The sequence below is a fragment of the Oppia nitens genome, unplaced genomic scaffold, assembly GCF_028296485.1.
Source record: "Oppia nitens isolate AA-2021 unplaced genomic scaffold, nextdenovo-longstitch-racon4-pilon3 scaffold1_pilon_pilon_pilon, whole genome shotgun sequence".
NCBI classification, from domain to species: Eukaryota; Metazoa; Arthropoda; class Arachnida; order Sarcoptiformes; family Oppiidae; genus Oppia; species Oppia nitens.
The window spans coordinates 9,414,605-9,524,921 of record NW_026533199.1 but is presented as its reverse complement, the minus strand read 5'-3'; the positions used below and the strand labels follow the sequence as shown (position 1 = coordinate 9,524,921).

At 24.8% G+C, this 110,317-nt stretch overlaps 12 protein-coding genes across 17 annotated transcripts; 7 read left to right on the top strand and 5 right to left on the bottom strand.

Moving 5' to 3' along the window:
- Window positions 1–4,483: 4,483 nt before the first annotated feature.
- LOC128952172 (low-density lipoprotein receptor class A domain-containing protein 3-like) lies at window positions 4,484–14,411 on the top strand. Its single transcript, XM_054297517.1, has 8 exons — window positions 4,484–4,520; window positions 5,511–5,593; window positions 6,720–6,828; window positions 7,267–7,586; window positions 8,946–9,086; window positions 13,400–13,635; window positions 13,905–14,132; window positions 14,217–14,411. The coding sequence occupies exons 2-8, from the start codon at window positions 5,539–5,541 to the stop codon at window positions 14,376–14,378; spliced, it is 1,251 nt and encodes a 416-aa protein (XP_054153492.1). The 5' UTR covers window positions 4,484–4,520; window positions 5,511–5,538; the 3' UTR covers window positions 14,379–14,411.
- A 2,354-nt stretch (window positions 14,412–16,765) lies between these two features.
- LOC128951991 (chromatin complexes subunit BAP18-like) lies at window positions 16,766–17,658 on the bottom strand. Its single transcript, XM_054297308.1, has one exon. It carries the CDS (start codon window positions 17,320–17,322, stop codon window positions 16,819–16,821), a length of 504 nt encoding a protein of 167 aa, XP_054153283.1. The 5' UTR covers window positions 17,323–17,658; the 3' UTR covers window positions 16,766–16,818.
- A 943-nt stretch (window positions 17,659–18,601) lies between these two features.
- On the top strand, window positions 18,602–19,754 carry LOC128951231 (uncharacterized). The gene is made up of 3 exons (XM_054296480.1): window positions 18,602–18,751; window positions 18,812–19,129; window positions 19,203–19,754. Exons 1-3 carry the CDS (start codon window positions 18,602–18,604, stop codon window positions 19,752–19,754), a joined length of 1,020 nt encoding a protein of 339 aa, XP_054152455.1.
- A 2,061-nt stretch (window positions 19,755–21,815) lies between these two features.
- LOC128951230 (D-erythronate dehydrogenase-like) lies at window positions 21,816–22,916 on the top strand. Its single transcript, XM_054296479.1, has one exon. The coding sequence runs from the start codon at window positions 21,816–21,818 to the stop codon at window positions 22,914–22,916; it is 1,101 nt and encodes a 366-aa protein (XP_054152454.1).
- A 324-nt stretch (window positions 22,917–23,240) lies between these two features.
- LOC128952794 (putative aminopeptidase W07G4.4) lies at window positions 23,241–26,573 on the top strand. 2 transcript variants are annotated; one of them, XM_054298238.1, is made up of 6 exons: window positions 23,241–23,384; window positions 24,288–24,354; window positions 24,679–25,075; window positions 25,162–25,441; window positions 25,511–26,341; window positions 26,394–26,573. In XM_054298238.1, the coding sequence occupies exons 1-6, from the start codon at window positions 23,276–23,278 to the stop codon at window positions 26,429–26,431; spliced, it is 1,722 nt and encodes a 573-aa protein (XP_054154213.1). In that variant the 5' UTR covers window positions 23,241–23,275; the 3' UTR covers window positions 26,432–26,573. The 2 variants fall into 2 exon arrangements, with proteins under 2 accessions (XP_054154213.1, XP_054154214.1); XM_054298239.1 differs by having other exon boundaries at window positions 23,376–23,388.
- A 35-nt stretch (window positions 26,574–26,608) lies between these two features.
- On the bottom strand, window positions 26,609–30,802 carry LOC128952793 (putative helicase MOV-10). The gene is made up of 11 exons (XM_054298237.1): window positions 30,134–30,802; window positions 29,917–30,072; window positions 29,571–29,842; window positions 29,334–29,504; window positions 28,699–29,257; window positions 28,535–28,626; window positions 28,059–28,459; window positions 27,442–27,999; window positions 27,261–27,374; window positions 26,813–27,201; window positions 26,609–26,696 (listed from the first exon to the last, which is right to left on the bottom strand). Exons 1-11 carry the CDS (start codon window positions 30,614–30,616, stop codon window positions 26,667–26,669), a joined length of 3,225 nt encoding a protein of 1,074 aa, XP_054154212.1. The 5' UTR covers window positions 30,617–30,802; the 3' UTR covers window positions 26,609–26,666.
- Window positions 30,803–31,988: 1,186 nt separating this feature from the next.
- LOC128952211 (chitinase-like) lies at window positions 31,989–33,143 on the top strand. The gene is made up of 2 exons (XM_054297562.1): window positions 31,989–32,136; window positions 32,221–33,143. Exons 1-2 carry the CDS (start codon window positions 32,076–32,078, stop codon window positions 33,093–33,095), a joined length of 936 nt encoding a protein of 311 aa, XP_054153537.1. The 5' UTR covers window positions 31,989–32,075; the 3' UTR covers window positions 33,096–33,143.
- Window positions 33,144–33,881: 738 nt separating this feature from the next.
- On the top strand, window positions 33,882–35,248 carry LOC128952165 (chitinase-like). Its single transcript, XM_054297510.1, has 2 exons — window positions 33,882–34,026; window positions 34,089–35,248. Exons 1-2 carry the CDS (start codon window positions 33,966–33,968, stop codon window positions 35,225–35,227), a joined length of 1,200 nt encoding a protein of 399 aa, XP_054153485.1. The 5' UTR covers window positions 33,882–33,965; the 3' UTR covers window positions 35,228–35,248.
- Window positions 35,249–36,195: 947 nt separating this feature from the next.
- LOC128951732 (synembryn-A-like) lies at window positions 36,196–39,944 on the bottom strand. The gene is made up of 7 exons (XM_054296996.1): window positions 39,556–39,944; window positions 39,065–39,466; window positions 37,996–38,334; window positions 37,570–37,830; window positions 37,087–37,484; window positions 36,897–37,016; window positions 36,196–36,658 (listed from the first exon to the last, which is right to left on the bottom strand). The coding sequence occupies exons 1-7, from the start codon at window positions 39,631–39,633 to the stop codon at window positions 36,535–36,537; spliced, it is 1,722 nt and encodes a 573-aa protein (XP_054152971.1). The 5' UTR covers window positions 39,634–39,944; the 3' UTR covers window positions 36,196–36,534.
- Window positions 39,945–40,670: 726 nt separating this feature from the next.
- LOC128951854 (U3 small nucleolar ribonucleoprotein protein IMP3-like) lies at window positions 40,671–41,575 on the top strand. The gene is made up of 3 exons (XM_054297139.1): window positions 40,671–40,960; window positions 41,054–41,295; window positions 41,366–41,575. The coding sequence occupies exons 1-3, from the start codon at window positions 40,830–40,832 to the stop codon at window positions 41,524–41,526; spliced, it is 534 nt and encodes a 177-aa protein (XP_054153114.1). The 5' UTR covers window positions 40,671–40,829; the 3' UTR covers window positions 41,527–41,575.
- A 2,769-nt stretch (window positions 41,576–44,344) lies between these two features.
- LOC128951882 (uncharacterized) lies at window positions 44,345–46,968 on the bottom strand. 5 transcript variants are annotated; one of them, XM_054297172.1, is made up of 5 exons: window positions 46,860–46,968; window positions 46,643–46,725; window positions 46,375–46,550; window positions 45,262–45,708; window positions 44,345–44,667 (listed from the first exon to the last, which is right to left on the bottom strand). In XM_054297172.1, the coding sequence occupies exons 4-5, from the start codon at window positions 45,700–45,702 to the stop codon at window positions 44,524–44,526; spliced, it is 585 nt and encodes a 194-aa protein (XP_054153147.1). In that variant the 5' UTR covers window positions 45,703–45,708; window positions 46,375–46,550; window positions 46,643–46,725; window positions 46,860–46,968; the 3' UTR covers window positions 44,345–44,523. The 5 variants fall into 5 exon arrangements, with proteins under 5 accessions (XP_054153147.1, XP_054153149.1, XP_054153148.1 ...); XM_054297174.1 differs by having other exon boundaries at window positions 45,262–45,689; XM_054297173.1 differs by lacking the exon at window positions 46,375–46,550.
- Window positions 46,969–64,558: 17,590 nt separating this feature from the next.
- Window positions 64,559–100,885, bottom strand: LOC128951229 (acetylcholinesterase-like). The gene is made up of 6 exons (XM_054296478.1): window positions 100,847–100,885; window positions 68,391–68,831; window positions 67,162–67,374; window positions 66,409–67,069; window positions 65,417–65,805; window positions 64,559–65,206 (listed from the first exon to the last, which is right to left on the bottom strand). The coding sequence occupies exons 2-6, from the start codon at window positions 68,829–68,831 to the stop codon at window positions 64,559–64,561; spliced, it is 2,352 nt and encodes a 783-aa protein (XP_054152453.1). The 5' UTR covers window positions 100,847–100,885.
- Between the last annotated feature and the right edge of the window lie 9,432 nt (window positions 100,886–110,317).

Genomic DNA, 110,317 nt, shown 5'->3' with positions numbered 1-110,317 from the left:
GGTAATTTATAAAATACGGTAGTAATTCAATATTTGTTAAGCAAAGTAAAATGTTTTTATTGATAATAGTCTACAATTTATAATAATAACAGCATATTTAGAAACTCAAGTAACATAAAAATAGATATACATTTTTATGATATATTTTATAGCTATTGTTATTATTAAAATTATATATATACAGGTATATATATTTAGATAAAAATCTTACATTATTTTTAAAAAGATAAACTGATTGAAAAAGTTAACCTACATTTTTATGTGATACTAATTTTGAACAATTTATGTAAAAAATTTTTTTATCTAAAACTACTTTAATTCAGAATATTTATTTAAAATTTTTGATATACGATATATTACAACAAAAATAATAATTATTATAATTATAAAATTGATTTTTTCAATCAAAAGTCGACTCCCATTGTAAAAAAGATACAAATCTTACAAAATTTATGTCTACTAAAAAATATTGTAATTTATCGATTAAATTTAGATAAATCATACTATAATAGGAATTGTTTTTAGTTTTTTAATTATATTTAAGCTAACGAAGCGATTTAGGGAACTTATAGGACATCTTATCGCAAAATTTATCGCATCGTTTCAAATGTCTTGTCATTGGATTGGTTTGAAAATATATTATTGTTTCATTTGCATGTATTTTTACAATATTTTATTAAAAAAAACAGTTATATAATATTTATATAACAAACAACAACAACAATAATACAGTTATTATTATTATTTTATATATTGTGAAAAAGCTTAGGAACTTTATAAATATATATATAAGTTGTAAACTGTCTAAACATAGTGTCATTTATAGATAAGAAAAAACAACTTAAAAGACAAGTAAATATTGAGTTCACAAAAGCGTGTCATAAAACACAAGGGTTGTCATAATTTTGAGGCAAAGTTTATGCTATATTTGCTGAAAAAACCAAAACTGAAAGGATTTAAATATATAGCCTCTGAAAATACTTTATGACAGACAGTCATTGATATAAAGACATTGAGCTCAGGTATGTACTGTATTATATAACTGAGCAAAAAAACTATTATTATTAACAGTGTTGGAGTATAGAGAAAAAACTTATTACAAATTCATTATTCATGTCTGAATAGAAATAATATTTATTTTTGTTATTTTTTATTTATATATATCATTACAAACAAAGCATTGATACTTTGTTTAATCGTAAACTTCAAGAGTGGTTAAGTCAACTAAAGTTTTTTGTTTTGTTTATTTATTTAACAAAAAAAAAGTTTTTCTTAATTTATTTAATTTGTTTTTGAAAAAGTGTTGAACAAATAAAATGAAGAGTTTTAATATTGTGTTAATAATTGAGTGCTTTTTGGTGTCTCTACTGGTATTAACCATCGTTGACAACAATGTGTTGGCTTCGGGTCAGGCATTGGAGGCATTAGCCACTGGTGTTGCCGGTGGCGGTGCAAACAGCTTAATGACGGGTTTGATTTCGCAAATTCCCGCTAAAGTCATAGGAATCTTACAGTTGGGTCTATTGTCGCGTCTGTTAAGACAAAGAAGAAATCGGGACACCAATGCTGGCAATAATGGCATCGATGATGACAGAGATGGACAGGTAGATGAAAGTGATGAACTTGCTTTGGATATGGGTGGTCACAAAAATATTATGCTATTCTTAGGAAAGCATAATATTCAAGTGAGCAATCATGGCATTGATAAGTATGTATTTAGTTTACATAGTTTAGTTTATTTAGTACTTAATATAATAATTTAGTATATTTGCTGCTTTATAAAGTTATTTAATTTTCATTATTTTTATTTATACTTAAATATATATGTTTTAATTTATCAGTTTAATATTAATATAATAATAATACAAAATATTGATTTAATATTGATATATTTATATTACATGTTTTGATTTTATAAATTTACTGCTAGTTGTAATTTAGAAAAAATTAAAAATTTAAATAATTTTATTTAAAACCTATAGTCTATACTTAAAGTGACAAAAATAATACAATAAGTCTTTGTCTCGTTTATGTAAAAATTTTATTTTAGATAAGCTTTAACTGAATGCTAATGTTTAGATAATGATATTTTTTAGTAAACTTTGATTATATACTAACCATTTTTTAGTGATGACGACGAAGACGATTGTGAAAATGATGAATGTAGTGAAGATGATGATGACGACGACGACGACGATGATAATAGCAATGGTAACGGTGGTGGCAATAATGGCTATGGATCAAGTGGACAATCATACGCTGCCGCTTCAAACTTATACACCAGTGGAGAACCAGGAACTGCTATTTATGAATCCAACAGTGATTTGACTGAACAAAAAACATCGAAAAAGAAGAACTTAAAGAAGTCATCGTCGAAAAAGTCAAAGAAAGACAAAAAGAAAACTAAGAAAACTAAGATTGAAAGCAGTGATGATATTAGCGGTAGTTTATCTGATAACATGCCGTACGAGGGACTGGCATATCAACCATTGATGGCAATGAATAGCGAAGAAAAACCAATTAATGTACGCTTTCCTTGGCTTAGAAAACTACTACCAATCGGTGGACCGACCGGTGCTGATGTACAAACACCGCCAACAACTAATACAGTGTCCGCTGTTTCTGATTATGACAGTGTCGATGATAAACGATCCGATATTAATGAAATAATATAAAAAAGTTTTTTTATTATATAAATTATAAAAATAATAAAATATTCGCAAAAAAAACTATGTTTGCATATTTTTTATTGTTAAAATTAAAGCATAAATTATTTTCATTTTAAATTTAGTTTTATATTAATATAAAACTGTTTTATGAATACCATTAATTTTCAATTTCTAACCACAAAAAAACTAATTAGAAATAATTTATAGCATATTATCACAGAATACTACCAGTTTATTAGTATTAATATAAAATATTAATTTGTTAAATGCAATGAAAATATTAAACAAATTATACACACAAACACACACATAATAAATTAATTTCCATAAATATAATAAATAATTATAATTATAAAAACAAACTAATGTATAATATAATTATTTATATAAATTCCTAAAATATTAATGAATAATTGAAGGCAAAAGTTATACAACAAATTGAAAATCTAATTAAATTATTGTTTTTAAAATGAGAATATTCTGTGTTTAATGATTAAAAAATTTGTTTAATAATAATCGATGTCAAGTCGTGCATAAAAATTGTTTTTATATGAAAAATTTATATTAAAAATATGTGCTATATATCTGTCATAAAATATATTTATATAGAGATTATGATAAAATCGTGTCAACTATTGATAAAAGATCATGAAATATGATGGACAACAACACTAACAATACTGTAAATAGAAAGATGAATAAAATCAATATCATTGTTAGTATTATACTGTACTGTATATTCATAATATGGCTTTTTATACATATATTTTTACGACAAATCAATGTTTTGAAAGTACATTATAGAGAGATAGTCATGAATTTCATAACATTAATTCATTGTACAGTACTGTATAGTATATGTTTGGATTTGCAAATGAGAGGAAAAATTATGACATTTATAATAATAGCAAATCAAGCAAATGATGAGTGCATTACATAAAACATAGAGAGAGACAAACAAAGGCTGTGAGAGTGCAGTACTTTTTGGACGCTTTTAACGATAAAACTGTTATTATATCGTAAGACATGCGTAATGTTGAGCACTGGGTATTGCAAATGCCTTATATTTTTTCACTGTGTTTATACCAAAACATTGTGTGAAAGAGAGAGAGAAAGAGAGAGAAAAAGAGAGAGAGAGAGATATATATATAAACCATTAAACTTATAGTGTATTTGTGTGTTGTGTTTGAGTGCAACACAAATATACACAATATTTGAAAATCAGTTTTCAATTTTTGCTGTTGTTTTCATGTTTTACTAAAATTATATTGCATTTGGATTTGCATTTAATGTTTTAAATCAAAATCATTATTAAATAATTTTTTACACTGTTTTAATAAAACAATACATCAATTTATGTGTCTATTATTTTTCCTAATCTATTTATAATCTAAATATTCTGAATATATATATATATAATAAATATATGATAATATATACGATATATGCAACCAATTTCACGCTTACATGATTTCAAACATAATTAATCCATTAATGATATGTATATTTGAAAAAAATAGTTAATATTCATTCAAATAATAATAATATTATTATAATTTAATATATGATAAAACCAGAAGAAATAATACTATTAATAATAACAACAACAACAACAACGACTACTACTTAAAATTAATCGCTTGATTTGAATATTAAGTGAAAACACTTTTGACAACAACTACTATAGTATATATATAATAATAATAATAATAATATCATAACTTTATATCAAATCACAACAAATAATTGATCAAAACATAGGATATTATATGATATATAAGTGAATTTCATTTTATTTTTTATATACTATTCATCTGTTTTTATCGCCTCTCAGTTTTCACGTGTTTGTGTGTATGTATACAATATTATTAATATTAATATATCATATATTTCATGTAATTCATATATTTAATAAAAATATTTATCAATAGATATAAATTTATTGTATAGGATATAATACCACTTATCTATTATATTCATTTTACAGTACATACTGTATAATACCGTATATTAAATCAAATACTGTAATATCATTAAGAAGTTGTAAATATAGACTAAGTTATAATAGACTCTTTGTTATCGTATATTATATTATATTATATTATTTGAGAGAAATACTATTTGATGAATAACTCTATACATTGTTTGTCATTCAAACCAATAAAACAAAAAACAAATATCATAAACAGTACCGTATATAAACTGTATATATCATATATATTATATTATATTTATACAAAGTTATGTAAAACACAAATTAGTTAAACATACAAATTGTATTATACAATACACTCTCTTTTATAATTACTATATAATGACTACAATTCATAGTAATAATAATAATAAGGAATGTTTTTGTTATTTCAATGACAATCAGTAATATACACTAAATTTTTATTTTATTTTTTTTATAAATATACAGAGTATAGTATTACAACTTGTAATTCATAGTTAACATTGTCAGCTGTTTTTTACGGCACCACATATTGTATATGTATGTATAATATATATAAATTATGATTTACACTATCAAAACTGTTTTTCAACAAAAATAAATAAAACACAAACTTATGTTTGACTTAATAATAATAAAAATAATAAAATAATATTTTTTGTTATATCGTAAATACACATATTTGTAAAAATAAAATATTACCACAAAATCACTGTACGTTATATAATATAATATTATAATTGCCAATTATTGCCATATATTTTGGCAGTTTGTTTGCCAGCATTTGCTAAGAGAAAATTACATGAAATATATTGTTATATAATATAACTGATATTTATTATTTAAAAAGTGTTAAAAATTTTTATTATATATTATTTTATATAAAGTGCTGAACATGTATTTCAATCATCAAATATGATGACATGTATGACATTATTTTTCATTGCATTTATGTTAAGCAAAAGTTATGGTAAGTATTATTATTATTGTTATTTGTTATATATTTATTAAATTTTTATATTACCGTAATTTAATTAATTTAATACAATATTAATTTAATATTATTAAATAATGTATCTATATGATATATTAAAATTTTTAAATATATTGTAATCTGATTTAAATATCTAATCTATTAGTTATAAATCGATTTGTTGATTGATTTTTCTTTTAGACTCAATTTTTAATGTATTTATTCTTAACTTATACTTTTTTTATTATTATACTATAGACTATATCGCTTATCTATTGTATGTGATTATGTTGTTTCCCAATCAATCAATATATAATATTGATATAAGTTATATATATATATAATTTATTTCTATATCAAGTATGTGAGACATACAAATGAATTTAATTGTATTCACACAATGATTGATAACAAACTTTTCTACCAAATATTAAATATTTCTTTTATGTTTCATCGTTAACGCTAATAAATAAAATTTGAATATTTAATAATAAAAGTTATTTAACATTTTTTGATGAAATATTTGACTTTTAAATTATTATATTTATACCATAAGCTAAATTGAATAATTTTAAACCATAAAAAATAAATTCAATATTTCATCCTTTTATTATAAATATACTTCAAATATTTATTTATATTCAAAATAGTCAAAATATACAAAGTTTTTTATGATTAAAAATTTAATTTAAACCAAAAAAACTGATGCTTAATATCTCACGATTTTATCTTTATTATTAGATCATGTGTTATAATATAAACTAATGGTATGTCTTATTACTAACATTAGAGTACCCAAAAAAAAAACAGAAAAATGTGAGAAACACAAAATGTATTATTATTTTTGTTTCGGGAGACTATAAATAAAATTTCGATTTATATGCAAATTATAATTAAAGCAAAACAATGAAACAAAAGAAAATGTTTGAAACAAATAAAGACTTGAATTCTTTGAGTATTTTTTCAATTGTTTTGATTCTTATTGAAATCTTTATACTCTAATAAAATGTATGTTTTTATTTAAGTTATATTAGTAGTTATATTACTGTATTACCTTATATTGTATTAAAATTAATCTAATGTTTGTTTTTTATTGTTATGAAATGTATTTTCATAATTACAGCGACTAATCCACACTATAGACTTCAAATCACACCTTCGGGTAAAGTCTTCTTTAAGGTCGGAGAGTCTTTTCAACTCAATTGTCTTCTTATCCCAATTGATGCAAAAATGTAAATTATAGCAAACTTTTCACTCGATATATTCCTATGGGACAGTCGGTCAGCACTTAATGTAAAGCTGTAGAGAGAGAGAGAGAGAGAGAGAGAGAGAGAGAGAGAGAGGCCCGGGCACAAGTAATTTTGCATATAAGTGCTCTTTATATTCTAATTATTTGTGCAAAACACTATAATTTATATAAGTTTGAAACATTTGATACCACAGCAGCAGCTATTTTAAGTTGAGTGAAACCAAATTTCACATAATTAGCATACATTTACATTGAACTGCTTTTTCTCCACTATTCCCAGAGTTTTGCATAATTTTATGTTTTATTTGTATTTTTTAGCAATAGTTATGATATTTTATGACGACTGTCTCATAGTATCGATAAAAAGATATATAATTTGAAACTAATAATTAAATACTACTTTAAAAATATATATCTACAGTTTTCCCCTACGGGTTACATTACCGATCAATTCTCCGTCATTGAATGGCCGCATAAACATCGAGGAAGAGCCCAACAACTTGACGATTACATTACGGTCACTACATGTTAACGACACCGGTTGGTACAACTGTGAGGCCTCTGATGCAACGTCACCCATACGTCAGTCTATTTACGTGACCATTCAGGCCGAACACGTCGGTGATTGTCCGGCCAATACTTATTTTTCGTGCGGCAATCGACTATGTATTCCCAAACGTTACATCTGTGACGGCTTTACCGACTGTCCCAATGATAAGGATGAAAGTCCTGAAATATGCGGTATGTATTGCAAGCTAAACATTAAACATAAAATTATGTCAATTTTTAAGCATTTTTCTATAAAAAAAAATAAGAGAGTATTAGTTAAATTGTCTTTTAGTTAAATTTTTTTCTTAAAAAACTCAATTTATTTTAAACTCTTTTATTTTTAACACAGTTTCTATTGAATTGAAAAGAATATTCTTTCATTTATTATGCAATTAATTCAAAATAAGTATTTCTTTTTATATTTTAGGCATTAGTCTTGTCTTTACTTTTTGTTAATTTAATCCAATGTATTAGTTAAATGATATGTTTACTTAGATATTAAGTGCAGTTTTAAAAAAGATAATTATTCATCTCTAAAATAATTAATTTCATTGACTTGTTTTGTATTTTTCCCATTATCTCTAATGTGTGAAATTATACTACTCTATATGGTGTACTTATATATAAATTTATAATTTATACATAATACAAATAAATACACATATTTTATATACAGTACATGTATTGTACAGTTTAAACAAACAGTATGTTTGTTTGTATTATATAATTTATTGTAGTAACACATTATTTTTAAGTAATTTAAACTCATTATATAAATGAGTAAAGCTTATTATTATTTGAAAATTTCTCATTGAATTGTGAATCAATAATAATAATAATATAATATAACAAAAGAGAATAAGTCTTTTATATTTTTTGAAAATAATCGGAAATTATATAATAATAGCAATCATAAAGAAAGTGAACGATGAGCTATTGTAACAGTAAAATATCAAAAAAGTTAAGTCCCTATTATATAATGCCTTAATATTTAGCGGTTAATACACTGGTGTCAAAGTGTATATAATACCAATACAACAAAAATTGTTATTATTATATGAAGAAAAAGAAGCCATATATTGTGTGTTGTATTAATATACTTCACAGTTATATGTTTGGCTCATTATAACAGCCGCGGCATCATTGGTAACGGTTATCTCCTTTTCCGATCTTTTCATAGTTTGGATACAAAAAAAACTTTACATTTTTACTGTTAACCTAATTTCGTTGCCTTCACTGACTTTCTCTGCTTATCAAAAGCCATAAATCCTGTATTAAATCCACTTTTTTGTTGATTCTTCATTACATTATATAATATCATTGTTTTGTTAGGATATATATTATATATATATAGTACTAGTATTTAAGTATAGAAAATATAAACCTCAACAGAGAATCAATAGTGTGATAGACATAGCTTTTTAATGACACAATAAATGGAAAATGAGTCTTAAAAGAGGCATAAATTAATCGTCTTTTCTCTCTTTTTTCTTCTTCATATTCTTCTATTTCTTTGTTTGTCTACTACTTTACTGTCAATCCATTATATAGGAGTGAATCCGTGCGATAACAAGATCTCATGTGAAGACGGACGCTGTATTGACAAGAGTTTATGTTGTCTGAGACAACTGGACCCAAGCTGTCCGGTCACTAATCTGGTGTCTTGTTGTGCTGACTATTTGGAACAGTTGGGTAAGTCATAAAATGTCTGATCTCTGCTGATGATCATAATAATCATCTAAACTCTGAATAACACAATTATAATTACATTAAATGTATGCCTATATTATTTCATTGCTATTTTTTGTGTCCAATAATATAGTAAAAAAAATAGTAAAAAAATACATAAAAATGACAAACATTTTTGTTCATTTTCTTACATCATATTTACTACAGTACTGTACAACATATTATACTGTAGTATGAAAAACACTATTATTATTATTACATGTTTTGTAACGACTGATAGTTGTATCGACAAAATAGTTAACACCATGTAATGAGTAATACATTTGTATTAATATAATTCCCTATACTCTTGTTGTGTGTATGTGTGTGTCAATAGCTATAACCATAACTATATCCATAAGCTTTTTGTGTAAGTTTAGCCATTAGTCTTAAACCAACGGTTGGAAGTGATGGCTGCACCTCTTAATATAAATACCATTAATTATTGATTGTTTTGCACAATAAACCGATTTGCAGCCACCCCTTAGCACACACTCTTAATAATATATGTTTTCGGGTATAACAGCGCTGCTTTGTATATATATATATATATATGTGTGTGTGTGTGTATGTGTACTGTATGTGTTGGCCATTGTGTTGGAAATTATCTTTGAGATTATGGGTTTGGTTTGTTCATTGAAAGCATACTATCTATTGTTAGCCATAAAGGCATTCATTTAAATATCGTTAGCATTTGAGCTGATAGTGTCGGCACACAAAAACAACTTTGCATTAATTTTTACGAAATAATTGATGTCTTAAACCCTATTTAATTGGCAACAATTATCTCTTGAATAGGAGGTATGCCTTACAGATAATGACCACAACATCTTTACTCTTTTATATTATGGCTCTCTCTTTCATTATCTCCTATTTTTTATCTCATTAATAGATAGCATATATTTCATTACACAACAATTAATTGTGAATTAGATAAATTGAATTAACTTAAATATAATTTAATAAATTAAAAATATAATATGCGGAAATTTGCATTATTAGATACAGTATAATATTTATGCATAAATCAAATTTATATTTTTGATGATAAAAAATGTTTTATAACGACTTTTTACTGGCAAAAGCCATCTCTCACTTATTGAAAATAATTGATTTTAACATTATATTTGAGTCCAATATACTCTATATTTGCTCACACTTTTTGCTCTCTCTCTCTCTCTCTCTCTTTCTCTCTCTTTCTTTCTTTCTTTCTCTATCTCTTGAAGTCCATTACTATCAGAAAATTGAGTTAACTATTAAGTGATTCAACAATAAATTGATGAACTAAAATGGGCTCTAAAATTTGATTTAACTATAATTTAACAAAATAATGGTTTAAAAAGATGTATACTATGGTATAAACTTTATACTACTACAGTATTTCGGTATATCGTATAATATTAAATATACTGTAGAATCCAAACAGTAGACTTAGTAGTAGTATATTTAGGCTTCTAAGTTATAGTATTATTAGATAAAAAGCAAAATACTTTTTGTGTAATAAAAATGTGTAGCAAATAGTATTAAAATAAGTTATATTTCTATCTATAAAACGTTTGAGGAATACTTAACTTAAATCATAAATTTATAATATTATATAATGTTTGTGTAGATCGTTAGTGACCAGAAAAAAACTAAAACACATCAAAACAGTTTTTACAATTATTATTAAACTGTTATATTTTTATGAAAATATAATTTAATAATATATAAGACATGACGATAAACATGTCTTGAAAACATATTTTAATTTATATTTGTGTATAAGATATAAGACATCAAAAAATAATTGTTACTAAAAAAGTCCATTAAAAATATGGTTTGCGTTGTAATAACTACAGTATATAATGAAAGCATAAATGAGTGATTGAGTCATTAATTTTTGATAATTCATTGATTTTCAGCTTTTATTAACTTTTATTATATAGTATTATAAATGATTTTATTAAAAAGAAAATGAGTTTTCAAAATGAAAGTTTTAAATTTTAAAAATTCATTAATCATTAACTAATAAGAGTGAGTTATAGAGAAAAATATTATTTTGAAAAAAATAAATGAATATCAATGTAGTTATTAAATATATTTATATGTTATATAACTTACAACACATACAGTATATATTCTGTAGTAAGTAATGACATATAACAATATATGCTTTCATAACAATGTAATCCTATTACAGTATTATAATAATTGTCAGTATATGTAACCAGTATTTTGATAATAACAATGAATTTTTTCAACATTTTTTATATTACTTAAAATCTGTGAATTTCTCTATTTTGAAAAACATTTTGTTCATAAATCATAGAAAAACTAAAAAACGATATTTATTATTATTATATATGTACTTGTATTGTAAAGTATATTGTTATAGTATATATATATTGGACAACTATTGATCTTATAGTATATTTTTATTTCATTCAACATTTTTGACACGTATTTCTATGAAAAGTTAGTTAACCGTTAAAATCAGCCTATTTTTCATTAAAATAATATAATACTTGGTTACTACTATTGTACAGTATATACAGTATATATTTATATATTGATAAATATATAAGTTTAATATATACCATACATAAAGATTGAATAGAGTTTTAGTAATAACCCTTAAGTTTATGGTTCAATCGTATTATTGATTTTTATTTTCATTTTGTTTACTGTATATATTCATTGCTATAAATTTTGTTGTCTTATATAAACGCAATATTTATTTAATACTAAAATTTTGCTTTTTTCAAGAATCATGAGATGCCAGGGATTTACGGGACAGACATATCAATAGAGAATATATCATTCAAAACATTCAAACATTTTTATATATAGTTTGCAAAATAAACAACATTTCTTTTCTTTAAGCCCTTCAATATGTGCTTATTATTAATATCTTTGAGTTTCTATGAGTTACAGCAAAAATAAAATCGTACAATACTTATGGATATCATATAAGAATAATATGAAGTTATGTCTAATTTTATTGTATGAAATTCTTGACCCATTTTTTCTGATGAAATACTTAAATATTTATGATTTAATGGGAATTATTCTCTTTTTCCTTACAAACACACAGTTTATATGAGTTTATAATATAATCGGTTTATTCCCGAAAAAAAATATTAAAAGAGAAGAAAAAATATGTAATACTCTGTACTTTTTACAGTTGAATAAATTATTCATAAATTGATAACATTATACTTTATATACTTTATATTATAGACTATTTATAATTTATAGTATCTTCGGGAGAGGAATGTATTAAACTTTTTATATTTGTCATATAATGCATTGGATTTTCAATAACCAAACAATAACTCACATACACACACATACACACACACATACACACACATACATACACACACATACATACACATACATACACATACACACACAATTGTATTGATGATCGTATCACATAAATATTTACCATAAATCTATATAAAACATATTTTTGAAAAGGTATATCAATTTGTTCTATTAAACTTTTTTTTAATTTATTTCCAAAAATTATAGATATTAATATAATTGAATAGATTTTTTTAAATTAAATATAAATTATTTTTATCGATAAATTTTTTATTGAAACTTTTGTGGCAAATGAAATCTATATAACAAATTGATTTTCATTCAATAGTAATACAGTAATAATAATAATAATAATATCAATAATGTTCTAATAAAGCTTAAATAATAGTATCAATATATCTTCAAATTCTTGAAATAATATCATTTACTTTGTCTCTCATTTCATGTAATTTCAGTTAAATTTCGGTTTTTAATATGAGATTAATATAAGAGTAGAGTCAGATAGGACTCACTTTAACTTAATTACAATTTTTCGTTGAGAGACAATATTATAAGTGAAGTTAGTATTGTCTCTAATTTTTTGTCTTATATTGCATTTCATCATAAAAATTGCTTTTTTATTCCCAATTCTTGTATTGTAAGACAAATACTTAAGTAAGAAATAATATTATCGATTGAATGGACACACAATACGAGTAGTAGTAGTGAATAGACATGACTTTTGTGACACATAAAGAAAGAAAAACAGTGACACAAACTTCTTGACTATCAAAATAATTTATCTAACATTTGATTAGAGTTTTTGTATTGATTTATTGATAAACTCTTATATGAGACATGTTTTTCTTGTATCTAATTTTGACTTTCCTTTTCTCTGTATTTCGATTTATCGTTTTTTTGTTCTCAACGGATCAATAATGACCACTAAAATTGACTGATTTGATGACTGACCTGACGATGAACAGCAACCATAAGACCGGTGAATGATATAGCATTGAAAGACAATTTGATCCGATCGACAGTCTATACGATATCCAGCTGTGCTGTCGCTGTCTTCTTCTTCATTGCCATTCTAATAGTCGCCATATATAGGGTTCATATGAGACGAAGAATACTGGTTCGCCATCAGACGAGAAACAATGGTTCGCCAATAAATCATCACTCGTTTGGGTCTAATGCTCAACAAAACTCCGATCTCTATGTAAGCAAATTTTTTTCTAATAAATATTTATAATATATTATATAAATCTATTTATATTATATTACCAGAACAGTACTCTATATAAAGTTTAATTATATTTTTCAATTGTATAGTACTACTAATTTTCATGATATCAGTTTAATAATAGATGATTTGAAGTTATTTAATATTATTTACAGAGTTAATGATATTTGAAAAAGATATTATTGCAGTTTTGTTAAATTATTTAAACTGTATTTTTTATATTTGGTAAAATTATTTTTATTTAGGCGTCTAATGAGATGTTTGAGCCGTTAGATCCCATTGACTTAGATCTGGCGTACAATCATTATGAAAACGATGATATAATGCAATGCATTAGTCAAATACCAAAGCCTCCCATTTATAGTGAGGCACTCAATCATCCAATTATGCCATACAACGAACCACCGCCTCCTTACTCTCCTCGAGTATCGTCGACACCACCGACGTCACCGTTGGTCTTGTCTGAAGCTGAGGTACTAAATCAAAAACTTTTCTTTTAATATATTCGGAAATAAAAAATTATTTATAAACTCATCTATTGTTTACCATATCTTAAGGCGACTTCATCCACAAGTGAAGCGCCGGAAGAGTCGTATGTATTAGTTATCCCAATACCGGAATCCAATAGAGATGAACCAATTGATGAAAACGCTACACAAAATACATATAATAATAATAATTGTAATTCCGATAATAGTGATGAACAGACATCTCAATGAGATTAGTTTAAAGGCAACTAATTTTATATTTACTCAAGTTATATACCAATTATTTTAACATTAGCAATATTTTAATTAATGTTTCAAATTAATTAATACAATTAATATTCTAATATAAATTTTACTTAACTTTTATAGTTATTTAATAATGAAAGGCTCATTGCTTAATATTATGGACTGACTCTCTAACACATCAATTATTAGTTTTTCAAAATCAAAGTTTAATTATGAAAATTATTGAATATTACAGTAATTATTAGATTCAACAATTAAAAACAAATTATGTTTAAAAACAAAGTTAAACAATAGAAATAGTACAGTATCATTTATTTTACATATATAGATAGTTATTTAAATAAATTTTAGTATTATTAATAATTTAATTTTTATATATATAAGAAAATGAATGCCATAATATTCATTTGTTAATATAATTTAAAGTTTTATCTATAAAAATAATTGTAATAATTGAGTTGTGACTTTAAAATTAATGAGAAAAACTAGATAAAAATAATTTTAATTAAAGTATAAATTATTGAAATGATGAACGACTGCGTGCATTATTTTTTTTGGTCACAAATATACAACAAAAATTATATAAATATAAATCTTTATCATATATTAGAGAATTTTTATATATATATATATATAAATATATAAATAAGTTATAAAAATAAAAATTTTAATTAAATATTTTTAACTTACGGTAAATTTATTTTCAAATATGTAAAAATATTTTTGTTTACCTATTTGTTGAAAAAAAATAAATATCAGTGTAAATAAAACATTTGTTCGATAAAACAGGTATTATAACATTTATTTTAATTGTATAAAAACTTATAATTTTGTTAAAATATAATAATTATAATTTTGTAATAACTTTCTTTGTCAATCGTTATAATAAATATTATTTATTTATTAACAAATTTTAAGTTTAAATGCTGTTTGGTAAATAACAATTGTTTAATAAGTGAATTTTGTTATTAAACATGTGTTATGTTTTAAAAAATATTATTTTACATTTAATTTTATATACTAAATAAATTTTGTTTATCAGAAATATTTTAGAAATTTATTTTATGAATTTTACTGTATCATCATAGAGTTTAATAAATTATAAATATAATAAACTAAACTAAAATAAAAATAAAAATTTAATAAAGGCAATGAAGTATTTGAAAAAATTATTAGTAATTAAATATAGTGTTTTAATATTTTTGTTAATACAGATATTCATCATATTTTCTACATTCCTAATTTATATAATTGAATTATCTAATCAACTTAAATACATATTGTATTGTTTTTTGTAATTTCTAACTTTAGCTTAATTTTAACAATTCATTAAAATTCAAGTTAAGTATTCAAATTTGTTTGTAATATACTGTATACTACTGTATAATGTAAATAATATATCTAACGATTATCGTACAGTAAATTATATATACATGTATTATTACAGTTATTTATATTCTATCTATAATATACTTTAGTATACATATACTGTATGTTAAATAAGTTTATTATTATAATATAAAAATCAATGCAATGGGATTTATGCAGTGGTAAAGGATTTATTATATTGAATTAAATAAATATATTGTATATAACAATATGTTGCCTGGATAAATTAGATTACATGAAACAATACATAGTACTAAATCTAATATATATGTGATATGAATTTTTTAGATAGAATTAACTATTTGAATAAAATTAAAGTTTTATCAAACAAATCATTTAAAAATTTATTAACAATAATCAATTTTAGGATCAATTTTTATTATTATCTATATTTTAAGCATATTTTTATATAAAAAAATTATCTTATTTCATTTAAATTTGTTTGCAACGTTATACTGTATTTTTCATCAATTATTTTATTATTATTATTATTATCAATTTATTTTATTACATTTAAATGAAAAACAAAATTTTATAAATGATAATACTTTAATACATTAATTTAATTCACATTTAATTAAATTAAATAATTATAAAATATAAAAATAATGGTATGCTTATAGCGTATGACTTAAATAATTACAGATGTTATTACAATTATTATGAAATGTTAATGTTGTTAATGAAATTTTCATTAACTTAAACGCAAAATAACTAATTATAATAATTTATGTGTTATCTATAATGCAATGTATTTACAAATATAACAAATACAAAAACAAATCAATTACCACATAAATTATCATTAATTGATTTTACAACAAAAAAAATCAATTCAAACACAAATTTAAAACATTAATTCAAATAATAATAATAATAATTTGTACAAAAAATATCATTTATATAATTCTTATTAAAAAGTGTTTAAATTATTAATAATAATTAAGAGTAAAAATAAAATTATCAATAATTTTTGTCTCAAAAAAAAAATAATTTGTGTTTAAAATAAATACAAACAATTAATAAATCAATGTCTTTATGAGTCAAACACCTTGACGTGTGAGTTGGACAGTGAGGACAGGCTATCGTCGCCAGAGTTATGATTAGTCTCATTGTTGACAACAATATTATTGACAATTGCTGTCGGAGTTGTCGTTTTTACCGATTTCGGTGTCTTTATGGTCACCGAAGCTGTTGCCGGTCCACTACTGACAGGACTCGTCATCAGTTTCTTGTTAGGCGTCGTCGTCGTGGCCACCAATTTGCTGGCGCTGTCGTCTACGGCTTTACGTTTGATTCCGGCCTTAATCTGTGCGATCGTCTTATTCTTTATGTTTTCCGATATTTTATTGAGATCTTCGCCGAACCGCTTGACGGCAAGCTGTAGGTTCTTAATGTCTTCGGCATCCCATCGACCAGTGGCCGCACCGCTCGACTCTTCCGTTTCGTGTAAAGTCATCGACAGTTCACCCAATTTCGTGAACGCAAATCCCGCGGCATTGAAAATATCCGCAACGCGTGTGGCCGACGATGAAGACATTTGTGTTACAATCGGTTTCCGAGAGTTCGAGTATTTTCCCGATAACTGATTTGTCGTCCAATTTAGTGATCAATCACACCGTCATTCACACCCAAACACCACTTCAGTCGTGTTTTGCGCGCTTTTCTCCCTGTTTTTCGGCCGCAAACTGTCTCTGTCGACCACTTTTGGCCACTTTCTGGGGTCCAATCAGTCAAAAACTGGTCACTCGATCGGCGAAACTCTGTTTACTTAGACTTTTGTTGAAAACAAATGAGAAAAAACTTTTTATTCAAATATTTTATTTGTTTATAGAATTTATAGTATTTTCCAATCAATTCTCAAAACATTGTATTCAACACTACTTTTTGTAATACAAATAAAATGTCATCTCTTTTGACACTTTGAATGTATAGTTAAACAATAGTCACAGTATAACATAGTTACCGATACAATGCTTCAAAATAATCAATTAAAACAAAATCAATTGAAAATATTTTAATCTTTTTTAATTTAATTTGTTATTTTCAATTATTTAAAGTCAATAAAATTAAAATTAATTATAATTAACAAAAATTATATTATATGTACAGTATAATTAGTGTCATCTTAATGTAGTACAATTTATGTACAACTATTGTAGACAATGTCTATAGATATTACATAGTTTTCATTGAATAAACTGTTTTCTATAGTCAACACATGTATGCCAATAGACAGTTTGCAAACTACCGGTTTTCTTCAATGGGGGGAAAGGGAGGCCAATAGGCAAATAAAATACGACTACATTTCCTTTAACTGCACCGACAGTAACAGCAACAGTAATACCTTGTTTTCATAAAGCATTCTTTGCAAGTATTTCTCTCAAAGTAAAGTATAAAATCGTTTTCATTAAGAAATACTTTAGTATTAAATAAACATTAATTTTAAAATAAACAATCATGACATCTAGAAGTAGTTTACTATAACTACAATACATAAACAAAAACATGTGTTGAAAATGAATATTGAAATATCTGAGGTTTTAAATATAATTAAAAGTTATTTAAATATTATTAATGAAATACAAAAATTAAATATACAAATTATTAAATTAAAGTTAAATTATTATAATAGTTTTGTTAATTTGTTAGAAAAATTGTATAAAATTAATAATTTAATAAATAAAGTGGACACAAGGTTTGTAAAAAATATATTTTATTGATTTTAATTAAAATTATTTAAATTATATAGAAAATTAAAAGTATTTAAAAAGCCAAGCTATCAAAACTATGGCTTTTGGGAAAAATTAATCCCAAATATGAGTGACGACGAATTTAAAGATAATTTTCGTGTCACTCGTAAAACTTTTAGTTATCTATTAGATAACTTAAAAGTCATATTAAGCCCAAAAGGAACAAGTCCTCGGGCTTCAATACCTGTGGACAAAAAAATAGCAATTAGTTTAAAAGTTAGTATAATATATATATTAAAATAATACTTACAATACTTACCTTTATTTGCCATTTAGGTTTTGGCAACCAATTGTGAATACCGAGAAATCGGTATAATATTTGGTGTTGGAAAGTCCACAGTCTGTCATATATTTAAATCATTTATAACAGCTGTGACTTCCATTTTGTCGAAACACATCAAATTTCCATCTGATGAAGAGTTTCGACAAATGGCCATTGATTTTGAGCAATTATGGCAGTATCCAATGGCAATTGGTGCCATCGACGGCTGCCATTTTTGCATCAATGCGCCGCTAAAGCAGTCAACTGATTATTATAATTATAAAAATTTTAAATCAGTTGTTGCTTTAGCTATATGTGATGCAAATTATAAGGTAATAATAATAATATATATATATAATAATATACTTACCTTTACTTACCAATACTTACCTTTACTTACCTTAGGTTTGGTATTTGAAGACTGGTATCCCTGGAAGAACTAATGATTCAGGAGCCTTTAGAGAGACGAAACTCTTTAAAGACTTAGAATCAGGAGTTCTTCCTAAAGATACCAGAGTCTTCGGTGGTTCAAACATCCCATACCATCTACTCGGTGACGGCGCATTTGCATTAAAAGAATGGCTAATAAAGCCATTCATATATAGGGACTCAGCACCTTCAGACCAACTTCTTTTCAACCGACGCCACAGCCGGGCCAGAAGAGTTATTGAAAACACCTTTGGCCGCATTAAAGGTCGGTGGCGTCGATTATCAAAAAAGTTGGAAGTGAAGATTGAAGACGCGGGAAAAGTTATCCACACGGCCTTCATTCTTCACAATATATGTGAAGAGCACCGGGATGTCACAAAAACTGAGTGGTTACGGGACATCACTCATATAACGCCCAGAAGAAGGATTGATGTCAATCCTATAAATATGGACTCCGCTAATGTGATAAGAAATTCATTAAAAGATTTTTTTTTATCACAAACATCACAGCCCTGGAATATTAAATAATTAGTATTAGTATTAGTATTAGTATTATTATTATAATTATATCAATATTATTATTATTATTATTATTATTATTATTATTATTATTATTATTATTATTATTATTATTATTATTATTATTATTATTATTATTATTATTATTATTATTATTATTATTATTATTATTATTATCAATATTACTATTATTATTATAAATTAATAAAATAAATAAAATACAATTTGGTTTTTAAATAATCTTTATTTTTTATTTTTATTAAAAGTAATACAATTATAAATTATAATAATTAGGACTATAATTATATTTATTATTTTGTTGACTTTCTTGTCCTTGTTTTGATGTCAAAACTTGGACAAGTCTTTCTATTGCTGAGCCAATTTTCTGGACATCATCTTGTATCTTCTTCTGGCTCTCATCAATCCCTTCAAGCGCTTTGGATGTAAGTATTTTCATTTCCTTTATTTCTTTTTTAATGTCTTCTCTTTCTTCTTTTAAATCTTCAACTTTTCTTTTTCTTTTTTTTACAGGTGTTTCAACATATCCTCCAGATGTTCCAGGACTTGACTCTTCACTTAATGGTAAGTCTTGATTAGGTAAGTCTTTGCCCTATTTAATTTGTTTTATTAATTTGTTTTATTAATGTATTTTTTTAACTTACATAGGTATCAATTGAAGGCACAAGTGATGGATTATAATAATGGCTTGTTTTTAATATTTCAGCCATCTGTTGATAATATGGCCATCCAGTTGGTGAGCTGCCAGTGCTGTGGCCATTTTTTTTGAAACCTATGGTAAGTATGGTAAGTATGGTAAGTATGGTAAGTATGGTAAATATTATTTATTAATTTTTTAAATTTATTTAGGTTTTAAATGGTAAGTATAGTAAATAATAGTAAGTACAAACCTTGTTTCAAATTATTCATTTTCTTTTCAATTTGTTGAATACTTCTATCAATATTTAATGTCTTCAACTCTTTTTGCAGGTCCAACAACACAGACTTCCTATCCGACGGGTTACGGCTCAGTCGGTTTCGGAAGTCTCGCCAAACATTAAGAAACTTCATGGTCTCTTCATGAGTCCATGGAGTTTTAGTTTTAAATTCTAAAATTAATATGTAATAATAATAATTATTTTAATTTAATTAATTAATAAAATATATTTTTTACCTCTTGTGTCCATTTATTTCAAACTAAACGCGCTTTAACTCAAAACAACTCAATACGTCATATGTAACGCATGCGCTTTAACTCATACTTTATAAGTATAGTTTTTATTAAGTTTTTGAAGTAAAATTTCTTTCAAAGTTTTGTGTTTTTTCAAACTTTAAAAGTCAAGTATAAGTAGTGTTTTTATTAAGAAATTTTGAAAATACTTTCAGAGTTTTCTTTATGAAAACAGGGTATAACTGCACTGAGCTTTAGTACTGACGGATCAGTTTTTGCTTTGAAAATACAGAGAGTTTGGCATTACTTTTGCAACACTTGACTGAACTATTAAAGGCAGCGATAAATGAAATAAATGACAGAATATTCTTATATAATAATAATAATAATAATTATTATTATTATTATTATTAGTTGTTGTCGTTTTAGTCAACTAATCGATAAATTTATTAATAGTATTGAAATATAAATTACAATAACAATGTCAAACAATACACAACTTATAAATTATATACAGTACATGTAAAATCTATATTTGAAAAAATATTAATCTCATAATAATTTTATTTTTCTAATATCCCTTTCAAAAAACATTATAATGTATTTATTCAATTAAACAAATTGTTATTTGTTATAAAATTATATGAAAAAACACATTAAAGTTTGACTTCATTTTCAATGTGAAAGAGAGTTAAAGAGAGACAATTCATGGCATTGATTGAGACATCAGAGAGAAACTACTTCTAAAAGATTAGATAATAATAAATATTTTTCTCAATAAATCATTTTTCTTACAATATTTATTCAATACATTATATAAACAGCAAAAGTGTTGTATAATATTAAAAATTATTTTTAAAAACACATAGACTTCACAAAACCCAAACTTCAATACAGAATTGATGCCAGAATTTGATGGACATCTGGCCATCGATATGGAGAACAATCCGAAGACAATGATAGATAGGCGTCGATCGGTGACCAAGAAGTTTAAAATATTGATCACCGGTGGCAACGGGTTTTTGGGACAACAATTGGCGGCCGCTTTGCTTCAGCCGACAAATGAACTCAAGTTTGATGAACTGATTTTGGTCGACATCTTTAAGCCGATGAGTCCAATCAAAGACGATAGGGTCCGGTGTCTGGTCTTCGATCTCACTCGAAGTCAATCATACGACGAATTATTTCACACTAATATCGATATTATCTTTCATTTGGCTGCTGTGGTCAGTGGACAGGCAGAGAAAGACATGGAATTAGGACACAAAGTCAATGTTGAGGCAACACATCTCATACTGGAAGCAATTCGACAACGAAACCGACCGCTCACTCGACTTGTGTTTGCCAGCAGTTGCGCTGTCTATAGTTGGCCGCAATCGTGTTTGGATCGGGACATCGATGAGAGGACACAAGTTTTACCGCATTGCACTTATGGTTACCAAAAAGCGATTAGTGAACACTTGATATCCGATTACACCCGTCGGGGTTATATTGACGGACGTATACTACGATTGCCGACAATTACAGTACGTCCGGGTGTTGCCAATCAAGCCGTTACCTCATTTGTTAGCGGTATTATTCGGGAACCATTGAACGGTGTTGTGGCTAAATGCCCGGTGAATCCAACAACTCGTGTTTGGATAAGTAGTCCCGAAGTTGTTATTAAAAACTTTATACACGCGGCCCGACTCCCGGCCCTAGCATTTGGTGTCCACACACTCGTCAATCTTCCAGGTATTACAGTTTCGGTCGACGATATGGTGTCCGCTTTGGCCGTTATTGCCGGTAAAGAAACGGCTGAATTGATTCGGTTTGAATACAATGAAGATATTGACCGAATTGTATCCTCACTGTCCGTCACCTATGATGTGACCCGAGCTCTTAATTTAGGTTTTTCCCGCGACACCGATGTCTCCCATATTATACATAATTATATGGACTCCGAACTCACGGACACTGACTCGTCATCGGACGACACGACCGATGAGGACAGTGACAACTGATTTACCGATTTATCTCTAACTTTACATTTCTTTTAAACATCTTATCTATCATTTAATTGTTATTTCAATTATTTGCATTTATTGTCTAATTATATACAGTATTTAGAGTGTGTTTAGTGATTGATTAATATATCAAAAAATAAAATTAATTATAAAATATTAATTTAATAAAACATCTGAAAAATAGTTATTAAACTCAAATTATTTTTTTTAAACAAATTTAAATAAAAATTTAAATTTTGCGGTCAATAATACACTATATAATAATGTAAACGTTATTTGTATTGATATTTTTAATTAACAAAAGTGTTATTAAATGTTTGATAAAAATATTGTATATTTATTTGACTGAAATTTTGATGTTTAAGTGTGAATACATTATTACTATTAATATACGACTACTTGTTAACCGATTCCGTGCCAATAGTTTTGTGAATTTCAATCGACACGTGTTTAACAAAACCAATTGTAGGTATTTTTCTCAAATATAAACAAATAATTTATATTATAATTGTTTATAACATATATTCATATTAGGATATATTAATATGTAATATTATCAATTATTAAATGATAAATAATATCTATTAAATATGCTACAGTATCACTATAATTATTTTATGATATCATATGTAAAATTCATATTATCCTTACGATACTACAATATATTATACAGTAATAACATCAAAATCATTAAATTTTCAATAAATTTAGATTTAAATTTGTATAGCATTTCAATTTTTCTGATTATTTAAAAAAAGTAGTGAATTAGGTCACAAATTTCATATTAATTATAACTTTTTTCCAAAAACTATTATTAATAGTAACAACAGTTACTAAATATTAGTAATTAAAAAGTTATATAATTTGTTTAAATGACATTAGACTTTGATAGCCCCAGTGCTCTACACTGTATTAATAGTAATAACAATGAATAATAGTATTTTACTATTTGTGATATTCAAAATAATTAGTAATATTAATATATAATGATATGATATAATTATACCGGTACTAGAAAAATAATAAAACTATTTTTAAAATTAGTTAATCAATAAAAAATAGGTCCAAAGGTTTTCAATTGAAATATTATTAGAGGCGATGACAGTTCAGATTTCAATGTATTATTACAATTAAATAGTTTGATATCAATTTCAACTTAAAATAAAATAGACTTTTCGATAGTTACTTAAATGTCAGTTCAATTGGTTGAAAAACATTTTATAATATAAATTCAATTTTTTTTATTTACTCAATTTAATCGTAAAAGTAATTGTATTCAATCAGCAATTCATTTGTTTGATTAGATATAATTTGTAAAATATATAAATATTTTGTCTCTAAAGTTATAATATAAATAACTTTTTTCAGACACTTTTGGGGCGTTTAGTGTCAATCGTCAGCAAAAGTTTTCTCAGACAACTGCAGCTATGGTTAAGTAATGGAAATTTTTAAAATATATTTTTAAAATTATATAATATTTTAATTTATTAGTTTTGAATAGCTTTAAATTATAGAGTATATTTAGTTTTTTTTATAATAATAATAGTCAATTAATAAATCTTGTTTTATATTAAAATGAAATATAAAATTTGCATTTATTATAAATTAAATTTTTAGATATTTAAAAAAACTAAAAATCTTATTTTAGAATATTTGTAAAAAAATAAATAACATTTAGTTCATTATTAGTATAATTAAAAAATATGACATTTGATATCTAAAATTATAAGATTTATTCTAACCTTGAAATACTTGTTAGTTTACTACTGAGTGATAGCGTCTCGGAGTCAAACAGTGATACCATTGTTTTGTTATCACTAAACGTTTCGGACAAGTTATTGACCGGATCACTGGCCAAATATGTCGAACCTTTAAATGGCCAAAAACTTATAGACAATGCTTTTGAAAAAGAAGGCGGAATTGTGCAGTTGTCGACAAATCCAGTCCGACGGTTAGTGTACTCACCGGTGGGATCCGTCAATCGCGACTACGATGATGTTCGCCGATTCAGTGAAGCCGCTTATAAAGGGATTAAGAGAGCCATCAAAGCCGGCTCTAAGAATCCGCTGGTGATCCTACCGATCAGTGATGGCCTCCAGAGTTACAGTCTGTTTGAAGCGGCGACCGTTTTGGGTGCTTATTATGCTCTTTATGTGGTAATTATTCTCATTGTTTGCCACAATTATACCAAATATGTTTCATTTATGTTTAGTAATTAACAATATATTTAATTTTTATAAAGCCTTTAGAGATTAGAGAAGCGATTCCGACCAGAGCTAAGAAGTTGAATGCAATTAATTTTTCTAATTTCTCATCTAATGATAAAACTTTGTTCACTTATCGATTGGCGAATGCCATTGAAAGTGGCCGAATAGTGGCCAGAGATATTGGCGGCTCTGATCCCGAGAGAATGGCCGCTCCAAAAGTAGCCCAATATGTTGAAGAATTGTTTAAGAACTCTGTGGTCAAAGTGAATATCATTAGCGATGAAAAACAATTGGAAAAAGAGTTTCCCTGTTATGGTATGTCATGAATAACACGAGTTAATAAATATTGTATTTAATTATTTAATTGCTTTTTAAAACCTTTAGCTGCTGTCAACCGGGCGTCGGCAGAGAGACATAAGGCTAGAGCTATATTCTTGAGTTATGAACCGCCAGAAAAAGTGACAAAAACATTGATATTAGTTGGAAAAGGTGTCACTTATGATACCGGAGGGGCTGATATTAAAGCTGGAGGTATTATGGCCGGAATGCATAGAGACAAATGCGGTTCAGCAGCTGTGGCCGGATTTTTTCAGACAGTGGCCACATTGAAACCTAAACACACTCGTGTTTTGGGCGTTATGGCTATGGTTCGCAACAGTATTGGTCCCGATTGTTATGTGTCCGATGAGATAATAACATCGAGAGCTGGCGTTCGAATTCGGATCGGTAATACCGATGCTGAGGGACGTATGGCAATGGTTGACTTTATTTCATATTTTAAGGAAAAGATTGTAAATGAAAAGTTAGTCAATCCGTCAATCTTTACTATTGCCACACTTACCGGTCACTGTTGTCTGGCCGTTGGCGATAATTATTCGATAATAATGGACAACGGACCGGCTCGTCAGTTACGGACTGCAGAGACTGTTCAGAGTGCCGGTCACGAGATTGGCGATCCATTTGAGATATCAACGATTCGTCGCGAAGATTATGAGTTCAATATAGGAAAGTCTGAATACGAAGACATTCTTCAGTGTAATAACGCCGCTTCGTCGCGAACACCGCGCGGACATCAATTGCCCGCAGCTTTTCTTATTCAAGTGTCCGGTTTGGACAAACACGGTATCGACTCCGAGAAACCGATACCGTTTTCTCATATTGATATAGCTGGCTCTTCGGGACCGTTCCCTGGCGTACCTACCGGAGCTCCAATTGGTATAGTATTAAAATTTTCAATTAAAAAATTATAATAATTTTCAATTTACAGCCGCATTGACTGCAAGTTATCTACTGAAAGACGATTAAAAAATACAGTATCAATGAAATCCTCTTTAATTAATTATGATTATATATAATACATGTTTTTAATAAAATATTAATGACTAACGATTGATAAATCAAAAATAAAGAAATTATATATAACAACAATTCATAGAAAAATATTTAAATAGATAATGAAAATTAAAAAAAAAATCAGAAATAAGTTATAAAACAATCAAAAGATGAAAAACGGGAGACAGAGAGAAATGAATGTTTTTTTTTACTTTTTTCTGCGAGAATTTCTGTGATTCTATAAAATAGAAAATTAAGATAAAAATAGTGAAGAAATGTTTATATATAAACTAATAATATAATAAAATATTTTTCAATTTCATAATCAAATCAACCCATGATTTTTGATCTAACTTTGCTTCGGTAGCCTTTGTTGCTGTTGTTCTCCGATGAAGATGTATTAAATGGTTTGCCTTTATAGCTATTATTTTCAACACAATAGTCCAGTAGTTGTTTCCAACATTTGTCATTACTTAGTAGATATGGATCGCCAATACAGATGAGTAAAGTCATGGCACGACTGACGGCAACATTAAATCGTTTGGCGTTATGAACAAAACCCAAATTATATTTCATATCATGACTTAAGTTGTGGACATTTGATCGAACCATCGAAACAATTATTACTTTCTTTTCGAGTCCTTGAAACTCTTCGATTGTGGCCACTCGACAGTCCATGAGATCCAGTTCACTGATATGGCTTCGAAGTTTTGACACTTGCTTTCGATAGGGAGTTATAATACCTTCAAAAAACAATTTTCAATCAAAATTAATTCTAACAAATAACCGAAATAATACAAACCAATATCATTTGGTTGGACACCAGCCTTATAAAGCTTTTCCAGATAAGTACAGATAACCATTATTTCTTGCGGGTTATACCAGGACGGACAGTCAGTGTCTTGTCTGTCATCACCTATTGATTAGAAAAGGTTTACCATAATTAGCAAAAACTTTTTTGTTGTTGAAAAATAAGTCCAAACCTTGAACTCCAATAAAATTTATGGGAAAATTAAAATCCAAAGCCTTTAAAAGCTTGGCATCAGATTCGAGATTAAACTTCAATTCGTTTTCATAGAATAGTTGTGACGATATTTTCATTATTCGTTCGTCGGATCGATAATTTTGAACCAATTTTGTAACAAATCTTGGATTATAATATCCATACTTTTTATACTCCTCTTTACGTCCATAGGGTTCACAACTAAGCATAAGACGTTCCATAAGTGATCGTTCGAGTCGACCGTCTTTAGCTCTCGTTGATTGGACAACAGGTCCCAGTTGTTTATGATCACCGGCTAAGACTACTACTCCGTGAGCAATGGCACACATTGTTATGGGAATCAGTGATTCAGGTTCTATCACTTGTCCGGCTTCGTCGATGAAGACATGAGTGAAATGTGATGGAGATATCTTATGGCGAAAAGTGATGCCAGCCTGAGATGTGGTCGTCACTATAATTCGGTGATAAATCCATTGTTTCTCGTCTTCATCCGCCACTTTAGTCACAGACTTTACTGATTCAGGAATTTGATGTAAACCTAAAAAATAGTTTTGAATTTAAAAAATCGGTTAAACAAATAAAAAAATTGAATCTTACGGTGCAATGCTGTAACTCGAATAAGATCTTTATCAGTGACGCGACCGCTTTCCAACAATTTCTCGACAATCAAATCGGCTGAACTATTAGCACAGGTACAGGCAATAATACGACTGTGCGATATCTTGTCAAACACTTGTAGTATTGATTCAACAATTGTAACAGTCTTTCCAGTTCCTGGCGGACCAAATATAATATAAGGCGACGGACGACTCTGACCACGAAGTGCGCCAATTACTGACAACTTTTGTTGAGTATTCAATGATTTATTGAACCAATTGATTGAATCGTATGGTATATTTTTGAAGGCTTGTTTGAGAACTACTTTATTCGGAAACAACACCTGATCCAAGATATGTGGCGAGAGATCAATAGCGTGATGACAGCGTCGGTATGTTGTCCTAAAAAAATGAGAAATAAACCGGTAATTAGTTATTGATAAATAGATTTCATCCAAATTATCTATTGATAACTACCTGCTCGCTTGAAAAGCAATTTTATAATCGCCTCCATTAAAATTTTTGTGAAAATCTTCATTAAAACGGATTAGGATTTCATTTTTTTTCAACTAAAAATAAAATAAATGTTATTATAATTAGTAAATTATAGTAATATATAATTAAATATCATTTTTGCTGACATCGTGTATATAGCCTTCAAAGGCTATTCTTTTAGTTTCTTTTGAGATCACTTGTTGTTCCTCCTCTTCAAAACAAAACAATCGGTCACCCATTATAAGACTGGGTCTTCCCTCAGCCAATCCGGGAACAGTGAGTGACACAAATCTACCGTTTCGTTTGAATTGCACGTTTCGCATATCAAACTTTTGAAGCATTAGTTGATTCTCTGCTTCTTCTAAGAACATCAATGCGTGAAACTTCTTCCGATAGTTTTCTGGCATCAGTTTTTCTTTGACTTCGGGAAATACCGACTCAATCGCCCAGTTATTTTCAATAGCGCGCCAAACGGACTCCGGTATGCCATACCTTTCCAATTTGTCAAAAATATGTTTATTAGGATTCCAGACCTTCTCTCCGGGAACAATCCATGTGTCGGCACCAAAAATACGACGTCTCTTTACAGTAGAGTTTTCACGGTTGACGCCGCCAACCGTATCAATCACTGATACAGTGGCAAACCGACCGATTTTGAAGCCAATAAAATTGAAAATAATAAGATCACTGTAATCACCACAATATCTGAAATATAAACATACAGTACAACAATATTTTGCCGGTAATTGTCATATAAGTGTTAGTCATGAATAATACATACTTTGCATCGCAAACGAGCTCAACATAACATTCACTGTTTGCTGGGATTTCATAGGGAGCCGGACTATCACAAGGTTTACCATATATGGCACGAAATGAGTGAAATTTTATTTGACTTTCGCCCTCTTCATTGTCAACGGATGTCAATGTCTGCAGATTATTGCCTTTGTTTCTGTAATTATAAAATTGATTTTTTCTGTTTAGTGGTAAATGTCCTAAAAAACAATTTTTTAAATACCTGATGTAAATTAGTATTTTCTTATTGTTATTGACAATCATTTCACCGAAACTAATCTTTGCGAGTACTTCAACCATATTCTTATTCATCATAAGCTCATTGGTGTACGAATCGATTTGATCCATAGATAGTCCTGTGATTATAGTATCATAAACTTGTGTGTAAAGTATTGCCCGCCAATTGAAAGAATTGCTTCGGGTTTCAATTGTCAACACTTTGACGACATCACCGACTCTCAAATGTTCAGTATCTTTAGTTTTCCGTATAAATGCCTAAACATTAAGACAACAAATCAAACCATTTTAGTTCTTCAGTATCTCTATCTCTAAATATATCAATGTCTTACATGTCTTGAGAATATATATCTGAAAAATTGTTTGTCATTTCCGGTGATCTTTCCGGTCAGTATCTTATAGCGCAACGGTTTGATTGTCACTTCTTTTTTGTCATTGGTCTCAACAGAGATGAGGTCACCGGTATATATTATGCCGAAAGTGCTTCTCTATTATTGTGGCCAACTATCAGATTACAAACATTTCTTAAGCTAAATCATTGCTACTAACCGTATATTTGACCCGATGTTTGTCGTCCACTTCAATCTCGTTAGCGCTGATACATTGGGTGACCATACCTTTGATGGAATTGCAACCATCGAAGTCAATGTCTAACAATTGTCGACCACTTGTCGACGGCTTTTCCTCCAATGCATTCCACTCTTCATTCCAGACTTCATGGTCTTCAGTGCTGTTATTGAGTCCAATGCCATCGTCTGTCGATCGATCGTGTGGTTTGTCGTCCGATCGATCGCTAAGTGTACTGTCATTATTGATTCGTCGGATCAGTTCATCCACATCGTTGTCGTCGTCTTCATCATCAAACTCTTGATAGCATTCACTGTATATCTCGTTGTCATCGGGACTGTTGGCCACCGATGGCGTCAAATTAGTGGACGATTTATTCACTCGGATTACTTCATCGTTGTTGTTGTCGGCGCTGTTGTCCGATAAACCGGTTAACGATTTGATAAACGATATGACAGAAGACATTGTCAACAGTTTTGGTGACAATCAAGTGATCAGTCATTGAGTTATTGAGTCAATAGTCGTATGTTTTGACTGTTTTTCCGATCAATTATTACTTGAAATGCAATCATAACTACACTCTCATTGACTTTCAATTGGTGTTTAACTCTCTCTCTCTAATCACTGATTGGTTCAACATTTGACTCATCATTGACTTGTATTTTGTGTGTTAAGTGACACCCATTGGGTGTTAAAAGTGACACTCAATTTGAAATCAATGACTGTCTGTAATAGACTCTGTATATCATATATTATTGTATATTATATACACAATAATATATACACAGAATATTCTGTGACTTAAACTTTTGTTGTTTATTATATTGAATATAAAATGTTTAAAATGTTGTAGTTTTTTAATTTTGGAATTTTAATATTAATGTTATTATTTTTTAACAAATATATTATTAATTAAATTACAGTTAATTAATCAAATATTTTATACAATTTAAATTATATTAAACTAAAACTAATAGTAATTATTTAAAAATAATTCTATAATTTTTGCACATTTATTTTGAATTATATTTTATAAATAATTAATTTTTTGTTATTTGATAGTTTTTAATCACTATTATACGTTTAATTGTATTTATTTTTCAAATAAAATTAATATTGATTAATTTAATTATATCTAAAGTACATTACATTCACTATACAGTTATACTACATTAATCGTATAGTTAAGTGCAAGAAAAATCAGTAGTCAATATCACTAAACACTTTAAACTTATTTATAAAAATGATATTGTTAATATTAAGTTTTATTACTTAAAGATTATTAAAAAAAATTATTTATCCAATTTCATATTATTGTTTAAATAATTAATTTATATAAATATTTAGATTAATATTTAGTTAATATACTAGAGTATATTATATTTTTAAAAAGATATATTGAAATTAATTGTTTAAAATTATAACAATTTTTATAGTTACATTAGTAAAAATTACTACTACTTAATTAAATAAAAAATTACAAACACATTAAGTATTATTTTTTATTAAATTAACTACAAGATAATAATAATTAGAAATGATAAAAAATTAGCTAGTATATTTAAAAAATACAATACGTTTAATCAATTAATAAAATATTAACCACATGTTGTTAGAATTCATTGTAATTTTACTTTAATTAGATAAAAACGTTATGTATATATTGATGTATATATTCGTATATTTTATAAAAATACAATTTATGATAAACTTTTTATAGATATTTCAGAACAGATAAACCAAAATAATAATTAATATTACATTATAAGCTTAATTATATATTAGCATTGAAATAATGATATAAAAGGAGAATTTGTTAAAATATATTTTTATAAAAAAATCATCCATACATTCATTTGGATGTCAATTATAGTAAATTAAAGTTGGATTAGTTAACAATTTTTAATATAATAAATTTAAAAAAATGAAAATTATTTTAGTTTTGACTATTTTAGCTGCTGTTGCACTCATTGAAGCTAAAAGAGGTATATATTTTTAATTTAATATAAAATTAGTATTATTAACTTTTAATTTGATTTAAATCTAATTAAACTATTAATTTATTTTAGAGCCCAGGTTTGCGCCCTATATTGATGTGACCCGTTTGGATGAATTCAAATTAGTTGATCTCAAGAATAAATATGGAGTAAAAGCATTTTCATTAGCATTTGCATTGGGAGGTGCAGGTGGTTGTGTACCATGGTGGGGTGGACAAGTGGCTATTGACGACCCTACTATTATTAAGGCACTTAAAGCATTAAAGGCTGCAGGTGGTGATGTAATTGTATCAACGGGCGGCGCTTTGGGACCATACTTAGAGCATATGTGCGCAACTCCCAGTGCTCTGGTCAATGCCTACAAAAAGATTTTATCGGTAACGGGATCAACACATTTGGATATTGACATTGAAGCGACAGTCAACGCGGATAATATGAATCAAGCATTGGCTCAGTTGCAAAGGGAGAACCCGGATATTAGTGTCAGCTTTACACTTATGGTTCAGGGAGACGACTACGGAGTGACACTGGAGTTGGGCGTCAATGTATTGAAAAATGCGGTCAAACACGGAGTCAACGTTGATATTGTAAACCCCATGACTATGGAATTCGGTACATCCCGTGCCTCGTGGGGTGACGCCGTTATAGCAGCTGCTGAGGCAACACACAAACAAATGAAACAAGTTTGGCCACAAAAAAGTGACAAAGAGTTGTACTCTATGTTAGGAGTGACCCCTATGTTGGGCCGCAATTTCAATGGCAAAATATTCACTCAACAACACGCTCAACAACTGGTCAATTGGGCCAAACAAAAACAGATCGGACACCTGGGCTTTTGGTCCATAAACAGAGACCGGGCCTGTCCTGGAAAAGCTGTCGACCCTTCCTGTTCTAGCATTGATGAAAAAGATCACGAATTTACCAAAATATTTGCAAATTTCAATTAATATATCATTTGTATTGTATTTAATATATGAATATATCACAATTTTATAGTACAAAATTAAAAGTACAGATAATACATATTTTTTAATTTTAACAAAAATTTAGACAAATCTTAATAATACTACTAAATTAGTTATATATTTTATTATAATAATTACTAAAATTGTGTTATCATAATGCTATCATGCAAAATATTTTGAAATATAATATTTGTCAAACATTATAAATTAAATTACTCATCAAAAATAATAAATCAGATATTATATGACACACGTGTAATGATATAATTTTATTTACAAATTGTTAGTCAATACAAATTATTAATGCAATATTTAATTAAAATTAGTCATTATGTATGTCCTGACAGCTAACTGTGCAAAAAACTAAAGCGACAATCGGAGTCATAATTTATAATTAATTTATAATTTATAATTAATTAATAATAATAGCTCATAAAGCCATAAGAGATTGTTATGTTCACTCAAAAATACCTATTTATAAATTATATAGTTTAATATAATATTATAAATTTATTGTATATCAGATATTACCATAGAATTAACCTGTAATTAAGATTTAAAAATAATAAATGGTTTCTAAAAGAAAATAACAAATATTACATTTAATATACAAAAATAATTATTTAATTGTTTGAATTGTTTTTCTCACTACAAGTGCTTTTTCTTTTAGAAGATAAGATATTTTTTAAGAAACAGATATAACATAATAATATTATAACAATAAATCCGGTATTATATAAATTGTCAATTGTTTTGCACTCTTATCCAGTCCTATGTGTCGATTAGTACAATAGTTTTACTATTATTCTAGTTTTTTGTTAAAAAATTAGTTTAATAGAAAGTTAAGTCACAATGAGACTGCATCTCATAATACTAGTGCTATCAGTCGCTGTATTATCTCAAGCAAAAAGAGGTAATTATTATTATTATTTTGATAGAGAATTAAATTATATTATAAAAATAAAATTATTTTAGAGCCCAAGTTTGCGCCGTATATAGACGTGACCAGAGCTCAGGACTTTAATTTGGTTGATCTCAAGAACCAGTATGGAGTCAAAGCTTTTTCGTTGGCTTTTGCTATCGGAGGAACCGCTGGTTGTGTTCCCATGTGGGGCGGACAGACCAATATAGATGATCCAAGTATTATAAATCCAATTAAAGCTTTCAAAGCTGCCGGCGGTGATGTCATTGTATCTACTGGTGGCGCTTTGGGTCCATATTTAGAGCAAAGTTGCCAAACGGTTGAAGATCTGGCAAATGCCTACAAGAAAGCGCTGGCAGCCACTGGATCCACACATTTGGACATTGATATCGAGTCAACAGTGAATGTGGATACTATGAATCAGGCATTGGCTCAATTACAACAAGAAAATGCATTAATCACTGTTAGCTTTACACTTATGGTTCAGTCAGATGACTATGGAGTGACCAATGAATTGGGTTTTAATCTGTTGAAAAACGCCGACAAACATGGAGTCAACGTTGACATTGTTAATCCAATGACAATGGAGTTCGGTAGCTCCCGTGCCTCGTGGGGCGATGCAGTCATTGCCGCCGCTGAGGCCACACATAAACAGATGAAACAAATTTGGCCGCAAAAGAGCGATCAAGAGTTGTATTCCATGTTAGGCGTGACTCCTATGTTAGGCCGCAATTTCAATGGTAAGATATTTGAAATAAATCACGCAAAACAATTGGTAGAGTGGGCTAAACAGAAAAAGATTGGACACTTATCATACTGGTCTATCAACAGAGATAGGGGTTGTCCGGGAAAAGCAGTAGGACCGGGATGTTCCAGTATTGCCCAACAGGATCACGAGTTTAGCAAAATATTTGCCACCTTTGACGATGGTGTTGATCCCAGTCCTGATCCCACAGAGATACCTCCCGTCACTAGTCAATCACCACCCATACCAACTACACGTAAAACTCCAGATCCTATAGATTGCAGTATACCAGGAAAATTATATCCGCATCCAACTGATTGCAATAAATACATTTGGTGTTTTGATGGACAACCTCATGAAAAACAATGCGGTGCCGGCACTGTATGGGACATCCAAAGACAGGTTTGCAATTATCCCAAAGATGCCGGAAGACCTGAATGCATGTAATTATATTAAATAATAATATAAAATAATGTATTTACTAACAATTGTATTAATTATTTTTAAATATATAATGTATTTTAATAAAGTCTAATTTACTCTATAACTTAATAATTATAAATAAAACACAGAATTAGTATAATAATTATATGATATAATTATTAATAAATAACAAATCAATTGATAAATTCATTACTAGAAAATAAAATATAAATAAATACGGTAATACATCTTTATAAGATTTATAATATATGATTAGTAAACTATAATAATATGCAAATTGTAATGTGGTTTAATTGATGTAATAGATTACAAATATACTATAAAACTTGATAATTTGCAACTCAATTGCAATTAATAATTATTTGCAATTTACTAACTATAGTCATAAAAATAAGATATAGTTAATTATTTTGGCTTAAGTTTGGCTCAATTTTATTATTATATGTAATTTTTATCATAAAACATAACAATATTATTAACTTACAAAAATCAATATTCAAATATTGTAATAATAATAATATCAATACAAACATTATACATAAGCATTGGTTTGAATATTTAAATGACAATATCATTACATAATTCGTTTCAATAAAAGCTATTGGATTTTATTTTGTTGTCACATAATAAGTGTCAGTTATTTTTGTCAATAAATATTATAAAGTTTAGATAAAATTTATAATAATTGTGTGTTTGTTTGTGTATTTATAAATGTATAGAAACATTTTTAGACTAGAATATCAATCATTGCAATAATTATATTTAAAATAGAAATTAAATAAAAAAATTACTAAAATAAGAAATTTTTAATTTTCATAATTATTTTTTTTGTAAAATTTGCAACAAAATATAAATTGTAGATTTAAGGATAACAAAAATATGTTAAAAGTAAATTTATTTATATAATTAAAATAACAAAATGAATGCATATTTTGTTTAATACTGTATATATATTTCTAAAGATAGACCGGTATTTTAATAATTGATATCAATATTTGCTTTATACCAATGATATTCATAATTAAATTACAATAACATTAAATATAGGGTTCATTTACTTTGGGAAAAAATTACAATTTGTAGTCAATAATAATGATAACTATAATAATATATTGTAAATAAAAATAGTTATCGTTGTTTTAGAATGTAAATTATAGCACAAAAGCTTAAGTTAATCTAAAATATGTGTTAATAATATTATAATCAATTTTGGAGATGAATTTGATGTTTAAGTTTGACATTTAATAAAAACATTTTTCTTTTGATACATAAAAATGTCTTTTTTAGACTTCAATCACAAATTCTGTATTTTAATCATCACTTTTTGAATCTTTACGTTTACATTCAGCTGCCATTTGCTGCAACTCTAGTATGTGTTCCACAGGATGAGGCTTTCCATCGTCGCCAACACGACAAGGCTTTACAACTCCTGTCCTGTAATACAATATATATAAAATAAAATAATAATAAAACACAATTTAATTCACAGAAAAGTACAGTTATAATAAATTGAAGCATCGATTTCAATATTAAAACAAACTGTTAGTCAAACACATAAAAACTAACTTTTAATGTGTTTGTTTAGGAAACCATTTATTTCTATGATATTGATATATAAAAAATCATAGCACTGTATAAAAGTAGACAAAAAATGTAATAACAAATGTCATACTTTGCTAACTTATCGATCATTTCAACCAAACGAATCGCTTCGTATTCTTTCTGTTCGGTTGTCATTCCGGCCATTGGGTCCGGCTTTGGCTCTTCATAACAACCCGTCACTGGATTTATTCTGCAATAAATCAAACAAAACAAACATTATTTTTCAAATATAAAACATTAATCACTTGTCTAGAGCTCACTTGTCTTTCATCTGTGCGTACTCTTCGGTATCACTTTCCTCGGATTCGGAAGAATAGTTGCCTGAATTACCGCATCCGCCGAGCATTAGTCCGCGATTGGCTAGAAGTCCTGCAGCGTTACCATAACCTGTATATTTGATAAGTCTGCACACATTTTCTTTGCACAAAACAAAGAGAAAATCGGCGACTAATTCTTTGACTTCGGTGTGCGGAGACGTCATAAGACGGACCAATCGATTGCGAAGTGTAGTGCCTTCTTCGGGTCGTTCGCGCGCATCCTTTAGTGGCGGCAATACTTTCGAACGTAAATACTTTCTGATGGTTGGATTAGCTCTCGAGGCTTCACTCAAACACGTAAGTATTGGAGCCAAACGTTCGCGACTATTCTGTACGGTATGCTATAGAAGTAGTCAATAGAAAATATAAATAATAATAAACCAAAAGATATTATCATAAAAAATACGTTAAATAACGAGTCATTACATTATCGAGTCGTTTAGACAGAAATTGTACCAAAACGGCGATCACTTCCATATTCATTTCGTCGTATTCGTGATCGGGATTATCTGGTCGACCCATTTCGGTGATCGGCGACAAAAGCTCTTCAAAACTGTTGGCCGGCATTGAGGTCAACAGATTAACGGTATGACTCTGTAAGTCCTCCTTTTTATCTTTGGATTTGGTGTCACAAAGAAGTAGATCGTGAAGAATAGATACCAGCCTTAAGAAGTGTGCCTCTTCTATCTGTTGGACACAAAATTTTATTAATTTTTTAATTAATACAATCATAAAATACAAATTACTGCAATAATTTATTCATGGATTAATATATATATATATTTTTTTATATAAAACATTTATAAATACAATAAATATCTATAAACTTTAAAATGTGTGATAAATACAAACCTCATCCAAATGATTTTTATCGATATTAATTGTCAAATTAAATAACGATTTAAGTACTTCATTGGCAAAGTCGACCTCCCAATTGTCGAGATAGTACGCCACAAGACACTCATCTTCGGTGGTGTCATTTGGTGCACCTTTTTTGCCTCTTCGCGACCCTTTGGAGCGCCGTTTGTTTTTATTGGGCACCTGTGCCTGACTTTCACTGTTATTCTTTAGTATGAGATCAATGGTTTCCATTAGGTATATGAGTCCGTGATAATCGTCACGAATTCTTGGTCTAACTTCGGCGCAAAGGGCAGAGATGAGGAACAGCATTCGCATGTCATAATACTTGACCTACAGGTGCCGCCAATCAATATAGCAAATAAAATAATTAAATTGCAAATTAAGTTCAATAATTTAATTTCCGAATGAAAAAAAATTATTAAATGTTTTACAAATATTTTAAACTTCAATATTATTATTATTATTATCAATAATAAAAAATGCTTTTAGAAAAAAGTGTTGACATATTCTCACTTTAATTTATAATTCAATAGATATAAATAAAAAATGTTTTATATATAAAAAAGTTTACAAAATTCTTAAAAAACAAATTATTAACGTTTTACTGAATTCGTAAAAATTTCAGTGCCTTTTAAGTCAATATATTAAGTTTTTTTTGTAAAGAATATTCTGCTATAATATTCTCTTTTTATATACAACTATATGTTTTTCAATCTTCTTAAAACAAAAAAACTTTAACATTTAAAATTTAATTTTATATCAAATATTTATACAGTAATTGCATTTTTTCAAATCAATAAATAAATAAAATTATATTACTTTATATTAAAGTTCAAATAGTAGTATGATATTAGTTATACCATTTAACTGAAAATACGGGTATTATATTAGGATAATGTATTTTTAAAGATATTTTTCAAAATAAAAAATACTTTAGTGTTTTTAAAAATAATAAACAAAAGATTAGATGATTAGGTCATCAATGGATATATAAGATAATGACATAATGTATTCAAGTAAAACAAATTCAATATAAATTATGATAACAATAAATACATACGTCTTGCGGTAGTTGAGGATCGGGATGCATACGGAGTCTCAACATAATGCCTTCAATACAGGAATTGTTGGCACAGAGCTTCTGTATTGTGGAACAGTTGTAGATAAGATTGCAGAGACACATCTGGGCCTCGACAACAACTCTTGTATCAAACCGTGTATTTTGTAATGTCATAAATGCTTCTTCTTCGCCGACCAACATCGCTAAGTGAAGCATAGTCTCAATACGGTCGGCACTGAACAGATCGCCGCAATGTTGCTTATCTCTGGTCAGTATACGCATCACTTCCAGACAGTGTGAATGCAGTTCAACGTATTCGGGGTCTCGAAGCAAACGAAACAGACATTCCGTCAGCTGTTTCTTGTGTTGAATAGTGTCATCAATGGTAAACAATTTGCCATACTATGCCAAACGCAAAAATGATAACATTATATTAGAGACGCCATTATCACCATTAGTTGATCCTTAAATGGATATCAACAACAAAATACCTGATTAAGAAATTGTTGGATTTTAACGGAAATGTCGTTTTTATTGCCGGTCTTCACCACTTTGATCAACTCGTCCATTGTGTTAATGACTGTCTAAATGACCAAAAATCGGTTCATTTGTTGCAATCACTACACGAGTTGTCTGTACTATCAGTGGTGTCTACGAGTGGTGTCTACGAGTGGTGTCTACGAGTGGTGTCTACGAGTGGTGTCTACGAGTGGTGTCTACGAGTGCTGTCAATAATGTTGTCAAAAGTGTTGTCAAACTGTTTATCACTTATTTATTACATAATATAATGAGTGCTTAAAAACGTAAAGATGTCTGACTTTATATACACTAGAAATACAATATAAACTCTATTTCATTGCTTTCACTGCAATACTACTGCAATACTAGTGTTTAATGTTTTCAACACTAGTGTTGTGTCTGTACTCTTAAAGTACAGTAAATATATTTATATTATTATTATATGTTTTGCCCTGATTTGCATCTATAGTCAAATACATACATACATACTATTAGTAGTATTATAACATATATTTATTTTTCTATTAATTTATAATATTTAACATAATTAATCTATATAAATCCCATTTATGTATTTTTTGATTGTTTGTAAAACATTTTATTTTCAATGTATGCATATTTGTCATCTAATCTGTACTTATTGTTTACTTTAGCACTTATATGTTAACTCTCCATAAATCGACAAACTTTAATACATATTATTGTATTAACGTTTTTGGGGATATTTCAGTCCAAACATATATACAATGCAAATGTTTTACAATAATTATTATATTAATCAATAAATTTGAACGTATTTTCCACTAAAAACAAATACATGTAATTCACTAGTTTTGCCTGTATTTGTATTTACAGTTCACTATATTTGATGACAATTTCCCCAATAGTTTAGGGTATTGTCTAACTCTCAATAGTTATCATCGAAATAACTAATTTAATAAAATTAAAATTTATTATTATTATCAAAATTTTATCAACTTTTAAGTTTTAAGTAATTTTATAAAATAACAATTTATTTTTTTTTTTAGTATTTTAAATCAATTGAGAGGTCAATATCGGGATAAATCCCCAAAAAATATTTGTATAATAATTTAGAAAATCACTGAATGTCTGATCAAAACACATGTCTTTAGATTTAAATATATTTATTATTGTTTTTTAACAATTAGTTTTTAATTAGTTTTTAATTTGTTTTTTAGTTATTGTTAAATTATTTTCAATTTGTGTAATAACTTATTTGATTAAAATGGTCCGCAAATTGCGATATCACGAGAGGAAACTGTTAAAGAAAGTAGATTTCATCAATTGGTCGACAAATTCAGTGAAAGAGACGGCTATTATGAGAAAATATCACATCAATAGACAGGACTATACTAAGTATTATAACTATTATTGTCATTATTATACCATTTGTGGTCATATTTGATGATAATATGATATATTGATTGATTTGATGACACCTATTGACAGGTATAACAAGTTATGTCATGAGATCTGGCAGTTATGTGACCGCATATCCCGGCTCTCACCGGACGACACCTTCCGTAACGGGTGTTCCCAACAATTGATTGAAAAGTTGTATTCAAACGGTTTAATCAAAACAAAACGTCTTAAGAAATGTAATTCAGTAAATGTCAAGTCATTTTGTCGCCGAAGACTTGCGGTATATATGATTCAATCGGCAATGTTTTCGGGACCGCTATCTACGGCCGGTAATCAACTTTTTCAATACATTTATTCAATGGTATATTAATTGATTAATTTTTTTAATTAAATCTATAGTAAAATATGTAAAACACGGACACGTGAGAGTTGGACCTAATGTGGTGACAGATCCGGCATTTTTGGTGACCCGAACTCATGAGGACTTTATTTCATGGACTGAAAGCTTTAAGACTAAAATCGATACCTATAATGAAATCAGAGACGACTATAAAGACTAACACTATAATAGTATATAAAAGAAAAAAAATATTTTTACAAATAAAAGAATAAACCAATCGTTAAAAATTTAATATCTCATTATAAAAAATAATTAAATTCAATATATTATTAAAAACATAAATCATTAGTTATTAAATCTAATTAAAATAAACAAAGAATCAAAGTTTAATATTATATTTAATATATTGAAAGTATAGCTAAAATAATTATTGATAATTAAAAATAGACGAGTTCTGTGGTTAGGAGAGTACTGTAGTTTACAATGAGTTATATTATATACAGTATCTAAAGTGTTGTTCAAATAATAAGTATAAATATAAGACACTATATATTTAAGAAGTGAAGCAAAGTGTAGATAAAATGTTATTTTATTTGATGGCATAGTATTACATATGATATGACTAAAGCTTTCTGATGATAAAAGATATTTTCAAAATCAAAATATGTAATAAAATACTATTTAATGTATAAAAAATAAGTAAAATACTTATTTTTCCAAAAATCAATTTTTTGCATATTTAACATTTATTAAGATGACATTATTCCTACTACTTTGCACTTAAAAGTAAACTAAAATTAAAATTTGCAAAAAAATACAAAATTTAAAACATTATTCCAAGTGATTGTATAAAAGCAAATATTTTTTATATTGTACTGTATATACAGTAATTTACTAGTAATACGATAAAATGTTTTACATTCATTGTTTTCAACTTAAAGTAAAATTGGTTTCATTTTATTGTCTATTTTTAAGTTTATTGTATCAATAAAGCATTACTTTTGAAGACATGTTTATATAGATTTTAATTTATAATAATAATAATCAATTTTTGATTTGAAATATAAAAAATGTAAATGCTAATATATTATAATTATCCGAAATTAAATTTGTTAAATCATTTGAATATTTGATTTTTTTATTCAACTCTTACGGAATAAAATATGTAAATACTGTATGTATTTTGGTTTGCTTTACATAAAAACTTATATAAAGTAATATAAGTCATCAAATATATTATGAGATGAGAGTGTTTTAAGCCCACTGTCATTAGCACCTGTTGTGTTCAAAAACAGATGTCCATTAAACGCATACCAGACCTATCCATGTCTTGTGACCACAAATGTAAACATAGAAAGAGAGGAGAGAAAGAGTGGATCAGTTGATGGCTATTGCGAGAAATTCAACAAAAATAATAACATTAATGACAAAAATACATTAAAAAACTAGTAGTAAATGATTTTTGACATTTCGATGTGTTATTTGAGACATATTGTAGATGTATTGTTCACTATTATATTGGATGGTAATTGCTATCATGTACTGTACTCTACTATACGGTATTATGTATTGTATTTCATATATAAATTAAAGTTATAGTAATGATTATTAAAGTACAATATTATTTTTATTAGTACTCTTGTATTATTGTTGTTTTACATCTATTTTTGAAGCACCGGGTGTTTTGTTCGGCAGGAAATTAATACTACTGTATCACTGATTATCAAATTATACATAAAATTTTAAATAAAGACAAAGATGTATATTATTTATCATTACCTATTCAATAGCTCATTCAATTCAATTATATATCAGATATATTAGCTATCAATTGCATATTCTATAGAGAGATTCAAATTTAGTAATTTGAGACAATTGGAGGGAACAGTTAGATCAACAAATAAAGAGAAAACTTTATAAGTTTGTATCAGATCTCACATAAAATAGCTTAAAAACCGTACATAAAGTCCACGTCTTTGTTAAAACAAGTGAATCTCTATTTGTCACTTCAATCACAAGTAGTTGTAATTAAAGTTTAACAGTTAAGTGATAGTTATGTTATATTTTGTATATTAGGTTAGAACTTAAACTTTTTTAATTCATTTTCATTCACTCATTCAATTGTTATATATATATACTTAGTATAAATATATATATTAATGAATGACAATAAAAATAACAATTGTTTTTCGCTTTTGATATAATCATTTGCCACAACAATCATTGAGAGATGGTTTTACAAACTAATGACACTGTGTTTATACAGTTAAATATAATTATGACGGGTATATATATATATATATATATATAACGATGATCATCAAACATTTATAATATCTAAAAATAACTTTTATTTTTTTTGTAAAAAATGAATAACCTTTTTCTTGTTTCTCATAGACAGCTATTGGCAATCATATATGTATATTGATGTCCAATGAGACGATATTATCAATAATGTGGTAGTAATTCGTTCTCTTAGTCATCTGTCTTAAAAGCAATTGCTTTCAAACACATATCAGATGTCTTTGAGGACAAATTTATATCCATTGTTGAATATTTCGCAGATACACCCATACATTACTATCATTATTACACAGACATTCATCCCGTTTCCCAGAACAGCCACCTGTTTTCAAGTCATCACTCATTTGCATAAACTATGCCAACTATAGGCCAACAAAGCTAAGTATATTAATAAATTGTAAATAAATAAATATTGTAAATATATATATATATATGATATATATCTTATATGATAATAAATCATAAATTTTTATTTACTTTTTATTTCAATTGAAATGAAATATAATATAATAACATCAATAATTGTAGTAATAATAATAATTGATTCTTTCATAATATTTTTTTGTATATTATTTTTTGTTTTTATACTTTTTTTTGTTTTTAATATTTGTAACATGTTATCACGTGTTATTATTATATAATAATGTTTAATATTAATAAGACAATTATATTTGTAATCGTTATATAGACATTAACTTTAAAAAAAAGAAATATATATATATTTATTTATACGTCAATATAATATTATTAATAGTTTGAATTACTATGTCTTATATTAATAATCACTTAATGGATGGAAAGGGCTTGAAAGCCAATATATTTTTATGTATATATCATTTAAGTGGTGCCAATTCAACAAAACACACACATATACTATTAACATCAAATGGGATCAAATTCAGCGAAACTTTAATCAAATGGGACGAGACTTAATCAGATCTCCGGTATTAAGGCGACGTCGCGGTCGGTCACCAAATATGTCCGACTCGTTTCGGACACTTTTAGCCAATTTTTTAATGCTTTCGGCAATCGCTTCTCCGTCGGCATTCATTGGCACCTATATTGATGATGATGTGGCCATTCATTAATATAGTTTCATATATATTGTCATTTAGCATAATTTAGTTAAATAATAAATTTGTTATATTAAGAGAAATCTATAAGCAATGTATTAAGCAATTGAATTAAATATCATTAATGTATTTTCATTTTTAAAATGCAATACTCTTAATATTAATTATAAATAATATTAAAAATTTAATTAAACATAAAAATGTTATTTGATATTTAATTAAATGTTATTATTATTAATTAACAACTAATAAGCAATTATAAAGATACACAAGAAAAACAAAATAAAAACCAAAACCACAGCAATAGGATTCATATATATTATTAAAATGAAATATTTTATAACAATCTTAACCTAACTCTTAATAAATAAATAATAATAATTAAAATTATAGATTAAAAAAAAGTGCAAACATTTCATGTTTTAAAAGCAAAACAACACAACAAAAAGCAATGTTTAAAACAACAACAAAAAGAGTATAATTATGACAAAAATATCAGATAATAGTTATATTAATAATAATAATAATAACAAAAAAATGACACAAATGTCAGCTCTGAATGATTAGTCAAAACTCACTTCTTCTTCATCGATGTTTTGGTTGTTATAAAAGGTCCTCCACTTTGGCACCTGTATCTGAATGGGCAACGAGTAGGCCATATGATGGCCATTGTTTTTCTGTGCGTTTTTTATCTTTTGTGCGTTGGGTGCGGACACGGCTCTGCCGTTACCATAACTATGATAATCACTGTTTGTAGACCTAATGGCCAGCGATTCTTCCTCGTCATCATCGGAGTAGGAGATCGAGTCGAAAGCGTTTCCGTCATCGATGTCCATATCGATGTCAAAGACGCCGCCGTCGTATTCAACGGACTGAGATCTGTAGCGCACTGTTTGTGAAGACTTCTTGCGGTTGTTGTTATCCACCAGTGGCTGCTTTGCGCCGTTTTTGGCCATAGTTTGCACCGATTTGTTGTTGAGATACGAATTGAGACCCACTTCTGAATCTATTGCATACATTACACACTTTATTATCAATCAAATCGATTGATTACCAGAAAAAATCTTTTATTATTATTATTTAATATTATAACTGATATTATTATTAGTAAATTAATTCAATTATTATTATTATTATTATAAAAGAGTCGACACTTTATATCTGTTTTAACAAAAATAGTGTTGTATTACAAAAACCCGAGACTATGGGGTATATAACTAATGCATCACTTTATTAGTTGTCCTTCAAATGCAATTTACAATTACTTTTAACAAAAACTCTACACTTTATTATACAGTCTAACAGTCTATGGTGTGTTTCAGTACAGCCCAACATAACACAACTTTCCTATTGGAAGGCATACACTGTAGTGTCACACCATAAGCATCGATACAGTCATTGGTGGGGAGGGTGGGTATGTGTAGTATACCTGTACTACAGGGATGACTACATTAAATGAATCAACCATTGCATCAGCTGTTAACTCAGGGTTCTAGTCTAGTGTAGCACTGGTAGGCACGTAGTATATAGTCAACTACCATCGGGAACTGGTAGGTAACACGCATGCGCTTTACAGATAACACGCGACGCTTGTAAACACATATGAGATATTAAAGGGAAGGCAACGGCTCTCCAGCCAATGCACGCAACCATACAATACAATACACACATACAGTATAGACATTACATACCCTACTATTGATCTAAACCGACCTCACATTCACCAACAAAACAGCTGATATGAAACCAGGACTTGAAAATCCAAACAACGGGATCTATGCGCTAAACCCGATACACTTTCGGTACTCTATACGTCCCGTTTAAATCGGGTTTAAATTGATTTGTTTGGATAGGGTCTACACATTAACTAATCATTCAATCAATGAATCAAACAATTTGACACTTTCTACAGTAAATGACATTTATTTATACAATATATATAGTACTGTCAATACATACCGTATATAAAAGGATAGTCGGGTTTCTAGTAGTCCCGGCTTTTGTTTGACACAACTTTTTATTTATTATCAATGAATGTCTGTCTAAAAACACATACAAACACAACGATAATTATTTTTCAAATATACTTCAATAAAAATAGACTTTAATTTTAGAGAAAAAACTTCTAAACTAATAAATGAATAAAAATTATTGAAAAAATCAATTCATTGCTTACATTAGAGGTTTGACTCACGTATACACCGAATAACTCATACACTTCTATACTGTATTACTCATACACTATACGACTACTACTTGTCTAATATATATATAATATTTTTCTTTACCACTACTACTCGGTTCGTATAAATAACAATCAAATGGGAACTGGAGTTTGACAACAACTGGGAAACTGACTCTCCATACAAAACTCTACTAATACAACATCAACTGAAAGAAATATACAGTACTTCTGTGTATATCATAAGTATATACAGAGCACTGGTATTTGATATTACAGACAGCTCTTTGTTCAATAATAATACCCGAGCCTAACATGCAATGAGTAGACTCTATAAACTTTATTATTAAAATCCCGATATTAGGGTTGGTTTTGGTATTGAATTATTTTTTATAAAAAATAAATATGTATTTACATAGGGATTGGAAAAAATTTGTTATATATTTTTAGACATTGCATTACTTTCTGTGTTTATCTTTCAAAAAACTACAGTTTTCTCTCTCACTCAATGGTTAAAGACTTTGCAATCAATTTATTTATATAATAATTATTTTTATATACAATATATGTTTTTTCTTTCAAATAAAAAACACTAAAATAAACAAATAAAGTGTACATCACTGCCAATGATGCTCTCTCTCTCTCTCTCTCTCTCTCTCTCTCTCTCTCTCTCTCTCTCTCTCYCTAATAGCATAACATTACATATATTAGGAAAGAGAGAAGTGCTTCTCCAACATAAACCCAACAGAGATATGCTTTATGATGATGTTTATTGATTTACAGCCAACAAAAATTTTGAGGGATAGTCAGGGGACAGGAATAATGATGATGATAGTGGTGCTGATGGTGGCAGTGATGGTAGTGTAGAGATACTAAATGTTTACATAACTAGTAATAGCTAACGACAACAACAAAAAAATTATTAATTTTAATCAATTTTCATTAGTAAATATTTTGTGATGTTTTGTATGTCTCGACATGTCTTATCTATTTTAATCAATTTTTATTTTTATGAAAACTCATCAATTAATTTTTGAGAAAACTTTTATTTTATATATAATCATAAACTTTGCCTTTCCTCGTATCAAATTTTCCATACAAACATACAATACTAACACATACCTCCCTGTGCCACAATCATTACTATAATATAAAAAGAGTAATTTATTTTCTTATATAATTGCTTAAAGTTTAGTATTAGTTATTTTTTTGGATCTCAGTTTTTTTAAAAAGTAAATCTTTTTAATATAATAAGAATTGCACAGAAAAAATAAATATATTTACAGTATTATAGCTATAATGTGACTATTTTTGCAAAATTCCCGGACTCTAAAAATAACAAATCATCAATAATACTATAATAATAACAACAAACACTTTGAACTAATAATACAAACACACACACACACACACACACACACAGACACACACACACACACACACACACATATATATATATATATATATATATATATATATATATATATATATATATATATATATTATATACACTCTAAATTATGATATGGATATACATTACCCTTTTGGTTGGTGAACCAAATGTGTTATTTTATATTTTATTTTTTTAATTAAGCTTATTTTTGTTAAAACACTAATAAAACTGTAACACATTTAATACCCGGCCAATTAATATTGACTGGCATATCACGTTTCATCAGGAGATCAAATACTACTCGTTCAAAGTGGTTATACCTTTTTTGTATTTAAGTGCCCACTCATACAGTCTTATCATTTCAATTTGTTAATAGATTTTTCTTTCTCTATCTAATTAATGGCTATCAAAATAGCTATAAATATTGATATATATGGCCCTTCATAGACAAGTAGCGATTATATCATTTATGGGTTTAAAATCAATTCAATTTCGGAATAGCTATTGATTGTATGACTATTGGTTAAATTATATGTGTATACTATATATATACTCGGGTATGTGTGTCTGTTTGATGTGTGTGTGTGTGTGTGTGTGTGTGTGTGTGTGTGTGTGTGTGTGTGTGTGTGTGTGTGTGTGTGTGTGTTTGGTGTGTCAAAATAATTGACAAATATATTTGTATTGATTTATTTGTGGTTCACATATACAGTATAAATATACATAAATAAAATATGTTATTAAAAGAAAATACTATTTAATCAATATTATTAAATATAATTTTATTGATATCTTTCACATATCAAACTTGTACGACAATTTAATTTTTGTAGTGTATATATTGATTTATACTATAAATTTATTAATAAATTTATACATATATAGTATTATAAATGTATATACAGTACGAAACCAATATTTAAATGAGAGGCTAATGTCTTGGAATTTCCTTTAATTTGTTGTATTTCAGGAAAACAATGTTTGTGTTGTTATTATTTTCAATCAAGAATTTCCTATAAAAACCAGTGATTAATATGTGATACATATATATACTGATGAATTTATTATAATAATATATATAATATAAATATACAGTATATTGTACAGTATGATATAATCATATTAAAAAAGTATTTCAAACAATTTTTATTTTGTAAAACAAAATAATTTCCTGAAGAATTTATATGCATTTTTTTAAAAATAAAATGTTTTTTTGACAGAAAAATAGTGTTTTTTTAAATTTTCCTCAAAATATTTTTGTCTATTCAATTATATATATATATATATATATATTAATAGTATAATGTAGTTGTGTTGATGGGAAAAAAGAGAAGACAAAAATATAAATTACTATATTAGGAGAGTGCAAATTATTATATAATTTATTATTGATATTATATAATATTATATAATTTTTATCATAGACATAACATTAAACCTACACAATAATTATTTTGATGGTAATGATGTAATTTACATAAATATTAATAATTGTAGAGTTATAGTAATAAAAAAATTAATTTATATAATGAGTTATTATTACAAAAATAAGTTTGTTTTTATGCGTTTGATAGGATAATAATACAGTATATGATTTAAAATTTAAATTTAAATAATAAAATTTGTTATTTTGCTTTTAATTAGATCCTGATAAAAACGAAAATAATAAAATAAATAAATTGAATATAAAATTTTATGTAAACAAAATAATAAATTATAAAATAGTTTTTAAATAAATTAAAAATATTTTAATTGTATTTAAATGTGATGTGTAATAAACTATGATATATTGTAGAGTATGTATAGTGTTAGTGACAAATAACTTATATAATAAATAATTGTGATAATTAATGACATTTTAAAATATTTAACATTCAAAACAACTTGTTTTTATTAATTGGCATAAATTTTTACTTGTAAAAAAATATTTATCTATTTTTGTAATTAATAATATAATATATTTATTAGTTATTGACATATCAATTGTAATCCCATCAATGTAAAAAATACTCATAAAATTTTTTGCATATTTAAGTTATTAAGTGCCGATTCACTAAAGAAAAAACCATTAAATTATTACATAATAACTATGTTTTATTACAAAATAAAAAAAAACCTTTTTCTCAAAAATATCAAATTAAAGTCAACCCTTATTATTATCATATTGTATTGTAAAATGAAAAAAAAGTAATTTTATAATATAAATTTATTATTTAATATACTATATATATATATATAAGATTCAGTTTTTTTTTGAAAAACATAAAACCATAAAAGTGTTCAAATAATAAATTGATTATCATATTATATACTGGTTTATAGTAAATGTTATTATTATTGTTATGATTATAACCATAATATTCTTTTTGCACACAAAAATCATTAGAGAGAAAGCAAATGAACTCATGAAAGCCATATAATAATAGTTTTAGTAATGAATTTTTTTTATAATTTTTTTAAAACTAAGTTAAATATCATTATAATATAAAAATCTAAAAATAAGGTTTCAATACATTAAAACAGCATTCAAAGAGAAAGAGAGAAATATATTTATTAATGCTATGTTATACTGTATTAAGCAAACAGTCGATTGACAAAAAACTGCTACCAATATAACGAAAATTAATTTCCACTGTGTATTACAATCAGTAGTAATATAAAAATATAAGTTATATACAGTATATAAACACATAACTAAACAAACTTATGTGAACAACACTACTTACAGACAGACAATTGTAAATTATATTTATAGTTTGTTTGCTTTAGTTTCTCTGTATATTAGTGTATATAAATGTATGCGTTGTGTTGTGTTTTGTTTGTTTCATTTGATGCAAATTTAGATTAAAACTTATTTGCATTATTGATGAATGTTATTTTTTTTGCTATACTGTAGTTATGCTATTAAATGTGTTTTTAGTATTACTGTAGTAACAAAGTTTTTTTAAAAAAAAAAGTTTAACTTTTTTGCTGTTGTTTTTGTTGTTTCTATTTGTTGTATAAAACAAGTATAATATATTGGTATCTGTATTATTGCTATGAAATACTGTATGTATATATTATTGTCGAGTTAGTCTAAAGTTTAGTAATATTACAATAGTATATTAGCTTAACTTATGAATTGTATGCATGAATAATATAAATTTATATAACTAAGTATTAGCTGCACTTAATTAATATTAATAAATAAATAACAAACAAACAAAAAATCATTTATTTATTATGAATTGAACCAAAAGTTTTTACTGCAAATAACAACACAACTGTATTCACAAACACATACTGTTACAGACACAGCAAAAAAATAAATAATAATAAATTAATAACAAATTATTTATTATATGTTTGAATATATTCATAATAATAATAATAAATTAGTAAATATGGCATAAATGTATAATCTATTGATATGATTTGTATGTGTGTGTGTTTGTGTGTGTGTTTGTGTGTGTGTGTGTGTTGAATCAGTTATAGCTTAAGTATTGGTTTCAAATAATCATTGATCTAAAAACAAATATCACTATTAGCTAAACAAATAACCAAAATCAGTTTAGATAGGCTGCACCTACAGTAATATACCATAAGCAACAACTCAAACAATACATTTACTAAAATAAAAAATAACATAATTGTAGAAATTTCATAAAACATGATGTTATTAAAAATATATATAATTTATTACACCACTTGTTTTTATCATCATGTTGTCAATTGAAATACATATTGACACAAAACATAATAAATTATATAGTGTATAAAAAATTAACTACCGTATTTATTTTTATTCAATGTATTTTTAATTATAGATAAATTTGTGTGTGTGTGTGTGTGTTTGTGTGTGTAGTTGTATATCATATAACTTTACTTTACATAAGTTATAATACATATTGTATATTACTTGTTATTTTGCCACAAATAAAAATAAATTGAAAACAAAGTTGTTTTAATATTTTTTCTAAATAAGTTGTAAAAAATATTTACTAATCAAACTAATCGAAAGATAAATTGTTTAATTAATCTAAATAGCATTGAATTTTATCAGTGTATTTATGATGTATGAAAAAACTACAAAACAAACTATAAATATAATATATTTTTTGTATTTAAAAAATGAAAATTATATTTAAGTTAATATTTCAAAATAGTTATATACAAAAATAAAACAATATCAATTTTAAAAATAAAAAACAAAATAACATATTTTAAAAATAATATGTAATAAATATACAATAAATGTCAAAAATTATATATAATATTATACAATATACTGTATTTGACTTAAGTTTTTATAAAGAGAGTGTTATATAGTATGTTATTTGAGTTAATTTTATTTCTTATCATTTAATTTCCTGTAATTTTTATACACTATTATCAGTTCATTGCAATCTCGCGCTACAATAACCATAACATATTTTTAATTATTACAAAATTTTAGTTATTTAAAACTTTTTATTTTTTTATATAATTAAAACAAAATTAAATATTGCTTTTTACTGAAATTGCATAATAGTATAGATTAATAATTTTTATTGTTGGGATATACAGTGGGTATAATTGGAACTAGTTCAATTTATAATTATCTGTAAAAAATTCAATAAAAGTTGATTTACCAAAAAATATAAATTGTGTATATATTTATTATATATATAAATTTATATCATTTCAATTTTATCAATAAAAACATATTCTGACTGCAAAATATCAAACAGTCAATTATAAAGTTAATGTTAGATTAAGTCAATTTACATTAATACGTAAATAAATGTATATAATACATATATAGCAAAAATCAATATAATACTGCACATAAATTTATATTTAAAATTATTAAATTAAAATATTTTATTATAATTAGTTTAACTATAATTTGTTGCATAAAATTTAATGCATCACTGTTTATGAATATAATAAGAATTTTATAATTTTATTGAATATAAAACATCAGTAAATTTAAAATAATGTATTTATAACAAAAGTATAGGAAAATAATTTAGTTTATTTTCTATAGTTTAAAAAAATCTTATTTTATTTTAAAGTATTTATTATTATTTAATATATATATAGATTAGAGGAAAATAGGATAATTGATATAATAAATTAATGAAAATATAAATTTACGGATTGATTATAAATGAAAAGTAAAATTACATTTAAATATAAAACATTTTGAATATACTGTAAAATAATAAATCAAAAAATAAAATATAATGAATTTTTGATTTACTAAAATAGATAAAAATAGTAAATTTTAAGGATTTTATACAATTAAAGAGTATTTTTTGTATTTAACACAAATAAGTGTAAGATATAAATTGATGATTTGGTAGTAAAAATATTAATTAATACAAATTTACCAAAAATAATTCTAATAGCAAAATATTGAAAACAATAATAAAAAACATAAAACTAAATTAAAATTTTTAATTATAGCAATCATTATGATATACTGTATATATATATAATTTTGTATTTTTTGTTTTTTATCCCAAACGTCGAATATGTTTGTTTCAATTATCTACTGAAAAATCTATAATTTAAATTTAATATAATGCACCATAAAATCATAAATTATATTAATATAAAAAATGACTATTATTACGACAATTATTCAAATATAAACTGAATATTTTATAACATAATACTGATGTATATGTACTGTAATAAGTACTGTAAACAAAATGTTTTATTTAATGAAATTCAAAGAACACTTTTGAAACAATAACACAATATACTGTATATATATATATATATATATATATATATATATATATATATAGTATATAACTAATTTATAATTTGTAAAAATTAGTTTCAAACAAAATTTAATTAATTTAATTAAGTAATTAAGGTCTTAAAAATGCTCTCACAAATCAAGGGGAGCTTACATTAAACAACATTTATACTGCATATATCGTATTAAGCAAAAAATAAAATAAAAAGATAAAACATTAATATATTTACAATTATAATAATATTATAATTTTTTTGTGGTATTTTTATTTTTATTTACTGCTATTTAACTTAAAGATTATTGTTATCATTACTTATTAAATTATAATACAGTAATTTCAAATTTACATATATAATGTCATGTCCCATCACTCAACTAAACAATTTTTGTTTTGGTTTTTTAAAAATATAATTTTGTTGTAGTTGTTGGTGACCCCGATCTCATCCTTGTCTCTAATTTAAATAAACTTTTTAGTTAAATATTAAATTAATTTCAACTGAGTATATATATAGTTAATATATTTTATTTACAGTACAATTTGCATTATATAGATAATAAATGTATGATATAAGACACAACACACACACAAATAAATAAATAATTGATACAATTGAAATGTATGATTATACACATCAAATTGTGATTATTAATATAAATAATAACTAATTGTATTCATAGTTAGGAACTGTTCCCAATTATCATAAATACTGTAAAATTATTTAAATGCTATATTAAAAAACAAGTTTTTTTTATTATTTTGTTTGAAATCATTTTTAATGTGTACTTAATTTGTATTTATCCTTTTTTATACTTACATAATATACTGTTTGCAATAGATTTTAAATTAGTTTTTAATGAGTTATAATTTTTGATCTTTTGAAAAAATGGTATACAATTATATTCATATTAATATTGTTGACTCCTAAAACCTGACTATTAATAGCAATTTTCGGGATATATAAAAAATGTTATATATATTATATACTGTATATATTGTATATATATATAGCATATACACTGTGAGGTATTGTCTTGTATTGTATGGTATGGTTGATATAAGACACGCAACACCTCATTAATGGCTCATTTGAAACAATTTAATAGACTATTTTAGAGCACTTATTAAATAGTAATTTGTTTCTCAAAAATGCACACCAAGTCAGCCAACTAACGATTACTACAATTATTATTATTTTTATTATAATCATAATATTTTTAGGTGTTTTTGACTTAATTTTTTCCTATTATTATTCACATATTACTGTATAATCATGATATTGTCAATTGTTATGCCTATTTGTTTTTAATAGATAATAATGTTTTTTTTGTGGCATATAGTATGAGAACATTTGTTATTATAAACAATTTGTGAATATATTACGAGGACATGGATTTGTTTGAATTGATTAATTGTAAACAACAAACAAACAAAAAATAATATAAAAGTCCATCACTTTTCTTCCTTTCCTTTTTCTACTTCAATCAAAAGCCAAACCGTTGTTTTGTAGATATGTTTGATTGACTGTTAAAAACTTGTTTTATATATTGTTGAGGAAATCTATTATATTATTTTTAGCTATAATTTTGTTATATATTTTAATATACCTTTTAATTGATACCTATTCACAAACTCCTGAATTCTTTATGTTCGTCTGTCAGAAATTTTCGAAATTTTAAATTTTAACTTCAGATTTGGATAAAGCATTAAAAATAATATATAGAGGATTAGCATAAAATATTTATCTCTTCAGGAACACATAGAAAAATTTGTTTAAATATTTATAAAAAAAATTAAGTTTAAATTTTAATTAAAAATCATAATTTCTTTAAGTGATTTGATACCATTCATGATTAATGTTGAATTTATTTTGTCAAACTAAGTCATTTGATATCTTACATGAATTTAATATATAATTTGGATAAGGAGTTGGTCTGGAAATGCTTTATAGTTTTATTTGCATTTCATATGTTATGTTAATTACATTTATAACTATCAACTATCCATTCCTATAACGATCGGCCATTGAGTTCAAACTAATGTCACCATTCAATCGATCAATTTGTCTAATTGTCTCTTATTTTGAAGTAACCGATAGCTAACCATTTAATACCAATACTTATCTGTATTTCACATACAGTATAAAACATACTTTACTTATAAACTAATGGCTAAACTGTACTAATCTTTTATACAATACTCAAACCATTTCACTCATATATATCAGACACTCGCTGTCCAACTGATCCATTCAACTAACAACACCTATACCTGTGTTTGGAAAGTCCTTAAAAACAACTCAATCGCAACAATATTTTGAATGAGTTTTATTGAATTTACAGTAAATTTTATTGTATTTGTTGTACATTTGTGTTACTAATTAAATGATAAAATGATTAAAGTCTTTATATAATATTATTATTTAATACATTATATAAAGTATATAATAGTATTTCCTATAAATTGTCATTAATTATTATTAATACTTATATTGATATAAATATTATTATATAATAAATTTATTCAATTACTCATTCAATTGAAAAATCAATTAAATTTTTCATAACAAAATAATTTAGTAATAATACTAATATTGTTTTTGATAAAAAATTTATAAATATAATAGTATCTAATGGTGTCATAATTGCTAACTAATAATAAACAACTTAATGATTATATAATAAAAAGGATTCATATTTATCACATTAAACATCAAAATCAATGATTTAATAAAGTGATAAATAAATCAAAGAAATGATTTATTAAATTTAAAAAAATTTATGTTTTCGTAAATTTATATTTTAAAAGTCATTTATTTATCGTTATATCTGAGCACACATTTAACCGGCTCTTTGGTTCACAGAATTTTCACTAAATATTTCGCACATTATATATAATTTCAAACAAATTTTATGTGAGAATAGAGTAAATAATAACTATATTTTTGTTATTTTTTGTTTTAGTAATTTACAAAATTTCTAACAAAAAATAAATAAATAGACATATTGTATATAGATTTAGTGAGTGAGTGAGTGAGTGAGTGAGTGAGTGAGTGAGTGAGTGAGTGAGTGAGTGAGTGAGTGAGTGAGTAAGTGAGTGAGTGAGTGAGTGAGTAAGTGAGTGAGAGAGAGAGAGAGAGAGAGAGAGAGAGAGAGAGAGAGAGAGAGTTTACTTATTTTATTGTATAATAGTTTTGATATTGTCTGTTATTTTTTGGTCTCGACATTGCTATCCAATGCAATAATTATGATTAATACAGATAACTAACAGTTAATTTTACAAAAATAATAAATACTGTATTATATATAACGTGTTAATAAATCTGTATTAATAATTTGTGGTATATAATAATATATACTGTATATTACAAAACTTTACAAAAAAATGTTTTATAATATTGTAATTACAAATATAACAATAATTATAATGTTGTTTTTATTTTAAATATTTAAAAAATATTAATATATAAAGAAAGTTAATAATATAATAACTAGTTTTATTTTATAGAGTTAAAATAATTTAAACATTTTTTATTTAAATATTAATATAATTAATATAGTAGATATTACTACAATTAATTTCATTTATATATACGGTATATATATATATAACAAGTTTTATACAAAACATTATTAAATTTATTTCTTTAATTATATATATTCTATTAAATACTATATTTCAAAACACATTTAGTTACTTCAATGTAAATTTGATACTTAAAAATATAAATAAGATACAAACAAAATTACTGATTAAATTGTATTATTTATTTATATAAAATTATCAGATATATCTCTTGTACCAAATAAAGTTAAAGTAAATTATGTTATTTTTATAGTATTTGTTTTTCAGATTTAAAACAAAAAGATATTGGTTAAATACAAAATAATATTTTTATGCTTTTTAATTACGCTATACACTATATAGCGTTTTAAAAAAATATAAATATTCTATAAGATATCTCATAAATATAGTATATACTGTTTATACTGTACTATATAGTTTGTAAGTGTAATTAATTTAGAAAAAAGTAAAAACTATATTTTCTTATTTTAGTTTTTGTTGTTGAAAATTTTGTAAAAATATTAATAAATAAAATATACTAATATATTTGTATTTATTGTAATATTTAAAATATAAATTGTTATAATAATAATATAATTTTATTGTATTATCACTCCTTAATAATAATTATTTATTATTTAAAAAAAACATTTTGTGTTAAAACAGAAATAAAGGTTTTTATTATAATTAATATAATAGATAACAAAATTTATGATAATAACATTATTATTAAAAAATATGGTCATGTACAATTAAAAAATTTTTTAATTAATAAATATGAAATAATCTTTGTAATATTTTTGTATATATATACTGTATTATTACGACAATAATAAAATATATCGTATAAAAAATATATTGTTTATTTTTGAAGTGTTTATTATACTTTATACTGTATATATATAATCAATTTTTGTGCTTTTTAACAAATATGGGCGATATTATTAAAACCTAATTTAATATCTAAGATACTTATAATACTATATTAAAAAATTGTATTAAAAAATAACATTGTATTGTTGAAATAACTTTAAGTATTGCACTATTTTATTGTTTATTATCATATAATTAGATCTTAATAATAATAACAATAATAGGAACTATGTTTTGTAAGATTAATCAATCAATAAAAACTTGTTTATAATAAATTAAAAACTATATATCATCAATAATAATTTTTAATAATACACCTTAATTGATAATTAATTTTTTTATTTAATGGTATTTTTGTATTCACACACACACACACACACACACACACACACACACACACACACACACAAACAAACAATCAATAAATTAATCATTACAAACCAATACAGTATATATTTCCATAACATTTTTTATTGTAATAATAATAAATCATTTCTACTTAAAAAATTCGTAGTAAATTTTTTATACATAATAATAAAAAAAATAAAATTTTATTTTATAAATAATTATATTAGACAATGTTTGATAAATATGATATAATACTATTAACACATAAATTACAATGAATTAAAAAAATATACATCTATATTAATAGGTTATAAGTAAATTTAGTATTTTTTAAATGTTTTATTAAATAAGTTGACTGAACAAATAAGACATACAATTTATATACCAGATTATGTCAATGTACTGCACTTTATTTTATGCTATAATGCACTTCAATACAAATGAATGGGCACTTTATTATACTATAAAAAAGCATTATTATTTGCATTGAATAAAAAGCAAATGTTTATATATATATATATATATACAGTATTATATATTATTTACAATAAAGCAAGATGTTTAATTTTTTTATAATTTTATTCTAAATTTATTCTAAAATAATTATTGTATTTCAATAGAAATATATTATTAGAATAATTGCATTAATAGTTTATGTTACACAAGAATCAAAAATATAATTTTTATTTATTTATTGTTTATTTTACATTAAGATCCTATTTATTGAATCAATTGAACCATATATTTATAATATTAAGGATATTACAACATTAATGATATTTGAACATTGTATTCAATACATTTAATTAATTTACTAATTATAACTTATAATTTATAAGACATTTTATTGTTTTTTATGACTGAAAGTTAAGTTAATAAATCATATCACAAGTTGTTATATATATTTCTAATACGTTTCCCTGAGATAATCAAATATATGATTTAAACTTTGACCATTAGGCACGTGTTATAAACATGTCAACAAATTTTTAATCAATCATATTTATTATATAAATACATATTTTTTATTTTTATCTAATTGAATGTTAGAATTTTATAATAGAAAATGTGTAAATGAAATATGACTTTATATCTTATAATGTTTGAGTATTGTTTATAATAAGGGAAGTTTCCACATATAAAATATCTCTAATCTTTATAGAAAATATAATTATTATATTATTTTTAAGTTTTATATTCCCAGTAAACATAGAAAATAGAGAATTTAAAGATAATATTTGAAAAAAATAATTATAACAAAAATAAACAAAAAATACTAATCTTAGTAAAACTAAATTTATAAAAGTTGTAATTTAAAAAAAAAGAATTCATTCATTAAAATCAATATTTATTTAAGTTATCGAAAAGGATTTTAATAATTTTGATACTAAAAGTTCATTTTATTAATGAATACTTTACTGGTTTTATTAAAAATTATTAAATAGAAAGCATACTTATCTAACATTATGTTATGTATGTTAGTTATTGTACTAAATTTATATATTACTATAATATATATTAATATTTAGTATAATTTATATTTTGCATAAAGAAGAAAAACAAAAGAACATAATATATGAAAACTATGTAATAAACTATTTATAAAATAAAAATTCAGTGTTTTATTAATTTTTATATTTTATAATAACTATTAGTATTTAGTATAATAATGTTTGTTTTAGATAAAATCTAATTCACAATTTAATTAATGACAGATAAAATTACTTCATAATACATAAAAAATAAATCATATAAATTATACTATATTATGTTATTGTGTTACTAAAACTTAAAATATTATGGTTAGTTATTTCTCGAATTTAAAAACTTGTTTTTTAACAAAAATAAAATTTTTTATAAAGTAATTAATGGTAAATTATATTGTATAAGCTTTTAATATTGATATTACACACACACACACACACACACACACACACACACACACACACACACACACACACAATATGTAATATTTTGCAATAAGTGTATCATTTATTATAGTTTAACTTAATATCATTTGGCATAAAGATTATAATATGTCATAATATTTGAAGTCATATCTAAACTTTAGTTATTATCTTTTACGCCACAAATCACACTTGTTTTATTAAATAAAGCAAATATTATATATAATAAAATTAATCTCAAAAATTTTTCAACTGATTTTTAAAAAACTTATTATTTAAATTGTTTAAACTAGTTTTAAAACACAATAAATAATAATGTAATATTGTAAATAATATTTTATTTTAACCATCAAAAAATGCAATTCATCCTAAAATATATATTTATTGATAAAACAGTTAAAATGTAATTAAAAAACACTGTATAACTAGATTTTAGTAAATCTTATATCAAAGATATTTTTTAAAAGTAAAGTCTGATTAAAACAACTTAAGTAAACAAAACTATTAAAAAATAGATGAATGAAATGTCTGAATAAAGCAAATGAAATATCAATGACATCGATGACAATGACTGATATAATGATGTAGTGAACGCACTTGAACTCCATATTACCACTAAATTAAACTTTTATTATATTATAATTTATAATATGATTATTACTATAGCATAAAATGGTATTTTGAAATTTTAAATATTAAATAAAATTATTAATTATTGTATATTAATTCTAATACAAAATAAAATCCTTTTAATTTTAAATTAATAAATTATTACATTTGTATTTTAATGATAAAGTATGTACTATACTGTATTTATAACATAACCACTTTATTTAGAATATTGTCATTATATAAATTATATATATTATTATATGAAAATATAGACATTATAATAATATAAACATAAAATTGATGTCAACTAATAACAAAAGTGTCCAGGTCGTAATCGCATAGAAATTAATCATAGATATATAGCGCGTGGGTTTATGTAGCATTCAAATTATATAAATATATTAAATATATAATAATTATTAGTTATATAAGTATAAGTCTACCACCATATATCATATGGCATTTTCTATTCAAATATTATATTAAATAATAAAATTAATATTAATAAATGATTTATTCAATAATTATATAAACATAAAGAGATATGAGAGAGAGAGAGAGAGAGAGAGAGAGAGAGAGAGAGAGAGAGAGAGAGAGAGAGAGAGAGAGAGAGAGAGAGAGAGAGAGAGAGAGAATTATGAGTAGGTTTTGATTTATAGCATTCAATTCAAATCAAATCTTTAATAAATGATATAATATATAATTTAAGCAAATATTTCTATAAATAATTGTCATATGACTTAATGCTATATCTCATTGTAATTCTCTTATCTTAGTTTGTTTTAGTTTTATAAAATATTTTTAAACAAAATAATGATGTTATGTTTGAATGAATGATATATCAATTTTAAAAATTATCACAAAATTGTACTCAAATATATAATTTTATAACTGTTTTATATATTTATGTAAAAGAAAAATAACATATACAGTATTAGCACTAGTTTAGTAATCATTTATCAATTGATAATATTTTATATGATATAATATAGATTTGAAATAATATTTATGAACAATAAATATATTATATTATACATTCAAAATAATTAAACATAATCTATTAATTTAGATGATTATCAATAACAATAATACTTTAGAAATTATAATTTATCTAACAATGAGATTATTTTTCTAATTGACAAATACTTATTATATTAATATATCGTATAAGAGATTATAATTACACAATACTAATAACAAAAATGAGTAAATATATAGTTAATCAAATTTTCAATAATTTTTTTAAGTGTTAAAATTTTTCAATTTTTTCTACAATTTTGTTTAAATTTGTAGTTATATTTGTTTTCAGGGCTGCAAATAATATAATATAAATAGAGAAAAAAAGTGTGTGAAAGAGACAATAAATAATAAAACTAATATTTTTTCAAATTTATTTATTTTTTGTTATTATAATATATACCAAACAGACAATCATTATTCACGTTTTACAGTCAGTTTTGCTGTTGTTATTTAAACTATGATTCATTATATTTCAAGTATTAAGTATAATAATAATAATAATAATAATAATAATAGCAGTAATGATAGTAATAATACAATATATAATAAAACAAAATAAATACAAATTAAAATATCAGATAATACCTTGAACTGAATCAATGCTATAGTATAGAGTAAACACTAGTTTTTAGTGCTTAATTAAAACGATAGAAATACAAAAAAAAACTGAGAAAATTATAATCACTGACTGAGAAAAAAATAACTAAAATATACTGTATATATATATATATATATATATATATATATATATATATATATATATATATATATATATATATATATATATATAAATATATACTGTATGTATGTATATTGAGGTTAACAGTAAAACATTAAAAATTTATTGAAAAGAGACTTTTTTGTAGAATCTTATGACTGAAATTTTATGTGTGACTGTTTTCTGTTAAAAAATAATTTTGTTATTATGTAAAAATAATAATAATTTAAATAGCTAATTTATATGCACTTAATAAAACATATGCTTAATATAAAAAATAAAATAATCAAATACATATTCAATATTATCATAGTTAATTACATATATCAATGCCATTATATTTGTGACACACACACACACACACACACACACACACACACACACACACACACACACACACACACACACACAGTATTTCAAGTGTAAAACAACTATTGAGTTGATGATAAATATCAGAATTAAAAATAAAATTTTGTATATCAAAACTTATTTTTATATTTATAATTATATATCTCATGTAACATAAATGAAATCATTTTAAATATAATATAATTCAATAATTGGTTAATTAGCATTGTTTTAGCTAAATTTTATAATGTTTTTCAGACTGTATTATTATTATATATCAATTGTATAAAGTAAATGACAAATAACACAATTGTAAAAAATCAAAAATCACTTAAATATTTGCTAAAAACTTCAATAATAAAACATTTTTTTTTGTAAAATTTTTTAACAAAATTTAATCAATGATTTTACAAAATCATGACATAACTTTTAAAAATTTAATTTATATGATTTATTGAATAATAAACCTAAAGTTTTTAAAAATTAATATAATTTTAATATTTATTTTTAATTTAATCTTTGTTTTGTTTTTATGTTTGAAATTCTACTCAACTAATAAATGCTAAATTATTTTTATTACAATTAATTATTTACTATTTAATTATTTACACAATATTTTTATTAAAATTTTTTCTATATTTTACAATATATTTAACATTTATATTTAAAAACATTATTAACAATAAATTATTTTAATTGACACTAAAAATATTAAGAAAAAGAGAAAATATTATTAAAAGTTCGTTTTTAACAATTTATTACAAAATTCATTTAATAGCATTTGTTTAATTATTATATAACACAAAAACAATTATATTTTGTTAATATTTTAGATTATCATTTTTTTGTGAATTACTTATTAATGTTAAGTAAATGAAAGTAATAGAGATATTAGGAACTCATTTATAAATAAGCAAGATAAAATATACTTTAAATTGGTAAAAACGAGTAATTAATTAAATAAATATTGTATTTAAAAAATAATGTCTACATAACTGTTTACAAGACAATACTTTTATAAAACATTAAATTAAGCATTTTACATTGTATTTTTAAATATGTATATTGTATTAATTAAAAATTAATTTTAGTTATTTACAAATTATTTTTATTATTTTTAGATAACAAATAAAAATTTAAAACATCGTTTTTTTGACGGACCAATTGGTCCATCATTTAGCCAATCAAACCGTCCAAACGTAGTCAAAGAGTCGATTCATTTGCCAGAAGAGACAGCGATCACTTTGAATATAATTTTTAATATAAATCGATGTCATATTTGTGGTCAATCGGGACGTGATCTCAATAAACTGTTGCGGAAAGGGTTGACCTAACGATACGCGCGGCTTATCTTCATTGTTGGGTTGTCTTTGCTGTGTTGTTGTTGTTGTTGTTGTTGTTGTTGTTGTCTCACTGATGTCCTCCGACTCTTCATTTGTCATCATTTTCTCTGTTGTTGTACTGTTTATGGTAACGATTGTGGAGTTTGTCATATCTTTTATCGTGTTTTTGATGATAACAGTGGAAGTTTCAGCAGCGGTTACATTGTTTGTGGCACTCATTTGTGTTGTTGTTGCTGATGATGATGTAGTGCTGCTTTCATTGTATTTATTTTCATTGTTGTTGTTGTAATCGTTTTTATTAGGGCTGTGATAAAAGTTTTGATTAATGTTTAAATTATTTACAAATGATTGAACTAATTGTTGAATTGTGTCTCTAATGGCAAAATCATCTTTTGTCGGATGTCTTATAAATGACTCGATTTCATCAAAATAGGCGATGACTTCAATTAAATGAAACGAATAACTGGAAGGATAGCCATAGACCCGGACCTATAGTTAAGGAAAAGCAAAACAAAAAAGTTAATATCATTGTATAGATAGCACATAGAAAAAATATAAACGTTTTTAAATATATATACAGTATATAGTATATATCATCTTTTTAAAAAATCTTTATTTTGTAAAAAAATATTAATAAAAATTTAAATTTAAAAAAAACATTACTCAAACTCTTTGTTTGTATGCCATGACATTACTTACAGCATCAGAGAGTCGGGCGCTAAATATATATCGATAAACAGATGAATTATTAGTGTTATTATTATTATCATAATTTTGTGCCAACGTTTGTGCCAAATAATCAATGGGACAGACTTGTCGTAGATCTGACACCATATTTATATATTGAATGGCCGGCGTTGTCTGATTGCCATCATCTACCGGTGCGTACAACTGGAGTGACTGTCGTGATACTTGTGCGCCAAACGAATCTAGACTTGTGGTCACGTATTTAGTATAGTCCCTCCACTGCCATGTATCCAAATCACGGGGTCCGGGCCAAAATTCTATGGCCTGGGAGGTCGACCCGATGAGAACAGGACTATTAAACATTGATTCACTGAATGGATACGCGTCGCGGACATAGATATCTAAAAAATAATTAAAATTTTTGTTGTTAACACTGATATCTTATGTTAGTTTTGTAATAAGAAAAAAAAGAAAAATAATAATATAATTGAAACATTTATCTTAGATTTTGTTTTTTATGTTACTTCTTATCAAATAAAAAACTTTGATTGCTTTTAATTTATGAGAAAATAACAAAACATTTGAAAAATAAGTAAAAATTGAAAAGATTTAGAAATAAAATGTAAGACATCGTCTCATTTTAAGTAATTAATCCCCTAATGATAGTTAACAATCATTGGGACAACTAATCAAGTGCTTAGACTACTATCCCTTAATAAGTATACTATTAATATACTGGTATTACAGTACTATCACTGTATTGTTATAGTCATTGTATTAAACATTTTTACAGAATATTCGTGTATCACTTGCATTGAAGCGATTCTTTAAGCAATCCATTATTAATCTTAATTAAGAAGTTTTACTTTGAAATAATGTAGTCTTTAATTTAAGTGCATATATAAAGATATATGTATTAAATTAATGGCTAAATGAAAAATGTGTTGTCAATTGTTAGTTATTATTAGTATTATTACAATTAGAAAGTATCAATCAATTGTTACCATCGATTGTAATTAGCTGTTCACTCATTATACCCAAAATAGGCAAATCGTTTTGATCATTAATACGAAATGACGGGTCGTTTTTTCCCAAAAAGTGTTCAATCACTTGATTACTGGTCAGACCTAACAGACATTGACGCGAATCACATCCCGAGTACTTTAAAAAGTTTTTCCGATTATGTTTGGATGCGTCGGCAAAACTGTGATTCAGATATAGGGCCGGATTGATGAGCCACGAGCTTGAGTACAGGTGTCTCATATCGGGATTGCTTGTAATGGCCAGTATGAGTGCAGCACCGGAATCGGCTCCAAACAGAGTTACTTTATGTGGATCGCCACCAAAAATGTGTATATTGTTTTGGATCCATTGTAGCGCTATTATGATATCCATGAGACCATAATTGGTTGAATTATTATTATAACGGTTATCTTTGTTAGCTTTATTTACAATCTTTATGCTATTATTTTTGGTGTCATTATTATTATTATTTATCAACACATCCAATGGCATAAAACCAAACGCATAAAGCCTAAAGTTTAAGCTGACGTAAACAGTATTTTGACTTTTGGCTAATTTGCCGTTTGGTCTGAGGCCCGGCTGATGACCCGAACCAAACTGTAGAAAACCTCCGTGAATCCATACCATAACTTGTAGTTTAGCCTATTATATATTAATATATATATATATATATATATATTGTATGTTTATGTATCAATTAAAAATATATTATTAAACAATGTATGGTCTCTAACCCCAGAATCGATATTAGGCGTCCATATGTTCAGATAGAGACAGTCTTCTTTGCCTTCGACTTGTTTGGTATAAGGGTTGACCTGAGCACAGGGCGATCCAAATTTGATTGCATGCCTTTGTCCCGATTGATTACAATTTGATGAGTCGTTAGCTATTGGTAACGGTGGTGACCATCTTCTGGCGCCAGTTGGTGGTACAGCATATGGTATGCCCTAATAAATGACAAAATAATGAATACATTTTCTCGGATTGTTGAAGACATGGATTGTTAAATAATTAATACAATATTTGTCATTCATTATAGATTTTATTTATGTTTAAATCATTTTATTATAAAAATAATATAATTTATATGTTTAAATCTTAATAAAATAAAAATACTATTATTTTTATAACTTAACTAAAATGTATATATAAATAGCTTAAATGAAAAGATTACTTAAAAGTTATAAAAATATTTAATTCTTTATATTGTATGATAACATTGTATTATAAACATAAAACTAAAGTGACAATAATAGCTTATTTTATTATTTTTAATTGAAATATTATCTACTTAGACACTATATAAATTTTATAAAATAAAAGTTATTAAAAGTTTGAAGTTTTAAAAGTTTTCTCAATAATGTACTATTGCCAAATGTATTATTAATAAAAATAAAAAAAGTTATATAAAAATGATTAGAAAACAAGTTTTCAGGCAAAAAATAAAACTATAATTTGAAATTTATTAGAAATTATTGTACTTTACTATTACGACTATTGTCAAAAATATGCAGAATTTTAGTTTATTTTTTTCCTAAACCTATTTGATAAATAATATAATATAAATATATACTATTATATGATTCTTTATTGTCAAATATTTTTTTGTTATATATTTTGGCAACATTTCAAACAATATTTTTCAATACAATAATTTTTGTAAAAATATTTGATGGGATTCTCTTCAATAGTAATAATAGTAATAATAATAATAACTATATTTTCTATTCTTTATATAATTACATTTTCCAAGAATATTCTTTGTGTAATAATTTTTAGATACATAAATGGATTTATTTTTTTTAATAAAAATATTCATTGAAAAGTTTTAATCCTATAAATTATGGGAACTGAGAAACATTTTTTGTTTTTAAAAAACATGAGATGACATATTGTTTAGTTTGGTCTATAAATCATTGATAAAATTAATGGGAAAGTTTTGGAAGAAAAAACGTGTAAATACTTTAAAAACATAGGACTCGTGTTCTTCATCGCCAATCAATTTTCCGCATTTCGTGTCCACCACTACTGACTGTTGGCTTAGTCCGAGTGCCATCTGGTCAGACATCCACTGTTGGCTAAATGTTGTCTCTAATCCCAAAGTGTTTGCTCCAAATTTAAAGCCAGTTTTACTTTTGGCAGCCGTTATGGCAAAGATAACAAATGTGAGCAAAAGTGTACAAATAAGTGCCAGTGCTATACGGGAACGGGTGGCACATGTATGATATATGCTTATCGTTGGCAATGCCGGGACATGACATTCTAGTTGTTCCGGTATTGTTGACGACGGAGATATCAGATTCTGGTTCTGACCTTTTCCTTCATTTTCGGTTATTGTCGGTCTGTTGTCGTCATAAGTGTCTGTTTGTTGACAGGCCTGGTATATGGCATTTGAGCACATCATCTATGGTAACAATCAACATACATAAGGTTTAAACAATATATTTATTGTACTGAATATAACATATAATTATTAATAGATAGTTTATTCAAAATTTTATACACATTATTCATGTTTCTAACATATATAATGTATTATTATTTAAACTATTTGTTAAAAAATTGATACAATTTTACACACATTTGTATTCCTGGAATACAAATAATTTATTTGTCAATTTATTTTGCTTGAAATAATTGTAAACTTTGTTTATTTTATTAGATAAATGTAATATTAATTTATTTAAAATAAATTATATAAGAATTTTGTTATATAAATGAGAATATAATATTATATTAAATATATTTATTCTTACATTGTATTTATTTATTATATGATTTATTTGTGGGTCATATCATGTAATATATATAAAATATAACATTATTTAAGCAATATATCATTTTTAATATATCTATACATTACTTTATAGCAACATTTGTAAAAATAAAAATATTGATTTTAATTTATCATTCAAAATATAAAAATTTTATATTTTTCATTTTCTTGATATATATAAACAGTATATGAATATAAAGTAAATGTTTTATCTTATCTCAAAATTCACTAAAATTAGAAATTAAATTATTTTTTGTAATTTATTTTTATTTAATTTGTTTAATTTATTTTTATTTTGTAATATAATATATTATCTAAATGTAGTATAATGTTTTGAATTATAAATATATAAATAAATAGCAAAAATATTTTCATGTTATGTAAAACATGTTTGACATTTAAAAAATATTCTATAATATGTATACAAAATACATAAACAATAAATGTTTGCTATGTTAGCAAAAAATATTACAAATATAAATTATTTTTACAAAAATGCTAATCCAATTTCCCAAATGTCAAATATTAGTTATAATTACTGTTACATTATAATATGTGATTACTTTATGTAATATAAAAATCGGATAATTTTATTAATAATCTATGTATTATAATATTACAGTACATTTAAAATGATTATTATTTGAATTAAGTAAATTATTTGAAATTATGCATTATTATGAAAAATAATGTATACACATAAAAAACACACACATATTACACAGCTATACACAATATAGAGTAAAAAAGTATAATCATATTGATTACACTTATCATTAACTCGTAGTTTTAATGGGATACCTGTGCGGCCAGTCGTACATTAAGCTAATTATAATTTGTTTTTAACCGACAAAAAAAAGTTAATTGAATTAATTTTCTTAAAAGAAAATGATAAACATAAAAGGATTGTATGTAAGCAATCAAAAGATTTGCTTTAATTACAAGACAATTGATGTTTATATTTTCAGGGAAAGGGAGCATAACTATTATATACAGTGTATATATATACATAAGTGAGGAAAAAACTATTGTCTGAGATAACCGCTGTTATCACAAATAAGACAATTCCGGTCACAGATCGATGTAATCGTTATCTCCGGTCAACAAAACATTGTATCAATAATTATATTTAACCCAAAAGAGATACCAATATATATATACAGTATATAACTTCAAATAAAATAGATGAACGACTATATTATAAATTAAATATAATATTGGTTTACACACACACATACTGTATAGCTAAATATCAGTATTGTTGGTATTTGAATACATATACCTATCATAGCTTTTTGAATGCAATATACACTATATATAAATATACAGTATATATAAGAAATTTTGGTAACAATTTTTTGCTTCAATAGTCACTCTTCTAATTTAATTCACGGCTCATATCAGCTGACATTTTATTAGCAAAAAAATAAATATAGACTTTTTGAAAGACTGTATAACTTTGAAGCAAAAAATATATACTCCATATATACTGTATATAATGTATAGCATATATATATATTGATATTATATAATGTAATATATTTCTAATTATATGGCAATATTATGAAATAGTGTTACATTAATAAAAAGTGATGGATTTTTTGGGTTTTATTTTTGGAAAATTGTTGTACGATTTGATTGACTTGAATGGAGAAAACAAAATTTGGTATTAAATAGCAAAAGACAGATAAAGCAATAAAGATATTTAAATAAAAATAAAGCATATTATATATAAAACCAATTGAATAAATTGTTGAGAAATGAATTGAATACTTAATTCAAACGAAAAATCAATATAACTTATGCTCTAATACTTACATAACTACTATTATATAATGTATATAATGTATACTCTCTGTAATACAGAGTATGTATGTATTCTCATATCTTTTTTCTCTCTTTCATCTATTGATTGCTTTTCTGATTTATCCGTCAAATACAAGTAAGTGTTGTGTATTTTGTATATATATATACTGTCTATATATACGTGTGTGTGTAAATGAATGAGAGAGAGAGAGAGAGAGAGAGAGAGAGAGAGAGAGAGAATTTGCATTTAAATTAAGTGACACCAAAATAAACTATATAAAAATCTAGATTAATAAATTGTGATTTATAAATCTTAAACACAAAAATTATAATCTTATCATATTTTAATGAATATAGATATTCTAATAAATTTAATTAAAAATATTTTATTTAATTACTGGATATATATAATATTCAGTTATTATGTATCGCTCTCAAAGGACGTCTATAACTTTTTAGAAAGAGAGTTATTATTAAACTAAACAACAAATGTTTATTTCTATTAAAAATATCAAATAATTTTTAAAATAAATATTATAAAAATCAATGAATTTTGGGAAAAAAATAATAATAATAATAATAATAAAAATGAACGTCTTATAAAAATAAGACTAATTTAATACTGGTATATCATGTTTTTTAAAAATATATAATGTTATGAAATATGACACTTCTATACAAATATTTTTTTGTAAATGATATCAAAATTTAATCTGTTGTATAAATCAGTTATATCAAGTAAAATCAATATTATTGAAAAATTGATATATAAAAAATAAAAATTTTTAATGTAGAAAATTAACATAATTTTTTTATATTCAATTTATTTTTGAATTTGTGTGTATGTATTTTACAGTATGTGTATGCAATGTTATATTTAAATTTACTCACAAATATGTAAATGCAAATTTCCTATAAAATTATAGTTTGTTGGAAATTAATTTTTTTGCGGGAATTTCTTGGGGCGTATGTGATCCTAAAATTAGAGATGAGATGCAATTTATTTGTCATTATTAATAATATATCAATGATTGAGCAATTGATGGCATCAAATGAGATATAATTTTATTTGATTTGATATTAAACGAAAAATTAGAAATTTAAATTTAATATTTAAAAAAATAAAATTTAGAGCGCAAACACAAATATAATCATATTATATATATATAAACTGTATAAAGAAACATACATTTACAATATATACAGTATTTTTGAGAACAATTATTATGCCATCAAAAAATGGTAAAATATAAAAGTGCAACAAATGCAAAATAAATGATATATTAAATACATTACTAATTTATTTTTCTTTAAATTTTATTTTTTTGTAAAGGGATTAAATTTTAATTACACTTTTATATATTTATCTTGATTAACAATAATTATGATTTAATTTTATTAATTTGATTTTTAAAATATGTTGGCATTATATCTTTAAAATTACATTTGTGATCTTATCATTACTATTTTAGTTACTTTCTTTATTCATAATTAAATTTAAAACATAGAATATAAGAAATAAATAATATTATGAATATTATATTTTAAATATTTTATTATGATTTAAATAATATTTTTTTTAATAATAATTAGACTTTAAAGTTAATTCAGTAAGGATTAAAATTTTGTTCTATAAGATTAAAGATTATTAATAAAAAATAGCTAAAATATTATTTAAGTATTTAATGTTAATACATAATAACTTTTTTTGAAACATATATTGATACAAATATTTATTATTGTATTAGGAAAAAGAGACATTTATTTAAAAACAGTAGTTCGTTGGTAAGTATTAAATCAATTACTAGTCTTAATAATACAAATCTACCGGTGCTTTTGGCAATAATTATAGTTAATGTTTGATTTAACATTTTGATGTCTGCCGGCAATATGTTGGCAACAAATTACAAGTGTTGGGTAAATTGAGTTTAACTTTTATAGCAGTATTTCAAAATATAACTTATTTTAACTTTTTCGCAAAACATAACTTAAAACGCCGTAACAGTTGATTACAAATTACATACATAGGTCATACACATACACACATACATTCATACCAACTGTTAACTTAAAATTAAATTTACCTAAATTAGATATTTATTGGGTACTAATAGTATTTATTTTCTTAAAAATATACTTTTTAACCGTCAAGTTTAACAAATAATGGTTACCAAAACTTTTATCATTGATAAAATATTCTCATATTTAGCATTACTAGCATTTGTAAAATATATAATATTTTTTGAACTTTGGAAAATTATTTAGACAAATGTTGACATAAATTTTATTTTTTTATTTGTAATTTTTGTATTTTGTTTAAAAACATATTCTTTTTGTTTATATATTAAAAGATAATATTTGTTTGTAAAAGAATTCTTTAAATTCCAGTTTAAGTTAATTTCAATTCAAATGTTAAAATGCTTTATAATATTACTCTTATAATTATATAATAGCATTGAATAAATAGACTTAAATATAATTAATATATTATGATTTATTTAACAAAAAGAAAATTCCGTTATTTTGGACACAATTTATGTAATTTATGGCTAAATAGTATTCATATATTCTTTACTTATTCTTGTTATATATTTATAATATATACATTCAACATAAAAGATAAAATCCTTTTGAATTTTTTACATTAAACTAATCCCTTATAATAGAATATATATATATATATATATATTAGTAATCTTTATATAGTATAAAACTTATATAAAATATATAAATATATTAAAAGACTAAAAAATTGGTTTAATAAAGGATATATGAGAACCGGGAGACAGTGGCTTTAATGTAGCACTAGTTAGATATTAAAAGGAAAGGGATTTCTTTAAATTGTGAGAAATCTGGCGTTTTCTGAGATTTTCCATCTGATATAAAAGCGACACCAAAATGACAGAGAGTCGACATCCGATTCACACTTTTAGATAAACGATTGACAATTTTTTCCTTATCTCTCAATATTATAGAAGAATTTGATTGGACTTTCAGAAACTGTTTGGTCACATACCATAACAAATGAATAGTTAGCATAAAAACATAGTTTAGACGCCATTGGATTAAGTTCTGTATGTTGTATACAGTATATACTTAGATATATAAATACAGTACTATTGATATATATAACGAATATTTATATTATAGTTTTAAGTGCTTTACCTCCAAATATTAATGCATTGATATTTAATACCGTTTTATTATATATGAATTCAAGATCCATAAGCTATATGTATATACAGTAATACTTTATGTATGATGATATCGACATGAGCTGAGCACACAGCACGACATTACTATTGCTTCCCAACACTTATTCATACCATTACTTATATCAAACAGTGCTCGCCATAAATGCCATCACATATATAAATACAGTATATTTTTATAGTTTTATATAAATATATCTCATTTTGATTTTTTAGTATCTGATATGTGAGAACATCACATATAACATGAAATACTGTTTGCATAAAATCCTATTGTATTTTCAATGATTTTATACTGAAAAAATAGATACATTTACTATATTTTAGTAGTGTTGTTTGTTTCGTTAAATTTTAATAATCTTTTACATTTTAAAATTTGTGAGTGAATTATATATATATATAAAACATTATAAGAGAGAGAGAGAGACTATTTTGTGGGAATAATTTATGAGTAAATATTTATCTTTATATAAATTTAAGCCATTAGTGTTGTAAATATTTTAATTTAAGGCGCGATATGTTTTAAATAATTTTTTGTTTTTGATAAGTAAATATAGAAAGACAAACTCTATACTCATATAAATGCAAATTATTATATTTAATATAAATATCTCTAAATACAATTTTTTAATCCTTTTTAAATCAACAAATAAGTATTTAGTATTTTACGGCTTAATTATACAATTTATTTGAAAAATTGTTAATTAGAATATTTATTTAGAAAATATTTATATACTTTATAATATAGTTTTTTTTAAGCTTTTATAATTCAATTTTATTATATTCTTTATTTTGTGAAATATAAATATATTTTAAAGTTTATATTAAAAATATGATTTATTATATTTTAAAAAAATTATTTTGTAATATTTTTTTCAATTTTTATCTTCTATAATGACTTAATAAACTAATATCATCTACAAATCACTAAACATTAAACTTTATTTTTTTATTTGGTAATTGTTTTTATTAAATTATATAATAAATGAGAAAAAGATAAAATAAATGAAACATTGATATAAAAATCATATTTAAACACATAGTTATGGATTTATTGGCTAAATCTTATTTTGTTGAAATAGTGAGAAAAAATGTTAGAAAATAATATCAATTTTATCGATTTATTATTAGTGTTGTTTAAAAATGATTCACATATAAAAAATGAGTTTTTTGTCCCTTAAAAATAATAATCGTTTTAAAAAATTTAATATATATTTTTAAATAAATTTTTTTGACAATAGACTTGAATTTTTATTTGTTTTGATGACAAATTATAGCAAAATAAAACCAATGAATGATTTTTTTGCTCAACAAATCTTTGGTTATCAACGGTTTAAATCAACGGTTCGTATGAAAAAAATGTTTGACATATAGTCTATATTATAGGAATTTTTAAGTCCGAGAAAATGTAGTTTTATTAAAAAATATTTTGAAAAATAGCCAAAAAATGTAATTTTCATCTTATTTTTTGAAACAATTCATTATTTATTTTCTCAATTTTTGATATTATTTCTCTTTATTTTTTTAATAATACTAAACTTTCAAATATATAAAAATATTTTTCAAGTTTTAAATGAAATTCTTGAAACCAAAATTATTAAAAAATTGGTTTAAAAATTTATTTCTAAAAACTAATTTTAAAAAATATATTAATCATATACCAGATATTTGTCATTCAATATTTTAAATTGTTGGACGTATTTATATATGTATCGTATTGTATGTGTACTGTAAATAGAGATGGGCAAATAGAAAGTTTCTAATAAATTTCCCTGAGAAAGTTTCTAGAAAGTTTCTCAGTAATAAATTTCTATAGAAATTTAACTTTTTTGTTATACTATGGGATCCCCATATCTATAGATATTGTAAAACTATAAATATATTAATGAGACTACATATTAATATAGATTACTGTATAATACTAATATACAAATGGGATAGATATATAAATAATTATAATTATTTAATAATAATGTTTTGTAAAATTTTATTCACCATTTTATTATACCATAGTCTAATATAATTAAATAAATTAATTTTTTACTTTAATTAATAATTAAAATTCTAATAATAACATTTAAATATTACTTATAAAAACAATGTTAAAGATAACAAATATCGAGAAAACAAAACTAACCATGGGGATCCCATAAATAGAAATTTCTTTTAGAAACTTTCTAGAAATTTCTCTATTATTTTATAAATTTCTCTTTTTTGCCAACACTAACTGTAAATGCAATATAATTATATTTAATTACCAGTTTTAATCTATATAATTTTGTTAATATGTTAATTTATAAATTGTATTTAACTCGTATTTATTAAAAATAATAGATTGAAAGCATTTAGTTTGCAATTAAATGTTTAATACAAACTATTAGTTGTATATCTTTTTTTGTTTTGTTTTTCAATAATTAAAACAGAATTATATAATTAGTATTTATATAATTTATATATATATATACAATTGTATAGCATTTAAATATGACTATTGTCTGCCAATTATTTACATGTTAGTAATGCATCGGTAATTGACTGCAATCTCCAGAAGCAATGCCATAACAAATGTTATGCCATTTTGAGGCCAATTTGTCACCATTGAAGCGACCAAAGCCTATGACTTTCACACAATGCAACAAAAATGAGATGAAAGTCGTAAAGTCATACAAACTCATTATAACAACACTTGCAATACTGGAAATATCATATAATCATAACAATAACATCATATCATATAATATAAAAATTTACAATAAGTGCACTAAAAAATCATTTTTTGATCACTTGAACGACAAACACAGTAAAGAAAAACATTTTATATCCTCACTAAAAATAGTCTTTAAAATCTATTTCATATATTATTTATAAGATTTATATGCGATATAAAAAATTGGTGACATTTTTAAAGTCACATTTTAACAAACTTTCTATAAGTTATTGAAACGTCTCTCTCTCTCTCTCTCTCTCTCTCTCTCTCTCTCTCTCTCTCTCTCTCTTAAGAATTGAGAGGAGAAACGAGAAAAATAAGGTAAATATTTCAGTGAGTATTTCACATCTCAAATATTATTGCACTCAAACAAAAATATAACAAACAGTCTACATATATATATATATATATATATATATTGATATATATATAAGTTATATGTCTGTGACAACACATTTATATATTGAGTTTTTATTTATATAAATGTTTTTCGAAGGAAATCAAAATAATAGAGATAAAAATAGTTGTAATATTGAGTCCCGAAGTCCTATATTTTTAATATACTGTATATATATATATATAAATAAGAGACGACATTAGCGATAGTTTTCTTATTAATGCCATTTCGATCAGTTTTCTCTTTATTTGTTGTCTTAATAGTAAATATAGGGACAGCTTTTTAATTGAATTAATATTTTGGTAGAAAAAGCATCCGTTATTACAAGCTTTTAGAGACATAGAGAATAAGAGATAAATAGAAAAATAATAATTAAAGAGAGAGAGAGAGAGAGAGAGAGAGAGAGAGAGAGAGAGAGAGAGAGAGAGAGAGAGAGAGAGAGAGAGAGAGAGAAAGAGAGAGAGAGAATCTATATTATAATTTAATCGATAATAACAGACATTATTTTGTATTTATTGTTGCGGTTAAATATATCTTTAACTCATTATTAAATTAAAATTTTTTTTTATTTTATAAACAACAACAAAAATGTTTTATTATTTGAATATTTAAAAATAAAATGGTGTTTTATTTTTATATTGAATTTAATACAATTTTTGCTATCTATTAAATGAATTATAGAATTTTTAAATAATTTTTTTTAATTAGTTGCCTATAACAAGCAATTATAAGCTATAAAAGCAATTTTAACCATAGATAATATAATTATAGTTTTTTTTAATAAACTATTTGCCAGTTTATTGACAAAAACCCATAAATTATTGATTTTAGAGTACGTTTTTTTGTTGGTTTACTATTACTATTATCGACACAACCATTATTTTGGTGAATGGATTTTACGACAACTTCTGTGTCTTTTGTTGTGTTGTTTTTGGTGCAAACCATAGATCGACACAAAATAAATTGCAAAAAAAACAGAAAGTATAGACACATTGTATTGTAAATTTTTAGTAAATTACTGCATTATAAACATACGATGTCTATGTTTTCCACTAAATCTCAATTTTAATGTCAATATTATTATTATTATTTATTATATATATATTATCTTATTATATATAACTCTCTCTCTCTCTCTCTTTCTCTCTCTGTATTTTTCTCTAGAATTATATTCTGGATTCTGTGTGAGAAAAACAAACAAAATTTAATTCTTGAATATAATGTATAGGCTATTAAAATAAACATTTTATTTGTTAGTTTGTGTTATTGTTGTTAAGCACACATGACTTTTGTTTGATTGTATATTACAGAACTGTAGGCTATGCTATGTTTAATGACTGTTTTAGCCATTATGTTAGCACAGCTTTTATGATTTAAATACACAAATGGATTACTTGTGAAATATGTTTTCATGAGAAAACACAAAGAGAGGAAAGAGTGAGAGTTATTTGTCAGACAGTTATAAGGCATTTGCTTTACTGGTGTGTTAGCTATTAGTTTCCCTATTGGTGTCTATAATATATAGACAATCCATAGGAAAGGCGTGTTATATAAGTAATCCTTTAGAAGTGTTGATGGGATTCTTGGACTCAATTCTTAACGATTTGCTATAAGAGATGAACGCTATGGCTGTCAAACAATAGTAGTCTTTGAGTCTCTTATTTGATGTCCGTATTAGATCTCTTACTATTTTTTTGTTCATCTGATCCGTGTACTTGTGATCAAATGGTATATACCATATATATTATAATTGAGTTTCAGTTCAATAAAATCTAGTAAAAAAGATAAATGTGCTGAATGGTGTGTKTGTGTRTGTGTGTKTGTGTATGTGTGTGTGTGTGTGTGTKTGTGTGTGTGTGTGTGTGTGTGTGTGTGTTTGTGTATGTGTGTGTGTGTGTTTGTGTGTGTGTGTGTGTGTTTGTGTATGTGTGTGTGTGTGTGTGTTTGTGTATGTGTGTGTGTGTGTWTGTGTGTGTGTGTGTGTGTTTGTGTATGTGTGTGTGTGTGTGTGTGTTTGTGTATGTGTGTGTGTGTGTGTGTGTGTGTTTGTGTATGTGTGTGTGTATATGTGTTTGTATGTATGTATGTGTGTGTGTGTGTGATAGAGAGGGTTATTGACATAAAATAAGTGCGAGAATTCAAGAATCATGAATCTAATACAATCTGATGGCTCATTCACTTTTGGTATTCATTCCCATTCATGCAAGTGTCGGGTGTATTATGGTATCGGTTCTCTACAAATGCCAATATTATCTCTATTACCCACAACTCTCTTACAGTCATTTAATACCATCGAGTGATAGACTCTCGAAAAACCACTGTTTAGTTGATAGAAAAGTAGTTTAGTTTAATACTATATTAAAAAAGATATTTTAGTAACTAAACTAAAAATATATGAATTTTATACTAAAACAGAGGGAACATAAATTGAGAGCTAATTCAAACAAAAATCTGGAATCCAATCATTTATCATAAATGCTATGTCTTTGGGAAAGGCGGTAATGAGGCGGTGATACAGGAGATGGCCATCATTTCAATTATCATTATATGGAACTATAATTTTTTATTGTTTGTATATATAACTTATATCAATCTATCAAATATTTTTTATTATTTATATACAGTGTATATTAACACTATAACAAAATTAGTGGTGCAATACACACACAGAGTAAAAAATTATATATAATTTGCGCGGAAATTATTTATTGATTATATATATACTGTATATAAGTGACAAAAAAGAGGCAATAGTTTTCTGATATTATATTTTCTTATATTTTTATGTATTATTATTTTCTTCGTATGATATAATGTCTGCACACAATTTGGTGCCATTTATTACATCATAAGAATCGTAACGATATTGTCAAATATAAAGAGAAAGGCTTTTATTTTTCTTGTTCTTCAATGATATCTCTCACAAAGCCTTTTGAATATCTCTCTCTCTCTCTCTCTCTCTCTCTCTCTCTCTCTCTTTCTTTCTTTCTTTCTTTCTTTCTCTCTCTCTCTCTCTCTCTCTCTCTCTCTCTCTCTCTCTTTCTCTTTCTATCTATACTTTTATTATTGAATGTCAGTCAAGAAATTTGTGTCAATTCTTATTATAATAGAAAACAATAGATATGTTATATAACTTATCCATACAATATATGATTTAAGCTTATACTATATACTGTATATAAATTATATAATAAATAAAGTGAAAACAAAAGCCAAATTTCTAATCAAGAGTTTCTTTATTAAGATTTATGAATTGCTTTATTTGTTGTTTAGACTTATATTTTAACAAAAAAAACTGTCTATGATTTCTAGTATCACAAACAAAAAAGTACTAAACTATAGTTTATTGTCGCATTATTATAATAATAACTCGAGTATAATATTTGCTATCAACTTATAGATAGAGTATTAAGTTGGGCTAAAAATTACTAAAACCTAAGAAATCACATACAAAACATTTTATACGGGACTTAAATTATTAAATAACATCACATTTAGAAGCTATAAACTGAAAATCGTAATGAAAATAAAGTGTCATTTGTTTTGTTTGCGATTATATATATATTATATTTATTGCAATTCAATTTGTTGATTGCAATTTGAAAATTATTGATAAAAATATTTTTTTTCTCACTCTTTATTTAATAAAAAAAACTGTGTCGCCGTTTGGCTGGTTTTTGTTTGTTGTATGACTGTGTTTGTGTGTGTGTGTGTGTTTTTTTTTTTTTTTTTTTTTTTTTTTTTTTTTCTTAAAAATAGTAATATTTTATTCAAAATAGAAATTTTATATTTAATACATGGGGTAACAAATGATGATTAAAATTTTTAGATATACACCGTTATATGGAGGAATGACTCTTCTCCATTCATTTAAATAATAATTTTTTAGGAAAAGAGGAAAAGATTTTTCCTCAGTTTCCTCTTTGAGTAGAATATTAGAGTTTTATAAAAACAATATGGTAAAAATTTTAGATATAATAAAATAATTTTGTAAAAGGAAGAATAAAAGAAATGATAAAAACTGTGAATTAAAATAATAAAAGAAAAATCTTTGGTAATTTAAGATGAGGTAAACAACAAAATAAAATAATCTAATATTGAAATAACATATTTATCGACTATAAGGCAGTATTTATGGGATCGTCATCCGGTATTTATTGCAATTTGGATATGTTTTCGATGAGATCAGTATTTATTGACGACTCCCAGACGTTTCCTCTTCTCTCTTTCATTGAAGATTTCTTTTAGTTCCTCAAAGCGTATTTTGTATTCCTCTTTCTTCTCCTCTGAAAGGGTCTGTTTCTTCCAGCTTGAGGACTTGTTGTATGGTCCTCCGTTCCAGTCCTCTCCTCTGTGGAATTGGTTCCAGTGTCTGCCAAAGTTTTTGGTGTTTTTGTCGAAAAACGTACACTTGCGGGGAGTCATATCCTCGTCCAATATTTTTCCTCTGCAGCGTGCAGATTCCCCTTTCATTAGTATATCCTCCATTTTCTCTGTATTTCCTTTTTCTTTAACCTCAGGCAAGATGTCCTCCGCGTTATCTTTGATATCTCTATGGTTCTGGTCCCTCATTTCCATATCCCTTTCCTCAATGACTCTATTATCATATAGTATTTTCTTAAGGTCTGTGACGTTCTTCAAGTCCTTATCCATTTCCTCAATGTGTTCTTTCATTAAATCATACGTCTTTGTGAAGTGTGTGATTATGTCATCATATTTCTTCAGGAGTTGGTAGATGTAAGCCGGGTTTGCCTTGTTATTTACCAGAACATTGTAGGGTACCGGTCCTCTTATGTCAGGTGAGTTATTTTCCTCAAATAATTTTGGGTTGTCTTTGCTAACCATTTGTCTCGCGGTGTTGGGCTGTGAGTAGATTCCATATGTCTTCGTGTTTTGATTATTGTCTTCCAATTGTTGGTACATTTTAGTCGGAGTTTGTTCATTGATTCCCAACCATATCTCCCTTGTGTTGACATTATAGTCGTTGAATGCTTTCGCCTCACGAGCCGTGCGATCGAATGATTCCAAGTACTCACTAAATGATGGACTGTTTGTTGTGCATTTCCTCATCCCTGCTGTCCATATGGGAACTGGTCTCCGATTGATCTCCATTGCGGCCATTACCTCATTTTGATTACTTGTTATCTCTGTGGTGCTGATCGCTCCGATGCTTCTTGTAGTCCTCTTCATTGGTGGCGGTATTGCACTACTAGAGCTTTTTGCTCTTTTTGGACCCATTGTGATCACAATTTGGACACTTTAGTGATTAGTTGAATACTATTTAAGACAATTATGGCGACACAACAATGACAGTATTGAGTTTAGTTATTGTTGCTTAAGTGTTATCGTAATGTAATCATTACATGAGTTGGCGCCTAAATATTAGTGTAGTTAATTATAGTAGAGTGTAATGGCTTACATAAATGTTTACTAATTATTTGATCTAATAGTTGCGTACTTTATGTTTATTGGTATTTAATTTTTTGACACTTTTGACAATTGTTGCACAAATTATTATTACATTCATAGCACTTATTGAGGTGTTTTACAATTATGCACCTTTTACTCACAAATCCACACTTTGCCTCAACAACATTACAGTTTGTTTTATTACAATTAATACACTTATTATTATCATTAATTTTGTTGTTGTCCATACTGGCAGTATTACGTGACTGATGAGTTTAAATCTCATGATTTTTCCTAAAAATTGTCTATTTCTTAGGTAAGAGGGGTAGTTGCTGGGGGGGTATGACATAACTCTTAATTTTTGAATATTACTATTATCTGCAGTGGTAAGCAGATACTACGTTGCTGTCCGTTAAGTAAACAATCAGTTTTCGTTTTTAAATAATTTCATTTTCAATATCAATATCATTTTACAGATCATTGACTTCAGTGAGTCTGTCTATGAATTTCGTGATATTTTCGAAATATTTTCCTATAATTTCATTTTTTTCGATTATTTTGTTGAATTCCATTATTTCTAGTCCCATTGGTAACAATAGAGTGAGCATTTCCTCTCTTATATCCGAGAATTTATCGCAATAGCTTAGTATATGTTCAATGCTTTGTTCTTCTAGTATATTACAAGGACAGGATCTTCCTCTGGTAATTCTGAATCTATTAAAATATTGGAATGTCCTGGCGTGTCCAGTTAACATTTGAGTAATCTGGAAGGTTTTATATTTAGTCATTACTTTTTTATGCTTGATTAACATCATTATATTTGGAATAAACATTCTCGTAAGTTTTCCTGTAGTAGATGAGATATATCTTTGGTTCCATTCCTTTATTGTGGTTCTCCTCAATAGATTTTTTGCGTAGTTTAGCGGTAACTTTGTGTCTAATCTTTGAATATTTTCAGTCTCCGCTTCCTCTAGTGTGAATTCTTTGATTGATGTTAGTTCTCTTTGATGATATGTGTTATCGAGTAGTTTTATTTGAATTTTTAATTTTTTATTCAGCGAGACCTCATGTATATTGAAAACCAATGGATTAGTCGAGTTTCTTTGGTATATAGCATTCTTAATCGCTTTATTCGTTGTATTGATTTGTACTCTTCTATTCATTTCAGCTTTGATGTCATTAATTGCCTCATATATTATTAGAAGTTCAGATTGGAATATACTAATCCCCTCCTTAAATTTGAATTTTCTGCCATTACCTATTAGGTTGTTGTTGATATATGCTCCTCTTGTCTCTATTCCTTTAATTTTTGTGACATATATATAGATAATATTTATGTTTATATTGTTATCATTAGAGTGTATGTAATCTGTAAATCTCCATTTTGGATGGGGAAGTTTCCTGAAGTCTATTCTCTGTTGTATTGATGTAGTAATCATGTTGTTGTCCTCAATAATGCTGCCGGTTCTCTTAGTATTTTGTATTTCTTTTAACTCTTTTATCTTAAGATCGATGGGTATGAAGTTTGCAAGTGATATGGCAGTCATTGTTGAGATTGTGTGAAATCCTCTGATACTTTTTATTGCAAATGCTCTTTGGAGACTTAAGAGGTTTTTAACAATGTATTTCCTCTTCAGGGCTTTATACCATATCTCGCATCCATATGTTAGTGTAGGTTCAATAACTTGCCGGTACATTATGTCGATTACTTCTGATGACAGTCCATATGTAGGTCTGGCTATTTTACACATATTTCTGTATATATTTAAGCATTTTTGCATTGCGAATTTTACATGTGGAGTGAATCTAAGTTCTCTGTCAATTATAATCCCTAAATATTTAATTTTTTCATTCCATTTTAGAGTTTGATTTCCCATATTAATGGTATAGTCTGGGATTTTCCTTGAGAATGAGATTGCTTGAGTCTTTTCCGGACCAAAGGTTAATTTACTTTTGTCTCCCCAATGCTGTATTCTATTGAGGACATCCTCTATTTTAGACTTGGGATTAGTTGTTTTGTTATATATGTGGGTTAATATGATGTCGTCGGCGAATGCTTGAAGTTGGAATCCTTGAGGAAGTTGTATTTTCAGTAGATCATCAATTAGTATATTCCAAAAGATCGGTCCCGCTACTGAACCTTGAACACACCCCATTTCGACTCCTTTTTTGGATATTTCTCCTTCAAAATTTATTAATACTTCTCTGTCTTTAAAATATGATTTAATGAGTTCGAGTGTGTTTTCTCCAATCCCTCTGTTTCTTATTCCTCTTAATATTAGATTCCATTGTGCATTGTCAAAAGCTCCTTTAATATCTAATGATATGGCTATTACTTTTTTCCTCTTTGCTTTGGCTTTGTTTATGTTTCCGAGTAGATATCTGATGGCATCAGTAGTTGACGTTTGTGGGGTAAACCCAAACTGATTGACTGATAGTTTATTGTGTTTTTTATAGTCCCATATTATTCTTTTGACCACAAGTGATTCGAGGCACTTCCCCATAATATTTAGTAGACCTATGGGTCTAAAAGATTTGATCCCCAGATCTTTATCTCCCCCTTTGGGTATAATTTTTACATTAGCTGACTTCCATATTTTTGGAAAATATCCTATTTTAAGACACTTATTGTAAATTGATTCTAGTATATCAGGAAATTCATAGTGGAATTTTTTGATTATATCTGATGTGATTCCATCATTCCCTGGGGCTTTGTTTTTGTTTAGAGGTTTTATTGTTTCATATATTTCTTCTTTGCTGAATAATGGATCGCAATAGCCTAAGCCGTTTCTAATTTCAAGATCAGCTTCCTCATCAGTTTCGTGTGATTTGCTCGGAAAGAAATGGTTTAGTATGGCTTTCCCTGTGTCTCTTGTGTCCTCAGTGAATAAATTATTTATTTTAATTGTCTTATTGATTTTCATATTTGGGGCGTCCTTAATAATCCTGTAGGCATTTTTCCAGACATCATCTTTACCTTGTTTTTCAAGGTATTCTTTCCAACTTTTAAGAGATGACTCACTCATTGCTTCTTTGTATTCGTTTTTATATTTAAGGAGTTTTTCGACTAATTCCTGATTAATGTCAATTTCCTCTATATTATTAACCCTTCGGATTGCATTGATTTTTCTTATGTTATTAAGTTTTCTATGATATTTGGCAACTTTTTTCTTTAGTTCGTCAATCTTTTTGTTCTTCCATGGACAGAATTTATTACCCCCTTTCCTCAATGGTATTGATTTATTACATGCAGTTTGTATACAACTTGTAAGTTTTTCCACAACATTATCTATTGAGGATTTGTCTATTATATTGTTTATTGTTGAGGATTTTATATTGTGCTTCTGCATTTCATCCTTACACGAGAGAGTAAATAGATCCCAGTCCGCCTTATTTGATTGGTATTTAAATGTTGTTTCATTTGGTGTTGGTAGAATTTCTTGTCCAGTGATTTCAAAGCATATTGAGTTGTGATCACTATTAATAATTAGATCTTTATTCGTGTGCCAGTCTGTTATATTATCCCATATACGCTCACTTGCAATTGTTAGATCTATGATGGAGGTGAGTATACGGTCTCCTCTTATTGTGTCGAATGTTGGTTGGTTGTCTTTGTTCATAACATCTAAGTTGTTAATTATACACATATTCATTATTTTGTGTCCATTATTATCACTGTTGTGTTTTCCAGTCCAAAAATAGTGTTTGGCATTAAAATCCCCGCCTATGACTATGTTTTTATTCTTTGAGGCACTGTTGATCATTTCTATCAATGGTGTAATGTCTTTTTGTGGTTCATTATATATTGAGCATAGTCTAATTTTGGGTTTAACATTTGGTAGATCAACCACTACTATATTTGAGTTTGAACATTGGGTTATCTGTAATACTTTTATATTTTTATTGAATACTATTATAGCAGCTTTAACCACTTCGTCAGATTTATTTTGTATAACTCTACAGTTTTTATAGTTTGCCACATATCCTTTTGCTCCGGTATACGGTTCACTTATTAATGCAATGTCGAATTTCATTAGTCCTTCCTCTATCAACTCGTTCATCGCGTTTCTACATTTTGCTAAATTTATTTGTATAATCTTAACTACTTTTCCGTTAGTGGGATCCATAATCAATTGAGTTATATATTTTTGTTTGTATTCTGATGATTTGCGGACATTCAAACGAGTTGGCACCGTGTTGTGCGTTGATATTCGTGTTGTATTTCTTGTTGGCCGTTGAGCAATTATAGCAATTCTTTTGTTTTATACTAAGCCTGTGTTCGCATGAGGAACTTTTATGTTCTCCTCCACAGTGAGCACATCTTGTTTGTTGAGTGCATTTTTTGTGTATATGGCCAAAACCTAAGCAGTTCCAGCATTGCGTGAAGTGTATTTTCAGTTCAAATGGTAGATTTTGATGTAGAATTTTAAAACCCTCCAGCAGTTTAATTTCCTTAAAGAGTTCTGGGTTGCATTCTAGTGTTATGTCTTTAAATGTTTCGCTTTTGTCTTGTTTTGTATAAGTTATTTTGAAGGCATCTCTGAATCCTTTTTCATCAAAGTTTGTGTTTATTTCACTATGATTTTCATACATTTCTTTTGTTAGTTCTTCTTCAGTCACATCTCCCATCAGTCCCTTTATCGTAATCCTCGGTTTCTTCTTCTTCGGTAGTTCCGCCTTGAGGTCCTCATTTGATTTTAGGGTGTTAATTAGTTCGTTCCTTTCTTCCTCAGTTCTGAGTTCAATTCTTATGGTGTTGTTACTGAGGTTTGCCATGTTGTGCATACCATTCTTAAGTTGACCGCTATCTATAGTACTCCTCACCTTCTTTATTATTTCTTTATGTGTATCTTCTCTTTCTTGGATTTTATTATTGCGGCAAATAGGTTTGAGGTCCTCATTGTATTGTTTGGTCTTTTAAAATTTTGTAGATTTCCATTCCCTTTGTTCCCTTCCTTTACTACTGTGGCGAAGGATTTGGTTGTCTGTTGTATTTCCTCTATTCTGTTCTGTACGTGTTTTTGACTTTGAATCATATTTCTCATCTCATTATATGTTTTCTTTTCTTTGTTTATGGCTTTGTTGACATATTGGCCAAATATCTTCATACCGGTGTTGGCCGTCTTGACCTCCACGATGTATTTACCGAGAGCCGGTAGGAGGTCTTCCTTGAGTTGTGTTTTAAAATCTACTTTCGTTTTTGCAGTGCTTGCTGTCTCTGGTTTATCGGCCAATTTTCTAATGTTTTGTATGATCTTTTCGGCTCCGATGCAGGCCATCAGTATCTGACTTTGAAATTCCTCAATGGCAATCATTTCATCTGAGGGGATTCTCCTCTTTTTTGTTGTGTCGCGAGGAGTAGTTGTGGATTCATCGATTGTTTCCTCAAGGATGTTAAAATAATCTTCGTCGCTATTCACCTCGTCGTCCTCTTCAGTTGAATTAATTACATTTTTGTTTGTCACCTTTTTTGGTGCCATTTTTATTGTGATGTCACCTCACTTTTGTGATCAGTGTAACTGTCACTGTTCACCCACCGTATGTTCGGCGGTGCTTAAATCGGGTTAATTAAAGTAATTATTCGAGAGCTCAATTTTATAACACGTTGTTAGTATACAGCGCCCTCACTTTCATATATCAGTATACTATCTGTGTGTGTGTGTGTGTGTGTGTGTGTGTGTGTGTGTGTGTGTGTGTGTGTGTGCAATCAATCTATAATTTAAGTGACAAATAACTACTGTTAGCAACATATTTCAGAAATTGCTTCGACACTCAAAAAACAACTATCCTTTTTTGACAATATATATATATATATACCGGTATATATAAATCGCAACAAATATAAGCGTTTTCTACCAATGTTTTTATACATGCTTTGGATTAATGAAGACCAAGTGTTGGGATATTTTGTAAGTAGTGTTTGAAAAACTCTTTTAAGTATTTCTTGTCAATAGTTGAGTCAATGTAATAATAATAATATAATAAACTAAATTTACTTTTTTTATGTATACAAACAAACAAATTTGTTTAAAAAACTGTATATTCAGTATTTAGTGTTAAACTTATAAGAAGTTATAACAAGTGAAAGTCAATGTAAAAGACTCACAACTTTAATGACTGACTAATGTTTTGACACACACTTTGCTTTTGTGTTACCATTTCATACACAATGTTGTTATACTACTTGAATGTGTTGTTGTGTTGTACAGTATATGTATGACAACACACACACAATAAGCTGACTTGAAATGTGATTATAATGAGTGCTTCACTTATTTGAGTCTTATGTTTGAGACTACAGTACATTAGCCATAAGTTTTGTAATGCTTTGCATCTAATCTTATAGTTATTTAGCCAAAAGGCTATTTCTCATCAAACGAAAGATGCTTTTGAAATTGTTTGCAATTTTTTGGTCTCAAATAATTCACAATACATGGGACGTTATTATGTAATATCATATGTATTTTAGTTTTCTCAGTCCTTTATATTTATTATACATTTTTATTATAAATAAAAATTAGGCGCAACAATACTATTTGCACATAAAATATTTGTCGATTTACTATCACATAAACAGTAGAATATAATGTAGAATCTCTAAATAATTCACATTAAATGTAATTAATATCTATTAAATACTACCATCAGAAATATGCGCCTAAAATTTACATTAATTATGATTAATGTTTTACAATTATATTTTAATGAATTCACGCCTAACTCACTATTGTTTATATATATACCATAAATACTAAAAGACCAATAAAATACAGAATATTCTCGAGAAAAAAAATTACAGAATATATTGTATATAAATGAATAATACAAAACATAAAAGTAAGAAACTGACTGTTGAAAAGATGCTGTAAAACTCAGAAAACATATAATTTAATATAAGAGAAAAACAAAATTTGAAGTGTATTTGCATAAAGTTTGTGTGTGTAAAGTATATGATATTATACAATAGATATTGTAAACAACTTGATTTACAATATGTTGTGCACTATATTTGGCTTCAATATTGTATATTATATAACAAAATGATTGCCGACACAAACACAGTAAGACATAAATACACTGACAACACAACATAACATTACACTATACTATACTATACAATGTCTATACTATACACTCTTATCGCATAAAAAGTAAACCAAATTATCTTTTCCTATCATTTTTTATATATAGTATACAAAACCAATGCTTCATCTCTCTCTCTCTCTCTCTCTYTCTTTCTTTCTCTCTCTCCCTCCTCGACATCAATAGCTATACAGTGTGTATACACTCCAGACATAAGATAATCCAATTCTTAATAATATTTTATATAAAAATAAATGTATTTTTTCTCTTCTCCTATGGTTTTAACACTTATGTTCTAAAAGTTAAAATTTATTAAAATATAAAAAGTAAGAAAATACTGAAATTTATTTATTTTTTGTTATATTGGTTTATCACACATTTTTATATTTATATTTATAAAAATATATAGATATAAGTGAATAGATATTTCTCTTATATTTATAATAAATCAATAAAAAGAAATTGTGTTCAAATGTTATCCAAAGACTAACAACAAAACAACACATAATATATAGTCTGAGTTTTTCTATGGTTTTTGGCCGCAAATCTTTGGCAACAAAATTGAGTCAAAAATATTGGTAATATTATTGGAAAATATATAATATATTTAGTAATATGAAAGGCGTTTTGCTTTTTTTATATAAAAATATTGAGGAAATGCTGTATTTTTGCTGAACTAAAAAGTTTGGCACAAAAAATCATGTCATTACTTATGTGTCCGCAAGGCTTAAGCGATGAGAGAGAGAGAGAGAGAGAGAGAGAGAGAGAGAGAGAGAGAGAGAGAGAGAGAGAGAGAGTTAAATAGAGACTTATAAACTAATATAATATGGTTTCTTTCAATAATATCTCTGGAGCTTATCTTATAGTTTATGTTATATATATAATACTGTATTTAATTTAATATAAAATGTGCTAAAAATTTCATTAAAATTGATTACTTGTATTATGGAAAAAATATTAGTAAATGAGATTTCATCTTTATCCATTTACATAATTACATATATCTATGTTTATGCATATTATATATAATATTAAAATCATTTATATGCAATACTGAACTGATGAAACCCCAAACAATAGAGATAGAGGTTTTGGTTTATAATTGATTCCCAATTAAGTTATTATAATAAATATAATATATTTAAAGATATTAACTCATTTGATTAATAGTATATGTAAATCTATATATATGTGTGTGTGTGATATTAATGGCATAATAATTAATGATTTACGAATTAATACTCGGTTTATGTGATATTTCTTATAAAAATCATTAGTATCATAAAAATTAATATTATATAATGTTAGTGAAATGTATTACAGTATATATGCACTATATATAGATATTAATATATTATACAAATCATTTGCAAACACAAAAAAGGTTAAGAAACTCTATGTTATAGTTTATGCTGTTATTATTATTATTATTATTATTATTATTATTATTATATAATTATTTATTTGTTTTATATAAATTATATGTATATAATATAGTGAATGTCCGCCCATCTCCATGTGCTGTGCGGAGAACTGTCCGAATGACTTCACACAGTATGTCACACATGCAAGCGGTCAGCCATTCATTAATGATATACACTTTGACTGTCTATTAGCCAATACATTCAACTTTTGATGCCATCACTAATAAAAATAACTTTTACTTTATTATTAAAAACATGAAACCATCTGTGCTGATAGTAAGTGAAAGAGAGAGAGAGAGAGAGAGAGAGAGAGAGAGAGAGAGAGAGAGAGAGAGAGAAACCTGAATGAAATGATTCATTAAACACCAGAATTCATGGCTTAATATAATAGAAGTACTTTATTTAATAGCAAAGAATATTCTTGAGAGGCGTTGTTTATTTGTTAATATATTTTATATACACTAAATTACTGTTATATATATAATATGCACTATAATCTATTAAATTTGTTAATTATATTATGAATTAAAAATAGTGACCAAATACTAAATTCAAGTCGTCTCCAGTAATGACTAATAGCTGAGTAGAAAAATGTTTTGTTTTTACAGTTAAAACATCCGATAAGAGTATGTCCATTGAATTTGTTTGTAATATATTATACTTTATATATATTGTTATATATATATTTATGTCTTCATATATAGTATATAATATTTAGAGCTATTTTTAATGCCAGATTAGATCTCATATTTATTGTTCAAATGAAAGCCACCGCCAAAAGGTTTGCAATGTCTGGAAATGTCTTATCGATTGAATTAATTAAAGATTATTCGCTCCAATTGTCAACACTTTTGTGTTGTGTCCTGAGTTTTGTGGATACAAACTATGGATTAGTTTGTGGATTGTATTACACAATAACTGAGAGGAGAGAAGCAATAGAGAGATAGAGAAGCAATGGTTTATACTATATATAGACAGAGAATAATTCATATATAATATCATTTCAAAGCTTTATATTTATTATTAATGTGATGTCCTTAAAGTTTGTTGCAATGCTATTGTTGTTATATTATATATCATATACTTTTACTGTATATAAATATAATGTTATGTTTGCAGCTCTCGACTCAATTTAACTCAATGTGTGATTAAAATAACATGCATTACATATCCCTTTCACTAAATTATGAATTATATAACTTTATTAACATACAGTATCATCATATTATGGATGACATAAATAATGCAAACATAACTCAAATAACAGTAAATTAATATTTTTGTTTGTTTCACTTTCTCTAATATTTATATACAGTATAATAATACATATATAACATTTTATTATCGTATTATAACTTATATTTATACAATAATAAAGGTTGTGAAACAATTAGTTATAAAATATTAATTTATAAAATAATATATTTTATGGTAATATTTTAATAAATAATATTGTACTGTATATACATTAGTTAGAGTGTATCAATAGCATAGTGTATATTTATAATTTAAGTTTTTTTATATAAAAACAAATGTTTTTGTATCAATTGTTTTATCTTAATATAATATTTTATTGTTATAATAGTAATCACTATATACTGTATATGTATTTTTGTAAATTTCTACTTTTATAACATATAATCTAAGTTATTATACAAACAATCATATAAATACACTAACTATAGTATAATATTGTTATTTGAAAAATAAAGTAAAGTATATAATACAGTAGTGACTGTGAAAAGTCTTTTAGTATGACTAGACTGACCCCAAAATAAATGCTATAAATGAAAGGAATAATTGTATACAGGTTTCAAATGATTGGCAATTTTAGTAAATGTAGACATTTTACTGTTCATACAAATTGTTTTTAGTCTAAAAACACTAATAAAACCAATTTATTGAAAAAAATCGTATAAATACAGAATAATTTAATGAATGTTTAATTTTTTCATTTAGCAAATTTAGTTCAATATTACTTTCATTTATTAAGTAATTTATATACATTTTTAAATATATTTAAACAATCAATATAAATTTGCTTATGCCTTATATTTTGTGTACATTAAAAATATTTTTAACTAAAAAAATTATAGTCAATTTATGTACAATATAATTTAGTCAAATTGTAATTTATGTATAATAATGTACATTTAAGTACTTTAATTTAAATTAATATTTAATTTTATAAATATTTACATAAAATATTTCTAATTAAAAAAATTATTTTAATTTTTGTTAAAATAAAAATTATATTGGGATATAAACAAAAATTTATTTTCTTGATTATTTAGTAATATATTTAATGTCAAAACTCAATAAATAGTTTTATAGTTTTAATTAAATTCCTGTATACACTGTAAATAAGTTTGTGTGTACTATACGGTCAATCGTTTGTTTGTAAAATAGTGAAAATATATATAAGTTTTTGATGTTTTTAATTTTGATGCAAACATTACTTAAATTCCAATATTATTTACACTTGAAATATATGGTAGGATTAGTAAGAAATATTAGGGCACTCTATGGTATCACAACAACACACACAACACAACACATTAACTATATATATAAAGCATTTTAGACTTGATTTTTTCACAAACTAAACAACAAAATAATATATCAATAAATTATTTGAAAACAATTTTTCAGTTAAAATCCCCTAAAGAAAACCTGAATTAAATGTTTTGCTCTGAAAATAACAATCTTTTCCCCAAATTATAAGAAATTTAAAGCAAATTTACAAAGAAATAAAGCAATGATTTTATGTTATTTTCTATATTATAGAAGTGAAAGAAGAGAGAAAAACGATAAAACCATTAGTGTATAGAATTGGTAACTATTTAAAGTTAACACAAATTTTTATATAACATTTATATAACATTTATATATATATATAATATTATTGCCGGCAAAGGATTATATAAAAACAGAAATGTCATTAAATAAAATGTGATTTCTTATAGTTTTTAGTTATGAGAAAAATAATTGTATTTCTTTTTATACATGAAAGTGTTTTTGAAATGTGATTTATCACAAAGATTTTACAAACAAAAAAAATATTTAAAAATTCAAAAATATAAGTAAATCTTTCTTTATATGTAAGTAATAAAAATCATAATTAATGTCATATTTAATTTAAAACTTTTTTGTTAGAAATAAATTTTTCAAATAATAAATGTTTGTTTGTTAAAAAAAATAAAACAAAAGATTAAGTTTTTATTTGTAAAAATATATCCATTTGTTTAAAAAATATAATGTGCAAAAAAGATTGAATAAATGAAAATATCATTTTTTGTGTGCTTTTCTTTAATGTATAGAAAAAATAAAAGAAAACTTTAATAATAACACTAATAATAATATTCAGAACTAATTTTATGTTTATTTCTCAAAGGAATTACAAAATAAATTAATGAAACAAATTGGGAAAACATTACATAGAGTCAAGTCTTATGAAATAAATAAAACTAAATACTGTATATAACTTATTATAGTATATCTCTAATATAGTATATTTATATATAAATAAATTTAGCAATTTTTTTTGTTTTGTTCATAAAATATATAAAAATTGCAAAAATACTGTATAATATAATATATTTTTATATATTTACTGTGTCTATGTGTATGACTGTATGTCTTTGCACACATAACTAGTGTTTTGTTATTCAATTTGAGTCCTCACGGGATCGGGTGAGTGGAAAGGCAACACTTGATGGCGAAAGTCGACAAACTGTATGTGTTTTTGGTATACACTAAGTGTGTGTGCGATGATTACCAATGCATAACATAACATATAAAACTAAATATATTTAAGGTTTCAATGAATACATTGTGACTTATTTAATATCTTACAGTAAATTTTGTGATTAAAATAATTGAATCAATCGACTAATTTATGTTTAAATATTTCGAAAAAATATTTAACAAATAATGCAAATAAAGGAAATTGCATTAAAGGTGACAAACAATCAATTTAGTAGCTAGATAAAATTAGGTATTATATAAATATAAAAATAAGTTAAAAATAGTTGAACATCAAATTATCAGTATAACAAAATAAACTCAACTTTAGTAATGTGGGGTATTAAATGATTCAGTATAACAAAATAGACAACTATAGTCATGTAGGGTATCAAACAACTAAAATAAATTATTATATTTACTCTAATTTTTAATTTAAATCTAAAAAATATTAATTCAACCTTCATTTTTCTATCTTCTTTAACATATAAAAATTTGTATAATAATTACATATAATTTATTTTTGATGCTTTATTCAAATCAAGCTTTAAACATTAAATTTAAAATTTTAGTATTTTGTCTGCCATTTTTATATTTTCCTAAAGATATAAAAATTTTTAATACTAATCCTCTATATCTTATTTTTGATGCTTTATTCAAATTTATACTTTAAAATGTAATTTCAAATTTTTTTGTACTTTGGCCGCCATTTTCTCAATGTTTCAGAAGAGATGGAGAATTTTAATGGTGATCTCATATCTTATTTTTAATGCTTAATCCAAATCTGAAGTCAAAATTTCAAAATTTAATAAAATGCAGACTAAAGCACATATAGAATTCAGATACGTACTAATGTCAGGAGTTATTATTTTTAACTATAATAATTTATTTGTGTTATTCATATATTATAGAATATATAGGAACATATATTACGCTACATAATATAATATTAATCCGATTGTAATGTATTACTTATCTATGTTAATATAAATTTTATTTGATAATAATTACATAAACAACAATTACGATGTCTATATAACATATAAAAAATTAATAGATCATGGTCAAATTATTCATTTAATTTTATTGGAAAAAATTAGTATATTATAAAGTTATATATGCAAAAATAATGATGAAAAATCAATTTGAATATGGAATAAAAATATTCAAAAATCTGTGATATATTTTTTATATGATACAAAAACCGCATTAAATTTAAATAATTTTTTATTCAAATTTTTTTTATAAATCTCATAAATTCTGTTTAATTCAATGAAACTTAATATAACCAAATATTTTTGCTTATACTTTTCAAATCTGGCTAAAAAACTATTTAATAAAAAAAGGTCTTTATATAAAGTATGAAAAATTGTACACAAAATAGAACTATATATTGTAAAGAATAATAAAAATTTAATTTTAAATTACACTCAAAAAGAGTACTATTTTTACATAACTTTTTTCTATGCATTCATTTTCTTTTAACGTTTGCCATCAAAATAAGTAATATATTAAATACATTACTGATTCAGTTTTACTTTTATCAATCGATAGATATATTTTTTGTATCTTTCAATAATTTTTTTTAAAATGCATAAAAATTTTAGCTTTTAAAATATTTAGCATTAGATTTAGTATAAATATATTTTATATTTGATTGTACAGTTTATAATGTGTAATATAAATTTATATATATATATATATATATATATATATATATTCACAAATGCACAATAAGACATTTCAAATCAAATATGAAAACTTTGTAATAGAGTTTAAATAAAAAAGATAGAAAATATTCATTGAAAATAAAAAAAAAATTTAACAAAATTCTGTTGCATTGCATTATACACACAATTGTAAATTCAATATAGTTATAGAAATTATTCTGTTGCATATAAATATGTATAGTTAGTATAAATGTATATATTTTAACTAAAAAACGATAGATTTATTATATCTATAGTTTTTTTGCTATTATCATTTGTTTGTTTATCATATTTCATAAAATTTTTATATTTTATATTATAATTTTATTTTGTATAATATGTTCCGCTCATTATTGAATTTTATATTATTTCTAGACCATTAGCAAAATATAATAAAATTATATACTCTATGGGTTGTTATATGTTTATCAAAATTAATAAAAATAATAAAACTTGAAATATAATATCTTATATTAGCAATGCTTTTACATTATAATAATTATAATATTCATGTAAAATAATATTACTATATAACTATATACTCTAATAGTAATAATCAAAGCTCATATATTATACTGTATGTCTAGTTTATGATTTATATAATGCAATCAATTGTAAAGATTGAATACAAATTTTCATAAAAATGCCAAATTAGTAAACATGAAAATCATACAAACATTTTTTATTTACAATCTTAATGTTATGTCTCTTTTTTTACTCAATGATGTATTCAAAATCAATAGCTGTGAGGGCATTGATATATGTTGTTTGTATAAAAATGTGTTCAGATATATATATATATATATGACTATATATACTGTATGTATGTGTTTGTATTTATTCAGAAACTGATGTGATGTACAGCCCTAAGCAAAAGGACTGACTCATTGAAACCTTGTATTCATAACTGTATGTATAGTATGTATGGTATGGCTAGCAATCAGACATTTGAAAAGAGACAGAATGTATATTTCAAGGAATATTCTGTCGATTCTTTGATTTTTTCGGTGTTATTTGCCTTTCAATGCATAAATTGAATTCAATTTTTTCATACAGTGACACATTTAACAATAGAAAAGATTTATATCATGTTTTGTATAAAAAATATAACAAGCAATACATATATAATAACTAGAACTATCAATATATATATATATATATATATATGAATTATATATATATTTACAATAAACATACAAGAATATTTATAAGTAATCATTAGAGATTTTTCAACCATTAATATATTTTTTAAAAATTTATGGCCATCATTTTAAGTTAATTTAATTTTTTAAATGCAAATTTAATTTAAAAATATATAACATATAAAAAGATTAAGTTTTAACTTACAATTATTTATAATTTATGCAAATCTCTATTTGGATGTTAATACAGTAATACTAATACTAATAAATATTATTCTAATGAAAATAATTTAAACCTAATTTTATTTATTTAGTAAATCAGTTTTATATAAATAATAATAATTAAATTATTTAATGATTTTTAGTCCAGAAAATGATTGCATAAATAATTTTAACTAAATGTTTGTCTGTCTTTTCTCTCGTCTTGTATATCATATTAATACTCATAAATAGCGGAAATATAATTAATGATTAGCAAAACATTTCCATATATTTTGTGATATGAAAATTGATTGAAAGGCTTTTCCTCTCTACTAAATGAGACTTTGATTATAGTAATTAAATTTGAGGCACAGATTTGAAAATATACATAAATTTATTTTTAAAACCGTAAAAATATAGACTATTAATATAATAGAAAATTGATAAAACATTTGAAATGAAATGACATGAAATTAGTAAAAATTTATTGATTATAATAATACATATAAAACAAATGTATTCTTTTATTTTATTTATTTTTTGAAATCATAACAAGATTTTAAAATAAATATATTTACGATATCATTACTATTAATAAAGACAATATTTTATGTAGCTTTACTAATATATAAAATACATATATAATTTATATAAAAAACAAATATATTATAGATTTGAATTAAATAAAGTGAGAAAAAAAGAGAATATAATAATAATATAGTAAAAATGCTAAACTCTTTTTTTAAACAAAAAACAAAGTTTGCAATAAATTATAATAAATAAAAGACACAAATGAAGTCACATTTTGTGTCAAAATAAGAGATCGATTACTATTATTGTACACAAGTTTTAAAAAGATTTTTAACGGTTATATTTATCTTATACTGTTTTAATACTTTACATAAATATATATATATTTATAATAAAATCTCTGAAAAATATTGTTTGTCTGGAAAAAAATTATTTTCTTAAAAAATGAGTGACGATCACTGAAACTTTAGTATTTGCAATAAATATATTATAACAATAGATATCAAAATAAAATTATTGAATGAGTGAGTAAGTGATTGAGTAAAGAGATAAAGAGTATATATATATTTATATATATAAAACCATATATAAAGAAAATAAAAAAAGAAAGTGTTGAATTGAAAAAACTTTTTGGGTCACAAACAACAACAATAATACAAACAATAATATATATAAAATTTTCAATTTTTATAAAAAGAGTACATTATTATATAAATATATTATACTTATATTATATATGCATATACACTAACAAAATATATGTTTCATTTTTATTTCAAAATACATTAAGTATATTAAGAATTTTTGTTATATATTTGGTGTATATGTTTACTGTGTATATCATAGGATACACACATAAGTGTGTGTTGTATACATGAAATTGATTATTCTTTGAATTTTATATAAATTTTTGTATTTAATACAAAATATACAGTATGTGTTATAAAAACTGAAAATTAAATAAAATGTGATTATATCCAATATATATATATATATATATATATATATATATATATATATATATATATATATATTAAAATATATTAAGTTTATACACAAATGGATATAAATTTAGTCTTATTTTTATTATTAGTATCAATATATACTGTAATTTACTGTATATACTAAAATATGACACAAATCTTTGTATGCAATAAACGAGTCTAAGATTTAAAATCCTAACAATATTTTTGTTATATTTTTGGACATAAAGCTAATAAAATGAATAGAATTTATTGCATACTTTGTTTTTATATACACACTATTAAAGTGTCAGAATTTAGTCTAAACTCTTTAATTTTAAGAGTCATTATATAAATGTAAAATATATAAAGTAAAACTATGTCATTGTTTTAATGTTATCAAATGTATTATAGAAAAAAGAGAATAACAAATAAACAAACAAAAAATCATTTTATAATAATAAAATAAATAAACATTATCGATTATTAAATAGTATATAATACTATATAATAAATATTTAAAAAACATCGAAATACACTAATATATTTTATTTTAGTTAACTATTTTAGTCATATTGACACAAACATACTTTATATTGTTAAGTCTATAATACAGATCTTTTTCATAATATTAATCTTTTATATAAGCTAAGTGTTAGGTAATAAGTTAAGTAAAAATTTATATGAAATTTCTGTTACTACTGTTTTTGTTTGATATTGTATTTATATTATACTATTTATACATAAAATCTTTATTATATTGTTAGTAATCTTAAATGAAATATTTCCTACAATTGTACAAATAATTTCACTCAAATTAGAAAAAATAATTGAATTAATTTATCAAATGGTATTAATGCGAATTTAATACTATATTATAAATGGTAGCAAAACTAAAGTATAAATCTTTGTCAAATCTGTTAATTAATTCGTTTTTATGATTTAATTATATTAAAGTTAAATTAATTTAAAAAATAATATTTAATGAAATTAATAATAAAATTAAACATTTAATTCTTATTTATATTACATTTATATAATAAAAGTAATTTTTATAAATTTCAATTAAAAATTAAATTATTAGTATTATAAAATATAGATAAATTGTTAAAAATTGCCTCTAAGTATTAGAAAATGTTATATACAGAAATATTAATATTTATTTATATAAAACAATATTTTTAGTTTAACTAAAATTTTTTTAATAAAAATCATGTTAATATTTGTATACAAAATATATTTTTTATGTCAAATATTTTTAATTAAAATAAATACTATTTATAGATAACATTTATAAAAATACAGAATATTCTTACCTTATTTTTTTTATTCAACAGATAAGCGATAAATAATATGATTTTATAAGTTAAGTATAATATACTTATAATATAATTAATATTTTATTTAGTTTTGCAATCAGCCTAAAGACTAATATCAAAATTACACATTTATTGTCTCTTCAATTAAAATGATAATTGAATGTTCATGAATTCATTAAATTTTTAGTTTTTTATATAAATAATATTTTTACAATTTATTTATTTATTTACTAATAATATGAAATAAAAGTTAAAATTGATTTAATCACATAACTTTTATATTTCACAAACTGAAAATTAATACTAAAATCTAAATTATAAATGATATATATTTGGTATGAAATGCGAGAATAGTAGACTAAAGTGGTTTCAAACTCACAGTTTTATTGCCGTTAACTGTATGACCAAAAACAGGGACTTAACATACAGTTTCACACAGAAAACTGTCGACACAAACGCAGACTCAGTGATCTTGAATGTAATGAAAGAGATATTATTAGAGAGAGAGAGAGAGAGAGAGAGAGAGAGAGAGAGAGAGAGAAAGAGAAAGAGAAAGAGAGAAAACTAAACATTTTTTATATTGATTTCTCTTAACAAACATCTTATGCAATAGAAATTTATGTATAATTTTTTGTAGTATTTTTCATATATTTTTTAATTATACAGATCTACTGTACTATACTATGCTATATATACCGTAATATGTAAACATCATACATATCTTATTCATTTAATTGGATTCAACTATTTGTAAAGTTATATTGAGTATTGAAAAAAACAAACAATATTTATCATTGAATTTGACACTTGAAATGATAAATGGATTCAATTTACAGTCAAAAGGAATTTACACATAACTCTCATTTGTTTGGATCACAAACTTATTATCCAATTCTTAAAGCTTTTACTATATTTTTCAATCCATAGATTGAAATAATGTTTATATTTAAATAACAATAAAATTATATATACTGTATATTTAGTATTTTGTTATTTAAATTATATTATTATTCAGATTTTTTAAAAACTTTTAACTTATAAATATCTCTAACTAAATCCAACTCTAAATTAAATATATTGAAATAAAATTAATCTTTTATAACATAAAAGTTTTTAATATAACAATAAAACTATATAAAATTCTTTAACATAAAATATTTCAATATTAAATTTATAATTTTATGATTTTATATAACAATTTATAATTAAGTAATAATTTTTATGTTATAAATAAATATAATCTATATATAATTATTATTTTTGTAATTAATTATTGTAATTAATTTTATCTGACAAATAATTATAGCAAAATATTTATTGTTAGTTATTTGACTGGTATTAAAGTAGACTTAAGTACGAAATCGGTTATCAGATTAATAATATATTGTTGTTAGCAATAGATAGACTATACACAGTATATATAGAGAATTAAGCTTTAAGTTTGAATGCAAAAATCTGATGATAATAACTTATATAATACATGAAACATTATATATATATAACAATATATATATATATATATATATATATATATATTGCACAACTAATCCATCATTTGATAGTATGTGACATTAAAAAAAGGACATCAAATCATCAATCATTTGACACAACAACAAAAATCTCAACATTTCTCTATTATTTGTAAAAATCTCCGCTAGAGTTCACAGTTAAACAGTTATTTTGCAGAATATTCTTTACAATATCTAAATGAATACTAATTACTATTATATGATACTATGAATAAAAATTCAAATAAATTTCACAAAAAAAATATTACATGCATTTCATATAAACATTTATATTTTAGTTGTCAATATCAAGTAAACTGAATCACTTAATTGAAAAAATAATAGTTTATCAGATGTAAGTAAAAAATCTGAACTAATAAAATGTCGTGTTGTCATTAAACATTTAATTTATGTAATTTAATAATAATAAATATATATATAATTAACATTTAGTATACTGTTTTTAATACAGTGTAACCTTAATATATTAAACTAGTTTATAATTTTATATCATAGATAAAATTATTATTTGAAAGATTTACAATCAAAATTATAAAAAGAAATCTTATTGGCTTAACTTGTTTATAAAATAATTAAAAAGTAATTATTAATTATAATAAATTATTGCTTATTTAAATTTAAAATTAGTGACTAAAAAATAACATATAATTAAAATCTTTTCAATAATTAATTTTGATAAAATATAAATAATCTATGACTCATCAATACACTATGAATAATATTTTTAATTAAATTTTAATCATTTATTACAGTATTTATTAATGAGATTTTTTTTAAATACACAATGTTTAAATATTTGAAAATGTTTGAAAAATTGTTTAATTTTTTTTATAAAAAAGTTGTATATTTGACTATAATTTTATGATCAACTTATAGTTTACTAACAAAACAAAACATTTGGCGACATTCGTGAGGTTTGTTTTGATGGCACTATTAGGTCGACGACGACAATACAGTTTAAACACATATAGAAGAAGTGGCGCTCAAACTGAATAGAAATTAGAGTATTAAATACCAATTCTTCTTTTGTTAGCTTTTATCAACTTTATTGCCACTCATACTCTCTCTCTCTCTTTCTTTCTCTCTCTCTCTCTCTTCACTGACATTTCAATGCAACGATTGTTTGACTAACTTTATAGATGTATTTCAAGAATTCAGTTCACAATACTTTGCGATAGTCACTAAAAACGAGTATTACTGTACAGTACTATCTTAACTATAATAAAGAGTTTTATATGAGAATTTGACTTTTTTGTTATTCATTGGCTACTACTACCAGATCTCTCTCTCTCTCTCTCTCACTCTCTCTCTCTCTCTCTCTCTCTCTCTCTCTCTCTCTCTTATAGAGGCATACAATGACTGTCCATTACATCCAAAACACGATCTCAAATAATGTCAGTCTCTTTTTTCTTTGGATATCGATTTTATTTGCAGAACAGAGAAAAAAGTCAATAAAGTATTATACGGATTGATGGCATTAGAAGTCATTTGAAGGCAATTTCGTGAACCATTCAAATAAAGTCATTGGCAATGAATGGTATTAGCATTTTATACAATTAATTGGATATTTAATGAAAGTTTTTGTTAAATTGTCGAAACAATCATTTGTTATCATTTCGGAGGATTCGCGCAAATTAAACATTTAAAACTCTACTTTATTTTAAATGATACTATTTTTAAATAAAAAATTGTTTAATTTGTTTTTTAATTACTACTATTTCTTTACTTTTATTAAGTTTTTCTTTAAATAATGAAATCTTCACATTTTTACTCTAAACATTATTAAAATTGATTATCTAATAAATAAAATTTTTTAAAAATAGTAATTAAACATTAGTTTTTGTTAGTTTAATTAATTTTATTTTTTTATTTAATGATAATAATATTTATTTCATTAATTCAATGAATAAAATAAAAGTAAAGACTCTTTCAAGAGTAATGAAACTGTGAAACAATTATTATAATTTATATTCTTATATTATAAATTGTATATTTATTTAAATTAACTTAACATTTGTGATATAAATTTTTAATAATAATAATAATAAAAGACAAAACTTTCAAATATAATAGTATTATCTGTGCTGTCATTGTATGCAATCATTAAGTAAAACAAATTATAAAACAGAGAGTGAACTGTCTATTAATGAATATAAAAAGTAAAAGGAAGAGTAATTTTCTTAAAAGATACTGAAAATTATTGGTCCATAATATAGACAGAGAAAGAAAAGTCACAGAAAAATGTGATGAAAACAGCAAATGGATTATAACTCTGTGTTAATAAAAGACACAATAAGTTCTTAATAAGGATATAGCTATATATATACTGTATATATAATATATATTAATATTATAAGACTATATAAAAGTTTTTTATTTTTAGACGAAATTGCAATTTTCAGTGATATAATTGTAGAAAACAAAGCTTTTGTACGAATATTGTCTTTCATAAAGATTTTTATGTAATTTTCTAAATGTTGTCGAAAATATAGTAGTCTTATAAAAAAGTGATGAAGTAATGAGTCAAACGAATGGTTTTATTTGTATAAATAAAATACAAGAATAAGAGTGTGTGAGTCAAAGGAAACGACGAAATGGATGTCTTGAATGAGTGACAAAAACGGAAGAAATGCTTTCATTATATTTGGCTGTAAATGATTAAAATGACAGCTAATGGAAAGCCATTATCAATAAGAAAAGCCTTTCACATGGGCTCAGGGATGCTAACAAAACATGAGTTTGTTTTCCAATAGAGTTAGGCCTTATGTCAACACTATCCGTGAAAAAAGAGTTTTTTTTCATTATTGACAGTCAATAATGTTATTAGAAATGAATAAAACAATATTACATAAAATTATTATTATTATTATAATGATGTAGTAGTAGTAATGATAATAATAATAACAATAATAATAGTATTAGTTATAATTATAATACTACTACTGAATAATAATAATAATAATAATAATAATAATAATAATAATAATAATAGTGTAGTAATAGTAAAGTCTCAAGTATTATAATTAAAGGAAATGTCTATAACTAATGTTTAGTTACTTAGTAGACATTTGCCATATTTTATTAATTCAGTAAAACTTATGTTTTCATAAATAACTATAAATTGTCAAACCTTAGGCATACATATGTTATACATAGACTATTATAAATTAGATATACCGGTAAATGTCACCAACTATTGTATGGATAACATTAAAGTAAACAAAAAAAATATTAGTCAATAGTTAGTAAATTTATTATATTTAAAAATAAAAGTATATTAAAGTTTTTCAGTTTATATTGTTAAGGATTAAAATACTACTATATTTTTAGCCTTAATTTTATCATTTATTTGTATTGTATTTAACTACTATATCTATTTTTAGTGCATTCACTTCATATTTTTAGTTACTTACCGTTCCCTAACATACCTATCATTCATACATAAGAGGACAGGTCTATACAATGACCACTCATTCATTACAGACACTGACCGTCTAGTCCTCTGAATCACAAGATATACCGCTCAGCTGGACATACGATAAGGTGTTTCATACATTGAAGGCTTGGATCTATAGTTGTCTATCACTTGGTTACCACAACTGCAAGATCGGCTCTTATATCACATGTTGGTCTCATAACGACTTTACTGGTGATCTTATAGTGGGTATCTGTCTCACACCGACTCATATCTACTGGTGTTTAGTATTTATTGGACGGAAAGTATAGGACTCATACCGACCCGTCTGTTGGCATCCATTGTCTTAATAGACATTCCTCTTGTATAACACACAACAGTTTAGTATCAGTAGACAGGATCACAATCAGATCCATGTCTAAGCTAAACACATTCACAACAATATAATATTGAGTTAACATTTATTATAATTGTTATAAATTTTTGTTTTTTTATTCTTAAACATATATTAAACAATGTATTGTATGAATCCAATAGTAATAGTAATATTAATAAAATTTCTATAAAATATGATTTTATTTTAAATAATAAAATGCAAAATAGAATTATTATATATTCTTTAAAATACAAGTGTTTTGTAAAACACAAAGACATGAAAAATGACTTGAAATTACTTTAGTATTTTGTTCACTATTTTGATCATAATTTACTGAAATTTATTTTTACTATATATAGTATATAACAAAAAATAAAGAAAATTCATACAAAATTAAAATCAATAAATTTATAATATTGATAGAATTGAAAATTTTCAATTTTTATTCATGTATTGATATTTTGTTATATACTAAGAAATTTTTATTTTATTTTATATTATTTATTTTATTTTTTGAAAAAAATCATGAGATGAAACCTATTTTTTAATATATTATATTTTATTTGTATACTAGTCTACTATATTATGTAGAAATATCATTACTATTTTGCTTACTGTTGTCTTTTATTTTTTGAAATACTATAATATTTTCATATATCTATAATGTATACCATTATTGTTGGTTATCTTTGAAAGTTTATGTAAATCAATGTGACTGTCGTTTCACTATTTTTCTCAATGATTTCAGTATTTGATACGTGTCTTTGATTTGGTGAACAAAACAAACTTAGATTTGACTTACTTTTACCATATATTTAACAAAAATAGTTTTCAAACAACAACTACGACAACAACATTGACATCATCATCAACAACGACACACCAAATAAATGTATTTTTGGTGTAACTGTCTCTACCATTAATGGACATCTATAGACTACTGGTGCCAACATTGATGGCATACACAAATAATTTGTATCAACCAATCCATCATTTAATCAATAAAAATCAAAATAGAAATAAAATTTCTTATATAAATTTTATATACAGTATATAAAATATAAACTTATATTATATAAATTAAATAAATAAATATCGCTTACAACCACATAATTTAATACATGAATAAAATAAATATATCATATTATTATTACAATATAATTTAAACAATCACTACATTTTATACAAATAATTTATGGTTAAAAATACAAAGAGGCCATTAAATTCATCATTTATTTAATAATATTATTGTAGATAACTAAATGTCAGAAAAAGACATATCATAGATAGATAAATAAATAAAATAAAATAAAATATTTTATTTAGTTTGTATGAATAATATTATGCATTTCTAGTGGTAGAACTAAATAACAAAATAAATAAATAACAGACAAAAACAATATTATTTATACAAAAAACTATAGAAATTTGCAGAAAACTAAATTCAATTAAAGAAATAATTATTTTTATTTTGTTAAAAAATATCTATTAATTGAAAAAATTGAACTAAAATTTTGTGCATAAGATGTTTGTGAAGAATCAATAAAAAATTCTGGTCTTACTTTTGGATTCTCTCTTTTATCGCTCTCTCTCTCTCTCTCTCTCTCTCTCTCTCTCTCTATTCATACACTCATATATTTTAAGACTCTCTCTCTCTCTCTCTCTCTCTCTCTCTCTCTCTCACTCTCACTCTAATATTCTCTCTATTTTTCTGTATTCAAGATCAGTGAGTCTGCGTTTGTATCGACAGTACAGTAGTTTCTATCTTTCTGTGTGAAACTGTATGTTAAGTCCCTGTTTTTGGACGTATAGTTAACGGCAATAATACAGTTGTGAGTTTGAAACTATTTTATTTTCTATTTTTGGTAATTCATTCAAATATATAAATATATATAATTTTGAAAATTTCAATATATATTTCAAATGTGACTATGAGTTATGCTATCAAATCAATTTGAATCGCACAGTTTTTATCAAAAAAAAATAATAATATACTAAATTTATATATTATATAATTTAATTTACAGTCAAATATTCATTAATTAAAATTTAATTAATTTTTACTGTGAAGAGGTATTAAATATGTATTTTGAAGATTAGATAGAATCGATGCTTAATCTGATTACAAAACGAGAAAAAATACATTAATTGAATTTTTTTCCGTAAGAATAATAAAAATAAAACATTTCTGCATTTTATTGACAATCCGTTATTTGCATTTGTTATATGATATAACTGTTGAATCCATTAAAATAAGGTAAGAGTAATATTATCTATGTTTACATTTTGTGTTAATTTTAATATTTATTTAATTAATTTTTGTAGAATTATATAAATAGTTTTTTAGTACAAATAAAAGTATAATATATTTGATTAATTGGATTTGTATTAGTTATAATAACAAAATGTGTATATAAATCTACAGTAGTATAACTAATGTACAAATATTAGACAATTATTTAAAAAGATTTATATTCAGTTTTGGCTCCATTTATAATATGGTGTTATTTGATTACAATTTGATAAATTGATTGAATTATTATATAATAAACGTTGTGCTCATACTATGTAAGAAACTAATATAAAAGGATATGTCTTATAGTTTTATATAAGGTTTGATTGACTCAATATGTCATTCACTAACATAACGATCAATACAATTGGCGATAAGTTTTTATATTAAAGTAATTTATAAAAATATTAATTTGTTTTTGGTGGTAAAATTTTATTTGTTAAAAATTCAGCTAATTGTTTTCCTTTATTTATTAACTATAGTTTATTATATTGTTAAATAAATTATAAATATTTATATATAAAACTAATTACAAAATTTTGACATTAATAATAGATAGTATAGTATAAAAAACATTTAAGGCATTACTTAAATTAATAATTATCTATTTAATTATTCATATATATATATATTAGATGAATAATGTAATTAATTTATAATATTTTTAGTACTTTTGCTATACTATACAAATAATAAATATTAATTATATCGATTGGAGTATAAAATAATATTATATAATAACTTTGAGATTTTATCAGCATTTTTATTTTATAGTAATAAATCAAGCGTTTGCCGCAAATGTTTATTTAAATAAACAGTAAACACGCTATTTATGATATTTTGAAAGATAACTAATTGTGTTATTATTTATGACATTTTGTTTTAAACATATATTTATTTGTTTTTAAAGTATTTTTATTCATTTTAGTATAACATGAAATTGGCATTTATAGTATATATCTTTGGAAATGTTGATATTATTATTTTTTTTTTTATAAATATTATACCATTTTATATTAACATAATTTATAAAATTTTTGCTCTTAATTAAAATTTATAACATTTATCCAAAAGCATAAACTTTAAAAAGACAATTACTATTATTTTAAAAATTATAAATATATAAAGTAGATTTTTATGACGATCTATGATTTTTAGTAACATAACATTAAAATTTAAATGAAAAATAAAACTGACATTTATATTAGCAAATCTACATAACTATAAATGAAATATTTCACAAATTTTTGTTTAAGAAAATGTCACACAAATGAAAGTATATATCAATATTGTAATATAATGTATAGTATAGTATTAAATTCAAATCTTATTAGTGTTAACATACATTTATATTACTATACATTACATTTAAATAACGGTAACATTAAAAAATATTTTTAACAAAAATAAATGTTTAAAAACTTAGTAATACTGTATAAGATATTATTTATCAGATAGTGTTTGTTAAACTGATATTATTAAAGCCAATGGAGATATAATAGAGACTTTTGTTATTGAATGAACCGTTTGATCGTTGATAGTGATGGTCACTGATGTGGAAGAATATGTTCTGAAGGGTCGCCATTGAGGCACAAGAATGTGTCACACATTTGGCTGACACTCACAGACAATACATTTATACTATTGGTATATATAGTATAATAAACTTATATCAATACTGTACACACTTTTCGTGAGCTACTAAATGATCATTACTTTGTGTCGACAAAAATTGAGTTATTATTACCAATCAATTCCGGACCTCCTTTTCAATTCACATTCATTTTTTAGATAACTTTAACTATATATAATATTTTAGTGTATAATATATTTTATAAAAGTGTCATAAAAATAC

Bases quoted from the DNA above. Each gene is read 5' to 3' on its own strand.
- LOC128952172 (XM_054297517.1), top strand. From the start codon at position 5,539: ATGATGACATGTATGACATTATTTTTCATTGCATTTATGTTAAGCAAA. The intron at 13,636-13,904 runs GTAAGCAAATTT...ATTTTTATTTAG, and splicing joins AACAAAACTCCGATCTCTAT to GCGTCTAATGAGATGTTTGA. The intron at 14,133-14,216 runs GTACTAAATCAA...CCATATCTTAAG, and splicing joins TGGTCTTGTCTGAAGCTGAG to GCGACTTCATCCACAAGTGA.
- LOC128951991 (XM_054297308.1), bottom strand. From the start codon at position 17,322: ATGTCTTCATCGTCGGCCACACGCGTTGCGGATATTTTCAATGCCGCG.
- LOC128951231 (XM_054296480.1), top strand. From the start codon at position 18,602: ATGAGTGACGACGAATTTAAAGATAATTTTCGTGTCACTCGTAAAACT. The intron at 18,752-18,811 runs GTTAGTATAATA...TTTGCCATTTAG, and splicing joins AAATAGCAATTAGTTTAAAA to GTTTTGGCAACCAATTGTGA. The intron at 19,130-19,202 runs GTAATAATAATA...TACTTACCTTAG, and splicing joins TATGTGATGCAAATTATAAG to GTTTGGTATTTGAAGACTGG.
- LOC128951230 (XM_054296479.1), top strand. From the start codon at position 21,816: ATGCCAGAATTTGATGGACATCTGGCCATCGATATGGAGAACAATCCG.
- LOC128952794 (XM_054298238.1), top strand. From the start codon at position 23,276: ATGTTTAAGTGTGAATACATTATTACTATTAATATACGACTACTTGTT. The intron at 25,076-25,161 runs GTAATTATTCTC...ATTTTTATAAAG, and splicing joins CTTATTATGCTCTTTATGTG to CCTTTAGAGATTAGAGAAGC. The intron at 26,342-26,393 runs GTATAGTATTAA...TTCAATTTACAG, and splicing joins ACCTACCGGAGCTCCAATTG to CCGCATTGACTGCAAGTTAT.
- LOC128952793 (XM_054298237.1), bottom strand. From the start codon at position 30,616: ATGTCTTCTGTCATATCGTTTATCAAATCGTTAACCGGTTTATCGGAC. The intron at 29,505-29,570 runs GTATTTAAAAAA...TTATAATTACAG, and splicing joins AAAATACTAATTTACATCAG to AAACAAAGGCAATAATCTGC. The intron at 28,460-28,534 runs GTAGTTATCAAT...TCATTTTTTTAG, and splicing joins ATTGCTTTTCAAGCGAGCAG to GACAACATACCGACGCTGTC.
- LOC128952211 (XM_054297562.1), top strand. From the start codon at position 32,076: ATGAAAATTATTTTAGTTTTGACTATTTTAGCTGCTGTTGCACTCATT. The intron at 32,137-32,220 runs GTATATATTTTT...AATTTATTTTAG, and splicing joins ACTCATTGAAGCTAAAAGAG to AGCCCAGGTTTGCGCCCTAT.
- LOC128952165 (XM_054297510.1), top strand. From the start codon at position 33,966: ATGAGACTGCATCTCATAATACTAGTGCTATCAGTCGCTGTATTATCT. The intron at 34,027-34,088 runs GTAATTATTATT...AAATTATTTTAG, and splicing joins ATTATCTCAAGCAAAAAGAG to AGCCCAAGTTTGCGCCGTAT.
- LOC128951732 (XM_054296996.1), bottom strand. From the start codon at position 39,633: ATGGACGAGTTGATCAAAGTGGTGAAGACCGGCAATAAAAACGACATT. The intron at 37,485-37,569 runs GTAATGACTCGT...CTACTTCTATAG, and splicing joins TGTCTAAACGACTCGATAAT to CATACCGTACAGAATAGTCG. The intron at 36,659-36,896 runs GTATGACATTTG...ATTGTATTACAG, and splicing joins ATGATCGATAAGTTAGCAAA to GACAGGAGTTGTAAAGCCTT.
- LOC128951854 (XM_054297139.1), top strand. From the start codon at position 40,830: ATGGTCCGCAAATTGCGATATCACGAGAGGAAACTGTTAAAGAAAGTA. The intron at 40,961-41,053 runs GTATTATAACTA...ACCTATTGACAG, and splicing joins AATAGACAGGACTATACTAA to GTATAACAAGTTATGTCATG. The intron at 41,296-41,365 runs GTAATCAACTTT...TTAAATCTATAG, and splicing joins GGGACCGCTATCTACGGCCG to TAAAATATGTAAAACACGGA.
- LOC128951882 (XM_054297172.1), bottom strand. From the start codon at position 45,702: ATGTATGCAATAGATTCAGAAGTGGGTCTCAATTCGTATCTCAACAAC. The intron at 44,668-45,261 runs GTGAGTTTTGAC...TCATCAATATAG, and splicing joins AAAACATCGATGAAGAAGAA to GTGCCAATGAATGCCGACGG.
- LOC128951229 (XM_054296478.1), bottom strand. From the start codon at position 68,831: ATGATGTGCTCAAATGCCATATACCAGGCCTGTCAACAAACAGACACT. The intron at 67,375-68,390 runs GTATTTACACGT...GTCATTTATTAG, and splicing joins ACGAGTCCTATGTTTTTAAA to GGCATACCATATGCTGTACC. The intron at 67,070-67,161 runs GTTAGAGACCAT...AATATATAATAG, and splicing joins CGCCTAATATCGATTCTGGG to GCTAAACTACAAGTTATGGT.